Genomic DNA, 144,179 nt, shown 5'->3' with positions numbered 1-144,179 from the left:
TAAATTCCATAATTCAATTGAACTAGTTAGCCATGTACAGCTTTATGCAGTGAGTTACTCATGCTTTTCTATGACATTCAAAATGTAATTCTGTGTGTAGTTAATAATTTGAATGAATTGAGAATAGGTAAAGTTTGAGTGTTTAAGCCATTAATCTACCTCACTCGAACTCCGTACATAATAATGTGAATGAATGTTCTATAATTGCTAAATAAGCTGCTAATCAAACTTTTATATTTAATGGCCTGACAGTAAGCTTATAAACATATATAAATCATTCATGAAGGCTCACTAAAGAGCTGTTTACATCGAAAAATTAGAGAATAGACACTTTAGATCAACTCATAGTGTAAAACCATAGAGTTTCGCGATAAATGATTCTATTTTTTTAACCACTGTATTGAGGGCTAGAAGAACCTTTGTCTTTTATTGTAAGACAAACAGAAAATAAATATTTATCATTTCAAAGATTAGCAACATAGTTTTAAGTAGTTGAAAGAACTCAATTTTCTTCATTATCACAGACATCATCTATAGATGAATTTTAACACGTTTCAGGCAAAATTCCGTAGCTCATCAATCCCACTTAACTGTTTAACAATAATTACAACACAGTAAATTATTTATTCAGATAGTTTAACACGAGCCATTGAAATATAGTTGACAGAACTAGGTCAATACAAATGACTAAAACCCGTGACTAAAGTAGCCTTGTAAGAGCCTCTTAGTCTATAACTTAAACTTTAAAACCACCTTACAAATACCCATAACAGTAACAATAAATAACAATCAGAAAAGGAGTTTATCTGATAATATCACATCAATGCTGTCAGAAGTAATAATTAAATTATACATTTAACCAAGTGTTAGTTGAATCTTTGGCAAAACCATAATTTATGGACAAACCAATCAGATTTTTGATAACAGGTCTTGGATTTTACTGCGAAGTTCACTCACCTATTTTTCTAAATAGCGTTTTGGCCTTTTAACTGATGTCATTCCGTGATGAAAACCCTAAATCTAATTCTTAATCCTAACCATCAACCCTAAGTTATAATCCTTATTCTTCACACTGCTCTATAACCCTAATTTCCACATGGTTACTAAGTGGACATTCTCGAAGTCACTTTAGCGTCGCTCAAACGTCTTCCATAAAATATAGTCTCACTGAATCTTTACTTTTTTTCAAAACTATTAAAATCTATAAGTATATAAAATTGTTAATGGAAGTACAAAAACATTTCCTGTGCTAAAAATCATGTTGCACATTTGGAGACAGATATGGAAATATAATCATTATTTTGTTAAGATATTCATTAAAATCTACAAATTGATTTAGATGTCAATTAATCATTTCAGCAAATAAACCCCCCTAGTTATTTATTTGTTTGAACACAGAAATATTGGTACAAAGGGACACCAGATACATATACGCCACAAAAATCTCATTTGAATTGTGTGAGTGCTGTGATACTGACCAGGTGCCCGAACTAAAGCAGATGGTCTTCTTAGGAGACCACACCCCGAGCCTTTGACCTAAAGATCTGATCCACAAAGCAGTGGAGCAACGTCAGGATATGCAGCCCCATGGTAGACCGTGACCAACGATTGATTCATACGCCATTTGTTCCCTCAGGATACTGAAGCCCATGTTCACCATTGGTTTGGAATCAGGGTTTTCCAACTCCCCTAAGTGGACCCTCCGTGCCCACTAACACGGTTAAAGCACCGGACATTCGCTTCTCGTCCTCTCAATTTCGTAAACAACAGTAATGCCACGAGAAGGCAGTGCGTAGGACTTCCCTGGCAGAGGCTATATACGCGTGGCCATGTGAGAGCATTTGGAGAGGGAGGGCGAACTCTCCCCACTCTCGACCGTACCAGGGCATTTGGGGGCAACCCCCTAGTTATGAAAACATATGCATATACATTAGACCATGATGACTTATCAGTTTAGTTCAGTGTATAAATAATATTATTCGGATGATACTATCGATGTTCACAAAACAATAAGTAATAAAAATAGACGGCTCACTTGGATACTTTATTTATTATTCCAAAACAGTGTTTATGACCGATCAAAGTTTATGATTTATTGACAATCTGTGGCGAATTTTCCTCGGAAAAAACAGTCTATCTGTGTGTGCAGTCCGATACACTTTTTAACATGGTATTTTTATGAGGAGTTTATGAGAAACACTTTTCACACGGAAGCCTTTCTTCTCAATTTCTAACTAAAAGAAACTGATGATAATCCTTGGAGTTTAATTGGTTTGACAGTGTTTTGCATTCAGCAATATGTTCATGCTAATATACGTTACTCGGATAATAAGTGATACCGGCTTGGTATCCTTGAAACTACAGAAGGATTTCTCTCTCTCTCACTTTATTCAACAAAACTTTCAGTTCCTTCCGCTAGATGGCATAAATCTGTATTAATTGTTTAAACAGTTGATCGTAAATAAATAAGCTTGACTGTGTTGGGTGTAAGGAAGTTACCGATTAAAGACAATAGAAAATGATCACGCAATATTATGAGTTGACTGAAGTTAGACATTTACACCATCAGATTTTGGCTTAGTGGTCTAGATGTTGTGCTAGCGCAACGCCGAAGGTCCTTGATCCGAGTTTCATGTGCGGGATCGTGAATGCCCAATACTGAGGAGTCAAATACTGAAACAAAAAACCTATTCAGTGCTCTCAGTTTTTCAATGGTAGTCTTACATTGAACGGTTCATGATTTCAATGAAACTCAATTATCTCCACAACCCTATACTTACAATACATAAGTTTACACGTAATTAATAGTGTAATAAAGATTATTTTGATTTCCTACTGAGAAACTATCTTAATGATCTGGATTTATTTGTTCAAATTAATATTATTAATAGTTCTTAATTATAATTAATTCATGCTGTTTTTTTTTATATCTACGTAATTGCATTTACTTTTCTAATAGGAATATTGTAGATTGACCGGATTAATAAACCAAGGGATCAAAATGTGTAAAGATAAATACTTTGAATTTGTAACAAGATTCGGATAGACAGTAAACAAATCTATTCAATAAGGTAGAAATTAACACTTCAGAATTATACAAGTTATCATTTATTATCCCTCAGTAAAAATGCTTCAATAGGTTCCTGTACAATCCTTCATAGAATTTTTGTTTCGAATTTAGATAATAACTGTTTATTCTTTTATTGACACATTGAATAATTATAGTAAATGTACAACCATTTGAACTTCTGTGAATACTTAACCTATTTTACTCTCTTATAATTGGGTTGACAACCATCCAAAGTTAGTTTAAATATCGACAGAAGTATACTTGATCTACAACTATAATAGTTGTTACGTACATATTTATCTATAACAAGGAAGTAGTAAGGGTTTATAATTTTTTAGACAACTTTATGACACTTTCTTGTTTATCTATGTCACATTAAATGGTCAATTAAACTTTCTACTAACAACCATATCCAACTATATCCGCCTTAACTTATTCAAAAAAGAAAGAAAACTAATTTAATTTATTAAAGTTACTTTACAAAAAAAGACATAAGTCACTTGTAGTTTTTGACTAATTGTTTTTGGCACTTATGTGTCAAAATAAGAATTTTTGTTTCAGTTTACTGATAGGCAGTATAAAATAAGTAAACTGTTTGAAAGTAATAAATAGATTGTAAGCTATAAATAATCAAATTACTATTTTAGTAAAATTTACTTGGTATTGTTTACTTGAATCTTCTTATTGGTGTTTAGGACTGAAATTGATCGAGTCCTAAAGTGAACATCAACTCTGAGATGTAAGTACATTTAGCTGATGAGTCCTAAATAGAACAAAACGTGCATTCTGGATTCCACTGCTAACCATTATATACACAATGATATTCAACCCATACTGGACAAGTACATCAATTGTACAAAAAGAAGCATATACTTTTTAAGGAATAATTCCTAATCTAATTGATCATTGCCTTATATAAAATATGAATGAATTATATTACTAAAATAGTTATCATTACCATGGTTTGACTTGATAATTTCGAATAAATTAAGCATTGGATAGATTATTATCAATAAATAATATATTAGTAATATCCCAATGACTAGAAAAATTAGTTTTTCTGACGTTTCGTGACTCAGTGTAAGCCACTTCTTCAGCGAATATTACGAATGTACTATTTATTTACATACAGTAAATGCTTTATTTACAAAACGTCAATTAATTGTCTCAAACTCGATTGTTACATTGTTTCCACACCAATCACTCTCTATGCTCGTTCTCTTCTCTTCGATCTTCTTAACCTTCTACCTCCAGATATTTCACTTCGGTCTGGTGATATATACTACTTATATATGTTGACATCAGTAACACATACCCCAATAATTGTCAGCTGTTGTTTGAAGTAAACAAATAATCGGCAATATTGCTTCATCTACTAAATGTGTTATTTCTAAAATGTGGAATAAATAATGAATTCAGTTCAATGCACTAATTCAATGTGGTTTTGATCGATACACTTATCAATGATTATATACATGTCATCAAAAAAACAACTTTGATTAGTTCAAATTTTCATATCATATTGTAAAACTGTTCACAAACTGGAGTTAAAACAAGACATATGAGTGAACAATATTGTTTCCAATTTAAAATCATCATCAAACGTTTTGTGACTTAATGTAAGCCACTTCTTCAGATAATGAAGAACCAAATTAAAATTAATCCAAGTTTAAATAGTACAACCTATTATTCCGTTAAACTATTTAAACTTGGATTAATGTTAATTTGGTTATTCATTATCTGAAGAAGTGGCTTACATTGAGTGACGAAACGTCATAAAATCTAATCTTTCTACTCATTGGGATATTATAAGTGTATTATTTATTTATATATTACGAAAAGTTTATTCCATATTTTTGTAAAACATAAAAGTTTATATAATCTTTATCCAATCAAATCTGTCAATGAACTTAAACAAATCAAGAATAAAGTTTAATTAGTAAAATAAATTCGTTTTTATTTACACCATTTCTAATCAATTATAAATTGGTTATAACCAATATCGTGGCAATTCGTTTGGTATTGTTTACTTGAATCTTCTCATTGATGTTTAGGACTGAAATTGATCGAATCCTAGAGTGAACATCAACTCTGAGATGCAAGTAGATTTAGCTGACGAGTCTTAAATAGAACAAAACTTTCATCCTGGATTCCACTGCTAGCCACTATCTATCTTTACTTATAAAGCTTGTGACTTCAAGCAATATCGACGCAATTCGCACAAGATGCACATATGTTAAGAAGAGACTGATCAATTACAGCGTTATATAATAATAATGAGAAGATACAAGTAAACAACATCAAGTGAATCATAATTTTAGACTGTTTACAAAAATTTGTTATTGTTGCTGTGTTAAATGTTATCATAGTCTTTAAATTACAATATTTATTACATATACTACTTAGGTAAACTCTGAAAATTATATACTATTAGTTTACTTTTAATCATGTTTTTTTGGTTGAAAGGTTAAATTCATCTGTAAATAAGATTTAAGAATACACTTACATTGTATATATAATGAAGATATAAATAGTTAAGGTTGAAGAAATGGATAATAAAGGTTAGACAAGTGAAATTTGTCTATATTTAATATGTTACTTGGCTTTTGTTTTTGCAACCTTAAAACATGAATTATGAAAGTTGAATTCATGAGTTGATCTAAGCTAAACCATCACTGAATACCTGGAAGCATTGGATGACCGTTTCATCCTAGTATGAGACTTTTCAGCAGTGCGCATTTACGATCTGTCACGCGGGACTCGAACATATGACCTTCTGTCTCGCGCGTGGATGCTTAACTTCTAGATCACTGTGTTGGCTATCTAACGGTATTAATGTTTAACTTTAAACGATCCATGATATTGCGCAACCCTCAATCCATTTTCTCAGGTGGAGAAATATATTTGAATTAAGTTGTGTATATGAAGTTAAGAAGACAAAGAAGTGAATAGTCAATTAAGTGTGAGTTTAGAAGATCAAATAATGAATCATTAACTGATTCAATCAACTGAAAGATCATAAGTCGATAAATAAAAGATGCGAAATTGCAAAATTAAAAAGGAAACTGATCTATAAAGATTTGGGATAATAATTGTGTAATCAGTGTTCATTAGGATTATATGGTTTGAATTATGAAGAAAGCATTTTACATTATTCTCAAAAGATTTACTTAGTGTACAATGGAAAAGAGCGTATGATATTTCTAAAGTATGGTATAACTGTAGGTATATAATATAAATGAAATCATGATCCAACTAAGTCTTAGACGTAGTAATCTAATATAAATGGTATAAGCAATAACCGTTAAGATTAAAAATTTCGAGCCCAGAAGAATCATGTTCATCATCATTTTCTATTTTGACTAACCTCTGGTAAAAGAATAATTAGTTCGACGAATATACAAACAACCTTTTCATCAATATTGAAGTAAATTTATTGTTTTTAATTTAATAGCAACCAGTATAGAACTGAACAATTCATTTTACATTCATTCCACTTTATTATCTTTAATTCATACTGACATCTACATTACTCACAAATTCTGTTTACCAGTTACATTATTATGTTCCTTATCCTATTTTATTCATATTTATTCCGATTATTCATTTTTATAATTTCAATCTGTCTAAAAAGTCTACATTTCATACTGATCATTTAAGACTTGCAACTGTGAATTAATGAACTTACTGTACTAACAATCTTGATTTCATATTTCTTATTTTTCAAAGGTCCGCTTACTTTAAACTAAGCAAATATGGATGTCGGCTAGCAGTGGAATCCAGAAAGCTCGTTTCGTCCTATCTAGAACTTGTCAGCTAGAAGTGTCTGTATCCCACAGTTGATGTCCATTCTGGGACTCGAACTCAGTACTGTTTGCTTCGAACGACATCACTTAGCTTCTGAGCCCAGATAGCCACTAGTTTGAACTATGGGGTTAAGTTTTAAATTTATTTGGTACTGTTTGTTTGTATCTTCTCATTTTTGTTAAGACTTGCAATTGGTCAGTCTGTTGTTGTCATATATGCATCCATTGTGGACTGACTCGAAATTGCTTTATAGGGCTTGTGACTTCAGGCAGTCCTTAACAATAATGAGAAGTGACAAACAAATAATACCAAGTGATTTTAGACTATTGTACTTTTTTTACTGCTAAATTTAATCTTATATGTCCAGACTTTGATGTTGAGAACAAAGTTCTCTGTTCACAAATATTTTGTTGTAACAAATTGTAAATAAAATGTCTAAACTAACAAACTCGTGTAGCTTTTTTTTCCACGGTAAACTTAATTATTCTATTTGGCCAGACTTTTTACACAATTAGCATAAATGTTAATTATATGATAGAATTGCTAAAGGTTGTTTAGTTGTTCGTTTTTTTTCTTTTTTTAAGTATTGTTATTCTCATATTTCAGTATTCAAGTCATAAATTGGTACAAATTAATTAATTGGTAATTATACTTTGAAATAAATAATTATGTTTGAAAGAAGAGGGTTTTTTGGAGATTTTAGTAATTTTATATAGTTGAGATCATGAATCACTTGGAGTTAGACCACCATGTAAAACCTGGAAGCACTGGACAGCCGTTTCGTCGAGAGGTTAAGCGCTCTGGCGTGAGACTGATAGGTCCTGGGTTTGAATCTCGCGAGGTGAGATCGTGGATGTGCACTGTTGAGGAGTCCTACAATAAGACGAAACGGCCGTCCACTGCTTCCAGGTTTTCCATGGTGGTCTACCTTCAAATGACTCATAATCTCAACTATTAAAATCACTATAATATCCACAAAACCCCTTGTGAAAATAATAATTATTTGTAGGATTTTTATTTAATTGATACGTTTGTATTTGACATTATTGAATGGTTCCATGATACTTTTTTTCAGGGATACAGTTGAGCTCACAGCTATAACTTATAAATATTAGATGAAGGTTTATTTGATATCTCATTCTGTTTAACCTTATAAATGATAAAATGTTGACTATTATTTGTAGTTGACATCTTTCACAATTTATATTTTTTTCAATAACAGTTTCTTGTAGAAATATTTTCATACCTTGTGAATGTTAAAGATGCAATTTCTGAAGCATGTTGATGTAACCTCGCTTCAACTTTCATAACTGGATCCAACACCCCAGACATATTTTTCAGAGGGACAAGAAAGGATTGACCAATCGGGTAAATGTGTGAGATGCAAACAGGTGCATTCTATTGATCAAATTTCGACCTCAATTTCTAGCCACAAAATGTTATGTTCTATAGTCATTCGAGTCTGATATTGATATATACACATGAGTAGATAGCCATTATCGACTAACTTGAGCAAAAAATGTATGGGCAACTTATTTCACAATATAGATGTGTGTCTCGATGGTTGTCTGAGTCAGATTTTCGACCAATAGCATTTGTCTATTTCATCATCAAATTAGGCCTACTTTTCACCAAAACACGGGCTCGTCTATATCTGAATGACCCTGCCTATCACGTTTCCTTAATGAAAAACTCAGCGTTTTAAACTGCTCCTCTATTAAACTGGAGTACAGTGTGTTTTCATCTCGTTAATTAATTAAAACACAGTTCAGTTATCTTCCATAAAGACTCATACCCAGCATAAAACACATAGTTTGACATTCAGTTATATTCATTCATAGAACAATATCATGTGGTTGACGAACTCATTCCCAGTTCTTACCGAACACATATACTCATACAATAATATTTGATATTGGTTTAGCAGTCAGTCAGTAACAGAGTAGTTTTAATTCTTTTAACTAAATAATAACAAGACTGAAATGTGGTGATTAAATTTAAACTCATTTCTTCACTTTAATATCATGTTAAGAACAACAAAGGTCATAGTATCAACAGAAATCTATTGTCTATGACAGTTGATTCTATTTTAATAAAATTTAATCAACATATTACCAATAGTGATTGTTATCTTAAAAACTAGTTGAAACGAAACTTCGAATTTCAGGAATTTCCCATGATTAAATTCATCTTAGTATTGTTTGTTTGAATCTTCCCATTGATGTTTGGGACTGCAACTGGTCAGTCTCTAATTGGCATATGTGCATACTGTGCGTATTGCCTCGATATAGCCTTAATTCACGAGCATGGTAAGCAGAGATGGATAGTGGCTAGCAGTGGAATCCAGGACGCGCGTTTCGTCCTATTTGGGACAAGTCAGCAGGATGTACCTGCATCTCAGAATTGATGTTCACTCTGGGACTCGAACCCAGTACCTTTCGTTTCAAACGCCATCGCGTTATCCACTCGGCCACTGAGTCCCCATGACTTTCTCAATTCTTCTTATTATAAGCTGGAAGAATGAAACTATTACCAAATTGACCAATGCATTTACTATGAGAATGTCTCACGATGTGATTTAGGTTGTAAATGAAGTTTCTTTTTATTTCAACAGTTTATAGGGTTATTCCCATTCACAATTTTAAAAATAGAATATACAATTTTTTTCTCATTATTCCAAGTACTTTAGAGAATTCCTCTCGTTATTTTAAGAATTTCTTGACAATTAACTAAACTATAATTAAGGTAAATAAGAAAACTGTTGATTTTTATAAAAATATATATACATATAATTTCACATACACTCCATTGTCATTTAAGTAGGTTGTTATATCTATGTATGTAATTCAAAGGCTCTTTTTCTCTTTATAAATAACTAGATGGAATCTCATAGTATGATACTTTTCAAAAGAGATGTATCAACAAAAATTTATGGATTTATGATAAATAGTTAATAAAGAACAAGCATATTTTTTTTTATCTTATTCATAGTAATACTAACTCCGCCTGTAGTTCTTCTAGGGCTACTAGCGGTCCTAAGACCTGGTAAAGGAGGAGGTTTGAACGTGTGGTTGGCTACACGATCCTGTAGAAAATAAACTTTCCAAAAAACGCTAACCAGAATATATATATATATACATATTCACTCTATTCGCTCTGGAAGCAATTTGAAAGGATTGCCAATGACAGAGTTGGATGAAGAATTCTGGTAGGCGGTCTATGCTCCTCTATGAGTGGTAACAAGCGTAAGCAAGTAAGCAAAGTAATACTGTAGTGAACAAGAACACGAGTGGGGACAATCGAACGTATTAAAGCACAAATTACAGACTATCTCACTAAATTCTGATTACCAAACAGTTAATTTGCAAAATAACAATCGATTGTCTCAATCTTCACTGTTCCTTTTGTAAATATCAGTTCATCTTTTCTAATTTCATTGTTCATGCATTTTTTTTACCAAGTGCGCTTCATTTCAGTTCTTTCCTTAACGGTCTTCTGCCATAATACATTCTATATCTGACCATCACCATATACTACTTATGTGGACATAAGTAGCCTACATCACAATACTACTCAAATAATTCAAGACTAGTTTTGTTACTTATAAAAACATTAATATAAAAACAGGTGTAATTTATCATTTTATGTACAAAATATTTTATATTTTTTATACACTATATGACAACTGTTTCATTTAAGTTGTACTATATTACTAGTAAACTGATAGATATGTTTCATGCCAAGTTTAAGTATATTTCCAGTTGTTGCAACATATTTAATATTGGCTATGAAATCATTGTTAAATATGGAATACAAATTTTCTAATTATGGAAAGGTGAAAAATAAATTTATGATAAAAACTAATTGTATTTCATAGTTTGATAGCAGATTGACGAATAATTAAAATTTTACTTTACAAATAGTTGTTTTTATTGGTTAAGCTACTTCAACTGAACATCTATCTATGTTGATTGCTGTATGTTCTAAGTAAAATTGAAAAGTATGAGGTGTTTAGGGGTGTCTATTTTTCACTTCACAGACTCCTAAAAGTGCATAAGATAGATTCGGTAAACTATAACCTTTGATAAATTTCAAAAGTTTACCTATTTACAACCTTTTTTGGTACTTATCATTACTTAATTAGACATATTTTCTATAGTCTTCAAGACTGTCAAGCCACTGGCAACTATATGGCAAAAAATTAGATTTTATACGTCAATTAGCCTTCAAGTAATATTTCAGTTATGTGATTATCTTTATATTCTTACTATATTAAATAATCATGTAGTATTAGACATCTACAATCCATCTTTAAAGTGCACACAAATGCCTTGGTACGGCCGAGAGTGGAGAGAGTTCGCTCTCCCTCTCCAAATGCTCTCACATGGCCACGCGAATATATAGCCTCTTCTAATGAAGTCCTACTCACTGCCTTCTCGTGGCATTACTGTTGTTTACGAAATTGAGAGGACGAAAAGCGAATGCCCGGCGCTTAAACCGGCATGGTGGGCACGGAGGGTCCACTTAGGGGAGTTGGAAAACCCTGATTCCAAACCAATGGTGAACATGGGCTTCAGTATCCTGAGGGAACAAATGGCGTATGAATCAATTGTTGGTCACCGGTTACCATGGTACTGCATCTCCTCACGATGCTCCACTGCCTTGTGGATGAGACCTTTAGGTCAAAGGCTCCGGGTGTGGACCCCTAAGATAACCGCCTGTTTCAGTTTGGGCACCTGGGCAGTATCGCATACCTTACACAAATCAAATGGGATTTGTGTGGCGCATATGTATCTGGTGTCCCTTTGTACCAATGTTTATGTGTTCAAATAATAATAATAATAATCCATCTTTATTATGATCATCTTAAACCTTACACAATGTGAATTCATTTGAACACCTAGATAAGTATTTCAATAATGTTTATATATTATCTAATTAAAAGACAGACTCCGTTGAAAAAGATAACCTTATACGACTGTTAGGAATTTGATAAATTTTTTTATCTCAAAAACATATGTCTATAATCTTTTCTTTTTCATATCTCAATGTATGAGACTATTTATCACAGTATTCTCTAAATTCCTTTTAAACATATGAATAATGATATGATAGAATAAAGTAATATATATTTACACATAAACACATTATTGAATGTCATATTGTTTATTATTTGAAGACAAACTATAATGTACTACTGAATTCAGTTTCGGTGTCATCATTTTCTATTCATTCAGTGTTGTATATAGAGTACCATCTAAACTAACTACGCAAAATTACAATGATATTTTTAAGATCATACACATTTATTTGAGTATCATACATATAGGGTTGGAAGTTTGGTTATGTTCACACAATGATCACCCTAGTAACAATCAGTTTATTAATATATATATCAAGTATTATTATGATTCAACTTCATTTCTATAAAGTTTGATGATACTACTTAATTACTTTAACATGAAAATCAGTAGTTATTGGTGGCTTAAACCCTAAATTTTCTATCGAATCATTTAAACTTCTTTCTATTGTTGTTCATTAAAAAAATAGAATTCTAAAGTGAATTATGAAAAACCAACTTTTAAATTAACATCAGTCAGTTCCAGAGACAAAACTGTAAAAGTAGTATGTCAATGTAAAACCAATATGGTTTCTTAAGAACTGTAAGAGCAATGTCATTTCTAGATTATATTCATACATTAATCCGATGTTTAACAAAGCCTGTTTTATTATAAGCAGTCGTTAATTTCAATAATTTAAACGTTTTCATTGAACTTCTCTAATTCAATTTTAAACATGTTCTAATAATCCTCAGTACAGACTATTGAAGTCGTACACAAATAAGTTGAAATAGCTATCTATTCAATAATGATTTTCAAATAAGATCATTATCAACTTAGAAAAGAACAGTTTGCTGGTCATTTTATAATAAAATAATGTGAAGAACGTAAGAAAGAGTACACATTTAAAAGGATGCACTAAAATCCTAACAGCGTCTACGAACTATCTATTTACACTTAATTTTAATGTACTGAAGTTCTTTTCTTGATCAGAGATACTTCTAACTGATATAACTAATCTATTGGAGACAAGTTTAAACAGTTGAATTCAAGAAATATTTAGTTAAAACTATAAACGATGAGAAAAAAGTAGATGAATAGGGTTAAAGCCTATACCCAACATTGATCCGTCGCCATAAATTGCAATTACATTAAAACCGATATCAAAATTTTAGAAAAATCCCGCTAAATAATTTCTTAGAATAATTCAATTTTAAATAATACACAAAGAGTTTAAAACTGTTTGGCAGCTTGTTTCAGTATACTTAAATGACATTTTGATTCCATTTCAAGTTAAATAACTATTGGAAGTCGTATATGTAAATCTTTTCATAATAAGCCATTTATTCTCATATCGAAATAGATTTCATGTGTAAATGCCTTGTTTCGACTAAGAATTTCCTGATATGTTCAAGCGATATAGAATCGACGATGTGTGTAGAATACCGTGAGTTCATCGTGCTTCTCTACTTTCTTTTCATCTATGTACAAGCTGATCAATTACGTTAGAAATTAAGGTTATCATCCATATGTTTTGTCAACAGTATTATAATAACAATTTTATGAATACGAAAGTGATCTTGTTGAATATGATGTATTTTTTGAACATATGATAGGAGTTCACTTCAACCGCTTGAATCTTTATGTCTTTATGAATGATTGTATAAAAGACATCAGTGTACATCACTAAATAGTAAATGTTTGAGTTTAATTTCTTATATGATATTATGATTGTTTATTCGTGCGTACTCTCATCCAATGATATAACAACTATTTATTCCTACCTTATTATTCATTGTCAAAACTTGTCTTTATATTTGAAAAAAAATAAAAGTTGGGCTGTAGATCTACATCAACATTGAATGTAGAATACTACTTAAAATACTGGTGTTCAGTACTTTATCAGTGAATAATTCTAATTACATACATACATAATAACAATCCTTATTTATTATCAGAAGGGGTTTTGTGGAGATTTCAGTATTTTTATAGTTGAAATCATGAGTCGATTGAAGCTAGACCACCATGGAAAACCTGGAATCGTGGGTGTGCACTGCTGAGGAGTCCCATAATAGAACGAAACGGCCGTCCAGTACTTCCGGGTTTTCCATGGTGGTCTACCTTATTTAATAATCATTTCCGTCTAAAAAAAATACCTTGTAATAAATACATAGCTGTAAACTGAAATACTACAAATATTCTACAGATGGTTTGATCGAAGTTCTATTCACGTCGATATTTACCCTAGATAGTTGAAATTAAACTTAATGACCTCCATGAATATCATACGAATTTAATGGTTAACAAACATTGTTTCATAGTTTTTCTTAACGACTAATATGTCTTAGAGATTTTATGGTGTTTAGTTACAAAATGACTCTGAAAAATTTCATTTCAATTAAGTGAATTTCATTAATTTTTTGTTTTATTTTTTAAATTAAGTGACTAAGAGCAACATATTAACAACTAGGTGTTTGGTGGTTTCTACACATAGATACACTACTAAATAACTACTCAGGAATAATTAATACATATATTAATGAGAAGGGGTTTTGTGGAGATTTCAGTATCTTCATAGTTGAAATCATGAGTCGATTGAAGCTAGAACACTATGGAAAACCTGGAAGCATTGGACGGCCTTTTCGTCCCACTGTGAAACTCCTCAGCAGTGCGCATCCACGACCCTGCTTTGCTAGATTCGAACCCAGGACCTACCAGTCTCGCGCCAGAGCACTTAACCACTTGACCACTGAGCCGGCATCCAACGGTGTTAATGCTCAGGAATCCCACAATAAGACGAAAGGGCCATCCAGTTCTTCCAAGTTTTCCATGGTGGTCTAGCTTCAATTGACTCATGATTTCAACTATGAAAATACATATATTAACTAAATATTAGTTTAACATGATATATAACAATTTAACCAACTGATTAAATCACTCAAACATACGAACATTTTGGAATGGTTCCAAACATGTACAATCTCTTAATTTGTCACTTAAAAAAGTTAAAATTAATACCGAAATCCGGACAGTAAAGAGAAGGGGATTTTACAAAACAAATATATTCAAATGATTTTTTCTTCGGTAAATCGTGATTTATTTTGACGAGAAATTATTTTTGGCAAATGATATCAACCAAGTATCTATGCTATTAATATTAACACATATTGTAGTGTTTATATTTATGTGTTTATTCAGAATATATGAATAATACATTAATAAAACTATGATTGAATAAACAATATAGATTTAAATAACATTGAAATATATTAGGTAAATCTTGTAAGTTATCAGAAAGGGTTTCTGTGGAGATTAAGTATTTTCATAGTTGAAAGCGTGAATCAATTGAAGCTAGACCACCAGGGAAAACAGGTAAGCACTGGACGGCCGTTTCATCCTATTATGGGACTCCTCTGGCGCGAGATTGGTAGGTCCTGAGTTCGAATCTCTTGTCAGTTAGTCAAATTTATTAAGCTGTCAGTTTGATTACATTCAATGAGATGCTAACTATTGTATACAGTGAATCAATTAGATTTCCAAACTTTTCAAGTCTTCGTTGACTAAATAAAGGGAAATAAAGAAAAAATTGGATATTAGCTATTAACCTTAAGCACTAGGAAAATTAGTGAAAGGATAATTTATGGTCGAACTAATCAGGTATAAGATAACAGGTCTTGGATTTTGGCGCAAAATTCACTCATCTATTTGGCTAAACAGCTTTTTGACATTAAATCTGATGTAAGTTCGTGACGAAAAACCTAAATTTAATTCGCAACCCTAACCATCAACTGTAAATCATAATTCTAATTCCTTCATTTGGTCCTGGTTATTAGGTGGACACTCTCAAGATCATTCTGGCGTCTCTCATATGTCATTCATAAATTACAGTCTCATCACATTACGGCAAGTTTCAAGTAGGATGAAAAAAGCCTTTTGGATTCAACTGCTAGCCTCCATTACATAATACGATGTATGACTTGACAGTGTTATTTCATTTGTAGAAATATATATTGAAATAATTTAGCAACTTTTAAGTTAAAACATTTATTGTCTTTGAGAAGTTCTCATTCTAATTTTACCACACCATGACAATGATGATTGTCGAATTCATATTAGATAACATAAGTAGAAAGTAGAATACTCTCTTTTTATTAGACTTATGTAGCGAATTGTCTGATATACCTGGAAGCTAGAAAATCTAGGTTTCTGCTCTTGGTATACTGCCTGACTAGAAGAATAGGTTTGGATATTAAAATAGATTTTTATTTAATTTGCTAATATGTCAGATAATACCCTTGAAATGAATAATCCAGCACCGGTGGTTGGTCAAGAATATTGATTTATTTTGGTGGTTTGTTCCAGCAATCAATAATTTCGATTGCTATAAGGATATGAAGTGAGATTAAGTTGGTTGAATTCGTCATATTTCATGAAATCACCTATTGATGATAGTTGATATCTCACTTTAAAGCGTACTGTTCATTACACTACATCATCTTACTTCAGAAAACAATTTCTCATTACATTAATATAGAGTGACGGTCATATAGAAAAACATTTAGAGTGAACAAACATAAAAAAGATGTAAACTGTAATTTTATTCTAAGTATAACTCTAGTTATAAGTGGTTGAATGTAGTCAAGAGCGAACCCCAAACCTAGGTTTCATGCTGCTTATCCCTTGTCAACATATCTTGTCAGCAATCTTGCTCTACAGTCTGTGATATTGCTACTAAGGTATTCAGAACTTGATAGACCTTCTGCAGGGCTGATTTTTTATAAACTGATTGATTACTGAGTAGTGATGAATTCAATCGGTATAATCAATAGTGTTGATCGAGTTCTATCGACTACCTTCGACCACCAAGCATCAAAACATAGTCACTTAGTTAGTGTAAACATTTCAAAGTAACAAAAAGAATTTGATCAGAAGTAAGGTTTAGAAAAAATTGATAACGTCCATTTCTCTGTAACCAGTAAAATAGGGTTTTATGTTCCATGTATACTATAATTTATAACTATCCATACTGAAATCCTACGTGCTGTGATATCCTCCGATTGGAAATCAATCACCAAGATGAAATTTATTATTGAGTTAATCTTTTAAATAGTTCAATAATTCTGATATTACTCTTTCATCAATGTAATTTGTTCTAGTATAATGTACATTACAGTACAGATTACTATATATAATCCTACAAATAAAATCACCAAAATAAGCAATTTCTTCAGTGATTTTCACCATATTGCAATATATGAATTCCAACTAGATATTTTGCACCTTTTTTGTCTGTGGTTTGTGTCATACATTACATTAAATTTTAATAAGGGAACCATTTGTTCTACTCATTTCCGTTGTGATATTGTTATATCTAGAGCTTTGATTCTTACTATGCCGCGTACTACTAGACTACTTGAACGATCGAACCCGCAACGTCGCAAGAGAGAAGACAGAAGACCAGTAAGTAGGAATTTTACTCCCCAAACAGTGTCAAATATAATACAAAAATCTCATGTATTTATAGTTTTTTTGGCTGAAAGTAAATCATCATTTCGGACAGCCAATAGACACATAGGGGGTCATTCTTATTCATCCAATAGGGAAGCTACACGTTGACATTCTAAAATGTTCCCCTAGTGGTGATTGAATGGAATGTCTTCGGCTCTTTCTGGACTTCTTGAAGCTTCCTAGAGTTTGCCAACGAGCCATCCTTACAGATTTTATCATTTTCAACCCTAAGATCCTTATTAACCGATTCAACATCAAAACAATTGTCTACTGAAAAATCTTATGAAACAAATAATATGACTTTATTTGTCAAATGAATAATAAAAATGAATAAAGGAATAATAACCAACGATTCGACTATGTTCTGTTAACTATATTTTTTTCTCAAGTTTAGAAACCTTTGTTATTCAACTGTAAATCTTAAAGTTAAACTTTTCAACGATTGACCTATCTCATTTTCTCATGAATCACTCATATAATATACATGTAAAATTTGGCTCTTCATCTAGTGGTAAACATTATGTTTCAAATCATTGTTTATTTCATCCTATTTATTTTTCATAAATTCTATTTTAATAAATTAAAATGTTTTTTTTTTAAACTGTTTAACAAGATGATAAACACTTTACTACATAAACAATATTATTGTTAAGTAAATAATGATGAATATCTGAAATCTTGTCAGGAATTATTCTCTATATTCACTTAGTATTGTTTGTTTGAATCATTCCATGCATGTTTAGGACTACAACTGGTCAGTCTCTTATTGGTCATATGTGCATACTGTGCGTATTGCCTCAATATAGCCTTAATTCACGAGCATTTTAAGCAAAGATGAATAGTGGCTAGCAGGTACATCCAGCTGAAGAGTCCAAAATAGGACGAAACGCGCATCCTGGATCCAACTGCTAGCTACTATCCATCTTTGCTTATTATTCTCTATAAAAAAACAGTAATAAGATCAAGACGAGTCATTTGTTTTAGTTTCAATCATAAAATATTGAAAGCTTTGGCGGTTGATTCAAACCAAACCTATCCTGGTTACTGGAGATGAGGATTCTGTTTATGATTCTAGAAATGAGTAGTATTGAACACCGTCAATAAATATTTTAGTGTTAAATGACAGCTAATATAACAGTATTAGTTTGTTCAGCAAGCGAAGTCCACATTGTATATTTTCCTAAAAATTATAAAGTTTAATCTATTTGTATTTAGGAACATTTTTTTGACTATAACAGTCGAGGTACAGTTAATCATTGACGATGAAATGAAGTGTCCCCTATAGGAAGTGTGTTTTCTTTGTTGAAGTGATTTTTTCGAGTTCAAAATAACATTAATTAAATTGTAAAATCTATTTTGTTTGGATTCAGTCTATTGTGACCGACTTTATTTATCTACCATTTATTACTTAAAGAATATATCTAATACTATTCAATTCAATAATTGATGAGATATTCGCAGTTGACTCTGATACGTTTCTAACAGTATTCAGAACATTATGTCATAGTGGTGTTTGTGATTAGATGACAAATGGTTGGCACATGAAAACTCATTGTATTTGTATGAGCTAGTATATTACTTTCAAAGTTTTTATCAAGATTCACGTGTCAACCCATTCTTAACTACCAAAGTATGCTTTGAACAGGTTTGGAATTCATCTTTTGTTAAAATTGCGCAATGGTGTTCATTATTTATAACAATCAGTATATTTTAGCACGGTTTGAGAATTAAAATATAAACTTTTATGCTTCAGTAATCAGTTATATCTGCTCACTAAAATTTATAGGATATTTCGAAAGGATTAAATTCGCTTCAAAGCCTCATGTATATATTTCTAAACATTCTGAGTATAATAATAATGAGAAAAAACTAGATGAAATGTAGTTCGAGGTAGTAATTTTAAATGTAACTTGAATGTTTCGCCAAAAACTTAACAGAGAAGTCTAAAAATGTTGATTTTGAACTGAAATGGGTTGTGGATTATCTTACTTCACTTAACCCAGAACTCAGACCAGTTAAATCAAATAAATGTAATGATAATTCTTTTATATACCAACCTCAATTAAAGGACTGGTGAATACCAAGGAACATCGGTAGGTTGGTGGAGAAGAATTGTAGCTCATCAACACAAACTTCGGGTAGAAGTTTGTGTTGATGATGTCGTTCAGAAGGACGATGAAAACTCCACGGCCAAAGCATCCAGCTCAGAGAACAAAACTCCATCAAAAAAAGTATTGAGAGTTTATTTTGTTCCAGTCTAGAACTTCTCAGCAATATTTAGCTAAAACTTAGTACGAGGTCAAAATTAAAATATAACTGTCCAATAATCTACAAGTTACACTGAGGTCTATTGCACCGTAATAAGTTTTCTATGTTGATAAATCAAAATCTAGCAAGAAAACAACTACTTCATGTAACCTGATTTTCAATGATACTTCAGTTGGTAAAAGATAGTGATATTAACCAATACGTAAACTTTATATTCAATTATCTTTAAAATGATCCTCGGTTATAAAACAAATCCTTCAAAGGTTAAAAGACGCCTTATAAAAAGTGATTATGTTAAAAATATTCTATAAGTAGAAAAGTCTGACTGAAACATAATTTTTAAAGATTCATATTGAATGGAGACATGACAGATTATAAAGTATCTTCTTCAAGTTCATTTCAAATGAAAAGGATATCGAAAATGAAAATTTATGTTTTAGTGCAGAATGACCAACTGAGGTTGGTGGAAATGTAAATATCATATAGATTCCATATGATAGCATATAATTAAATCCAACAGTCATATCTCAGTTCACTGAATAGTAAATGACTTGCAAAACTTATTCACCCTAATCGTTTATCATATGTAATCACGTTATTCTCCTGTCAATATTTTATACATAAGTATATTATTTTGATTCATAGAAAAACCTATTTTTCTGATTAGAAGTCTTGATTTTTGGTATTACTTTATACAGTGCTTTCAGCTAATAACTCAATCTCATGTCCATCCATCAGTAGTCAACATCGTTTTATTGCGTTTCATTTGACGATTAACATTCCTTTCATTCATATTGGCAATCCAAAACTCGTTTGTCAATCTAAACCAATTACGATAACAAAACGAGAGAATTTCTAACATTATGGTCTTACAAAGTGTTCAGTAGATTTGGATTTAGTGATCTATATATTCCAGGCATGTATACCATCGGGATTTAAATATTTCTTTTTTGATTTGAATTGATAAGAATTTCTAACAAGAATTTTTAACCAATATAAATTATTGAAAACGTTAGACCTACATTTCAAAATAACCACAATTTTAGTAGTAAACATGTAAGAATAAGGGAAGTTGTTAGAAAGTCAGTGGAACATGTTTAAAAGCTCATATGTGAGAACTTTAACGCTATAATAATTAAGTGAGTTCCTTATGAGTTCAATAGTTTCTATTTATTTTCAGTGACCTTTTAAATAACGAAAAGTAGATAACAGTATTAAGTTTGATCAAATCAAAACAAATAAACATTAGTGCATACCCCGCAAATACAGAGATATCTTTTTCACAAAATACCACGCATGTATGAGTAATACAGTTTATAAATTAGTTAAACAAACATATTATTTTCTCATGGAGGCATGGATACACGCTTGCATATGTATATATAAGCCAATCACATAAGAAAAACGAACTTCGAAACATGCTTAAGGTGGAATAATAGTCATTTATTTACCAAATAACTGTACAACAGATCATTTCATTGTTAGTATTGGTTAAATGTTGATTTATAGTCTTCAATAAATGAACAACTTGTAGATATTTATTTTTGTATTGTTTGTTTAAATCTACAAAAATGAATAATAACTTCACCCCATTGCACAAGCTAGTTGGTATCTGGACTCAGTAGCTAAGTGGATAACGTATCAGCGTTTGAAGCTAATGGTGATGGATTCAAGTCCCGTAGTGAAATTCAACTATAGGATGCACGTACACCCAGCTGATGAGTCCTAAATAGGACGAAATGTCTGTCCTGGATTCCACTGCTAGCCACTACCCATCTTTGCTTATAAAACTTGTGGATAGTTCGGTTTAAAAAAATAAATCCCAATATTGTTTGTATGAAGCTGATTTGAAAATGTTTCAGAACGACATTATGATTGCCTTCAGTAATTATACAATATAATAAGATGTTTAAAGAGCCTTGATCAAAGCCCTACTAAGTTGAAATGGATGTAATCTCATAAGTCAGTTTTTATAAGATATAAGTAGTTTAATTTAGAAAATCTTTATATATATATTTCTGTAATAAACAAAGCGTTCCGTTAATTAGTAATTAGAAGTTCATATTAATAACTATGATGGTATATAAAACAGCTAATTATTGATTATTTCATCAATTCCTAATCTCTGTACGACTACATCCATGGCAATTAATTTTAGTATGAGTTTAACCTGTATAAGTCACATAAAAGAACATTATTATTTACTGAATGATGATTGTTATAGGTACTTGTTTCTATTACTATCCCAAGTTATTGGAATTTTGATGAATGTAACCTTAATGGTTTGCTTTTAGCCATGAAAATGGAATTTATCAGGGATTTGGAATAGACTCTGGATTATTTATAATGTATATATTGACCGTCGATTCAAACAGCATAGATTTCATAGACACTTTATTTTAATACTTCTCTTTATTTATATCGGTCTTTAGGATTCACGCATTCAAAGTATGTACAGGGTGTTTCATTACACGATTGATGTTTCTTATTTTCAGATTGCTGTCTTCGATGTAATCGGTAACTATAAATTTATTTGAGTTATTAAAGTTTGGTTTTATGCTAATCTTAGTTTACTGACTTGACCTACGCACTTTACTTCATAATCTTGTTGAAAATCCTGCCCGAAGTATATTGATGCGCATTTCTTACATATGTTTCTAATTCCAAAATGTTCTCGCAATAGTTATTGGATTTAGATGATCCTATTTTTTTCACAAGTCAGTTTCCATCATATTTATATAGTGTTCAGTACTCATAACAAATGAGACATGAACCTCATGGTTCAATTCCACTCTACGTCGTTACTTCAATTATATTCTTTTTTGATTAAATCCATGTACGGATCTTCAACTTGAATCTTTCAGAAACATTATCATTTCATCACAAAGTCGTAAACGTTATCTATTTTATAGTCATACTAATGTCACGATAGTTTCAGGGACTGACAATATGTTGGGAATAAAATCTATTCACTACCCAATCTGGAGCTTAATCTCATGTGTCCCAATGACAGCTTTTCATCAAAGACTAAATGGAAATAAAGTATCATTCATTTATTTACACTACTATTGTGGAAACGTGAAACCATGTAAAAAGAAATAATTCATTCGGAATACATTTTCTATCTAATTCCTCATATTTCGTACTTAAAAAACAAGCATGTGACAAAATAAAACTCAGTTATTTAGAACTAAATCAACTTATGTAATGTGATCAACATATGACTGACTGATTTCAACGGGTCTAGGCTATATGATCAGTCGCTATTGAATGAATGATGGATATATATATATAAAGCAAATTATAAGTGGTTAGAGAAATGAATACAAGATATTTACAACAATATAATCTGAAAATCAAATGTATTGAATATAATCAAGAATCTAAATGCACATCCTATCTAAAAGTAATTGTAATGTATAACTATACAATGATATATATTATATAGTCAAATCATATTAGACAAGAGTAAAGTTCAAATGTGGTTCTGAAAAGTATTTTATTTGGTTCTGTTAATATATCTGATGTTCTATCTAATAGTCAGTTTGAAGCATAACAATTTAAACAATCCACATTTCATGAAATCAAACCTAAATGTACTATAAAGTCAAAATATTAACATGAAAATAGATCCATTCCATCTAGTTTATTGTTTAATCTTACATTCGAAGGGGGTTTTGTGGAGATTATAGTAATTTTATATAGTTGAAATCATGAGTCAAATGAAGCTAGAAAACCATGGAAAACCTGGAAGCACTGGATGGCCGTTTCGTCCTATTGTGGGACTCCTCAGTAGTGCGCATCCACGATCCCGCCTCGCGAGATTCGAACCCAGGACTTATCAGTCTCGCACGCGAACGCGCAACCTCTAGACCACTGAGCCGGCATCCAACGGTGTTACATTCATAAATTTTATAATCTGGATCAATAAGTCAAGATATACATTTCATAAATATGTAGTCTTGATTCAATGATAGCTCACTAGTGAAAATCTGTAAGTGCTCGTATTATTATTTGCTGTATCAAGGGTACTTATTTAAATCTGGTACAGATCATCTACTTCTTAGGGAAAACGGATAAAAAAGATATCATAATTAACATTTTGTTTAATTAAAGTGTGGAAATTAAGTTTGACCGTAGAGGTAAAATATGATATACTATATGAGTCTATTAATGAGCTAACTTGTGAAACTGTTAACAATCTAAACGTTGCTTCCACATAGTTTCAAATCGAGATGAAGGTAATAAGGGTGTTGGATTTCTGGTAAATAAATAAAAAAAACTCCGCCTGTAGCTCTTCTAGAGTTACTGCCGATCCCAAGCCCGGGTAAAGGAGGAGGGTTGGGCATGGGGTTAGCGACCCCATCCCGTAGAAAAGCTAACTCACTAAAAAAACGCTAACCAGAAAAAATAATTCAAACCACTTAAACTCTGCCCTGGGAGTTGAAGGAATAATTATGACGTCTCATGATGAAAGCCGAAATTTTTCAGAAGTCACGAGACCGATTCACCTTCTGACAACCAGGTACATGGAACGTCCGGACAATGTGGGAGACAGGAAAGACCAGTCAAATAGCAATGGAAATGAGGAGATACAACTTAGCAGTACCCGAACCGGAGTCAGACAAGGCTGTCTACTCTCCCCATTCCTCTTCCCTCTAGTGATTGACTGGATTATGAAGAATTCGACATCTGAAGGAAAATACGGAATACAATGGACTTCTCAGAATCAATTAGATTATTTGGACTTCGCAGAAGACCTAGCCCTCCTCTCTCATACACACGAACAAATGCAGATGAAGACAGCAAATGTAGCAGCAGCCTCTGCATCGATAGGCCTCCACATTCACGAAGTATAAAGCAAGATTCTCAAATGCAACACAGAGAACACCAACCCAATCACACTTGATGGCGAAACTCTGGAAGAGGTGGAAACATTCAAGTACCTGGGAAGCATCGTTGATAAACAAGGAGGATCTGATGCAGATGTAAAGGCGAGGATTGGCAAAGCAAGGGCAGCATTTTTACAATTGAAGAACATACGGAACTCAAAACAACTCTCAACCAATTTCAAGGTCAGAATGTTTAATACGAACGTCAAGACAGTCCTACTGTATGGAGCTGAAACGTGGAGAACTACTACGACCATCATCAGAAAGGTACAAGTATTTATAAATAGTTGTCTACGCAAAATACTCAACATCCATTGGCCGGATACTATCAGCAACAGCGTTTTACGGGAGAGGACAAACCAGCTTCCGGCTGAAGAGGGAATCAGGAAAAGACGTTGGAAGTGGATCGGAGATTCATTAAGGAAATCACCAATATGCATCACGACTCAATCACTAACTTGGAATGCTGAAGGGAAGCGGAAAAGAGGAAGGCCAAAAAACACATTACGTCGGGAAATAGAGGCAGATATGAAAAGGATGAATGTTAACTGGAAAGAACTGGAAATGAAGGCTCAGGACAGAGTTGGGTAGAGAATGCTGGTGAGCGGCCTATGCTCCTCGACGAGGGGTAACAGGCGTAAGTAAGTAAGTAAGTATCGAAGCCTATATATATCTTAAGTGCTCTGATTATACATACTCATAATATACAATAAGATTGTGTTCATCTATGAAGTCGTTTCATTTAATCTGTAAATTAACTATTTTGAGCTGGATGGTATAATTTCCACTTAACTATTGTCAATACTTTCTTTATCTGTATATATCAACTATTCGATTTATTTTAGCTCAAATGGTATTTTTTTATAAAATGAAGATATTGATCCACTTGTTATTGTCTCTGACTGAAATACTGAACAACACGCATTCATGTCACAATACAAGTAAAAGTCTGTTTCATTCAGCTTCACATTCTTGGTAAAGTGAAATTATGTAAAGATTATATTTTCATAATAATGTCTTGGAAACTAATTTTAATCAATCAATCAATCGATCAATCAATCATAATAATAATATTAATAATCGATATTTTATATATATTTGGAGATATTCACATATTAGTCAATTGAATATCATTCTTTCTTTTAAATTGTAACTAACTAATCGAAATTAATCTCCAATTGAATTATTCTGGTCAATTGAATTCATTATTTGTTTTATATTGAATTAAAAATACTTACAATAACCGCACAAAATATTTCAATCACATGAGCAATAATACTAACAACACATAGTAAATGCATGCTATGCATGAATCATTTTATTTCTTAGGCTCAAATCATTTGAAATGATTAATAAGCTTTGTTTCATGCTTATAAATAAAAATTCGGTGTTCTTGTTGATCGTATTATATAAATTTTTAAAAAAATCCACATTCTTAGATCATGCGTAGGCTGATGACAAAATCATACACAACACTTAGTATCAGTATAGAGTTGTGAAGAATAATGAGTTTTTATTGAGATCGTCAATTGATCAATATTGGACCACCATCGAAAACCTAGAACCACTAGATGGCTATTTCGTTCTAGTGTGGAACTCTTCTGAAGTGCTCATCCGCGATCCCTAACTCAGGGCTCAAACCCACGAACTTCAGTTCAGTACAAACTCTAGATACCCACCGAAGACAATGTAAGATGGTCGCGCAATATCGTGGTTTGGTCAGAGTTATACATTAATACTGTTGGATATCAGATTAATGGTCTAGAGGTTGCATTCCAGCCAGACCAAAGGTCCTGAGTTCAAGTCCCGCGCGCGCCGTCGTGAACGCGCACTGCTGAGGAGTTCGAAACTAAGACGAGACGGCTGTCCAATGCTTCCAGGTCTTAGTGGTGACCTAACATTGAGCGATTTATGATCTTAATAAAAGCAATGATAATTACTACGCACAAGTAAAATTATAATATCTTGTAATCATAGAAAGTACTCTATCAGTTCATATGGTTGGAATTCTGCAAATTCAGCAAACAGGATATTTTAAGACGGATTGATGTACTTGTCGCAGTATTTTAGTAATTGAGTGTTGCAAAAATATTTTATTCTAAAAACAGCAGCGTGTGTACACCTGTATTTGCTTGGTTAATTGTGCATCACAAAATGTGCTGGGGTGTCAGTAAATGATTTCTCTAACAACAAGGAAGCTGGAATCGACTATTTTGACTAAAAAAAGAAATAACTCAGAGAAATGAGTATACGGGAATTTTATCCAGTCATATGGGGTTGGAATATCGCAATACTTTGATCTAAAATGTTTCTCATGTATGACTTACTGATCTGATAGTTTATTTGACTTTGGTTACATTATATACGTGTACTCACAAGTAATATGTTTTGCCAAAATTAGAACTAATATCAAGTTATCATTCAGTAAAATTATCATTGATTACTATGTAGTACTTGTGCTTTTGGACCTAAATTAACTATAAATCTTAGGAAAACTCGTGTAGGAATGATCCAGATTTGTAATTGTATAGACGGATTATTTGTTTAGCACGGCATATATTAGTAGCGATAACTACTAGGGCTGTACAAGTAAAACTTTATTTTGTCAAGTATACTAATTTATTGCCACCATAAAACAACTCAAGTTAGATGATTAATGAAAGTTTGGAAGTACTGGACAGCTGATGCCTACTAATTTTGGATCCCTAGGTAGTGCCGGGAATCGTCTTCAGAACCTTTGGCCTTGTGCGCCGTGACCAGTGTATGTTGGGTGAGGAAGGTAACCACCGGAAAAAATAGAAGATCAACATACTATGGGTTGGGTTGATTGAAGTTAGAATTGGGTGCTGTTTAGTCCCGGCTTCTTTGACTAGGGGTTAAGCATCCGCCCGCCAAATTGATCATCTTTGGTTGGACTCCACTGTTGCGCGGTTGTGTGTGCACACCACTGAGAAGTACTATGTTATGACAAAACAACTATCCATTGAGTCCAGCTTTTCAGTGGTTGTCTAGCTTTAACTGGTTCATGATTTTAATAAAAATGAACAACTTTCACAATCCTATACGTATATTAATTTCGTTTAATTAAATAATGCTCATCATAGTGAATGAGAATTAAATAAATAGGTATTTTATGTGACATACCACATAAAATCTTAGTAGAGGGTGTTATAGTTACTGTGTAATATACTGATATCATTTAGAAAACAAAATTGTATCCTAGAATTCTAAAACAGAATCACATGGACCTATAGTTTCATTGAAGAGATTGGCATATAGAAATAAGTGATGGAAGTACTTATTCGGTCACCTGTAAAGAAATAACTCAAGTTTACCTCCAAATACTTTTCCCACAAACTATGGTCATTTTATCAAAAAAATAATTTACACGAAATAATTGTTTCAATTCATTAACTACTACTTCTGTACAATTTTCTTCTCCTCCACTAGCCACTATAAGAGAAGCATGTCCCACCGGAGCGTTCAAATGTAAACATTTACATGCTCCTTATCTACGTGAATCGTACCTGGCACCTCATCACAGTTACCTATTTTAACTCAGATATCAATAATGATGAATTGCACAACCTATCCTGCAGAGTGAGGTCTATCGCATTGAGTAAATACTTTCCTTGAGTTCTTTAAATGACTTGAATTAAAATGTACACATGTGTGTCAAATTTTAAAATGCTCTTGTATGATAGAAATTAAAATCAACACTGTTTCTCAAATAGACGCATGGTTAATACAATGCTTCATCACTATAGTGTATCTATTTTACATGTAAAATGAAACTTAACCAGATTAGAAGTATATATAACTAAGTTATAGCTTAAATCAAAGACAAATATATCAATCTAATTCTAAACGAAATTTGGAATGTACTTCAATACAATCGATAGTAATAAATTAGGCTACATCCAATATATAGTTGCTATGATTAGAAGGAATATGTTTAAAACATTATACAATTCACACATCTTACAATAACAACTAAACTAAAATACCATTGTCACTATACTAGCCTATGAAATAAATTCTTTTTATGAATACATTTTTCATTGATAATATTAAAATTTACGGTATTCTACGAATACTGTACAGAATCTCTTTGATTTGTTTAGAATTGGGTGCCTTATCAGTGTTGCTAATCATAAAGTGGGTGCAACTAATCGACCAAGCATACAATTGTTGTATAATTTTAGTTTTTACAGAATTTCATCTACTTAAATCGTCCATTACACGAGTAAAAACTATCCCAATAGGTTATGTGTACAAAGTAATATATAATAAACTCGTAATTTAAGAAGATTCGACTCTATATGTCTTCTTTTTGATAGTGTTACGTCTTTTGATTCGAGTTTTGGAGGCATGAATCGTTCACTGCTCTTTTGGGCAACATAATCAACCCGAAATCTAGAAAGAAGTTACGTTCTGAAAAATAATTTATTGGCGTTAAATTATTTTTTTCAGACGACTTTATTTGCACCTGGTTGTCTATGGAAGCTGTGTCATTTTTGTATTTTGCAGTCTGATTGACTGTTTTGTCTGGTTAATTTGAAGCCGTGTGATTGATTGGTTTTTGTTTCATCAGAAAATAAAATAATTTAGTTGGGATAACGTGACACCGCTCAGAGCAGTTGCCTAGGACCTAAGACTTCTTAATTTTAAAATAAATTTTTTTATTAGCGGACGGAAACTAAAATTACTTTGTGAGGTCAGTTTGCCACACCATATGACGAAGCTGCTTTATATAGAAAGTTTTAACATGGATAAAAGCCTTATAAAACACTGCGAGAAATCTGAGAAAATGATATTCATCTTGCAATAATAACTCAAACGTTCATGCGAACAACGCTAGAGGGTGCGTAAGTCCAGATGACAATGGTACAGACGCCGAATTCCGTCACTAGCCAGCACTAATTTCTTTATTTACACAAAAAAATCATATGGTCAAAAATATTGATTTCCACCGGTAAAAAACTGGTATTTAAACTACGATATCATTGAAAAAATGAAAATGCTTGTTTGGACGATTAGTTCAATGAAACATATAATTTTATAAAATAATTCAGAACCAGTTTACATGGCATTCACAATTTCACAAATAAAAACGAGTGCATAGGTATATGCTTAGAACTATGACAACTCAGAAGTATGCCTTTTAAAGCAGAAGACAACGAATATGACTGCTAACCTTATTTAATGTAACCCATAGATATAAAAAGAACTCAATGTTACCAAATAAAATCTTAATAAATAAGACAAACTTTTATCTAAAAGACGTACGTACGGAAAATGAGTTTCGTTTCCTTAAGAAAGAACTCTTAAACATTGTCAGGTTCTAAAATAGCATCTTCGTTAGGCCTCATAGTGGTCAAGATAGAAAAATTTACTGCCTACATAAGGCTCTGTAGACAGGTTCACTTCAGAGCTGACTTTGTGTTCGTGATAAAATCACTTGAATTTTGCCAGCACTTTCTCTAATATAACGATACTCAATTTTCCTTAACCGCGAAAATGATTGTTTAGTTGAGACAAATTTGATTTTTCTCTTCATTTCGCTAGTGGGTCACATACTGGTTTTGAGAATGGAATTCAGTAATTCTTTTCGATGAGGCAACTATGTGTCAAGTGAGCTTGTGTAATGAGGGGATTTACCTTGGAATTCACCCGACATCACCATTTGACTAGTCAATAACCAGTAACACATCACATGTAACCATTATCAAAGTGTTTTGTGATTAAAACTTCTGACAATATGATAAAATGCAAACCAATACTGACTGGTTACTGGCTCATGAACAATTTCATTTCATATAGTTTTCAATGCTGACTATTATTAAGCAACTGAGCTACGTAGTATCCACATCTGACATTAGGTGACTCAGGACGAAAGTAGTCCAACACAAGCGTCTATGGCTGTAACTTTTGTTCAAATAACCGACGATGAACAAGTTTTATCAATATCCCAGAGGGATATTGCTGGTCTTCATAAGTTAGTACCAAACCTAAATCCAAAGCATCTTCTTGACTGCTTTTGAACTACCAAGAAGCATACAATGTCTTAAGCTCTTTATATCAAATGTATTAAGTTGGCAAGTTTATAGCTCATATGTATTTAGGTTTAGTTTTTCTTAAAAATATCATTCCCTAGTAACTTTATTTCGACTTCATCAGAATGTTTATTATTTGAGTGTTTTTGTCATCGTACTTGGATATCAATAGCATTTATTACGTGACATCATATCTCAGATGTTTGTCGACACTTTTAAAAGCTTACGAACATTTCTCCTAAATTTAAAGTAAGTGGAAATAAAATCACTCTCACAGTTGAGGATGTAAACTCTGGCTGGAACAAGTTTCATCAGTGGCTTTTTCATCATGTATCTTGTGCCTTGCAAATATTAGTTCTGTATGAAGTCACGGTGCAATTTTTCACGTGCTATATCGAGTTTCAACAATTTTGTTAGGAAACTTAGTTCATTTTTTAAAACTGAACTGTTTTAGTCACGCGTAAATTTCTATACTTTACACACAAACAACCAAAGTCTCGTCGCAAACGGTTCATTTTTCAGAAACACACGACTTAGACAAATTTCTGGCCTCGGTCATCATTAGAGTTCACCATCAAATATTAGACGATCAATCACGATATGGCCGACTACTAGATAGGGACTAATAAATTTCGCCTAAAGATTAAAATGCCACATCGGATTATAGAACACATATTTCAACTAATGAAATATATTTTTATCATTTCACAAAGTCATCTTGTTCAAAACCTTCAAACACTAAGCAAGGCTTTCCAAAAACAAGTACGTAACATGGCATCTTCGCCGAACCACTCAAAATGTTTGACAATTAGATACTGGTCACATCGACTAAATCAAATAAAACTACATATTGGCAAATTCAGTCAATAAACAAGCAAAACTGAAGCCCGGGTGAATTGTTAGAAGTCTGTGCACTATGCAATCAGTCAAATTATATACATGATATGATGTAGAAAACTACTGATTAAAATATATAACTTTCAGACTTTCCTGATTCTATTTCATCCACAAAATTATTTTGTTCACATTACAGCTGCTACCTTCAACGTTTAATCTAATATTCATTTCGAGAGAGCAACTGGAGGCATATGGAACATTAGTTGATACATAAGCTGATCACTATTTTAGGGTTATCTTTCATTGGACAAATAAATGAATGTAGTTAAATGAGTAGTCATAAAAATAGCGAAAATTCTAGAACCTTCGTGTATACAAATGTCCAGAAGACGTAAATCATTGACAAAATAAGCAAATAAGATCAAAGTGTTTTGGATCAACTTTCGTAAAATGAATTCCGGAAGAACTAATGAAACCATGTTAAATTGAATCCCTGTAAAGAATGTGAAGTAATCTGATTGTCTTATATTCGCCATACACTCATATGGACTTTCCAAAAATGATTCACTATCTCAAATCTCATTTTTGCCGTTTCGAAAAATAAAGTTTCAAATAGACTACTCATTCAAGATGTTCTGGTATAAATCATTTTGTTCAACAAATCGAGAAATATGTCGGTAATTTGTTCTCCCATGAATTAGATGTGTGCATCTTCCACTTTATAATAAAAACTAGAAGAAAAACGAATTCCCATGAAACTCTCTGAAAGGTAAAACTTCATCGTACGTTGTTTTATTGACAGTTCAAATCAAGACATTTTCGAGGTAAGAAAAAAACCAATATTTAATATAAAAAAATAGATAACTACTCGTTGCGACTATTCTGTTCACGTAATTGACGACACTAGACTTGAAAAAAGTTAATACCAGGGGGATATTCTGATGATTACTTTGATTTGATTTAATCAACCGTAATGGTAGAAGAAAAAATTTAGTAATAACATACCTTCTCGCCCTTGAACTTCTATATTCGCTATCGCTGATTGTAAAATTGTTATTAATAAAATGTGTTTCATTTGTATATTCCATGAATGTCACCATTTAAACTGAAATCGCTTAAGTAAATATGCATGCGCGATAACAGTGTATGAAAACGAAAACATACAAAACCTTGCAAAGATAGAATTTGGTCGTTCAAACAAGAGAGTTACAATGCATGCTGAATTTCGCCTAATGTTGTTGAGTGCAGCAATACAATACTTCTTCTCACTTGTAATCCTTTATTGTATATCGATAAGTAAATTAAACATCAAGCTTTTCCTCTGTGCAAGCAATGCATGTCTCTTTATGAGTCCGTCAATTTTAATAATCGTAACATCACATGTATTTTTTAGATACAGTGATATAATTCTTGTTTTCTGAAATATCTCGCATATTTGAAAGTTTTATATTCCCATCACTTTGGGATTCGTACTTAAGCTTTTAAATAATAGTACTTAAACTCATGCAACTTTGCAGCTCATTCCATTTTGGCCTGACAATATTGAAGCCTGGTTCTATTATGATACAACTCAAGAAACGAGACAACGGATTCCTTGTTCTTCAACTTCGAGAATGCTTCTAATAAAGTCCTACACAAAGAGCTATGCATCAAAGTCAAATCCTTTGAAGTCAGTAACCCACGAAACTCATAGTTTGTTCCACTCGTAACCGAACCCAAACAAAGTCTAATGTACAACAACTCTTATCGCCAAAGCCAATAAAAAATGGAGTTGTCCAGGAAAGTTCATTACTCCCTCTTATGTTTCTCATGTACACAAATGGTATGTGTAAAACCGTAAAATTTGGGGTACCTGACGCACACGCTGATATTCCCGAAATAGCTTTAGGTTCGAAGCCTTAAATGAAAGTACATCCCAGATTAGAAATAATCATAAAAACATAACTTGAATAAAGAAATATAGTTTCTATAAAACCATTGCCATTGTGGGATCATGGATTCCAGAGAAAATCACCATAAATTATTACTTTTCCCTGAACAAATCTGGAGTCCAGAAGCTCAACTGAGCGCTCGTCCTAGATAGTAATTAAATAGAAAGCTCACACTTTGTAGAATATGTCTTCTCTATCGCTCTAAACCCAGACGAAGGACCGTTTTCTTAATAAACAACTTTTTTACAGTTCAGGCTAAGCTCATCGCTTTCAAAGTATATACACGACCTCCCTTAAATACTGCTTATTCGCCCTCTCAAACATGGATACCACAGACACAATACATGTGGGAGATATCCAGAGGGGATTCACACGTCACTTGCTAGGATATGACTCCATACCTTTGGCTAAACAGCTAGACGTACACACCTTTCCTTAGAACCTGTATTACACTATCGACTGGTGAACAAACCAATTTTTTGTGTGGAACGTTACATGTTCTTTCTTGTTTATACTTGAAGTAGACTAACAACTCGCCGGACCTGTCAATACTATTTAAGTATAACCGGTCTCTAGAGACGCACACTGCTGTCCTAAAGATTTATTTAGTGAACCTCACAATCTCCTGCCTACACCGGTTATTCCATTTCTAGAGCCTGTAATATATCAACTGGGTATGATACCACAACAAGCCATTAACACCAAGCTGTAGTGAGTTTCTTTGTGTCTATTTTTCACTTTTTTACAACTTGCACATGTATTTTACTGAACTATCATTGATTTTACCTCATTACACATTGCCTCATTTGCGACTATTACATTCCTACACACTTCCACTTACTTTCATAAACACGTAACCTGTATTAGGACGAGAACCGGTGCTTTCAACGTGGTATGATCGCGTGATACTGAGGTTGCCCTTCTGCGCCAACTATTCAGACTCATGTTTCCAATTTTATGTTCAACTAAGATAACCTATAACATGCCAACTCAGACTCCAACACAATAATCTCTTTGTTGACGTCGGATGAGAAGGAAGGACGAATTAAAACAAACGGACAATAAAATATGTACTTTCTTCGTGTTGAAAAGATGTTGAAATCGCTCTGAAGGGCCTATTCCGAGCATTGACAGATCTCAGTCTGCAGAAATGTACACTAAGAAATATTGTCTGTTAAACTCTAAACTTGGTTTTACATCTCTGCACAAGTGTTCAACTGAATATATTGACCAAACCCATGATTTCGACCCTTGCTATTACGGTAGCCTGCTCCATTCTCGTACATGTATATTCATTTCTTTGAAAATCTGCGTGATATGTTTGACGCTCGTAGCTGTTTTTGTCGTGACTGGGTCACTTGAAAGTTTTGCACTTTGAGTACGGTGTATCTTTTGTGACAGGTTACGAGTTGTTTACACATAATCCATACATACATAATCTATACATAATACATGCTAAAGAAGGTGGGGAAGTGTTAAGGCCTTCTTTTTCCAAACATTGCTGAACAAAGAAAGCAAAATGTTGGATCCATCTTTGTTCCCAGGTTGTCTCACCTGTGATATCTGCATCGAACAAGACTTGGTGGCGATGTAAAGACTGAAATGGTGCCCCAACACTGAGTTCTTCCGCTTCAGAAAGTCTTCTGACACTTTTATCGTCTGAAAAAGACAAGCAGCTCACTGTTTGACTTCAAGTGATATTGTCCATTACTGACAATAAAAAGTAAAAATGCCTTATACCAATACCGAGAACGTCAATCACACCAATTTATCAGCATTCTGATCTCTTAAAAATACGTAGAAAAATAATTTTCGTCTAGAATAGTCACTTGTAGTGACTCGACCCTTGAAGCTAAACAACAACTGGTGAGCTCTACTTTATTAGTTGAGCACTTGGATCACGTAATTCAGAGGACATAACACGGCCATTCGGGCGTGGTTACTGTATATATCCTCTGACTGCCTATAACAATTATATTATGCTGTCCTCAGCTGAATCACATCCTTCAAGAGCTATTACGGATAACTTCTGATTGTCACACTAGGATGTGTTAGTATATGCGACAACATAATTCATCGTGAGATCTCGTGGAACACGCAGTGATATCTCGGAAAGTTCACTATATTGAATTTGGTCTGTTATACTGGCGGCATTAATAAGCACACCAGCATCGACCTTAACCTAAATCACACAAGCTCACCAACTTTTGTACTGATGTTCACCATCCATTGTGTAGTGAAATAAGAAGGTTTTGTTATTGGAGTCGTACCGTATACCAAACAACAGTGGGATGAAATGAAGCTTTGAGAGGATATTGAGTCATCGGATGAAGAACATCAGGAAGCACGATCCCCTCGTAAAATAGAGAAGTAAACGATTGATCTTTATATGTGATGTTTTGATTTCAAAAGGAGTTTACGCTCCAACTTTTGACCCCCTGATGTCAGCTGCCACTAGCTTACCTAGTCTAAGAGTAGGAAAACTAACCGTAGGGACCTGAGAGAGATAAAAGCACAAACCAACGGGTATCGGAACATGTTTGGTCTGTGCCTTGACCAGTAAATAAACGCAGCCAGGAAACGCTTAGGAAATGCGGTCATAAAGCCAGGTATAGTTGAAATGGGGAGGATGATAAGACATTGATGTTGGCCACTCAACTCACTGATAATTTTCCAGAATCTCAAATTCAGTATAACATGTGATCTCCACCTTAGGTTGAATGCACACTTCACAGTGCTACTCTAACGTGATAATCAGGTAAAGTGGTCTTTTTGATGACTAGCCAAAACAAACAAAACATCACCAGCCTAACACAGATTATGGAAGAGAACATTCTGTAGAAATGCGAAGTAACACCACTACTACCTTATGGGCCAGTCCATGGCTTGCTATCGTCAATCAGGGTTATCCTCAAACCGGGCAATGTTTGGTGAAGCGTTGAAGTCCCAGTGATCTGCCATCTAACGTAGAAATTGTTCATCTCAATGGTATGAACTGAGTGAGACTCTACAACAGGATTACGGAGAAAAGTTAACTGAGAATACTTTAGAATACTCAGAGACCTTATATTCATGCATAAAACATTGGATGGAGATCAGACTGCATAATAAGTGGAAGTGACATCAACAGTGGAAGTCGATTACAACAAAACACAGATATTCTTACACTTCTTAAGCAATATGAAATGTTCAGAGATATATTAGACTTTGATATAAATAAATTTAGTCATCTACTCTCTGGATATTGTGACCATCTAAGAACTAGGTTTCTGCTGTCTAATAACTAAACTCGGTAAAGGAAAAACTATAATATTCTGTGAAATACGTCCCAAACGATTAAAGGAGAAAAGAGACGTCATCAGAAATCCCCAACAAAAATATTTGTACCTGTTTATAACATAAGACAGTTTGTCAGGTGACTGGAAAACAACATAGTAAGTCCTGTTCTCTGAACAAATAGGGTGTAAATCTGAGAATTACCTTCCTACGAGTTTAATTATCGTAGTTACCGACATCCTAGATAGGATTATTTGCGAGTTGTTCACGTATCTAGGTGGAAACTTGGTTCCTTCTCAAATGCAGAATGTGTATGGAGCAGGATTCTCATGTCTCACAAACCTATTAGTAATATGAGAAAGTTAGTGCATTATGAACCGTCAGAAACTATCTGGAGATGAGGGCTTGATTGACCTTAGTACAGTTATTCATGAAGTTTCATACAACACGCAGTTATACAAGCTAAGCGACGTAAAGATCTGTAGGTGACATACTTATATGGATGAACGGCTGTCAACAACAAATTTGGGCCGACTTCAAGTCGTCTAACCGTAAGGTTGTGTTCAGTGAAGTACACAAGCCGTTACCGATAAATGCTTCCAAGTACATTGTCACGTATCCTGGTCAACAAGGTGCGATTGATTGCACTCAGTAATATTGGGCTACCCGTTGTTCAGACACAAATTGACTAGGGATTCATTGTCGGTTATGCCTTGAAACCTCTGCACACTGGTGCACAATGGCTTTCTGAAGTCATAAGACTCTCTGGTTAATGTATATGGCCGTTGAATAGTAGATGTTTAAGCCTTTCGAATTTCTTTTACCGTATTCGTTCAACCTGCAAACGAGCGTTACATATGAACATGCAGACCCTGTACAAAAAAGACAATGGAATTGTAGAAGAAGTTCAAAGAATCCCGCTAATTTGATTTCACTAATCCCAAAGCTGTCGAATGATGAGGGACTAGTTAAATTGAACCTATCCCGCGGCCATACAGAAAGGCTTGTAGCGGTAAATAGCTCCCAAAGCTCAAGAGCTCTGTAAGTTTTCGATATTTGATGATGACCACATTGGTTTTAATGGGTACGTTGTGCAAAACTTCTCCTACAACTGCCAGCCAGCTTAGACTAGTCACTTCTCGATTTATCGATACTCCATAAAACATATCTTCAAGAGTCTTCGTTTCTGACCTTCTGAGTTCAACGGATTAGCAGGTTTTGATCATAAAAGGTGTTCATGGTTAAGGTGTTGCCAAACTCTGAATACTTGTGGCATCTTTAAACAAGAAGTGACCTGATCGGTCTCTAAGTTGCTTAATGATATTTTCGCACATGACATGTCTTCATTTCCCATGCTTCTCAAGATATAAAATTTACCAGGCTACTTCAAAAAGTTCCAAAGCCCAAAAGCAAATCACTTGTTAGCAGACTAACCACTTTCTCATTGGATCGTCAAGCAGTTGAACTCTTTATCTTATCACGTAGTCAAAGCCTTATCTTTCGACATCCTTTAAGAAAGTTTAAATCAACCGAGATAACTCAATCTTAACGTCAAACCTTGAATATCCAACCTATTCTCCGTCATTAGCAGTAACTGCAATTGTACTCTATGTCATGGCGTGTATTACAAAAGATTCGCTGTGACCTCAAGGCCACTCTGTTCAATGAGCCGGTTGATATGGCCTTATTACACTTGTACTTTTTTTAGAAGACAGCCTCAATACGGCTTAAAGTCATGGTATCGATATTTTATTCCTGACTCATATGCTTCGGTTGGAATTTGGAACTCTCGTCTGTCCAATAATATTTTCCGGAGTATTTCAGTTCGTAAGTCCCACAGCAGAATTCCTAAAACCCATAGGTGATCACGGTTTAGAAATACTGCGAAAAATCAATTCTGGCAAAATCGTGTCACCACTGGACTATGACATAGTAAACCTTCATTGTCTATAAATTGTTTTAATAATAGTTCGCTAATAAACTAGATGAACTAGATGTGATGTCCTTAGATTTTGTCGAAGAAGTCATCATGAGGTTTGAAGCCGGTTTCCTAACTTACATTAAAGTTATATGAATACTCAGGCTGCGGTAGACGTAAGGGATTCGACATCTCATGCGTTTATTCGAGGATATTTGAATTTTCGAGAAGTTGACAGATTACTAAAGTTAATCGAAAGTAGAGTATGAAAAATTTAAACTGCTTAATGTTTAGTCAAAAACAGGAATCTTCGTAGATTTTGCTTCTGCAGTTCTGATGATGGACGTGTTTTTACGAAATGGTGAATGGAATTCTGCTGTTGCTGTTTCATGGGAACTCTGCCTTCAGGAATATTTCAGCTTAGAGAATGTCAGACCCCTTGTCTTTGCTGCTTCACTTTTTTCATGCATAAAGTCAATAGAACACGATTCGTTTTTGGTCAAAGAATCCCAACCGGAGGATGACAAGGAGGTAAGGTATCAGATTTGTTAATAAAGACTCCATTTGAGACAGTCTTATCAGGAATAGCTCCCTTTTCAATTAGTTAAGAAAAAGTTGATGAGTAAGAATAAGGTTCGTTAGATTCTTTAACTTAGAGACACGAATTATGGTGATCATATTTCTAGTGTTTCTTTGTGCTGAAATTAAGTGGAATAGTGCAAATATAAGTGTGTTGGTTGTACTAATTCTGTAATCTCCGACTGACATAGGCTTTCCTCGTATTTGTTGTTCATTAGGAATAGCAAGCCAGATGCTATATATGTAATTACTTGCTAAATGTAGCCCAAATATTGAATAAGTCGAGTTTCTCATAAATAATAAAGCCTTTTCAAAAAGACTAAATTCGTGAGTAGCGAGACTGTAATTAATCGCCTTAGTGCACGTAGCTACCCTCACTAGATCAATTTCCAAGGCCAATAAACTAAGGCAGTATTCTGGCCCTCACAGAAACCGAATGATGGAGTGCGGCGCATATATATATTTGGTGCCTTCTTGTACCAATGCTGATATGTTTGAATGAGTAAATAGCCATAAACTTTAAATGTGGGTAGGAGTTTCGACCTTTTTCTTTTCATAAATACTTCTGGTGACAGAGTTAGAAGGCACATCTACATCTATGCGTGCTTATCAGTGTTTTTTCTCAAAAATCATGTACGCATATCTAAAGTGAAACTGAATAGATAGTTACCGTAATATATCTGTTATAGTCGCTATAATCTGGCCAACTGCAAATAAAACAGTCTGGTAATACTACTAATCCCCAAGTAAAAATTTGGCTTAGAACCGAATACATAATACCATAATTTATAAGTGCGTTACATTATTGTTATTTAGTCAACAACCGCTTAGTTGAAACCTTTTGTTCATATTCGATACTCCCACTCTTACTAGTTCATACAAATTCACCTCAGGTTTCAGGAAGACAAAAGGTGAGAGTTAGCTGCATTCTGTCACGTCACCGGGGGCTTCCTAACAGCTGGTAACTCTCAGTCCAGTTAAATTTACCTTCTAGTAATATCGTCCTAAATTTTTTCGCTTCCGACCCTGATGACATTCCTGTGTTATTGTTCCTATTTTTCAGATTGAACAAAAATTGGTTCCTTATGTTAGGAACCCAAACTATGATAACTTTTTCGATATAAAGCGACCCAAGTTAAAAACTGGTTATACTCTCTTGCATTTGTCTCATGTGCTAAACAGTCGATGCTCACTTTTTCAAACTACCCCAGTGTGGAATAGCCTATCTAAACATGTGGATAGTTTTCGTCTAATGATGAGAATTTTCGGACTTGCTCTTTCTGAACAGTGTGACAAATTATTAGTTGAAATCAGAAAAGTTGATGAGTCAGCAATACAGTTGGGGGGATTGGACCCTACAGTGGTAAGTATCGTCATTTTCTAGGATTTGAGTATATCAACATAATTTGTAGGTGAAAAAGCTAATAAGAATTGTTGATACTTGTGAAACCCGATCCGATGACTCGTCTCTAAAACCAGGAGAACCGCAGGTTCCAAGTGTATCAGATGTAAAATCAGTGCAGAATGAACTTCTGGTAAGCAAGTTAACAGCCATACCTAGTTATATTTTAGCGTATTCAGGGCGGACCACAATGTACCACACAAAACTTTTTTAAAGTGGTCGAAGAGTTTGTCTTCAATGGAGTAATTAATAACTCAGACTGTATGAAGCAGGAGTTAGAGGCAGTTTCTGATTTGTATGGTAAATTTGATGAAGAACGGAGAAAAGAATACACTGAAGCTGTCAAAATGCAAAAATCTGAAAAGGTTGTTGAAAAAGCCAAAGAAAAATTAAGACAAATCCTAGATAGAGAGGAACAAATAACATACTTCCAGAATGGTACGAAAATAATAAAGGATGCATGGTTAGCGCCTCGAACACGTCAAGAAGCTCGTTGGTCAAGACTAAAGGAGTGGAAAAGTGAAATTTCTTCTCAAAAAGAAAAGCAGAATGATAGTTCGCCCGTTTAATGAATGTAAAACTGTACATATATACTTTTAATAATAATACGTTTATTTACAAAATTTACTGGTATACATCGTATCAGCTACCCAATATTGTCTCCAGGATGTAGATGTACGGATGCATCCGCTTTTTAACAGGAACTTTGGTTGATAGGTGTTTACAGTTAGAAGTAATTATCAGAATAAATTATAAATTTCTAATCGTAGATCATGGTGTGACATTGTAGTATTCGCTAAACAGAGCTGTAGCTTTAAGGAAAATGCAATCAGAAAGCTTTCTTTGCATAAATATCACCTATACTTTAAGACTGTGGACTAAGCTCAATTGTTTTTAACTAGTGGGAGGAATCACTTCACATTGATAATTACAATACGTGTACAAAAACCCCAATCAGTTATGCTCCAAGGTACATCGGCCTTATAAAGTGAGCTCTTTTGAAACATATTACTTTGTCAGTATATCAAAAGAAGTATCTAAGTCAATCGATAACTCAATTCAAGAACACCTTGTAAGTTCTGATAACATTGCTCAGCTAGAACGCGTTTATAAGTTATCCATGCAACCAAAAAAATATCCTCAAAGGGATTATAATGAATCATAGATGTGAGTGTTATCCTTCAATAAGAGCTGGTAGTAAAAAAGATTTAGTATTGCTACAGAATAGTACCACTAATATATTGAGTGACTCAACATAATAAATCGAGAATGGACAACAAAATGGCGATTCGTTAGCGTAATTTGGATGTAAATATTACTTATATTTGCCAACTTCTATAGCACGTTTAGATGTCTAAATGTGTGAATTCAAATTGTGTATTTTTCTGCATAAATTGTGTAGTATCGATCTGTTTTCATAATTGTCTACGTCCAGTTTATTCTGTACTGCTACTTCCTTTTTATTTGCTATTACTCTATTCCTACAACGAACTGTCCGATTTTCATTTCATTTGGACCCGGTTTATTTTTCAGAGCATTAACGAATTTCTGTGTTTGGATGAGTGACTTCACTGAATATTCATAATCATTTATAGTGACTCATAGATTTAAAACAGGGCGCGGTTTGTTCAATTTGTTGATAGTATGCACGAACGGACTCATATTTTCGTCTTTCATTCCACTGTTAACCGATAAAATAATGGTATTGGAGTTCATAGCATGAATTGTGTAGATCTGAACAAAAAAGTGCTGAGTCATTGAATGTTTCATCGACATACCAATGGTGACACTGCCCTAATTATTTCGAATAGAACTTGCTTTTTATTCAGTCCATCATATAAAAAAGAAATTCTCTGTCAATCGTCTCGTATTCGGATAACAGATTGAAGACGCCTAATAGTCATATATGCATTGAATTATTTGTTTCATTTGAAAAACTGCTGGAGATTGAGCTGACGTTGCATACGAACAACCAGAAAATACAGTAGCTGCGATTTAGCCTATCGCTTATGTTTATGAAGTAGCTCATTTTTTCATTCGGTTGATTGCTTTCTCACTCTCACCTTAGTTACATTTCGATGACGCATAAAAAAACGTAATCTAGATGTAGTTTGTTGCTTTTGTGTAAAATGATATAGTTTTGACTTCTAATAGAATAATATACTTAAAGTAAATGAATGCAGATTTACTTTATATATAATTGCGCTTACTGCGATTAATTGGTCGTGGTATGCCTTATTATCTGAATTTTCTGTCGCTTGCAAATTTATCTACTACTGAATTGGATGATTTTTAGACGAACTGCTAGTTATTTTTCATTCGGTCGTCCTTATTAACGTTCACTCTTGTTTTATTGTATTCAGGAAGTCAATATTTTAGTAGCATTATTTTACTGGATCAGTAAATCGCTCTTATTGGAGTAAATCAAGGCGAGTATAGTGCTTGTGGTTATTCACAGAAGTCTGTATCTTCCCGTTGCTGGTATTCACCATTACCATACCCATTAAAGAAGTTAATTGATATCTGAATTGAGCAGCTTAGAGTATAGCGCGTTGACGCTTAAAGTAATATACAGTGTTCGAGCCTTAGTATAAAAAGCCTTGGGATGGATGTGTTTATGTAATGAGTCCTAAATAGTACAAAAGTATTTCGCTACTAGCAACTATCTAAAATTATGACAAATAATACATTTTATTCGCTAAACATCGCAATAAGCCGTGATTATTGTTCGTATAAACTTATCTGAAATCGGGTAATGTAACAGTCGTAGTACGAGTATTAAATGTGTAGATCGTGTTCAACGGTTCTTAAGATTGGTCGACTGATTAGCTTCAAAGTGACTGAACTATTAATCTTGTTCAAATTATCTGAAACACCAGGTAATGGTCCATGTCCCTGAATAAAAGTATGAGTGTTTGAGATAAAACGCTACCTGGATATAAGATATTCAGTTTATGTAACGATATCAAAATAAATATCGATTCAACCGTAACTACATGAATAAAAGTGACTTATTGTTTCATGTTATAGATATTTACCACCTGCGGAATGTCCAACGTGTAAAGGAAGTGGTATATCAGTTATTTTACAATGTATGATTTAATCTGAAACTCATATTTTTAAACCGTGATTGGAATCTCTCCGTTATGCTTAAAATATTTTAATTATCCCAAAGACAATGAAATGTTATTGATATCTGCTTTCTATGAAGAAACCAATCTGAATAATATCATACGTTGTAGATTTGATAAAGAAGTCATGAATTGACTGCAGCTGAAAATACGAGTCATTAAATCTTGACTCAGTGGCATTATACTCATCATAAGATATGATTGTTCTACTATAAAACTACTGATCACCTCCCTGAGTAACATCACTTTGTAATTAAAAGTTACTTTGAAATCATCCAAAATGCTCTCAAGATTATACCAGCAAATTATTTATTCTTGTTAAATACTATACTGCTTTGGCTTTGCTTTACTGTTCTAGTTAATTCTATACTGCAAAATGTATCACTTAGTATAGCGTTTGTGTTGATCAATTGTAATTAAATCATGATGATCTGTTTTCTCGAAATTCACACCATAAGCTACAATATATGACACGAATTTACAAGCTTCCATCTGACTTCTTTATAGCTTCTTTGAGAGAAAATGAATGAGTTGGAACTAAATTTTTTATTACAACTTTTTTGATAGTTTATAAAATTTTACATTTCGAAAATCAGAAAACTTCTACAGGGATCTCTATGGTCGTAGATTCCGTTGTAAGATAAGCGGTTGTGAATTAATTGTTAGTAGTTCCTCTGAGAGTCAACTTTTTTCCAGCAAGGTTACTCGATGTAGATTTATAAATCTAGAGTTTATTAGCAATAACTCAAATCATAATTGAGATAATTACCATGTTGGTGCACAATATAGTTTGTAGAGGTTATTTCATCTATGTATCTGAATCCGATAAATAATTTCCTGTTAACTGAGTTTAAACATTTCATGCAGTTAGTTCCCTTTATGAATTTAAATAAAGATAGAACAAATATTGATGCAGAATAATATGAATTCATTATATTTCGTGGTTTCTCATCAGCTGCTTACAACCAAATATGCATTAGAGTTTTAGCATTAGGGTAATAAATAGAATGGAACAACTGACATAAGGGAATGTAAAGGATTGGAATAACAAAAGTCATCGATGATAAATGTATATGTATATATATATCTATGGTCAAGGAAAGGTCAGAGGTTATTAGGTATTAGGATAAAGGGTGGCGTAATAGTTGAGTGGAGTTAAGAGACAGATAAAATCAAAATGTGATTATGTTAGAGGTAGTTGAAAACAATTAGGGTGGGATTACGTAATGATTGAATAATTTATAGACGTAGTTGAAAACAATTAGGGTGGGTTACGTAATAATTGAATAAGATTTGGATAGTTCATATAATTAGGAGAGACAAATGAGCGGAAATGTGTGAGAGAAAGGGTGGTTTAAGAATTGGGTATAAAAAACAACTGAATATTAACCAAAATTGAACTAATAAAAAAAAAACTGAAACAAAACAAAAATGGGTTACCAAGGTAGTAATAAGTTTATCACTGTCTCTTTTTGAATACATAGGTCCGGTTTGAGTTTTTTTATCGCGATCGCCTCAGCAAACCGGAGAGCAGTTGTACTTCTTTGTTTACTAATGATTTTAAAGGCATTAGAAATGTCGATGCTGTGCCCGGTGTCGAGTAAATGCCGAGCTATCGCACTGTTGAGAGCCCTGGACCCTTGCAACCTCAGTTTCTTTGGAATATGCTCAGAAATGCGGATATGCACTCTTCTCTCGGTTCTTCCAATGTATGTGCTTCGGCACGTACATGTAAATTGGTAAATGCAGTTGGAGGTACTGAGAAAAGAGGACTTATCGATTTTGGTTTGTTTGAGTGAGCAATTTGTTTCCCACACCGTCGTCAATTTAGCTGCTGGGTAGGTCACTTTCAACGCGGAATTAAGTCTATGGTTAATTATTCCAGCGATTTCGTCACCTTTGAAGCGTAGGTATAGGAAGCATGTTTTCTTTTCAACTCGATCATACTTTATTCGACGAGTTTAAACATGCGAATATACAACCATCATTCCAATGTTACGAATGGATTTACTATAATAGCCAATGAATTGTTATTAATTGTAATATTAACCCCAATGTGAAATTTTTTGTGATATGATTGTAGAATATGAAGCGGACTTTGTGGAAAAAGATGCTTGTTCTAACTGCAGTCCACCAAAATTATAGAGTTATGTCCTCTATATCTGACTCCAATAAATAATATCCCGTTAACTGAGTATTTACGCACGTCAAATCTCCTATTAGTTTTATGAATTTACTCGAGATTATTCAAAAGATAGAACACCAGTTGTGGGGATATTATATTGTTAATAATTGGTAAAATTCGCAAGCACATAGAGAAGTGAGTGTGTCTGTGAGCGTTAGAAAATCCATATATATATTTATGAGTGCTAATCGAATGTTGATAGATTGTTAATTGTCTGTGCTTGCAACCGATGGGCGAATAGATAAAGATTAATATGCAGACGAGCATTCAATCAGACCCCCACGCAATTTTATATAATGGGTCAAATGTTTAAAATGCAGCAAGTAGACTAAGAATAAGTATTCGGTGGGCTTACTATGTTTCTCCCATCCAGAACATTGGTGTATTTTTCTTAAAACATCCATGTTCGACAAAAAGATAAAAAAAAGTTGTTCTTGAAATAAATGTGCAACTCGATACGATAAGTAAGTGTTAGGTTGAAATGACAGCTTATATATATATATATATATATAAATCAACCGACTGCATGAAGGTAGAAAGTGGGCATAATGAAAATTCCTGGGGCCGATAAAGAATACTTACACCTGTTGCCCCTCGTGGTGGAGCATAGACCTCCCACCAGCATTCTCCATCTAACTGTGTCCTGGGCAATCCTTTCCAGTTGCTATTCATACTTTTCATGTCTACTTTCAATTCTCGACGTAGTGTGTTCTTTGGACATCTTTTCCGTTTCCCTTCAGGATTCCTAGTTGCAGCCTGCCTCATGACGCAGTTTGGCGATTTTCGTAATGTATGTCCTATCCACTTTCGGCGTCTTTTCCTAACTTCCTCCTCAGATAGAACCTGGACTGTTGCCGATGGTTTCTGGCCAACGGACATTGAGTGTCTTGTGTAGACAACAGTTTGTGAATAACTATACCTTTTTGATGATAGTTGTGATAGTTCTCCGAGTTTCAGCTTCGTACAGTAGGACCGTCTTGGTGTTCGTATTGAAGTTTGTGACTTTGATATTGGTTGAAAGTTGTTTTGAGTTCGATATTTTCTCCAGTTGTAGAAATGATATATTTGCTCCGCCAGTCCTCACCGTTACGTCTGCATCAGATCCTCCACGTTCATCGACGATGCTTCCCATGTACGTTGAAGATTTTACATCTTCCAGAGTTCCGCCATCAAGTATGATGAAGTTGGTGTTCTCCATGTCGTATTTGAGAGTCATCCTTATCCTTTGTGTGTGTTGAGGCCTACTGCTTCCGGGAATGCTGCAACACCAATTGTCTTCATCTGCATTCGTTTGTCTGTATGAGATATAGAGATATGTCATCTGCCGAGTCCAAATCGTCTAGTTGCATGCAACCTGTCTATTTTGTCCCGTGCTTCCGTGAGATGTGGAACTCTTCATTATTCAGTCAACCACCAGAAGAAAAAGGAAAGGAGAGAGTAGGCAGCCTTGTCTGATACTATTCCTCACTTGGAATATATCTGTTGGCTGTCTACCATGCAGGTCTTTGCAGTGTAGTCTGTCGTGTGAATTCCGTATGATATTGAAGATCTCGGGTATACCATAGTCTCGAAGGAGTTTCCACAATGTTCTCCTGTCCATACTGTTGAATGCTTTCCCATAGGTGATGAAGTTGATTTATAGTGACGGATTCCATTCAATTGATTGTTCCACAATGATCCGTAGTGTGGCGATTTAATCTGTGCACGACCGATCCTTACGGAATCTGACCTGTTGATCTCGAAGTTGGGCGTCTACTGAGTGTTTCATCCGGTTCAGCAACACTCTATTGAAAACCTTTACTGGTATTGACAACAGTGTGATCCTTCTGTAATTCTCACATTTGCTCAGACCTTCTTTCTTCGGTATCTTGACGAGATATCCTTTTTTCCAGTCTGTCAGTAATTGTTCTTCCCCCCGAATCTTCCTGAATAGAACTTGGAGCATGTTTGCAATTACTCCTATGTGTGACTTTAGCATTTCGAATGGTATACTTTCAGGTTCTACTGCTTTCTCACTCTTGATTTTTCTGATGACTATCCTGATTTCTTCGGTCGTTGGTTAAATGAAATCTGTAGGGAGGTCTGTAGGTGCAACTTGTATCTCCGGTGGGTTCAGTGGAGCTGACCCATTCGAGAGTTCCTTGGATTATTCCAATTATCGGTTCCTCTGTCCTCGAATTTTAGTGATTGGTTTTCCTTCTTTGTCCTTTACCGGTCTCTCTGACTCACTACATTTCCCTGCCAGTTCCTTCATTGTATCATATGGTTGTTTTATATTTCCTTCTTTTGCAGCTTTCCCCCTGTCGTTTCTAGCTCTTCCCCATATCTATGCTTGTCGACTCTGATGATCTACTTCACTTGCTTGTTTGCTTCTGTGTACTCAGCTTATGCCTTGACTTTCTGTGCTTTTGTTTGGGTGTTGTTAATTGCTGTCTTCTCGTTCTCCCTTTCTTCAATCTTGTCCAGGGTTTCTTCAGATCCTTTCTTAATGATGATGCTTGTTGCGGCTCAGCGATTCCTGATACGTCGAAGTTAGTGCTTCTTTAATCCCTATCTGGTTGTCCTCCATCATAGTTTCTTTTTATTTCAGTAGATTCAGTAAGGCTTGGAACCTGTTTTTGAGAGATCTCTGTAGATCATTAGCGTTGATGATGCTTGTACTGCTGTTTGTCCAGTTTCCCTATGTTTCTTAAGCTTCAGAGCGTCTCTCTGTGTGTGGAGCATTAGCATTTTCTTGACCGGAGTACAGCAACATCTCTCCCAAACCTGACCGGTTCTATCCAGCTAGAGTCCAATGGGTTTCGCTCATTTCGAGTACTACAAAGTTGTATCTCTTCATTTCCGTTGCTATATGACTGGTCCTCCGAGTCTCTCACGTTGTCCAGACACTCAATGAACCCAAATTAATCGTTACTCTCTTTGTTAGAATGAGCATCGGTCTCATGACTTCCGAAGAATCTCGGCCTCCATCATGAGGCGTTACAATTCTCCCTTCAAATCGGAAGACAGAGTTCAAATGGTTCAAATTGTTTATTCTGTTGATGAATATAAAGATAATAGTACGGGAAAGGAGTTTTTGTATCGTAAGAATAATCTCGGATTTCGGTCTACATAAATATGGTGGTTGCTACATATCAGTCTGTCCAATATACTCTTCTTCCTGATCTTGTGGTTTCCGTTAGTGAGAAACTTCAGTGTGAAGTGATATTTGTTGCAGGCGGTTAGTTTGATGCTTTCTCTGCTAATGATTAAGATGATTTTATAATTGTCAATTTTTCGGTGGAATCCAGAAACGCTGATTTTACTCTGTCAGTGCTGACAATGTCATGTTTACCGGCTTTCTACTTCTACTTTTTGCTGTCTTTTCGGATGACTTTAAAAGGACCATCGTAAGTAGTCTGTAAATTTTGTTGTACTCCATCATTTCTGATGACGACGTGTGAGCGTTTGTCTGATTCAGTGGGTATGAGTGATCTCACTTTCTAGGTTCTTGGTTCGATGAATCTGATGAATTTTAGTTGCTGTTTTAATGGTTGCACGTAGTTGGTTATGTCTGCTGGAACGCTAGCAGTCCCTCTGTCTTAATGCGGTGCACGTATAATAACAGAAAATATTTATGAATTTACTAGTAATAATAAGTATTAAGTGGATTGATAATAAAATTTTGGTTCGTGGGTACTTAAGGGTCTTTTTGTACAAGGTTTTCACTAAGTAAATATTATATCTGTATAAGATATTTTTGGTTAATAAATATTATTGGGTTCCAATGAGAAAAACATCTGTGGGGAAAAAACCACATGAACAACGTTACAACATTCAAAGTCGTATTTCTTTATCATGATTCACAATCCATAATTTCTGCCTTGGATTAGCCTTGGCGTGACTATGAAAATGAAGATGATTTTAATGAAAAGAAGCCTGACGCAGCAATTGAACTTTTCGGGAATCAAATCCACTTGCTTTGCCATCAGTTTTGTGAAATTCAAAATAACTCATACACTAAACATATTCTCCCAAGGCCACTACATTTCCGCCGACACACTATGACTCCAGAAACACTTCAGGACCCCAGTCCTTTTAATGTTTTTAAGTTGCAGATTCTCCTCAAAAGCTGCATCCTTCATTTTGCTTAATATTTCTTGTTGAAAGGTATCTTACATGATTAATATCTGTATATAATTCTATGTAAGATTTACTAACACTTGTATTCGTGAGACAAATTCATTTCTGTCCAGATCGATAGCACGGGCTTATGTCTAAATCTTCCTAGTTTCTTCAGCATCAACTAGAGGACAGAAACATTGCCTTTCTCCAAATAAATTGTTATACTTGTATTATCCCAATGAGTAGGAAAACTAAAGTTTCTGACGTTGTGCTTTCGTACTATTTAAGTTTGTAATAATTTTGGTTCGGTGGCTTACACTGAGTAACGAAAGGTCAGAAAGGTCAACTTTTCTTCTTTTTGGGATACTACAAATAGTTTAATTTATTTGCAACAATCTACCCAACTCTCGATTTATTTGAAACCATCAAGTCGAACCTTGATAATTATACCTACAAATTTCTATTCTCTGTTTATTTCCAGAGAATATTTGGAAGACAGATATGTAGAACACCAACGTAGATGATGCCTGTCGAATAATTGTGGGAGGCTTACTTGAGTTAGGCAGATAAGGTGTGACCAAACAGTTGACTTCAAAGTCGTAGTTCACATATAATACCTAACGTGGACCAACAGGTACTATGACTACTTTGATGACCGTCTAGCACAAACGACGTTAATAAGAAATACATTAGCGCGAGTAGGTACAAGAAACAGAGTGCAACCACCGCCAAATAGGCCAATTCGTAGCGTGCGATCAGCTCCCGAAAGTTGGTTGTCCATGGACCTGAAGAGGATCAGTGAACTGTTCGATATTCTGTGACGTAACTGCCAGATTATTTGGCTAGGGCAAAACACATATGAAACCAAAGTTAAACGACTTAAATGAATCCACTAATATACAATATCTACGCCCTTGAGTGTTTAAAAACATATAAACACAGATCCACAACCATTTAATTCGTCATGAATGATCCTTACAATCCCGTGAAAAATTTCTGAAGTTCAGTTCAAAACTAGCAGAAACAATCTCTTTGTAACTCTTAGCGTGTTTAGAACATTTGTAAAGATCGATACAGAAGGTCTAGAGATGTTCTGTTCCATAAATAAAAATTACCAGAGATACAAGTCAGTTGATCCTAGATTGTGACCAACATATTGGTTATTGAATTGTATGTTTGACTGTATCACGAAATTTGTTTTCTACGGATTGTTTGCTTTTCTAAATTGAGCACATAAAAACGCGCACTCGTAGTTTCGAAATACTGAAAATCACTATTTTCAATAAATAAAGTCTCGATTGAAACATATTTGACAGTCTCCTTATTCATGATGAACACAAATAAAGCTTGTGCTTCTTGCTGCGAAGTCGTTTATCCTCTGGAATTGATAAGATGTTTTGATCAGGTTTGTGAAACATCTTTACATTGTACTAAAAATACTTTTAGTTTCGTTTACAGATTGTTTAAATTTCACGCTTATTTGTAGTCCTTTCTTTTAAACATCCATGTGGGTATAAATAAACCGATACAACTTAAGTAATATATGTGTGTGTAAATCGTAAAAAAGAATCTCTCCTGAATAAAATCTTTTTAATGTAGTGCTTTATTTTGAAGTAGTGATCAGCCTTATCAAATGTCACCTTTCGAAACCCCTGAGAATTTCTACTGTGTGATGCGATTGTGTGAAATGTACTGCATTCCATACTCTAGAAATTTAGCTATCTTTAATCGGAACTTCTCTTAATAATTTACATTCATGTTATGCAGAACCCGTAGGGAAAATAAAACAAAAAGATTAGGTAGATGATTTGGATGGTTATGATAAATAAGTTTCGGGTTTTCAGTAGAACTAAAATCGTCAGATTTACTTAAAACGTTCTCGTAGGGACATTTTGACTTTCACAGATTAAAATAGACCATCAATAGAATAAAAGCAGTTGTCTGTTTCGTTTCACAATCCTCAATATGTGTGCAACTAAAAAACGTTTATTTTTGTGGAATTCTAGCGATTACAATATTACCATGAAGAAACTGGTTTATGAATATTTGAGATTTCCAAAAACAGTTTCATAAGTTTAAATTATACAAGACTTAAAAAACAGGCTTAACAAATGTTATGTGGCCAGAAAAATCCTTATTTGTACTACATTAATGGCGAAAAATCCTTTTTACAAACCGAAATGAATGTGAACTCGAATTTCGCTAAAGTTCTAGCAGAAATGAGATACAGTACAAGACTTATCAGTAGGACAATTTTAAGTGACTGTTACAACTACTTTAGCTTATTTAACTGGATACAAAGTATACTCGCCTTTGTATCCTGACGATAATTAGTCCCTATATTTCGTTTGCTTAGTGTACATAGGCATAGGAATTTTAATTGACAATCTCAACGGTTAAGCCCTATATGTATGCAAGCATTGTCCTTCTAACTTCAGTCGTTCAAAGAGCTATCATACATGTAATTTGCCTAAAACATAAGCAGATATGTAGAAAAATATATTTATGTAATAGCTAGTCATCTGAAGTAAGTGGTTGTATAAGATTTGATAATAACTAACCTTAATCTGGTCAAGACTATATTTGCACCCATTTACTTCATGATGCGTTACGGTCAACTTTCTGAACAAAGTTAGACAGTAGAAATCAAGATATAGTAAGACGGCATTTTCAGGTCGTTTTAAAATGATCCATCCTTTTAGAGTATGCGATGTACAAGTTGTGGGTATTCTAAAAATAGATTTTTCATCATATGTAACAAAGTTGTAAATTTAAAGAAGCTATAAAGACATTTTATTCAATAAAATGACCAGCAAATATTTTAAACCTTGTTATATTCATTAGGATTTCTAAGGATATTTAGACTTATGTTTGTTGATACTTTGAGTAATCATTGCTCCTACATGTTCGACAGATACCATTTGGTTTTCACTGTCTCAGGCATACCACTTCCATTTTATTTATAATATATGGAACATGAGAAAGCTAAGCAGAATTGAATTCTTATGAGACGATTAGCGTTTAGTTTGTGCGAGTAAACTTGGTAAGACGATCACTGTCTAGGCAAACTAAAAGTTTCCATAACAAACTAAAGATATCAAAAGATTTCTTTATTGGTTACATGGTTTTACCTAACCAATAATTTGTCTGTTGATTCATCAAAACTCCACTATGCTCACGTAATGTACACTTTTATATGTCAGGGATTAACTGTTGTCCATTTCGGTTAAACGTTACACAACTAATATATACCATGATATAAGCTCTGTAAAAAGTTTCTTTAGATCAAATAATGTCAAGATTTCGGTCAACAAGCTACACGACTAGACAACATTGCGCACAGTTGTAGAAAGTTATTGGGCTCACTTACGCCTATTATTTAGTTGTCTTATAAATGAATGAAAAGTACTTTTAGAATTTAAAGTTTTTACATATTAAACAGTAAATTGTAAATATACATCCAAATATTAAGGTAGAAATAATTCATCGCTTCATTATAGTCAGTTCTTAAGTCAGAATAAGTCAGTCTGGACAAGTTTGTGTTATAAAAATCTCTCAGCGTCATTCATAATATAATTTTTATGACATTTATAATGAGAGCTTGAATTATTCCATGATTCGCCCTACTTTTCTTTTCTTGATTAGTGTGCAAGTAAAGTTCAGCGAATTTTTTTGATTGACATATTGTTAGACCAGCCACCTGGACCCTTCAGCTTTTAACTTTTTAACATTAATTTCAACATTTTGAGGGCTGCAGATTTAAAATTATTTTCTTTAAATATGAACAGTTGAAAACCGAGATTAACGATATTTTTCAGCATTTGGTATCTAGATTAATGCAAATGTTAGTTGTTTTTATTCGCTAATAGTTTATTGGCTATATTTCTTAAGAATAGTTTAAGCGATTGTACCATTTTGGAGGAAAGTTCATGGTGAATGTTAGTAACCCAAGTTAATTATCATTTGCTCCAACTCCTTGATATGAATAATTAAGTTTTAAACACTTTGGTCGTTTACTTAGTTTAAATCAGCACACAGTGCTCAAAAACTATTAGAAAGTTAAGTTTAACGTTCTTCGTTACAGTTAAGTACTAAATATTGCACTTGTGTAGTAGCAACAAATCAATGTATTTTGCTCATATGATACAAGAAATTTATTTGTTAAATCATGTAGAAAAGATAATTAAACACTTAGGCCGTGAAATGTTGTTTCTAGAAAATGATGATCACTGGTAACCGGCGTATTACGAAACATTGAATAGATGCATTGTATTTTATTCCCTTAAAGCTTGTTCTCTTATACTTTTCCCTGTTGTTTGACAAATAAAAGGGAAACGTAGTGCATATGCCTAATTATCTTAGTTTGTTCAGGCTGGAGGCCAAAAAAGTGCTTTAATTAATTAAGCTGAATAAATCTACTATGCTTCCGAATTTATGATTTAGTAAAGTGGTTCTTATTAACAATTTTTATCTTGAATGAGGAGAATAACACACAAATACTGAATCATTGATTTTCAAATAAGCTCTGTGCTAGCTAAGATATTAGTATTGCGAGATATGATGCAAAGGAACGATCACACAGTTTGTTAATTATCTCCTGCATGATGAACAAAATGAATTATATATATATTCTCAACAATTCATACCTACCTTTGAAAATGATTGTTAAAAAATCTATTTTTACTTCTATAACATAAATAAGACAGTTAGATTTGTGAAATTATATTCAAAATTCATAAAGTTGTGTATAATATCTGTCATATTTGTTTTTGTGGTTTTATGAATTTTCCTCCTTTTTCGTATGTGTTTATATCTGTTATAGGTATGGCATAGAAGATGTTTCCGTTGTCAGCACTGTGGGATGGCCTTGAGCATATGTAACTACCATGGTGGGTATGATAAGAAGCCATATTGTGCAGCGTAAGCTTATTTAAATCTTACGATTTTTGATAATTTTAACAGAATCATTTTATTTACTGCTGATTTCACACTGTAGCTTGTACACGTTTAGAATAAGTTTCCTACATTCAACCTGAGAATGGCATTTCATTGAACAGCATCAGCTGATGTGTGAATAAAAATTTTAACAAAAATGATCATTCGTTTCTTATCGACTGGAGGCTACACATTCATTATCTATCATTGAGTCAAAAACGGCATCCTCAAACTCCAGTAATGCACATAATTTCGTTAGAATTTTCTGATTCATACTACCAACCTAGATCAACAAGATATATAGCACGAAAGTCATCCAATGTAATCGGTAGTGATTAGAAACAAATGCGAATTATAAAAATGACTTTATCTTTATAACTTTAGTATTTACACGCCTAAAATGTTCAACAAGTATTTTGGTAAATTTGGTCCTAATGTACCACACAAATTATTGAGAATGGAGGATTGTGAGAGATCCTGGACAATTTTGCGCCCAGATAATATCCACCTTAAATACTGAAACTAAGTCGAACATATACATTGAGGTTACTTATAAGTGGTTAAAGTTTAAATGAGTCTACTAGGATAGTTTTCTTCACAAACTGTAATTACCTGAAATAATATCAAAAAACCGTGGAAAAATGAATAACCGACTTCTTACAGTCCAGTAAATTCTAACAAACTCACCAATAATCCTATACAAAGTCAAAACTCAGGATTTCCAGATCCTTTTTAGTCACACTACAGTTAGTTCGAATCCGATCCTTCATATTATGAAATGCTGATACAGGCTGGTGTCAGAATTGTGAATTTTTGGTCTAAACATCGATGACTTAAATGCTACATAGTTGTGTTTTCAGTCCAATCTAAGGTGAACCAGTAAGTGAGCACCACTCTTAACATCCACACTAGGTCAAAAGAAGCCATCTAGTGGATGAATAGTAGATCCTACTTTGTGACAATAACTATGTCCAAATGAAAATAGTATCCACAAATTATGCGTTCATTTAAGTTAAAAAGTTTTACTTATTTTCCTGGAAATTTACTTTTCTAATATGTTGCTTACAATTTACTCTTCATCTCTATGTAGACACACTCCAAAGCCGACCTCATTTACATTCATTCCGGATACACCAGAACTGTTGAGAGTAGCTAATAATACAAGAATGTTTAGCAGTGTAAGTGTTTTTCTGTATTTCCAGCTGTTTTCCGTAGATCACTTTAATGACCATTACCTAATCCATGACATTTTTATTGATGAAGTTAAACGTAATTTTAACCATGAACTAAGGGTTAAACTAGAAGTCATCTCGTTTTTATAAAAAGTGATCCAATATTTTGAACCAACATCTGAAATATACTAGTAAATAATAAGGTATTAAATAGGTATCTATTCTTGATTCATTTGAAATTTTATTCATAGTTTTTTACTATCCCCATACAAAGATACTAGAAATCTATCCTCATCTAAATGGATGGTTTGATCAAATAAATAATATTAGTGTTTTTGATAATGAGCATCTGAATATGATGAAAAAAGATAAATCAAAATGACAAGATATCACCATACTTCATGCACAAAAGTATTGAAAAATAGGTTTATGTACTTCAAACTTATACACAGAAAAGGTTGTCGACAGAAAAAGAAACATGTACACTCAATTACGATCAAAAAGTCTTTGGATGACAGATACTTAGCTGGTGACCTGAGTAAATTAACACATATTACAACCAACTAATTCAAGCCAGACTGACTAACATAAATTGCTTTAACTAAGTGAAAATAATTGTCGAGATAAACAAAAGTTTGTAATAAATGAAAGTATATATGTAAATGAAATTGATGTACACTTACTTAGTAAATGACGTTTTATTTTAAAGTTTTGTAATTTAAGGACCTAGTGGTGAAGTCTCCTGACCTATGAAATTTTATTCCCACTAACGTAAACATTTATGGATTATTTCTCATCCAAATAACGAATATGACAGACGCATAGATGATTTAAACTCTTTTCTACTAAACGTATTGTAGAATAAGATACAACAGAGGGAATAACACCAATCATTAGGTTGAACATTCATTCCTAAATAAATCAACTTTATTCCATTACAGAGAGTTTGCACAAAAAATAATTCAACTCATTTGTATTGGTTGTTCAAATCTTCCTATTGATATTTAAGACTGCAATTGATCCTGAACGGATCGCCTCGATATTGTTATGAATTCATAAGCATTAAATGGAGGACGGTTGGTGGAAAGCAGTGAAATCCAGGACGCGCTTTTAGTCCTATTCGGGACTTGTCAACAGGATGTAGCTTCATTTTGGAGTTGTTCACTCCGGGGCTAAAATTCAGTATCGTCTGAAGCATTTAAAAAGAACGATACTATGTTCGAGTCTCGGAGTGACCATCAACTCCGAAATAGAGGCACATCCCTCTGACGAGTTCCAAACAGAATGAAATGCGTCCTGGATTTCACTGTTAGCCACGTTCCACTTGTACTCATAATAATTTAACTCTTTTGATAGATATAAAGTAAATAATTTCAACTTAGGATTTTGCCCTATTATAGACGCCTAACGAATAAAGTTTCTGTGGAATGGTTTAACAAAATATCTTTAATATATACAATATATAACTACGTTTATAACTATATTTAATCAATAAAAATTAACTTCTATTACTTCACTAAAATTATAGAAATGTTACTTAATTGTTTGTTGATTTTATTATTGTTCTAACATTATGATCGGTTATTGTATAGAGTTTATAACAATGACTTATCAAACAGTTGCATTAATTAGAAATCCAGTCCCGACTGAATCGTAGTTGCTTACAATTTTCAAAGTAAACAATAATGGCAATAATGAAATATATGAAAGTGACAAAATGATTGTGAAGATTTAGAGCATTACTTCCAGTTATGTCAGTCAAGGTCTAAAAATAACCGGGTCTTCACGACCTCCTGAATCTCTGCCAAAGAGCTGACAGTCCTTTACGAAGGTACAATCTTTGCGTGAAATTTAACGATACCACGCCGAAATATATCAAACTGGTTTCAAATCTCAAACCTTCCAGTTGACAATCAAGAGTTGGTGAATAAAGATACTCTTTACATTTGATCTACACTGTGCACCAACCGATTCTCAGTAATAACATTTAAGACTATGGAGCTGGGTGAAGCAGCTCTGAATCTCATGAGAAGCACCGGTTTTCTGAAGATTATAGGCAACCCTTGCAGACAGATGCTTACTAACAAGAAAACTGAGTTCATAGTTTTCTGAAGGCTGTCTCTAGTCACCTAAGGTCGACCTTTTTTGGCGTCTCCTAGTAGATCTAAATCTGTGTATACTGACAGTTCAACAACAATCTGAACATGATAAATCTTTATACTAATCGGGGTTTTTCATGATGTCCCACCTTGTTACACAATAGGATCTTCCTTCATTTAACTAAGTCATATGCTATCTACCTCAGAATGTACACTTTTTATTGAACTGAAATTTATCAAACCCGAAATCCAAGAATTTTTATTGAGACTGAGCTCATTAAAATTTGAAAATGAACTAAATAATCTTCAGCAAATTATTTTGCAAGTTGATTACTTATTTTGTATTCTAACAGAAAATAATACAACCCATAGAAAGAAACACTTTCAATTTATAAAGAATTTATGCACACACATATCTTATATTTGTTATTGGTCATTGAAATTCTCTGACCGTCGTCTAAAATATCTTAACATAGGTATTATTTTATCTTGATTTAAACACTATTCACCTGGTTAATTGTTTGAAAGCACAAGACTGTCGGCATGGAAGTGTACTGGTTAACTGATTTATTTTGTTAGTACAGATTTTTTTATTTTTGAGTTATTTCTAGCTGGTCATTTAAATATATTTCCTACACCAATTATCCCTGAGTGAAATATTTATTTGAAAGTACGGAAAATGTACTAATGAATTCTAAGTTATAAAAGCTATTCAATTGAGTAGTATAGGGAAATACAGAAAAGTATTATCCTAATAAGATAAAGTATTCTGTCCCGTTTTTTGCTAATGTATAGTAGAATCTGAAATTAAATTTAAAACTGTCTTCAAATGATTGTTTTGGTCAGTCTCTTTTATAATTATAATTATTTTGTTTTAAAAAATACTCTTCACCAAAAATCATCGGCACAATGTAACCCATGTTTAAGCAAACTGAACAAAACTCGGACAAGAGTCTATTTTTATAAAAAAAAACAATGAAATTAGATACTGAAATTAAAGTAGTCTCTCAGTCAGTTACCCAATGCTGTACACAATTCGGTCATGTATGTTTTGGAGCGATAAGAAGAGAATCATAAATTATGCGTTGTATTTGTAGATATATACCAGAAAGATTTACTAGGGCCCCCTTTTACTTTTACAAGCTTAACGGATATAAGAAGCTTATAATCTTACTACAGCCCTAAATAATATATAGGATGGTCTATTGATAAATAAATTGTCCTGGATAGAGTAATAGAACAAGATTTTAATTTTCAAACAAAACTCGTCATTCTGTCGGTTTGCCTTTATCTGTTATTTGAGGTTTTAGTCTATTGTAAGCAAGAGGGATAAGTAAACTAGATGTAATTACTGACTGAGTCACCTAATAAACAGTTACACCTAAATAGTATGGCATATTTATGACAATAAACTAAATATGTTCGAAACTACGAGAGAGTGTTGGTTTAATTTCAGACTGCTAAAGATATTCTGTGCTAATTAATCCTAGGAACTGCAACACCTAGATTGAACGATTCATTTTTAATGGCTACAAATGTACACAGTGAGTAATTGGACTACGTGTTAGTTTTGTCATCATCCCTTTTTCAATAGAATGCAATGATCCCTGTAGACTACGGAATCATATTAACCATTCTTAGAATCAATTCATTTGTTAAAGTAAATGAACACATATTCGTAGACTCTTCATGTCTACATGTTTAATAAAATTTACAACATTTTCTGACCTAAAAACATATATATATGTATTCATTCTAGATAAGATACAGTGCAGATGCTCAACGTATTAGAAGCAAAATTACATCATTTCCAGATGACTTGTGGACTCAACATACACTGAGACTATCGAAACAATACAGTGAGGTTAGCTGATACATGACAAAACAAAAGCATTTTCATTTTGACTGTTCTTTTACAAAACCCTATACATTTGCTGACAATATTTGTATAGCTTTTATTGTTATAGTATGTAGTCAAACTAAGACATTAGTCTAATGAAACAGCTGAAATTACATCTAAAACGTAGATATTACACAATTCGTGCTTGCATTTGTATATGAGTATAGAAAATTTCTCATGATTGTTTTTGTGTGTGCGCTTATGTTAATTAAAGGAAATATCCACTACTTCTAAGCATAACAGATCATACTGACCTATTAACTTCTTTGTTGATAATCCAATATATTCATCGTCTTATTTGTTGTGTTAAGAATTTCAGTTTTCTTTTCGGTGAAGTACTGGTTATAGGTGATTATTAGATTCTTAGTTTTTATTATAAATAGAGTCTAATGTGTAAATTTGATTCTTCCCTATACATATAAATTCAACAGTTATTAATTAAAACTATTCTAAATGTAATAATTATTGATGAACAATTTACTACTTCTGGTTAATATCTTCTAGTTAATGACTGAATCAACCATCTGATTTATGGAATACTTCATAAAAACACAAATGTTTCTCTGTATTTAAGAAAGTTTAGTTTAATGTTATTATTATTGCTATGTATTCACGTATAGGCAAAATGTGGTTCCGAACTAATTTGCAATAATTATAAAGAAATGACAAAATATCACATTTACAACTCTTTAATCTAGTTAGATTAGTTAGTATTATCATTATTACTACTGATAATTTGCACTTGTAAATATATTACTAATAAACTGATAGGATATATATATATATTTAACAAGAGAGTTCGAAGCGTGAATGTTCATGATAATGCAATGACAAAGATTGTAATATCGATCCATTTTGTAAATGATGACAAAATGAGGTTGTGCAATTAATGCAGGTCGTGCATCAATGAAAGATGTGTTTAAAATTAATATACTAGCGACGAGTTATAAGGTCAGTTAGGTAAACTAACCGAAGTAAATGTTTAGGTCTCATTCACTAAACATGATGTCTTTGAAATTTTATGTACCTATACACTGAGTGATGGCTGATTCGTTGAGAAAATATTTCGCTGAATTCCATCAGATTTATCAAATAAATACAAATTGTTTCGATTTTCATATCTGAATATGTAAGCGAAATTTTATGTCACAATGCATATTATTAGTGAGGCACATTTATGCAGTCATATTGAATATCTATGTGTGCAAGAGGTTTGATGTATAATATTACATCAGAATTTTCTCAGTATGTTTCTCTACTACTTTTACTATGCGGTAGATCGATTGTGATATTCGTCATTTCTTGAAAGTAATTTTGGCAATAACTGGCAGTGGTTAGAAAACTAAAGAAAACGGTTGTGATTAGTAGTCCTTGTGGTTCGAAATTTCTCAGCAGATAACACAACCACAGATAGAACTATTTGGTGTATCAGCTATTATGTTACCAAAATATCTACAATGATGAAGGATTACTTTTTATTAAACCCACTAATTAGTACTTTGTGATTTTATCGTTAACGTCAATTCATGATTAACATCACTTCTGAAATACATTAGAAAGGTATATAAGCTATCCCAAAAAATAATTGATGGTTATATGCTATAGTCAATTCATCAAACAAGTGTAGCTTTATTCGACTCAATATGATTCTGAACTTAATAATATGACACGGTGAACTCACAGTTCACAATACTGATTAATATCTTGACAGAACATACATTAATTGCTAACAGATGTTATAATTATTCAACTTAATTAAACTAATTCATCCAGGGTTATAACCTTAAGTTATTATTATAAAACTTATCAAGTTAAAATAAGTTAGTTTGCAACCTATTAGTGGTTAGTAGTATGGTTGTATTCGTAGACTTTCTGAAAAAACTTTAATTTATATACTATACAGTTTTATGATTAACAGACACTTGACACAAATGTCAGTAGAGCAAACATGAAACATCGATTGAATGTTTCCTTTCATATTGTGTATGACTTATTTATACTGATAAATAAAGCTAGACAGGTCAAATGGCATCTCAGATCAAAACGACAAATGTGATGCAAGTAAAAGGAAAGTTGTCACCATAATCCCAATTATTTACTCAACCAAGGTCATCACTGACATGCTCATCTAACCACCAGTATATACATATGAGTTTTCAGAATAGTGACTTAGTTTAAATACTTCCTGGATAATCGTCATGTTTAGCTGAATTTTTGAATTGGTCAACGTCAGGAAGTCATATTACTCATAAAATATAATTGCAAAAAAATCATTTAAAACGTAATAGTTGAATAAGCCTCTGCCTTAAATATGATTGATATTTCTTATGATTCCAGAGAAATGTTACATCTAAATCATCAAAATAGACATTCCAAATAATATTTAATTGAATTCTTTCCAAGATAGGATGAATAATTGTCGTAATTTGAAGCATATAAAGTAAATATGAAAAACATATTTATATTCATGGGAGAGTAGTGCTAAATTGGTTTTATACTATTATCTATTGATTTTCTTAGTTTTGTTAAATGATATCCATTAAATGTTAAATACTCTCCATTTTAAGGTTTAAAGTTTTAAATGTTTTTTCACTCATTTATTTTGAATTGCTCATTTTTTGTTTCTGGTATTTACTATTTTCAGTGGGTAAGTGCGTTTCACTATCTCTATGCATGATTTTATTTCATTCTGTTCCTATAATTTATATGATCATCCCTGTTTCTAGTTTCAATTTTAATTTGTCAATCTTTTGTTTTTATTTTTTTTTAAAAAGTGATTTTCTATTATTTTTTGAATGATATTTATCTAATTTGAGTACCTGATGAGTTTATTAATGTAGTAGATGATCTATTGATAAACAAAATTCTTTGAAGGGGTTTTATGGAGATTTAGTATTTTTATAGTTGAATTCATGAGTGAATTGAAGCTAGACCATCATGGAAAACTTGGAAGCGCTGGATGGCCGTTTCGTCCTATTATGGGACTCCTCAGCAGTACCCATCTACAATCCCGCTTGCGGGATTCGAACCCATGACCTGCGGGTCTCGCGCGCGAGGGCTTTACCTTTAGACCACTGACCCGGTATCCACCTGTGTTATTGTCTAACTTAAACCCATCCACGAATCTGGTTATTGTTTGATTTTTTTCACTATAAATGATTCTAGTCAGTTGTTTTAACCAAAAGTATCCTTTACATCGAATTAGGTTATTTACTAACAAGTATTTATAATTACAGATGAGATGTTATGAATTTTACTATTTTTTCTATCAAAACTATATGGTAAGGTAGATTTCGTTGCGAAATAATATATTTCAGATTTACAAAAAAGAAAATGAATGATGTCTTGAAAATTTTAAACATTGTTTCCTTTTGAACATTGAGAACATAGTCTGAGGTGTATGTTATGACTGCAAACAACTGTGATATGAATGTAAACTCATATTTAGCTACACAATTTGATATATTAATATATGAATGTAAATAATGAGTAAATGTAATTCAAAGTATCCTTCAGCCAAACTTGCACTGTATACTCGATTACTTTTGACAAAGTGTTCAACATGTGAACAAAAGAAAAAGTAAGAAAACTTAATTTCAAGCCTTTATTCATTGAACTTTGTAATTTGTCCTTGAGAATTAGGCATTCAGAATGCTAGTTTCAAAGGTTCTGTTTCAACTGTAAACACCGTTTAAAAGTTTGTGACGTGAATCATCAAAAAGACTGCTTTAGAGGTAATTTGAGTCCGACTTTTGGAAAATAAAGCAATACTCAACAATATGAGACGGTAGTTACATTTGATTTTTTTGTGCTTCATTTAATTTTGCTAACCATACTCTTACCATACTGAATGGTTTTAATAAATTATAACGACAACTATTATTCCTAATGTGCTGAATAACAGCAAACTATTTGTTCACAGATTTTTATGGTATATAATAGTCTAGATGACAGTGTATATCTAAGATCGAATACTGTTTACAATTATAAACAAGATTGTCAATGAGCAGTGAATGTTGAGTAAACTATTTATTACCAACTTTGAGGCTCTAGATCTTGGTAATGAGGATGTCTAGCTCAGGAAGATAATCTCAGATATGTTTTGTTATTTGATATTAAATCTTAAATAGTGAAGCTTTTTAAAATTTGAGATTACATTTTTGTTTAAAATCAATCATACATATATAAATAAGTTATGGTTCTCATAATTATTCCATCTATGGCTCTAATTAGAAATTTATTTCAAGCGTAATATCTACAAATGAATAATTCAATCAAATGGTTTATTTCTATTTAGCATTCAATTACTTTACATATCTTTATTTAATCAACTATCTTCGACAACGAACAGTAGAATAGCATCTATATATGTATCTTTCCAAGTTTCAGGACTTTCATATACCCATTTATATTATGGATTCATGCTATTAATTTAAACTAAATATGTATATTTTTTAATTTTATTGAATTCCTAGTTTTATTTCAAATGAATTAAATGAGAATATCATTTCTTTTGTCCCCACTTTCTGTCGAATTTCAACCTCAAAGAAGCAATTCTAAAGTATATTTTTCAATATTACTATCTATTCAGTGTATAACATGTTATTTATTTATTTATCATGTGAAGTTCACATTCTTTTCTTTTATATAATTTTGTATAGTTATTGTTCAATTTAACTGATAGCTAAATTTTGAGCATTTTAAAAAAAAAATTGTTTCATCCAACTTAACGAAAATACTTCAAATGATGGTTTTAATAAGTGTCATGGACATGTGACTCTAAATAATAATTCTATTTATTCACGTGTCCGATATGATGAGATAGATAAATCTAACTGTCATAGTCATGTTAGAATATATGTATATATAATATAAACACTTAAAATTAATTTCGTTGAAGAGTTTAAGCAAACACGGAATCCTTATTCATCAAATATAAATTATTTTCAAATTAACTGACAATCAGCTGATATTGTAGTAAACGAGAATACAAGTGGGGACAACTAAATATATGTGACACAAAAATAGAGAATCTTTTAATAAGATCTGAGAACCACACATTAAATACTTCATTTGAAAAATATCAGTCAGTCGTCTTAGACTTCATTGTCTCTTCGTTTCCACACCAATCATTCTCTGTTCTCGTTCTCTTTTCTTCGATCTTTTTAACCTTCTGTTGCCAGGCATTTCACTTTAAATTGATGATGATTCATTCTACTTACATCTATCGACATCAGTAGCACACATCACAATATCAATTAACCTAACATATTTGTCTTAGTTTAGAAAATCGAGTAAAATAATGTTAATTATAAGATCTTACATTTAAATTTACTTGATATCAGCAAGTGCTTTAAGTTTTAACCTTTGATATTTTAATTACTGTAAATATATATTCTGAACATCATTAGTGGTTAATCATTATGATAAAAGCATGCTGAAGTGTAATAAATGGTTCACTGTTTTTTTTCTTTTTAAATGACCCTTCTTTCATTTTAATTGAAATACTGTAAATCTACATTGATCAAGCTCAACATTTATTACTTATCATGAAAAACATGTTTCAATCACTCAGTAATTGTTATTGTTTAAACAAATTTTAATGATTATCAAAATCTAATAATTAATGTAAATCACGAAATCATATTTGTGAGAAATGTTATTTTTGGACATTTGTATACTTGATCCGATAATAGTTGTAGTTCTTGCTTTATACAAACTCAATATATTTGATGTAAATGTTCAGCTATAAGAGAAAATTGGGTTAACACGATGATTTATTTATATAGTAGGGATTCGAGTTCGATTGTGAACATTACCACTTGGGTGTATATATACCCATTTGATGACTCTCAAAAAGAAAGAGACAAACATCTTAGATTTTTTTTACTACTCACTTACTCGCTATATGTTTCAAAACATTTAAACGTCAAAGATCGTTTTGGTGTTTTAATGTACTGAGTAGTCAATCACTGGTTTTCAGTTTTAAATGAATAATCTTTTTTCTGTTCACTTTTAACAAAGTTCTTTGTAATGATTTTCATACTTGTATTGTACTGGTTCAATAATATTTTATCTACCTATGTTGATTGCTAAATTGCAAGAAGGCAAGTTTAACAACTGTAGCTATTTACTCTTCTCTTCAATGGATAACTATGTTTACACACTGATAATTCTTTATAATTTATAATGTTGTAAACTGAAAGGTATATTATTTTGTTTTCAATAAAATTCCTCATATGTCACTGATATGTATTTGTTATAACTAGTTGAATGGCGGTATAATGAATAGTTTTTGAATAGCAAACTTTCCAATTTTGTAATATTGATATCACTTTCTTTTCGTCTCATGAGCTGCTTTTTAGATACAGGTAAACGGTAGGTTTCTTGTCGAGTAAAGTCTTACTTTCGTAACTGGCACTACAATCCACTTGCGCAACGTCAGAAGCTAAAAAGAGCAGTTGAATACCGAACCTCCACTTGATGACATGAAAGATGGTTATTTTATTATTCCTCAACGAATAATCCACTATGATAAACAATCCAATAGAATAATGATAGATACTGTAAAATATATATCATGTAATATATTATGTAAATGATCATAAGATATAAATTTGTATATAGCTAGCGGTAGTATAAAATGTTACTCTGTGTGGTCATCTGTCAGCAAAAATTCTTTGTTGAATTCACTGTGTTTGTTTGAGTGTATATCTATGTTCACGTGATTCTATCTTATATCATGGATATTTTGCTTGCTGTTATATATATACAAATTTTGATACTAACACCTTTCCTAACAGAGTATTTTGTCATTTAAAAGGCTTATGTACTACTACCATTACTAGTAATAATAATCGTACGAATATTAGTCTTAAAGACTATCAATAATGCTGTGAGCTGTCTTTCTTGGTATTCATGAAATTTTCCAACAAATTTCATTATGACCAGAAGAAAGAAAAAAAGACACACTTTTTTCAGATACGAATTCCAATATGACCATGTGGTTGAAATTTTTATTCAGTGTGTAATTCAAATAATGATACTAAACTGTGAATAGATTCCTCTATACAATCGAAAAACTCTTTTATGTGATAATTCACACAGATATACAATAAAACTATTTTCACTGAATGATAAAGTGTAAAAAGAAAGTTTTTATTTTTATTTTTTTTTGAAAAAAAACACAAAGCGTAGAATCATCAAAGCTTCTACACTGCACACTAATAAAAAAGTTTCAAACTATAACAAAATAGTTACTTATGTATCGTCGGTATTTCACTTTTGTAGTTATTTAAACAATTTCGCGAAAGCTACAAATTGCACATTCACTTAAATCAATTAAGATTATAACAGTTATATTGCTACTTTCAATCAATTTTGAGTTGCTGTTTTAATTTGTTTATATTCATTTGTAAAATATTAAACAACTTTAGAAGATAGTAAATTGACGATTAAATAACCATTGTATCAAACAAGAGATAAAGTACTTTCAAAGATTATCATGGTTAAATATTAGTATAAACCTAGATATTTTCTGATGGCTAATTTAACTGTTGTTATTTTCAGTAAAGTTGATCTTCATCAGGTAATGTAATAAAATGTCTCGTCACATAGTATGAATAATTAACACTTAGACTGATCTATCACTGAGTAGTGACTAAAATCTTATTTGTCTAGTCGTTTAGTACTGCTCAAATTTCAGCGATCAAGTTTTGACGTAGTCACTTATTTGAGTGACTCAACATTTATGCTGTGTTGTGAATTTAGGTAGAATGAAGCGATTGAAAAAAAACGCGGTCTGGTGCTTCCAGTGAGATTTGAACTCATACCATTCAGCTTTACTGTTTGCGACGTTAAACAAAACTATTCGGATAGCGTCTGATAGTCCTACAGGAGATCTGTCTCTCAAACATACCTCGTTAAAGTATGCAAGCTATCACGAAACTTGGATCCAGTGTTTCCTGCTGACTACCTGCAACCACCTAACACTAATCAGCTTTTTACATATGAGATTAAATTAAAGGAATCTAGGTTTACGTCAATTAACCGTAAGAATGTGATTCTATTCCCATGCTAACATTTATAACAATCTCACTATCGACATGGTTCCAGGTTACAATTTTAGAAAATTCATCTAGAAAGAAATCATCAATCAATAAATGATTATTACATATTATGTTCTTTTGAGAGATCTATGTGTTGCGAAGAGGATATTTATCATGAAATAACATCGCCTCGTAAATTACTGAATCTTTTATTTTTTTTATTTAGGCTATTACTTGTCATTGTTCGTTTTAGCTGGAAACCAACTATTTGATGAATACAACTTACTCTATCACATATCTGCTTTCTTTTTAATGCTTTGCACAAAATAGTCTTAAACAACACAATATTAAATGTAGAAGTCTATATTTATCATTTTCAGATCACCATTTTTGTTGATTTATATTCGTGCTAAAATTATAACTGAAATAAAATTGTATCCCTTATGTTTAACCACTGACTCTATGAATTCATTTATTTTGAATATATACATGTTTTTTTATTTTGCTATTTGAAATTTCATTTAAATAAGGCAAACAGTGTTCGTTCGGGACGAAGCTCTGGATTTGATGAACGCTCTTCACCACAATCATATAGACGTGGTGGTATGTTGTTTTTATTTATAGACATTTACACTCCTGTAAATAAGTAATGATTCAAACGGCCGACACAAATAACTGTTATTAAATGATTAATTAAACTATAGGAAATAATACAACTCATTGAACTAAGAATTACTCTAGTTACTACGATATTTAGCGTAATCATTGTGCTATTTAGAAGGAGGTTAACTTATATCTGGAAGTCATTCAGTGATCTATGGAAACAATCGGTGGTAATAAATATCATGCCACACAGTCTTAAAACATGGCTAATTTTTTCATTTAATTATGCAAGTTTAACCAATAATTACACGCTTATACCAAATATGCATCAGTTTGATTTATAATTTTTTTTTGGATATTCACTAGAAATCCTTTATTTTTATGTTGTCTTGAAGATATCCAAAGTGATCTCGACTAAACGTCTCTATTATTACGAAAGCCTTTGAGACCCACACAATAAACGTACAGCCACACCCGTAAACTGAGACCATAAACATGTTTATTTCTCTATTTTTATTCCATCGTCCATTATCAGATTCATTTCTTGAAATAATTAATCATGGGTTAATTAATTTGAAGAGTTTTGAAACATTCTCACTGATTTAAAGTATAAGCATGGTTACATGCTCACAAATAAATTTTTTCTATCACCCCAGCCAAATAAAATATTTAAAAATCCTAATCCTTACATAAACACATCTTACATTCCAAGCAAAGCCCATAGGGCTAATTATCAATGTAAGTATGGTAAATTTGAGAAACAATAGATTCTCAAATATCAACTTAATATCATCCTTCTAATCTGACTCCATCTTGATAAAAATTCGTCAAATTCACACAAGATCTAATCTACAGTAGGTTTTCACTATTGTTAATTCCACTAGAAATAATATTCTATTTATTAGGACAGAAAAAACTACTTCTTTCGGAGCCATCCAAGTGATATTTTGATCTTATACTTTTGTTAGATGAATTCAGATTAGTAACACTCATGACACTATAATCAACGTTAGTTTATGCACGAAAGTTAATAATAAGAATTTGCATGACTGTTTCAAGCCTATAATGCTAATCAAAGTACCAGATTGATGAAACTTACAAACTGTAAGTTTATCATATTTCGACTGATCTACTGCAAAGAATATTTGCTTTAATATTGATGTGTTTTCCCAATAAGTAAATGTACTTTCTCTCAACCTGTTCATGTTTTACCATGAACATGTAATCCGATTCTTACTTCAATTTTATTGTACGTAGTCTTTTTAATAGTATTTAAACTGTGAATGGATGTTTTATTGCTAGTTATTCATCAGATAATAAAATTTATTATTTGTCAAAAGTTGTGATACAACTATCAAACTTGAATTCAGTGGTACTTAACAGTGTGACTTTTAATTTTTTGAGGGTTATTTTAATAACGATAGTAACTGCTGCAGAATCTGTAATAGATTAAGTAAATATACATAGCTATTTTATAAATTACACCCACGAAAACCACTTATTCAATATGAATTATGTTATTTCTTTAATTCCGTTAATTGTAGCTTCATACTACAATAGTTATACACCACCACCTACTCGATTTGGATTAAGCAATCACTGCACTTCACCGCATACTTTTTCAAATTCGTCAGGTACAATTTGATGAATACAAGTTGGCATTACTTTTGCATGTGATCTTTATCGTTATAAAGATTATTTTCATTATTGTTTATTATAATTTGAATGCTTTTATATATAATGACGGTTTATGGTAGCATGGACTTATGTTGTATTAAACATTAAATATTGAAAATAATATGCATGTTCAAGAGAGAGGTCCAAGAACAGAAACTCGTTTATTGTAATCATCATCTCATACAATGTTATTGAAGTTATTTCACATTATTACGATATACTAGTCAATGTTACAGTGACTATTACATGTGTAAACTGGTCAAAATATATTCTATCCAACTGCTTTTCAAGTTTATTAACTCCGTCTTAAGAAAACACGCTCTAATAGAATGTATCTTTTACAAATGATGAGACAGATAACAAACTTTTACTAATTCTCTGTTTATGTCTTGACATCAAAACTGTAATCAGAAAGATTAAATGTATACAACGGTGAACATCATTCTGACTTGACAGTCAGTAGGAATCGAAAAGCACAGGATTAGTTGGTGAATTAAAGAGTAATATCGTTTTTGTAGACAAAGCCGCACTGTTTTTACTCTTAATAATTTATTACTTAAATCAAAAAGCTTAATTTTGGTTTCTATTATTTTTACACTCTATTATTGTAGTATATATATACATGTATGTATAAAATGACATCTTTTCTAGGCATAAATTCTAGATCATTATCAAATAGTGGTGGATGTCACCTTAAAATCGATCCAATCAATCATCATCATCATTATGATCAAGGGCATACACCACCAACAAACCACAATGGACTAAGTCGCTCTGGTTCTTGTCATTCAGTTATTATTACTCCTACAGGTAAAGCATAGAAAATGGTGTATTAACATTGTTTACATATATATAGCGTGATGAATAATTACGTATTCTAATCTGTTTCACGCAAAATATTTATTTGTTTATTTATTTTACTTCGATGTAATAATTTTCAGCTGAGTGATTTTAAGAAATTCGGTGAATGAATGCCTTTTATGCGAGAAGACTTAACATGCGTTTGTGGTTGATGGTTTACTGTTGGTTTCAGAATAGTAGTCATTTAGTGAGATTTCATTTCAAATGTTGATGCAGCGTCACTAAAATGGAATGTTTGACTTGTAAAACCATTAATTTGTCGACGAATATCTACTAAAGTTGTGTTAAAATAATGTGTATAATTCTAGATCATTCAGCTGATTAACTTAGAACAACTATAGCTCCTCCGTAATTCAGCTTTCAAAGATCCCGTAGGTACTTTATTTGAATTGGACTGTTTGAGAAAAATGCATGTTTCGAGTGATATGTTTCCTAAGACTACTAAAATGTAAAATGTTAAAATTAAAAAAAAACGTTTGCAGTATTATTGTTTACTCTATCAAATAAATGTTCTGTTAAAAGCCAACAATAACCACGAATCACAGAAAAGTTGTTTTCGAATCAGCTACTTAATAAGAGTATACACACACAACTTCAAATAGAACAGAACATAAAACTTTTAAGTCTCTCTTGAAGAGTAAGATATTTTCAGACTGTTGATCAACACCTTTGAAGTCATTCATTTCACAATATGGGGTTGATCATCATTCACTCTTAAAAGTAATAGTGTCTCATTCCATAAATTGACTCTTTGTTGTCAGTTACATAGTATTTATCATGATATAATAATAACGAATTTATTTGAATAAAATAACTTCATCTCAATCAAATCAAATTTTAAACATCAAATTACCTTTATTTTAACTAAATCGTAATCCCAAATTATTCGAAACCGTGATCAGAAATATTTAATGTTAACAACTGTGAATCTTATAACTCACTGTTAACATAACGTAGTCTTCTCCCTAACAAAACAGCGGTTAATTCGTAGATCATCCAAAAACTGAAAAAAATATTACACTATTAGATTATGTAGACAGTAATATCTATCAACAGAATCTAACCAGTAGTCAGGACTAGATCAATACAATCATGTCTTCTCAGTTATTAATCTATATGAATGTCTAGGTATAATAAACGGTAAAACGTTATCCACATGAGTGATAGCGTCTCTTAATATGACACTAGGTGACATGGATTTGGATTATATTATCAACATTAGTTACGTGATTGTGACTACATCTAACTATTGATGGTGGTCGGAGCTATTTTATCAGGGTTTAATCTCAGACTGATCATTCATTATAACTTGATGGTTTTGACTACTTTTTACATGAAACGATAAGCTAAGGTCGTAAGGATGGAATATGATATGACCCATTTGCTCCGTTATTTAAGGAGTTGGATTGGGGCACCAGTCTGAACCGGGTCACGGATCGAATCCCGGGCGGAACATATATATATATATATATGTTTAAAAAACTCGTTTGCAATATGGAATTGTTTTTATTATGGAATGAATGTTGTCGAATATTCTAGTTTTATATAATCGACTATTCTTTGTTAAATAACCACTGAAAACCAAAAAGTGATTTACAGCCGTTTAGTCGTAGTATAGGGAGCATTAGCAGAGAACTTTGATGACTACATTAGCAACCTATCTAACAAAATAATTCGAAACTTATAGGTGTCAAGCAATAAGCTGTCAAATATGTAAAAACAATATGACTAGTAGGTCTGTTTAAGCTACCGCTACCAACTTGTACCAGATACCGGAGAAACTATCAATCCAATTAATCTCTTTTTTAGTGAAATAATAATTAAGTTGTAACCGTTAACATTCAATCGATGGGTTGCACATTTGAATTCCAATCCATTCATTTTGATTTAAGCAGCCAAGAATTATCAATGCTATCACTTACAAGAAGTGAAATATACAATCTGCATTAAATTCGTTCATTTTAGCCGAAGACAAGATCAAGTTTTTTATACTTTCTAATTATATAAGTAGCTTATAAACGTCTTCAGTACTCTTTATAGTTTTTGAAAAATGTTTATTAACCCCCTAATACTATTGATTGTTTTTCTGTAAACTATTTTTTGATGAAATTCAACGTAATCACTGTCACCATGGGGGGGGTAGTGCAAAAATAGTTTCTTTTAAAGAAACAATTTAGCAATTTTTCTCATATTACGCATTTTATGCACAAAAAAATAACAATCTATTCATGTTACAGAAATCTCACATTTCCAAAATACTTATGAGATGTATTTTGAGCCAACTATAAAGGTATTTAAACATGTTATAAATATGACAAGAAAAACATAATATATGGATTGACAAGTGTATTGTGTGATTGAAATATGATATTAATGGTATTAGTATCCTGTGTGTTTACTGGCTTGATTACGGAAGTGTCAATATTATACTAGACAAAGAAATCATCATGAAACTAATCTAAGGAATATTGATTTTGAAAATTTTACACCACTATGTAATCATACTGATAAAGATGGTATGTAGATAGACTATGATTCAAATCATGAAAACAGTTTTCATAAGCTAATCAAACAAGGTTGTTTAGTTTTACACTGATAACTAAACATTCAAACAAATGTTGGTCTCCAAGAAGCAACACTGACCACAGTTCTTGATAATTATTGACAGATGAATGTAAAACAGTCAGTAGTTCTGTTCTCAAAAATCTAATTAACTAACAGTCTACACTCACAAATACTATTTTCAAGGTTAGATCAATTTAACTCAAGAGGAACCTAGATCAAAAGCCCTGTTCACAGCAGAAACTTTGGCAATATATAATTCGAAACTTAATCTGAGCATTCAAAAACGACTCGTCTTTTCCTTCATTTTACACTAGTCCAAAAAATCACCTTTCTACTTTTACAATCCATTACCTTGTATCCATCATTTTTCAATTTTCAAAATGCTCTTCGATTAAATTATTTTCTTCCATACTTCTTACATATAATCGGTTTTCGCCTTACCGTTTCTCAATATCTCTTAGCATATTATGTGATTATTGTTTGGTACCTGGTGAATATAATGAGATCACTTTTCTAATGATGCGATACGTAAACATGTTAATTATAGACTGAGATATTTTAAATTACAGTAAATATAAATGGACATCTCACTTATATTCATCAATATTCATATTGAAACTATGAATATCATTTGTATCTTGTTTCTTGGTAATTGCGGTTGGACATTTTGGATAAGAAAATTAAGCTTTATTTTTGAAACCATAGATTATATATCCCGGTGTAGCTCATTAAACACAACTTTTATTTAATTAACTTTACATTGTACGATATTTGTGACAACATTATATTGATTGTCTGCCGACATTGAAATAGATGGAGTAGGGTTTGTGCTTGAGATTGAGCGCTGAGCGTTTCAATTATTAAATGACCCTCTTCACTTGCATTTATATAATAAATATACCCCGATAGAAGGTCATTTATCGTTATTCCTGCTAACCATTAAATCAAAGTTCAATCTTAGTTTATTTCTGGTATAATTTTATAAATTACGAATGATGATAAGATCTTTCTTTCTTCACAACTAATGCTTTCTTCAGGTTTTCCGCCTGGAACTAACAATAACACTGTTGGTGGCAATGTAGGTTCTACAGAAACTATTAATATACCTAGAGGTTCGACAGTTAACCTAAAGTAAGTCAATTGTTTCTTATATGACTCTTGCCCTGTTAATTGTCACATGACTTAATCGCCAATTAGAACACAAACTTTTATAGCCTTGCCACTGCACCAAACTAATGACGTGTTGACCAGTTCGAGCAGCTGAGAGTAAACTCTGAGTCCTTTTTGGTTTTTCTAGCCTAACTGAGCTCGCTTAGCCCAGAACATCAATATCAGCTTCCACTGTATGGATCGTGTATTAGGGAAATACGTAGTCTATATACAAACAAATCAGACTGCGTCATACCATAAAATAGAAAATAACAACTACACAAGATTAAGCCGAAAGTGGCTACGGGTGTGAGAGACTGTAACTATTAAATCAGCAGTAAGTTAAGAATAGCAAATCATATAATAGTCAGTAGGTCAAATGAAAGTCTATAATAAAATAAAAATGAATGTACATATAATATAGTCACTTGATAGTTATTCAATAAAAGTATGTGTAATAATAGTCCATGAATAATTCCTAGCAGTTAGCACTCATTTATTCTTTGTCAGAATACAACAGTTTCTTTGTTTTTTACATATTTAGTCGACTTATGTCTTATAAGCTGAATGGTTTGGTAATGAAGCTTTGGTTGTCTTTGTGGACGTTTAGTTCATATAGAAGTGAGCTGTATAGTTGGTCCGAATATGTTAGAGCAGTATGTTGCGATGACATTATTAGTGATTTCATCGAGGTTTTGTCAGCTCCACTTGTCTTTACATTCCTGTTGAGCAGTTTATTTTTTTGAACTCTGAACATATGATTGGTTAACCTTCGTCATATAGGTAGTTTTAGCAAACAGCTTTTTAAAACTTCAGTGATAATTAGTAAAATAGCATACTCCTGATTAGTATACTCTGCTTAATATATCAAGCTTGTCCTAAATATTTAACCTATCTCGATAACTCCTTATTATTCGCCCTAAAGCAATTAAAAAATTTCCATTGTAAAAAGACCGTACAATAAGATCAATTCATTCTACCAAAGGGTTTTATTGTAATGATTCGAACACATACGCGATGTTGGTATTTACTTGTCTGTACAGGAGACCATTTGAAACCTGATTAGCTGAATGATTTCGTGTCTGAAAGTTACACTGTATGACATGTTTGAATACCTTCATTTGAATCAGTTACTTAGTGGTCACATTTATTCCTTAATAACCAGTGCCGATTGCCATGAACCAAGATCTAAGGTTTTCTCTCAATCGCCTTTAACCATCATTGACTTCATACCATCATGATAACTTACACAACAATTGTTACCTAGGATATTTAAGTTTATTTATCTATGTAGAAAATTTTTATTGCATCATATTCTGTTTCAAAATGATCAAGAATAGTTAGGTATTGTTAAAAATGTAATTATTTTTTTTTATTTTTTCATGATAGCTTTCATGGTCATACACACCAAAATTCAGGGTTTGGTGGGGTATGTTCAAATTTTTTTTAGTTATTCATGTTCTAATTATGACTTTCATGATTATTTTGATTTTAGTTAAATAATTCCATAATAAATGTGATACTATCAGCTTACAACTCAAATACATACTCATTAAAAAGCTAACAGTATCCTGCTGTTTTCAAAAATTCATTATTGATCAAAATAAACTGTAGGAGATCTTTTTTTGAGTAATCTGTACTTATGGTTAAAATCATTGTGTATAGACATCTAAATCACATATCAAATTGCATATTTTTTTATAAATAAGTGAGGACGTATATGGTTGGCAATGTTTAGACAAGTACACATCAATTGTACAGTTGAAATAAATGTCACTCTATAATAGTTAAGGAGATTCTTTTCAACAAGTTAACTGATGATAATAATCATTCACTTTTGAATTATATATTTATTTTAATAGTTAAGAACATGATTTATATCGTTACTTTGAGTGAATACCACAATTGAACATTTCGAATAATTCTTCGCATATTATTCTTCGTGTATGAGATCTTTTGTGTTCTCTTTATCCAGCTCAAAGAACAGAACATTTCTCAAATACCCATGTTAAGCTATAAATATTTCGTATGATATTAAAAGTTCAGACTTTGTTCTTGAGTACTAACTTACTAAACATCTCATTGTACTAATATCATTTTCATAACGGTTTGTATCCTAACATTAGTTAGCTGATGTTAAAATTGAAATTCAGTTATGCCCATATTTACGTTACCATAACCAAGCTTGAAAGTCATGGTTTTTGCGGTCACAATAAGTTTTTATTATCAATATCCTAGAACGAGACTGGAAATCTTCACATGGCTGAGGATAACCATTCTGTTTTAGTGTTCAATAAAAGTATGATATCTAGTATGTTCAAGCATTTTGACGTTCATTTAGTGTGTTAGTAATGCAATTAAGAGTGTAATTTCCGTTGAAGACTTCGTTTCAGTCATTAGAAGCTACCTAAGAATATCTCTTGTGAAGATGCTGCTGTAGCACATCCCAAGTTGCCGGATGAAAAAATAAATAAAGTAAAAATTAGAGCTCAAAGTGAAATTCTCAATGAAAATAATTCTTCTTTATACAGTATTCACTAACTAAACGAAGGAAAAGTGCTAGATAATGCACACATCTTGAACATTTTGAAGATGATGAGCTACAAATTAACGAATATGTATCCTATCTTGCACTTTCTAAAATTACAAATTCATGTTCAGGTTTATATCTATTTATGATGCATATATTTTCAAATCATTGTCATGAATTTTATTATAGAATCAAACAATGAAAGAATGAGCAATATAATTAAAGTATATTATTGTTATTTTATAGACTTTTGTTGCACAGTATGGTTACGAAGCTAAAGAAGACGATGAAGTGACTTTTAAATCTGGTGATATTATTGTGAATGGTGAACCTATCACCGAAGGTTGGATGTATGGTACTGTTCAAAGAACTGGAAAATTTGGAATGCTTCCATCGAATTATGTTAAACCATACCGTTAAACAATTTCAATGATTACAGTTACTATTTATGACTATGAATAAGTTTTTTCTCTTTTATTTTATTTGTATCTTTAATTCAGGTAGCTTTTCTTCTTTTTTTATTATAATCTTATAAACCTATATAACTATTATAATAACATATCAATAGAGTTGATTTTGAACAGACAATGACTTCTGACAAAATTCATTAGGAAATAACGTTTTCTTTTTATTCAGAGACTTTTCAATAATATTTCATAAAGTCTTTTCAAATGATTCGAATAAATTATAAAACCCTATAGTTTTCATTGTATTGCTATGACAACATTATCAAAAGGTTTATAACATAGAAATATTATAGTTTTCTGAATTCCTATCATATAATCATCTTTTATTCAGTCTATGTAAGGAAACAATTACAATATAGATAAGTAATTGAATGACATTCATCAATCATTCGTTTACATATCCTTATTAAACATTAAAATTATATTCGATTTTATATTTCGTCACTTTCATATTATTTAGCTTTTTATTAGCTACTTATATATACACTTCTTTTTTTCGATATATCCTCATGTCTGTATGTGTACCTGGGTACCTAAGACAACTATAATAATGAACATAATAGTTATAATGTCAAACATAGTTTTAATTCAATTAATACCTGTTTACACTTTTTTTTTATCACTCTTTTAATGACACATTCCCAGATTGTTTCTAAGCCTTTCTTTGCTTTTTGAGAAAATAAAAAATGTTTGAATATATTGATTTTATGTTGTATATCATTTGTGTTTCTTTTTTTTTCTTTTTTGTTTTTGTTTCTGTTTGTTTGTTTGTTATAATTCATAATAATAATTTTTACTAAATTGACATATATTCATTTATATGCTTATGATTTATCTTTTTTTTTTTATTCATTAACTGTCATTTTAATATAAAAGCTCCTGTTCTGAAATTCCAAATCATCATCATTTGAATAATGAATCATTCAAGAGTCAATATGCATTAAATGCGGTCATGTTATAACATAATAGCACTAATATATATATATGAATACCTTAATGTTATAATAGTAACTGTCAGATTATATCATTAATGACATATACAATTATAGGTCTCTCTCTATCTATCTCTATATATACAGAAAGAGTATACAATCTATATTACAAATGTGAATAGATTTCAGAGATGCACTAACGGATTTTAGAAAAAAAGAAAATTTAGTTGTTTTTTTTATTTTCTCATTTATTTCAATTGAACTTGTATGTTTGTATAAGTCGTTAGTGATAGAGGAGGGTAGCAGAGAGAGAGAGGGAGAGAATGAATTTATTACTAACAATAAAAAAGAAAACATTATTTACTTTTATATTTACTCATGGAATAAAAATCAATAATTAAGTGAATGATTGAATCTCTTTTAAACTATTATCAAATAGTTGTAATTTTATATATCAAGTTAACTGATCTATTCAGTCTCTATATTTATCTACTAATTGTATAGACTCCTGAAGAGTTCGGTATTTAAAGTATAACGGTTTTGGATACATAAGTTTCGATTGATATTATTACGTTAACTTTATGTAATTTATGTAAATATCATATAGATAAGATCATAGAAACAAAGTGTATATTATGAGATATTGTTAAGGTGTAAATTTTAAATGTTATCCATGTTTAAATAATAATAGTTAGGAATGATAAGGTAGACTACCATTTATTTCATAGTTGAAAGCATGAGTCAGTTGAAGCTAGAACACCAAGGAAAACTTGGAAGAACTGGACGGTCGTTTCGTCCTATCGTGGGACTCTTCAGCAGTGAGTATCCACGATCTCACCTCGCGAGATTCGAACTCAGGACCTACCAGTCTCGCGCCAGTGCACTTAGACATTTATTTTGCAAATTGTTTCACGGAATTTAATCAATAATAAACTTATAGTAATACAGAAATCAGTAAAATGGGTTTTTTTCTATTTTTACAAGAAGAAATTAATGATCAGATAACAAATATCCTTCAACAAAATCTAACAAATAACAATCAAGATTATTCTAGTTACACAGAGAACAGCAAGGGCGTAAGCCAATATAATGTCATCATGAACGATAACTGATATACTTTTCAATAAAACTATCGAGTTTAGGAAACAAGATGTTTTGAAAAGTAGTTACAATGTAAACATTTTGACAAGAATAACATGTTGGTTACATTTCTATAATAATAAAATATGTAATAGTAAAGTGAATTAGAAATTCTCTATAAATTGATACAAACACATAGAAACAAAATATTTTTTGTATATTGTTCATTAGATTCTACTACTAACCAGCTTTTTCTATTATTATTATTCTGATAAATCTCAAACAAAACATCACTGATGGTTCTATATAATATCATATTTTGTGACCTCCTTCTGTCTACTACTCATATAAACAAAATATCAAACTTTCGACTGAAAAACTATGAAAAGATTAGGTTGAATGATATCAATTTCTTTTTGTTCAGGGGATGAAATATTGACAAGTATGTAAGATGATACATATAATACGATTAAGAGACATCTATGTGAATAATAATAATAGTCATTTATCAGTGATGTTTTCTCTAAACTTCTGAACTATATATCATATATGCTCTACATAATATATACAGAGTAAAGACTAATGAATATGACTGAATACTTACATCTCAACCTTTGATTTTATAAAAAAGTTTCATAGGCACCAACTAAGTGACTACAATATACTTGCTAATGAGCGTAATTTAGTATTTGACATCAGTGACTGTTGAATACTTCGCTGACTCTGCTGAAATACAGTTTCCACATATAATTTAATATACAATACTTCGGTTAACCTTGTTCGGACAACTGCGTAATGAAAAAGTCAAAGATGAAATTAGGTTGAAATAATATTTTTCAAACACTGACATAAGAGCGAATAATCATAGAACCTTTTGTTCAAAATTTCGTACAATTGTTTCTCATTATGAATTTCAAAGTAGTCAAAACAACATTTGAAAGGGAATAAAATGAATTTACTGTATTTCATGATCTTGCTTCAGCTGCTTACAACTGTATTCATATTAGAGTATAACATTTGAGTAAAATAGTAAGTAATAGATATTGGTGACGGAAATAATAGGAATTACAATAACTATCAGTAATAACTATATGCATGTACGAATGAGCATATGAGTAGTTATTTGGAGGTAAAATTCAAAAACATCGAGGAGATGACCTAATAATTCTATGGAGTCTGGGAGACCAATAAGATCAACTACGCAATAATTCAGGAGGGTCTGAGGAATCTACATAAGTTTTGAAAATTGAGCTAGTGAAAACACAAATAAATGAAAACATAATTTTGACGTAGATAAAATAACAATTAGATTGGTGAAGATCGCGTAAAAAAATAAACGCAATAAAATAACAGGTACTTTAATCATTAACAATAAGGTTGTATGGAGCTGAAGCGAAACGATGAAATATAATGAATTCAGATTGCTCTGTTTCTGTTTTTGCTGTTTTTGAAACGAAGAACCAAAAGGAAATGGCTTTAGCTAAATCGCTAATTTTAGCGTATAAAAATAAAAAACAGATAACAAATAACATATACGAGCGCACACAGATGGAAGGAAAAAATGTTCCAAAAGAAACTTGAGAAGATACGAAAATGAGCACAATACAGTTTAGGAATTAATGAGGACAAATCCATGAAGGTGTGCAAAATAACTGAGAACATTCGAATGATTCTTTCGTTACGTGATTTGTTTGATTCTACATTTTTCAAATAAATAAAAGAACAACCTGAGTCACTACATCTCCCGGATGTCCTTGGAATATGCTATCAAATGTCATAGAATTAACATCATTTGTAGAAGTTACTTACTTGCTTATCTATTTACTCGTTTACTTAATTAGTTACTTACGCCTGTTACCCCTCGAGAGAGAATAGGTCGCTCAACAGGATTCTCCAATCAACTCTGTCCTAGGCTCCCCTTCCTAGTTTTTTTCCAATTCTTATTCATCCTTTTGAAGTCTGTCTCCAGTTGCAGACTTAATCTGTTCATTGGCCTTCCTATTTCCTTTTTCTCTCCAGAATTTCAAGTAAGGGTTTATTTCGTCGTTATTCTTGACTGGTTGCTCTTGTTCGTTATGTTTTCCTGCCGGTTTTTTCATTGTTTCATATGTTTGTTTCACATGCCCTTCTCTTGCACCTATTTCCGCTGTCGTTTCTAGGCCTTCCACGTATTTCCGCATTTCCACGTTAATGCTCCTTCTCATTTTCTTGATTGACACTATGTATTTGGTCATTGCCTTGGCTTTCTCTGCTCTTGTTCGACGGTTTTTAATTGCTGTCTTCTTGTTCTACTTTTCTTAAATCCCGCCCATATTTTTGATACGGATCCATTCTACACGTCTTCGATTGATCTTCTGAAATTTTTGTGGTGCGATTATGATAGACCTGGTTTTCTGTGGTGTGATCCAATGATACGCATGTAGCTTTTTGCATGCGTTTGTAGTGTTATATAGTGCCACCTATAGCCATCTTGTCGAATGCGCATAAATTTGAAAATCTCTCACCATTCTTGTTCCTTTCTCCTGGTCAGTCTCTCTCGTTCCATGATATCTTTATATTCTGTGTTGTCCATTTCGACTTAGGCAGGTCCTTTCGTGAGCATTTCTTCAAGATCGGTTGCAGCGTCCCATAAAACTGATATTTATCGTCTTCACTGCTATCATTGGTGGTTGCATAGCACTGGATAAAATTCATTGTGATCCCCTCATTCTCTGTTGTGAAGTATGCTTCGATGATTCTGAATTCATGAGATTCACATCCCATATGTATTCATCGTGCTCCTCTGAATAGCATCAGAGCAGCTCCTTGTATATGAGAGGCTTTTTTCATGACCAGGGTACAACAGAATCTCCCCTGAATCTAATGCTTCTGTCCGGTTTCAACCCATTGGGCTTCGCTTAGTCCGAGTACAACCAGGATGAATCTCCTCATTTCCTCAGCTATTTGATTGGTCTTCCTAGTGGCGCACATTCTTTGGACATTTCATGTCCCTATAATAATTGTTACTCTGGTTGTTAGAAGGGTCATCGAACTCGTGACTTTTGTTTTAACGACCTAAGAAGGGTTTATTTGTAGCACTTTTAGAGATGTTTTGTGGATCTAGTGTATAGATTTCACCATCCCAACTTAACCTCAGCGTCGTTACAGCAAAGTTAGGAGGCTTGGGAGTAAACCCAGAGATGTCGGAAACATGTGCTTTCACTTCGATCTAGTGTTCACATTTCGTACGTAAACATGGCTCCCAAACGGCATTATAAGCAACTAAGTGAGCACTCACAGCATGACACTTGCGTTGTGATAAAGTTCACAAAACAGTATGAGAAGTGACGGTATACACTAAAACTGATTTCAAAACTAAGCTGACATAATCATGCAGGGTTGCTGCAACCCGAACGTAACCAGGTACTTCACTGAAATAGTATATTGGGCACTCCTACAGGTACCAAACTTCAGAAGGATAAGATAATACACATGCTGCTATTATGACTAACGCTTCTGCAGGTTGACTAGACGGAGGCTTGAACGATGAGTTCCTTGATCTCAGCAGGTGAAATGAATTCTCCAGTTGGTTGCTTCACAAACGATTTGCTACAGCTATTTGAAGTTCAGGGTTAACTGAATATGTGTGTGACGATGCAAAATGCTATACGACGAAAACCTTTAAAGTTGGGTCGTTTACTAACAGATGGTCGACCTTTAGTCAAAAATATCTGGGTTCAAGCGGTAAAAAAGAGTAATCACCACGCCACAGTTATATTTTGGCAGGTCACAAACGAAGCACTTCATAGAGGTGAGAACACTCCTCACTTTCACTACACTACGTCAGAATACATGACCAAGACGAAGTATCTTCGACAAACCCAATGGCCATAATACTGGTGGGAGCAAACAGCTGATGGTCACGTGAAGATAACGGAGGATGTTATTTGGAAAATCATTTTAGTATGTCTCCCGAACAAAATGCACACTCGGGTAGATAAAATCGTGGATCACGCAAGGCACAGAAGGCTTGCGACAAGTAGAAAGGAGAGCCTGGCACAAACAAAACGCTTTCCTATATATCTGCCATTATTTAAATCATTCACAAACAGTTGATTGATACAAAAGGGTTATGAAGAATGCAATGACACACACATTTCAATAATGTTTACATGATATTTTTCATATTTAAGTAGGTTCTTTTCAATTTTGGAGAGTATTGACTTGATACTAAAGAAAAAAATATAAGGAAAGTGAAACGCATGAATAGTTTAGTGAGTACGTTTGAGAAACAGAATAAGAATAAACGGTAGTATGTGTAATGCCAAATGGATAAAAATAAATAAGCAGGAGAATGAATCATTAGTGAAGTAAGATTTGACGGTAGAATAAGAGATTGTGCAGCACTAATCTACAATGGGGCGATGGAAGTCTTTATCAATCGCAAAAAATAACTGTGAAATATCGATTTGCGTGGGTCACATATACGTGGTTAAGATAAAAATGAGTCTGAGGAGTCAGTTTCAGTGTAATAGAATGTAGTGTGTTTGATTGTAAGCTCCAGGTGTTTAGGAGCAAAATTTGTGTATAAGGAAAAGAGAGAGAAAAAATGAAAGAACGAAAAGAATAGTATGTCACTTGGTTAGTCATAACTATGATAAATATGGACATAAACAGATTTTGAACAGTCACATGGAAAATGAATAAATAAACGAAAGAAATTCCATAGGTTTGGACCTTGTTTAAATAAATCACTGGTTATTACACTGATAATCCTTGTTCAAATGGTTCAAATGGTTGAGGATGGAATAGAAGAAGCTTTCGCTTAACGGGCTACCGTGTCTAGTAGCAGTGGATCACCAATACCTCCAGGCAAAAACCTAGGTATATGAACGATAATAGAGGAAAAAAAGAATTTGGTAAATCATAATAATACGTTATCCTTAGTCCTTAAGAATAAGCCAAGTTTCCTCTTAAAAGACTCCTGGGAGGTCTCTTGGACTAGCTCAGTCGGCAGCGAATTCCAGCATTTGACAACTCTAAAGAAGTAGAAGTTGTGTCTGCAGTCTGTTCTGCTATATAGGGTCTCCAATTTCTGGGTGTTACCTCTTAGGTTATTATTGTGACTAAGCTTAAGAAGATGTTTAAGGGGATGACCAGAAGTATTAAGGATCCTGTAAGTCATAAGAAGGTCACCTCCAAGACGCCTGTACTCTAACGGGTAAAGGTTAAGTGATTTGAGGCGCTCTTCATAAGGTTTGAATTTGAGTCCCCGAACTGATTTCGTGGCTCGACGTTGTATACGTTCCAGAGTGTCCTTATCCTTTTGGAGGGAGGGAGGAAATACTATGTTTCCGTACTCTAAATGGGGACGAATAAAACTGTTGAAGATTATGTGGAAGGTTCTACCGTCAAACTGGCCAAAAATGCGCTTCAATGTTACCAGTGCAAGGTTTGCTTGAGAGGCGTTTCTGTCACAGTTCGCATACGATTTCAGGTCATAGGGTACCATCACTCCTAAATCTTTTTCGACTTGGGAAACTTCTAGAGGGGAGTTACCTAAGTTACAACTATAGTCTGCAACATGTCTCAGATGGACTACTTTACACTTTGAAGTGTTGAAGGTAAGTCCGTTGTCGTCTGCCCGACTTTAAAGTCGGGTCAGATCCTCCTGAAGAACTAGTATATCATTATGATTACGTATCTCTCTCCAAAGTTCCACATCATCAGCAAAAAGCAATAAGTCAGATGAAACTTGTTGAGGAAGATCGTTAATATAAATCAAGAAAAGAAGAGGTCCTAGTATTGAGCCCTGGGGGACCTCACTAGGACATTCCATAGCCTGAGAGAGAATGAAGTTAACCCTGGCCTTAAAGTGTCGGTTTTCTAAATATGAAGAGAGCCAATCAATTAAAGGGGGTTTTATACCCAATCGTCCAAGCTTCTTGATAAGACATACGTGGTTGACCCTATCAAAAGCTTTTGAGAAATCCAGGTAGATGACGTCAACCTTTCCCTTGCGATCAAGGATGGTTGTCCATCTATCCACCGCAGTCAGCAGGTTGGTCATACAAGAATGACCTTTTCTGAAAACATGCTGTTGAGGTGAGAAGAACTTTGAGGATGATAAGTATTCTAGTATACCGTCGTGTATTAGGGATTCCATAATTTTGGAAGGTATGGAGAGAAGGGCCACTGGTCGGTAGCTTGAGGGTTCACTGCATCGACCTCCTTCGAAAATTGGTGTGATGTGGGCCAGCTTCCAAATTTCCGGTAGTTTGCCTCTGCTTAGCGAGTGTGCAAACATCACGCTAAGTGGTGTCGCCAGGATTGAAGCTGCTTCCCTCAAAACAGCGGAATGAACCATATCCGGACCAGGAGAAGTGTCTTTTCTTAGGTGCTGCAGTTGACGGAGCACAAGGTCAGTACTCAGATCCACTTTGGAAAGTCCTGTACAGGTACAGGTGAAGCTTTCGTCAGTATAGTTGATGTGGGTCAGCTGGAATATCTGGGAGTATTGTTCAGCCAAGAGGTTAGCGGCATCACTGTCGTTATTGGTCGGGCCATTAGGGCTTAGTAGTTGAGAAACTCCAGTTTTGCCCTGTCGAAGAGAAGCTGCGTAACTGAATAGGCTTTTCGGATTGGAGACGAATTTATCGATAAGCTTGGTCTGGAACTGAAGCCTGTCTTCTCTTATTGCCTTTGTGCATATGTTCCTTATGCGTTTATATTGCCTGTATACGTCGTTATTGTCATTTCGTTTATATTCGGCCCAACAGTGACTTTTGCGGCTTAGCAAACGACGAGTGCGGTTCTTGATGATTGGAGGTTGTTTGTAGCTTTTGCGACCATTTGAGGAACTGAATGTTCAGTAGCACATAAGATCGTGTGCAGTAAAAAACCCCAATGAGCATCCACTTCAAGTTGAGGGTGAACATCCCAATCCACTTGTTGTAGATAGTCCTGTAAAGCTAACACATTCAACCGTTTGAAGTTACAGCTTTTGTTGCTAGTAGGATATCTTAGCTCCGTTTTGCTGACAAAGCTGAATGATAAGACGGCGTGATCGCTTTTCCCCAGGGGAGCGAGGATTGAGAGGTCGTCAACTAGGAATTCTTCATTTGTGAATACCCAGTCTAAGCGCGACGGCGTCTGACTGTTTCTCCAACGAGTTGCCGACTTCACATTTTCGAATAATCCCAGGTCACCGACGAGGTTGAAGAACAGAGCTTCAGTAGAGTTGTCACCTCCAATGTATGTATGTTCCAGGAAGTTGATTCTAGGAAGATTGAAGTCCCCTAGAATCAGGATATGAGAGAATCCGAGACGCATAGAGCGAGTTAATCCTTCCAGCAGACGTTTGTCATACTCCATGTCAGCAGTGGGCTTCTTGTAGATGACCCCAACTAGACACCTCGAGGTGGCAGACAATCTTACTGAGCACCATACTGACTCATCAAGATTGAGAAACTCTTGGTTGTGAAGTTGGTGCGCATTCAGGCATGACCGTATGTATAGTGCTACCCCACCCCCCATTCCTGTTTTTCTGTCGTAGCGAAATAAAGACATTCCAGTTATTGTTAGCTTCTGGCCCGTAAACTGAGACGTTATCCAAGTTTCGGATATTCCTATCAGATGGGCATCATTAGCGTTGCTAAGTTCACGTAGCTCATCCATTTTGTCTGGCAAGCTCGCGGCGTTCGTGTATAGGCAGTTTATGCTTTCAATTTGGAACGCGTGAGCTTCTTCCTGTTTGTCTATATGAGCCGTGCGTGAGTGGACAGGTAGCCTACCTATACGATGTTTACCGAGTTGGTAGTTCCTGTCCTTTACACGTTTTTTTATGATCAAGACAGTCCACGAGTGGAATTGTCGGCCCCAGCTTTCGTTTGTGCTTGATCCTGCTGTCGTGGGCCTATCCGGATGCATATGGATGCCAGTTGGCAATCGACGTCTATTGGCACGAAATGCTTCCAAAGTTGCAGCCGCCATGTGGGGGGAGGGGAAGGTTATCTTCAATAGCCGGGGTCTGGAGTAACCGTCTCTCTTGGCTAGTCGCATTACCTGTTGGGTCAATATGTTCTTAAGTTTTAAGGAATGCTTAATGAATTTCCATTCCCGAATATCAGAGTTTGCTTGAGTTGGGTCCATATTTTCCGGTACACCTTGCACAATGATATTTCGTCCACGGAAAAACGCCTCGCGAGATTCCTTAGGGATGTTCCGGATGAGATTTCGTTCAGAATACGGTATGTCGGGCAGTATTCTCACGTTCCCATCGGATTTCAGCAAGTGACTCGCTAGCAGGACGTCCTCAACGTCGGAGGCATTCTTAAGTGTAACACGAAGCAGCCTCGTGTGGTTTAGGTGGTTAGAGTCCTTCCCTCGAGTGAGCCGTGTGACGGTCAAAGGCCCTATTCTAGGGAGTTCAAGCCTCTTGTTTAATTCTCCTCAGAGCATCCTATCATTTTTGTCCTGCAAACTGAGAGGAAGGTCGGGGTTGTCAATAAGGTTCATGATTATGACAGAGTCGTCACAAACCGTAATTGATTTCCCAGGTTTTACAGGGCGTCTACGTTCGGTATCTTGTTGTTTGGATGTCGAGGCGCGTTTTCGATTCCTGGGCTCAGTGATGACCGGGCGGACAGTCTTGGGGGTAGACTGTACGGCCAAAGCATCAATTGATTTCCGCACGGTACTTGGGATGTTCAGTTTCGGCGGGGACGCTTGGGCACTGGCCGAATACATTAAAACAGATTGGGTGAACCTTCATCAAACACCTTCATTTTTCATTAAGTCATTATGCCTAAACTTACTGTGAACTAGAATACCATATTCAAGGACCAGTATGATACATTTTTAATATTATAATAATGTCAATTTTAATGTTACTGAAATTTATCACTAAAATAATATATATTTTTTCAGATAATGATATGTTACATGGGGCATGCCAGTTTACAGGCAAGATCAAGTTGTTACAAGTGCTACATACTCTGCTTCGATAAGTTACTCAATTATGTTGATAAGTTATAGAACAAATGGGCAATCCAAACAGGGGATAAATTTTCATACATTAGAATAATAATTTTGGTATGTCTCCAATGTCTAATATGAGGGTTTGCGCATATTGTGAGGTTACGTTGTGAATAGTTATTGGTGGTCAAGAATGACTGGAATTGAAGTCCAGAACAGTCAGTCGAAGACGTTACTTTGAACGTAGTAGTTTGTGCTTCTTGATAGTGGTCCCAGATACATTCCGGAATTATAAGTGAGATCGCAGGACAAAGCCACATGTCTTTCAGATGTTGTACGTGGTACACTGGGAGTGTACTGTAAAAGGGTGGAAAAGAAAAGGGTGACTACTTAGACTCATTCTCCTTTACTAGTTCGATTTTCAAGCAAATATATTTCATCAGGTCAAAGAAAATAAACCACATTATGGCGGTGAATGGACAAATAACGATTTGTATGAAGATGATTGAAAAAGAAGCTGAAGGTTTAGAATTATATGTAGCTCTAAAATTTAGTGGAAAAAATGCAGATTTCGGATACGAACTGGAGTTTTTCGTAATAATTATTATAACTAGTTTTTATTGTTATAACTTTCGCGGTGTCACATTTAGCGTGATTATACTGTCTTGCTTGCAATAGGATTTCTCGGTAATATATGAAACCAATTCAGGATCACAGACATGAGTCAAATCCAACGAGCTTCCTTGGTTTGGATACTCGAGATGCAATGTACTCGGTAAAGTTCAAACTATTGCTGTACCTCAAACATGAGTCATGAACAGTGTTGAGAGGTTTCATTATATGTTTGTGTATAGTCAGATTCAAGTAAGGGCTACAGACATTGTAGACAAACCCACTTTTGCTAACAATTAGTGACAGATTCCATGAATCAGTCCATTGTTCTCTTGGATTACTGCTAAAATACAGTTTTCCTCGATAGGAAACTAGGATGAATAAACTACTGTTAGGTCATCGGCAAAATAAGACGTTGACCGTCTTAAAAGGATAAGCAAAGAAAAATGTACTGATGCCGGAAAAGACCATGGGTCTACAAGCACACGTCATTATTGAAAAGGAGAAATAGTAATGGACCGATCACAGTTCCTTGTGTAACCCCACTGCTTACACTCACAGGCCTAAAGTAGGAAGATACGAATCGAATAATTTCGCTAAGTTCTGCTACAAAAGATTTGAGCTGAGATAAGGAAGATTCCGTATACTAAATGAAGAACATTTTAGATGAAGAAGCTTGTGTGAGACACTGTCAAAGGCCTTGCTAAAGTCGAAGAACAGAATTATCACTGATTGACCGACATCTCTTTTTTGGGTAACTTGATCAAGAAATTCCAGGTGTGATGTCCAGCTTCAATGTTTAATCATAAACCCGGGTTGAAATGGGCCAATCAGGCTAGACGAAAGAAAAAATGATAATCACTATTCGTGGATGATCTTGTCCATGGTTCTTGAAAGCACAGAAGTCAAGTTAATGAGCCTTTAGTTGATAATAACACTACATGATACTGTTCTGAATCTAGGGGTGATAAGAGATGTTTTCCATACATGAACAGGCTCCATAGTCTATAGATAGATCGAACAGTTTTGTGAAAAGTAATGGAAGTTCTCTATTACCATGTTTCACAGATGATGAAGAAATCCCACCAGGTCCACCGTCATAGTACGTTTTCAGAAAAGCTGTGGCCCGCCTGATGTTGGCGGGTCGATGTTTATATGACAACATTGGAGACATATTGATAGAAGTTTTGGTTTCGATGTTGAGGCATTTCGAGAAATGCTATCTGAATTGTTCACAAAAGTATCAGGGTCGTCAACAGTTCTCCCTTTAACTATGAAGAATTTGGTTATGCTAAGAGAATTCGATATCACACGGGATTTGGAAAGCCGAAGTATTGATAACTCTGGGCTTTTAGTACCAAGGGTTTTATTCTCCATAGTCGTGAGAGACTTACATTTAGATGAATCATTACTGTAGATCGAGTTGAAAATACTCTGAAGCACATACACGTCATGACTCTTGTGATAGCGACGTTTCGATTTTCTCAGCCTTCTCTTAAGGGCTTGAAGGGAATTTTGGCCTTCATTAGCATTATAAGCTACATGGCCAATAATTGGAGCAATGCAGTCGAGACAATGTGTCAGGTTGCGGTATGAGTCGGAAAGCGCAGTGTCAATATTATTTATGGTGGAATAAGATTTCCATGGTAAGCATCGAATGAGAGTTTCGGTTCATCTTCAGGTTTGTTGATCAAACTGCCTGCTTTGGAACACTCTTTTAGCTTTACAGTTCAGTTGCATGGTGTTTGGAAGATGGATAATACTCAATAGGACTCTATGATCACTCATAAAAAATTCATGAGTGACGTGCACTGAGATAGAGTCGATGTTGATTATATGTATTAAATCTAGTACATTATCCCTTGTCATCGACTTCGTACTTGTTTGGTCCATCCATAAAGTTCTAATATTTCAAATAACTTGCTATGTCAGCCCGATACCGAAGTCAGATTCCATGTAATGTTTATCGGAATAAAATCAACTCAGATGATTTTGAATGTAAGCGGTTGGTGCAAATCAGTGAAAATGTTCGTTGACAGTTCTTCAAAGTTAGCATCCGCATGGGATGGTAATTCTGTGATAATTCTGTGGTCCATAGTTTAATGTAATTCAAGTAGAGTCATCATTAATATCAAGACATATTCTCAAATTTACATGCTTAAATGTTCGAACGGTCATAGATAATGATATGTTCCCTATTCCATGGCGTATATCGGATATGAATAAAATGTAGCTTAAAAAGTGATCAGGTTTGAATGATTCGCTCTACTTCTCGGCAGTAAGTACAATATTTGAACTTTCAAGGAGTCAAAGAGCTTCCAGATGATTTATTATGATAATTGGAAGTAATTGAATTATTGCATTGACTAGTGATTCCCGAAACAGCGCAATTTAGGCTCAATAGAACTAGATGAGCGCAAACAAACGTATTGTATTTAGAATTAAAAATCAACCAGGAATCAGGTACAAAATAATTACTGGTTCACACAGACGGCACACTATTTTCATCGAGGATAGCGAGCACTGAATTAAAGAACAAGAAACTGAGAAGTATAATGAAGAAGGAGGTCAGAGTCTTATGAAGGGAGCCCCCAGTCATTGAACCTTTACCCTTTAGAGTAAATGAGTCTCAGAGGTGACCTTCTAATGACTACGGAAGTCCGTTAACCGAAAGCTTTTATTCAATTTAGGACCATTTGAACCATTTGTAAGTACACTTTTGGTCAAATAAAAACTCATTGTGGAGAGTTTTTCCCGTTGAGATATCTGATAGCCTGCGTTCCACTAAAATCCTTCAATGTACTATGACTAAAGCGCTTCATACCGTGGAATACGTTTTAGAAACCTGTGACTGATCTTCCTAGCGAAAATGCGGGAACAAGGACGTTCATCATCTACTCCAGCTCGTTATGAAATGATTCTAGGTCAACAGCATATTCCGATATAATTATGCTCTTACAGTCGGACATATGAAGAAACACCGTAAAAACGAATGACTGATCATCTGAAATAAGTGTATTTGATATCATATAACAGGATGAGGTGAAAGGGTAATCTCTGCAGTTCTGCGATAAGTCCTTATATTGGTGATCCCATCAGTGTTCCTTTCATTTGTCCGTAGATTTTGTTGTTGAATTGAAAATATGTCGTTCAGCATTAACTGATGAGTTCTAGTTAATGTTGACTTTGACGTTTCGCGTACTTTGCGAGATTTGTGCCGTTGGTGAGAAGCAAGGACAAAGTTTCCTTTGCCAAGCTTGGTCCAGTTGAAGTAAATAAGGCTGTCGCATCCCAGGATATCATCATTTCGTCGTTTTTGGCTTGAATGTCATTTATCTGATCGAGGAATTCTATGGGGAACTTGATAGAGGGATTGGATGAATCAACCAAATGTTTCAATATGCGTAAACTTTCTTTCGACGAGTGGTATGTTGGAGTTTCGAGGAGTGCTACGATTGGACGTAGTAGGATGTTTCGTTCGTGTATTTTTGGCCTAATGTGGAGTTGAGGGAGTACTGGCCCATTGTATTTCGTTCTCCATAGATCTTGTTCTGGTGTTTGCCATTCTTTGACGAGCTTGTTTAACGTCTTTGAGATTCGGTTGTCCGACCTTATGACTGGATTTGTGTCCATCAGTTTGTATACGCTTTCATCTTCAAGTACTTCCTTGGCTTTCTTGATACATTCTCACTTGCCCATAATCACTGTAGTGAGTCCTTTGTCCTCTAGAACTGTGACAATATCTTCCATAGCTCTGAGTTCCTTTAGAGTATTTTGTTCTTGTAAAGCCAGTTGAGTGTTGTCTTTCATTCGTCGAGTTAGCGCTACTATGGTTTGTCTTATTTCCTGTCGAGTTTCTTCACTTATTCCTGCAATTTCCAGTGATGACTCTAGTGCTGCGAAGAATTCTAGTTTTGAGGTGTCACTTGCGTTGTAGTTAAATCCTTTTTGGGGTAGATGTTCCTCTGTGTTTGTTAGAGGTTGCTTCAACAAGTTTATCACGCAGTTGTTTGTGTTTTTTCCATGTATGGGTTTGAGATCTTGATTGGTTTCTTCTTCAGGGTGTTTCTTCCTTGTTTTCTGTGTCGTTTGCATGGTATCTCGGTGGCTGTTGTCAAGATTTCTAAATGTCCTGGTATGAGTATCCTTTGTAGTTTTCGCTATGACGAGTTGGTATTCGTGGGTCCTGTAGTATGCATCAGCTGTCATTAGGTGCACCATTTCTCTTCCACTTTGCCCAGCTATTCTCCACCATATTGGGCATTTGGTTGGACGTCTTTATCATACACTTGTTGGTAGAACATACTGACGAAGACACTCAGAAACCACGAGATTGTTGAAACCTTACGGAATAAGTGTAACACAAAAACCAACAAAATCCTTGCAATCAATCCCATGCAAACCAAAGGACAAAATGGCAAAAAAAGGAAAATGGAACATCATCTATGAAATAAGTTGTGCCAACTGCGAAAAATAATACATCGGAAAAAGCGGATGCCCTCTTCATCTTCGCCTGCATGGACATCGGTTGGCGTCCAAACGCCATGACATATCTTCACTTATATCAATGCATGTAGACAACTGAGGACATACATTCTATTGAAGAAATGTACTGATCTCAGATAGAGGCGATTCTACAAACAGAGAATTTTTAGAAGCATGGCGTTCAAGTAATTAAGCAATCAACAAGCACATTGAAATCGATCCAGTTTATCAACCAATCAGAAAAATTATGAACAAACATTAGACCAGAAATCAAAGCATTGGGAGATACAACTAAAAAAAAGAAGCAAACAATGATAAGTTTAAGATCAACAAGAATCAACCGACATCGAGGTCTGCAGGACAAGCTAAGAGCCAAATGTGGAGAAATCCGAACACTTCACTTCTACCTGAAGTTTGTGCTGATGATGTCGTTCAGAAAGACGATGGAAGCTCCAAGATCAAACCATTCAGCTCGGAGAACAGAACTCCATCAAAATCATCCACCTGAGCTACAAATCTTCAACATCTCACAACTTGGATCTGTTTGTATATCAAGATATTTTGAAGTTCATTCATATTAATATGAAGTTTTCTAAGGAATACATCAACGAAAGCAGTTGGATTTAACTAGCTCATACGGAGACGATATAGTTTGAAAAAGCTTTTATGAACTAAGTTTTAATTAAAAATATCAGGCAGTGGTAATAAACATTCAGACTTGTTGAGCACTGAGAAAGCTAGTGAATTCCATATGGTCTTAGTCGCGAGCTATCACACTTGTCATTCACAACAGAAGTGGTCTGAATGCTCAGTCTGTTGATGCTGTGGAGAATTATAGTGGGAATTTCTGTAAACAAGCGGTTTTTTCACACGGACAACCGGAAAAAACTAAGGTATGCATTTAGAAAGTTGTCTCTTTCATTGAAAGATGTCGGTAAAAATCTCCTTATTTTCTCAAGGATGGCGCACAAACAGCACTCTTAGGCATGAATGACCATACTGCCCTAGTTCCAGCTTTCCATGTGGACATCAACAACAACGTGTCGCCTATAAGCAGAGCAAACGTTTGGAAAGTAAATATGTGGAAAGCTGGGTTTCAGAACTTCGAAATAACCATGTTTCATAGCTGTCACTAAGATACATAATAATAATCCGTTGTCAAGGTCGTGTAGACAGGCTTGACCTTGAACCAGCGCGGTCAAGTTTTGAAGACGACTACTTTTCTTCCCTGCTTTTTCACCAATCCCAAGGATGGTGAGCATAGTTTAAATTTTCAAAAGTCCTTAATAAAATAAGGTCTCACCTGGGCAGTGTAGTAATAATTAGTTCGAACAGTTTCTAGTCTATAGGTATTAATACCAAGGCTGGAGTTTATATACATATTTGAAACCATAGTTCCAAATGAATTGAGCGTTGGATAGAGATTTTATAATGAATATGTTTTTGTTATGTCCCAGCGAGCAGAAAAGTATTTCTGACGTTCCTTGACCTAATATAAGCCAGTTCATATTAAATAAATAACCGAAATTAAATTAATTTAATTTAAATTAAATTAATTTAAATTAAATAATTTAAAGTTTTCTGACTTAATGTAAAGTAATTACTTTACATTAAGTCAGAAAACTTTGGAAATACGATTTTTCTACTCGTTGGGATATAAAAAAAGTATATATTTGCTGTTAGCTTGTGGTCTGTCTCGTGAGTATTTCCTTAAATGTCGATGACCTAACCTTAGATCAAAAGTAATGAACCACTCAAAACCCACTAAAGCATCTGTATCGTTTTATTCTTCGTGGCGGAAAACAACTCCGTGTAGGTTTTGTATTCAAGTCCCGATATCTGAAATAGCCTTTTGGTTCTTCGGACACTTCAGAAGTATAACATGTGAATTTCTTAGGGATAAACTAAACAACTTCGAGGAAATTCAAAAGTTGGGACACGTAGTTAAGAACGCAAATATTTAACTTAAATGTAGTAAAGTTCGAAGATGTATGTTAGTTTTAAACAGCTCGTGGGTTTTTAAGGTTTTTAAAGTATTAACTTCCCTAAAGCCAACTCTCTCCTACAGATTCATACGACCGATGTTCAATTTATACGTAAGTCCTCTAGCGAATTATACACACCTACAAATTATCCTACTTTCGCACAAATGTTCCGAGAGAATAATATACTGGCGTCCTTTGACAATGGTCGAATAGTGTAAATGAATTTCTTTGTTTTCAAGCACTCATGCGGTACAAAGTATTTTTTTATTCAATCCAATAACAATCATATGATGCAACTAAGTTTGTTTCAGGCTGGAGGAGAAGTTCATAAAATTCCATAACATTGTTTCTTATAGAGTCTTTATTGTAATGAATAAGCTTTTCTTGTTATCTGCTTTGATGTTGTCAGTTTTTCGTCACGAAACTAGAAATGGGTTTTTATTCTCGTTTCAAAGTGACGATTTTAGCTCCAAATAGGAGTATCCACTGCAATCTCACAATGCTACCCAGCCCTGCTATATAAATTGTACATATTGAGTTTATGGTCATTATTTTAATCCTGACAGCCTCGATGGTTTAGTTTAACGACCATCGGTAAGTGGAAGGTTTGATTGTACTCTTTCAAATAAGTTTATTGGCGAAATCATTAGTTTCCTGTTGATATGATATCAATATCTTCGTGGGAAAAGAATTGCATACCACATTCTTGTGCTCCGAGTTTGCCACCTCTCGGTTTAAGCATTCGGAATACTTATCGAACTTATTGGATATGCCTACAGGAAGTGTTGTTGGAAGTAGGGTGGACATTTTTTTTCTTTCATGCTGCTAGATATGATCACTTTAAAGCTGTGATTTTTGTAAATGGCTTCTTGTTGTGGTTTGTTTTCATGAACGGAAGATAGCCTGCCACGCAATGCTGAAGCAATAGATTAGTGGTCAGTGGGTTTCGGTTTCCAACTACTGGACTTTAGTTTTGAGTACCATTCAACCCACTTCGCCTTGGGCAGCGGGATAATACCACTACCTCTCGTACATAAAGTGTGGCTCAAAGCTGACTACAGGGATCAGGATTTCATAAATGAGTAACACTGACTGTATGACAGGAGGCTAACAATCATTAATATTTATGATATCAACATATAGCATGTAGCAGCTAAGTTATGCTTCAAATTAAACACATATTTGAAGTGTTATTTGTACAGTTTCGGTGGTTTTCGATTTGCCGCCGCCTTCAGTGAATTAATACACTCTGTAAGGTTGAACTTTGTCTTTGTAGCCCTGAGGTAGGTACAAAGCCTGTGCTATGGAGCTCCCAACGCGCTATCATCTTGATCATTTTATTTGTATGGATATCTTATTATGGTAGTTATTCATCAATAGAATTTGTGGCTGTACTGTTTCCGATCTACCTAAATTGTCCTGTCAGTTTTTTGCAAATCTTCCAAACTGTCGGCAGTTGTAAAATCAGTCATTATCATTAAAGTCTGACATAAAGATGAGTTACCATAAACTGCCACGTAAGCACAACATTAAAAGTTAGTTTTAGAACTTATATTCTTACTTTGATGCGTCTCTGATCGTGCGATTTCCGTGTAGCCGCTGGTAGAATCTCTATTCTGTGTTATTTTCCTCTAGCATCACAGGAATAGAAGATTCATCGACACTTTGGAACGTTCATGTATCCTATCAACTTTGCTTATCTCTTAGCGACATTTAAGAACGGTGGTGCTTTTAGATTGGACTTTTAACTGTGAACTTCATTGCTTCCAGAAATGCACTAAGTCCTATTTTCTTTATTTCATCTCTTTGATAGGGAGAAACTGAGAGGACTAGTTTTTAGACCAATTATATTCTACTCCACGGTCTTCATGGTGAAGACTAAACTTTTCTGTATCTGGCAGGAACCATGATATTCTCTTCCATAGAACCCTGATTCATCAAATGATATGTCATTGTAATGTATACCAGCAATGTAGACTTTCGAAATCTTGTTTCAACAGTCATTAATGAGGGTATTGTCTGAAGATATTATCATTTCTCCAATATAACGAGTTGCTTTGCAAATCTGGGTCTCGAAAACTTCCCCAACTTAACTTTAGTTGACTCTAGAAATTCACTAGTTCGTCAATTGCTTAACCTCATCTGAATAATCCACTTTGTTTGAAGTCTCAGACCCCTTAGTATCAGTTGTCTTGGTATTAGTTTTATTTTGCGGTTTTTCGGGAAGAACTGTTTGACTCGGTTCGGCTCCCACATGACTTTTAACATTTGTTTTTTCTAGATTATCTTAATGGACTATCACTCATGGTAGTTTTTCTGTTTCTTACCTTGAAGACTTCACTTCTTACTGCAGTTCCTGACAGGATACCTGTCAACCACAAATAATCTGGTTACCTGCAATGGATAATGGAGTATTTTGTAGGTTACTACTGTCTTTTTTATATATCACATAAACTCAAGATGATCCAAAACAAAATATAGAACGTATTTTCGAAGTCGAAAAGCTTTTTGGGTTTCCGTCTAATGTATGTTTGGTTTAAATATATAGACTCATTTGTAGAAACTAGTAACTTCAAATCGCGTGTTAGTTGGGGAAGGTGTTTTGACAAAGATATGTAGAAGAAAGCCGAAACTGAGGCACTTTTTCCTATTTAGTGATGTGTTAATCTATGGAAGGATTGTAGTAAATAGGAAAGTTGTAAGTTTCATTTAATTCTGAATTCCATAGCTTCGTAACCCTCAGTTCATAGACCTCGCTGACTCCTGTGTTAAGAATGTTGTGGACAATGGAAGTAAGTGAAATCTATAGTCTAACTAATTTAGTCTACCGGAATGGATTTTCAATTCTCAGTCCAAGAAAGTCATTCACGGTTTATGCAAGCACTTCTGAAGAGAAAACGCAATGGGTAGTTCATCTGAAGAAATGTATCTCAAGCTCTGCTTCTTCTGGTAAGTCATATAACAACTAGAATATTTACTTTTTTACAACACATTGTTTAGGTATTTAAGACAATTACATCCAGTTTATGACTTGATATTAAGCCAGTATATGTTAAGAAAGTTTCAAACAAATGTTTATTTATGCAAATAGGATGTGTCGAAAGTGACAGATTAAATAAGATCTATTTATGAGATTCTTGTAATTAACCACATCAAACTAGGTTTTTTCAATGACCGAACGATAGATCAGGTTGATCCCTATAATATACCTATTGTCATTCAATGTTTCTCTAACTAGATCTACCTAAAGGAATTTATTCGTTAGCTCTAGCTAAAAACGATATATTTTTAGTAACCTATTGGATAAGCACGATATTATTAGCTTCTGTTAACGTCACTTTGCAAACCATCATTTATAAAGAGTTTGTGTTGCTTGACCTCACTTTGAGCCTTTACAATATTTTTCGTTTCACTCATGAGAAGCTCAATCTCACTAGTTCATTTCATAGTAGCATTCGTGATGTAGCCTCAACAACCACGTTCAATAGTATTTCCGGATAACTCTCGCCTTAAGTCTTGTGTCATTAGTTGTAAACCCCAATTCCTAAAGTTAAGGAACTTAAAATTCTTCACTTTATCCATATATTTTCCAAAATCTTCCACAGGTGAATTACATTCGTTGCACTTTTGACTAGTGATAACATTTTAAGGACCCTTCTGCTTATCAACATTAGTTCCTTTGTGTTATGAAAATCCCCAACGCTTACTTGAATATTCTTCAATGAGTGCTAAACATTAGTTCCCGTTAATCTTACATGTAAATGATCATTTGGTTAATATTGCCAAATAAAGTATAAGCAGCGGTTTAGTTGGGGTGAAGGAAAGTTGCTGTCGTTTAAAATTGGAAGTGAGCGTAACTTATTTGGGGCAACTTTGATGTTCTGTATCATCAAAAACCTGTTAGTGGGATGGTAACTGGGAACTAATAAAGAAGTTCAGATATCTAGAACCCCAACTGCAATAATTGTTTGAATTATAATGCTTTGAGCCTTTTTAGTCATATCCTACTATACCAGGTTCTCAATCAAAAGCACATTTTAGCATCCTTACCAGTGGCTGGTATTTAACTCAAGTCAGAATTTCTGGTTTAAATTGCCCCTGTTAGAGGTTTCACATAATTTTTTCACGTTTGTGAATGGTCATTACTCAAATACACCTAGATTCTCACAGTACGACGTTGGCAGCTGAAACTGCGTCGTGTACATGGTGCAGTGCAATTGGCATTTTAAGAAATGATTTTGAGCCCATATATCTATCCAACTTGAAAGCATGATGATTGATAAGCCTAAGCAAAATAGTGTTTTCTACCATGAAAGTTTTGGGTTTGATGCCTTTGAATGCCACTGAGATTTAGTTAGTATCCCAAAAATTAATTAAGTCCCTTATTTGATTTTTCCTGACGAATATCCTTATTGGGATTTTCTCCAGCTTCTTTATCTTTTATTTTTTTGTACTATTGCTGACATTCAACATCATACATTTCATTTTGGCTTTTACCAACTCAGTTATGGCGTAGTCGAAACGTCAGATGTTGTCTGATGTAGGGGTAAGTTGTAAAAAAATTAAGGGTGGTTAAACAAAGACGTGTTATCTGTCCATAAAGACACTGAATGTTGGGCCGAGCCATTTAGGTAGGTGCAGACTACCTAAATGGGGTTCGTGTGATTACCGTAACCTATGGTTGGAGACTTCAGGTAATATGGCTTAAAATCGTTCGCAGTGGTATAGGTCTATTCACTATTTTTAAATTACCTTGCAAATTTGTTTTGTTGGACAAATCCATATTTCCTTCCCGAATGTTATTTTCGGTGCCTAATTTTTTCGATCACCGCTAATACTAATACTACTTATGCTAATGCTATTAGATTTATACCGACAATCTTATCTCGCTGTACTAATGAGGTATGGCAACTTGAATTGATATACACATATACCAGATTCTCCGCTGTCTAACTGACTAGCTGAGTGCATATTCGATTGTTTACATTCTCCGAAGTTTTATCTCGAAGTTAATAAGTCATTAAGTAACATATAATACTTGTTAAAGAAGGGTCTATTACAAATTAGTGGTTAGATCTCTGTTAAAGAAAGGAAATCAGCCAGAGAATTTAAGTATGACCAATTCACAAGATACAGTGAAATATGCTTCTTTTACTCCATTTTCAATCATATCTTATTAAACAATAAATAAATGGACAAGTTCATTACGAGATCGTATTTAGTTGCTACATCTGTGATAAGTTATTACACAATGACAGTACATTTGAGTCTGACTAATTAATTCTTTTTATCTGTTTTATTTGATGAATCCATTCATAAATTTCTAACCTTAATGAAGGTATGCAATACGATTCAGTTAAAAAATCTCCAATATGGATTCCAGACTCAGAAGCATCTCACTGTATGGTATGTGGTACTACTGAATTCAATCTTGTTCATCGAAGAGTAAGTTGTTTAAAGTATTTTAAATTTGTTCTAATTATTCCTGGCTATTTATATACATTGCTTTAGCGTTTGATACACGACGTGATGAACATGCATCGAATTTGCTGAAAGTATAGACTTCTTCCTGCATAGCTCATAGATTTGACACGACGTGATTGTCAACCTGAGTACAAAATTAAAGAAAACTTGAGGTAATTAAGAAAGAAGCGTAGAAAGTCCACATACTGTTTCGTGCTCTCAAATAATCAACTCGTCAAATTTTAAAGTACTGTCAAACTTTAAATTACGTAGACAATTATTTAACCAACAACACTTTGTCTGACATTTTCCCGTTTTTCATGGTCACCCCATTCTGTTATCAATACTAAAGTTCTAGAAATAAGTTTATGTGTTTACGTGTAAAACCCCAACCTTACTACCCAGAAGTTTTCTTCACATCAGCGTCGCTATCACAACTAAGTTTAAGCATCGAATACTTAATTAATCTTCTACTGATAAGAATTCTACACCTAACAATATATTTCCTTCATGAATAAGCTATATTTGACTTGTAAAACAGTCGATTAGTGGTTGAAATACTCATTTTTTGACTGACAGGCTGGAGATTCAAACCCCATCCCATCTTCTTCGATCCGGAAACTGGATAGTACATCACAAATCACAATACGAAAAATGTAACTTAAAACACAGTACATAAACCTGTAATTCATATTATTCCACGCCTAGTAAACATTTGTTTCGATGGTTATACCTTATAGCTAAATGTTAAAGTACTTCAATTATGGTTAACATTGGAAAGAGATGGAGGGAAAAATAATATAGTTGAGTAAAGCTGAGGTTTGTATGTTTGTGGTTTGTTTAGTTTATTTATAAATGGATGGTCAATTCAACTTGTAGTAGTTTTGTATTACTCAGTTGTGTTATGACGTGCGATGTCCGAAACTGATACTGATACACAAAAGTTCCTATGTGCAAGCCCCCAACCTTGTATTGATGAAAAAGAACTTTGGTGGGCTAAACGGAATCAGATGCAAGAGCACTCATATATATATATATATATATAATGTTCACTTTAGAAAAAAAACATTTCTTGGTCAATAACATGTACTTGTCATCCGGAGATTTTAAATTGAAACATGGTCTTCTCGTTTAACTACTTTTGATTGGCCCACTGTACCACGTTGATATTTTTGATTGAAATATATCAAAAAAGGGGACAATCCCGAAAGAACTATTACAAATCAAACTGAAATTTATATCCATTTTTGACGAATGAATGGATAACGTGTTTGGCGTTCGAAACAGAAGGCACTGTAATCGAATCCCGGAATGAACAACTCTCATATGTGCGTACATCCAGCTGACTAGTTCCAAGTAGGACGAAATACAGGTCCTTAATTCCACTGCTAGCCACCTTTCATTTATTTTGTGAAAAGTGAATGGTTAATAGAAATGTCTGTATTATTGAAGGTGAACAGTTATTGTAAGGAGAGAATTTCTTAAACGTTGATTTACTAGCTAACTGTCATGCATTTTGTAATTATTTTCAAGATAGAATTTTTTAAGATTGAGCTTTTAACTGATTTCTGTAATCCTTTAAAAATGCAGGCAAAGTAATGTTGGATATTCATTTTGATAGAGCTCGGTTTATGCGGCCAATGTAATCTGTTCCACATGAGCAAGTAAACTGTTAAGCTTTCTCTTTAGGCTAAATCAACGTGCGTCTATCAGTTTACTTGCTCATACGGAGCAGGCTATATTGATTTCACAAAGCAAGCCTGGATTTCGAAAGGGTTATAGGAGTCAATCGAAAGCTCAATCATGGAACATTTATTTAATTCTGGTCACTCCTCTTTACCAGAAACCTCCTTCAAAACCATACTTACAGTTAGAAGAGTCAGCTCAAGAGGAATAGAAAAATAATTTAATATTGATAAATAATAAACGAATCCATTTTAAATTTTATTAGGCATAAGAATTAACAAACGATCGACTAAAACCAGATTTCTATACTTTCATATTCAATTTTTTTTTTAAAAAAAAGAAATTTTGTTTAGAAAACTTCATTTGATGAAATTTTATTATTTAATTTAGTGCTGTTATGGAATGTTTACATCGGAAGTTTATACTGTGGTCACATGCAATTACGATACCATAATAATTGAAATCATACCTTTTCTAAGTACTAACATAGTTCAACGTAAACTATTAGTCTAAAATAACACCGTGTTTATTTAGTTGTATCGTTTTCTTGAATTGATCATCATATGAGAAAGCCTATTAAATATAATGATTTTTTTATTATGGATGAAATTTTAATGTTTATTTTGTGTAAATTGTTACTGTGTCAGTATTGTTTTCGGGTCAGTGAACGTGTTCAGAGGTAACTTATATATATAGTCATAATATATTCTGTAAATGCCTGCAAATACCCTGGTACGGTCGAGAGTGGGGAGAGTCCGCTCTCCCTCTCTCTCTCTCTCTCTCTCTCTCTCTCGAAATGCTCTCACATGGCCACGCGTATATAGCCTCTGCCAGGGAAGTCCTACTCACTGCCGCCTCGTGGCCGCGGTGTTGTTTACGAAATTGAGAGGATGAAAAGCGAATGTCCAGCGCTTTAACCGGGTTGATGGACATGGAGGGTCCACCTAGGGGAGTTGGAAAACTCTGATTCCAAACCAACGGTGCACATGAGCTCCAGTATCCTTAAGGAGGAATGGCGTATGAATCAATCGTTGGTCACCAGCTACCATGGATCAGACCTTTAGGTCAAAGGCTCCGGGTGTAATCCCTTATGAAAACCACCTGCTTCCGTTTGGGAACCTGGGCAGTATCACAGCCCTCACACAAATCAAATGAGATTTGTGTGGCGCATATATATCTGGTGCCCATTTGTACCAATATTTATGTGTTTAAATAACTAATAAATAAAACTGGGGGAAAAAACTCGTCGTATATGCCTTGGTAAAGCAAGAACAAGAATTTTAACAGAGTTATTACGTAATCTTATTTATTTCGTGAATTTACTTCAATTGCTCATAACCTGAAAATTATTGCTACATTAATTATAAAAACAAAGAAAAACGGCGTAATAAAGTTAAGTCTTCCCGATTACATAAATGAGGCACTCTCTTTCTTAGGTCGACCAATGGAACGATTCCATCAGATATGAGATCTTCACACCCTGTACTAGATGCCCAATCAAGCATCCTATCACTCACACGTTAAGCCAGTTTAGATCAAGAACACTTTACGAGACTATCACGTATATTCTACGGTAGCAAAATAAAATAGTAGAATCAGATATCTGTCTATCTATTGTCTGTCTGGAAATATCGATCAATCACCATGTACTTTCGTCTACATAACATGAGTGTAGAATATTTTATATCACAAAATTATTGATTAAATTGTTCAAGTTGAAATGAATGTAGGTTTTTAAAACTATTTACGTTGAAGAGTCAAAAGAATCACTCACACAGTTATACGAATATTCTAGAAGAGATAACTGAAGAAATCACAGAAATAATTTTATAAATGGAAGATTAGTGTCAGAAGACTAGCTCTATTTTTGTGAATATTGAATAACATTAATCATCTATGTGAGGAGCTGCTCACTTATAATATGTATTTTTCTACTTGTATACAATGAAAAGTACGATCTAAATCCCTAGCAACGTGTTTGTTTCTGCATGATGTGTAACGAATCGAATTGGTTTTTATTGGTTAGAAAGGTAGTGCCATATAGTATGGGATCAAGCTCACCATAATCAAGAACTCAACTTTCGGGTTTTGGTGCGAAATTCAAATACCACGTATAACAAAGATTATAAGTACCTTTGTATAGCACTCAAGACCTTTAAATCGATAAAAAATTACTTTCCGCTACCACACAGTAAAATGATGGTGTTAAATGTCTCATATACTCAATATCTTTCTCCATAGGTTGTATATAACAGGCGATTAGACACTGCTTTTAAATTCTAACCCTAAAACTTTAATCCTGAAACAAACCTTAACCTATTGACACTAGATCAAAAAACGCCTCTTGTATTTTTGTACGAAATTCATCCATCTGCTTGGCTACAGAAAGTGTTCTCGTTATTGGCTGATAATCATTTTGTGATGAAAGTTGCAACTCTAAACCCTATATCCGTACCATAAATATCTAACCCTCACTGGGAACAAAGTGGAATCTCTTAAAAATCTGTGTGGGTCTTTAGAACTATCCAAAAGACAGATAATCTACGTCTATAATGACGTATTTATTTGTCATTGTTCCTTCAATTTACGGAGAGTTACCTGTAGCAGACTTGAATAGACCCACTAAATATGCAAAATCTGCATACACTTTGTAATATTATTGGTATCTTTCACATAAACCATGCACTTACAAAGTGTTTTTTTAATTGATCAAGAACTAGCTGGAAACTCATTGCAGTTGTTCTAAGCTCGTCCCTGTACTGTGCGGTCTCCAGAAAGGCTTTACTTTATTAGCTAATTGTCATATTAGTAACAATGAACCACGGGTTTAATGATTAAAGCGCCGACATTTCAATCTTTTAATCTCAAGCTTGTTTCCTACTACACTCACTTTGGTTTGAGACACTGGGTAGTAGTAACTTACTCGAAACTTAGGTTCAAAGTTTCCTGTCGACCACTTCCAACTACCACCTTACATCTCAACACAATGTGTGTGATGCCAAGTCCCTTAGACTAGTAGCAGAAATGCAACTTGGTCGATTCAATTGTATCAACATTAAAAATACTTTACAAATATGACTCTGTTCATTACTCAGTTATCGATTATTCGTATCACTAGTTCTAACACAAGCTATGTGGCTGAAAACTAAGTAAACAAACCTGTTCTTGGCAAATAAGTTACATTACGCAAATAGTATTAGTAGCTCTCGCTTTAAAAATTCAAGGCTCAAATGTGGAGCTGAAAAAACTGTACATTTGGATTACTTAGTTGCACTTATTTTTATTATTATTATCGGTTTTTCTTTCATATCCATTTTTCCTGTTATTTTAGCATCATTGTCGACATTGTGGCAAAGTTGTTTGTGATAAATGTTCTACTTATCGTTGGATACTTCCCTATCAAGGTTCATCACGTGTACGTGTTTGTTCAGTATGTCATACTGATTTATCGACTGAGAAAAACAACTCACTCATTCGTAATAATCAACAACAATATCAGTGTGAAAAAGAGAACAGTCTATCTAGTGTTACTACTTGTGTGACTAATAATAAAGTCGGTGTCACCAATGAAACGACTGACAATTGTATAATTACACCAAGTAAGTTGTCTCAATGATAATGACGGCTAAATTCTTCTATTTATATACTTATGTATGTATTTACTGTGTTCATTTGTGCACTAATCAATGAAACTTTAAGTGTCTGCTTGCGTGTTAGTCCATGTCCCTAATAAAACTTACCAAGATGTTGAACACTGTCCAAGTTACTTTTATTTAATCAATACTTTTCAGAATCAACCCCCAGTGTAATATGGTGACCAAGCTGTAAATTGATTTTAGAGGGATCTATAAATCTGATTTTCTTCAATCTCCTACAACACTTATTCATAATGATTTTCTCGTTGATATTTTGTATACAAGCGTGTTATTTAATTTGATACACTGGGTCAATCAAACATAGGTCAGATAAGAATTAAGAGATGCTAGCGGGTGCATGCTATTGGTCGAACATATGGCTTCACTCTCTGAGGGATTTGCGTCGATATTTATGTATTAGCTGTACACATATTCTTGATTCGGTTAGCTAATAATAGCTTCTCATTTACATTCTACTGCACAGCTGTCTTGTCTTCTGACGCCATATGAATTAAGGGTCAACTTCACTAGGCCCCTTCGTATCACTGCATATCATTTAGTCGATTAGCACTCTTTTACTTTATTTTAATAATCGAAAATTTATCCATCAAATCATAAAAATCCTACCCCATAATGTGGTAAAATTCAAAATCCGATATATTTATGTTCCTTCCTAGTCTTATTAGTTAAGCACTTAAATTACTACTAATATTAATACCTTCCTAAAATCTTATAGAACTGCAAATTTACTGGTAAGTGTTTTATAAATTTTGTAACTAAACTAATCTTGGAAGTAAACTTTTGTGGTTGTATTTCTGAAGTATGTTACTCGTAGCTGATTACAGACTGGAAAGAAATTCCACATTTATTCGCTTCCAATAGGACGGTCTTGTTATACGATAACAATGCTTCAACAGTAATTGTTCCACGAAGAAAGAAAGCAACTCTTGGCAAGATAGCTTTTGCTATTCCCTGGGAGAAGTTAAAAATCCAATACAACTAGTCTGTTCACATTACTAACCGTGATAGACTTGGGAATAAAAAAGAAAATTACTAGTCAGACGACGTAATTCATTTTCGTATTGGTGTATTAAACGTTTCCATTGATGTTTAGGACTGCAATTGATCAATATTTTATTGGCATATGTGCATCCTGTGCAGATTGCCTCGATATTACCTTAAATCACAAGCATTATAAGCTAGTAATAGAACCCTGGAGTAAAAATCAACTTTAGGATGTAGGTGCATCCAGCTGACGAGTCCCAACTAGAACAAAACGCGCATCCTGGATTCCAATGCTATCCACCATCCATCTCTGCTTAATCAGAAGACGATTATTCTTAACGTAATAAACATAAGTTTTTAATTGGCTTTAACTTAAACCTCTAACCTGTGTATTTAAAAATAGTCAGTGATTAACTTCCACCTGCCTTGGTAACAAAAGAGAACCAATCATTTCTGACTTGTTTTCTCTTCAATTAATTGTAATTACAACCTGATATTATTTATTTATTTATTTAAACACATAAATATTGGTACAAGGAAGCACCAGATAAATATGCGCCTCACAAATCTCATTCGATTTGTGTGAGGGCTGTGATACTGCCCAGGTGCCCAGACTGAATCAGGTGGTTTTCTTAGGGGGCCACACCCGGAGCCTTTGACCTAAAGGTCTAGTCCACAAGGCAGTGGAGCATCGTAAGGAGATGCAGTCCCATGGTAGCCGGTGACCAACAGTTGGTTCATACGCCATTCGTTCCTTCAGGATCCTGGAGCCCATGTGCACCGTTGGTTTGGAATCAGGGTTTTCCAACTCCCCTAGGTGGATCCTCCACATCCATCAACCCGGTTAAAGCGCCGGACATTCGCTTTTCGTCCTCTCACTTTTGTGAACAACATCCCCGCCACGAGGCGGCAGTGAGTGGGACTTCCCTGGCAGAGGCTATATATTCGCGTGGCCATATGAGAGCATTTCGAGAGGGAGAGCAGACTCTCCCCACTCTCGGCCGTACCACGGCATTTGGGGGCTTACAACCTGATAAGTCTAATTTACACGTCTTTTTCTTTTTAAATCCTCTATATTCTTATTATATTACTTAATAAGAAAAGTTACTTTAGACAATTCTAGAACTAGCACTCTAAGTAATTTAGTGGGAAGTTACTAAACGGTAGATCTAAAATATAAAGCCGAATCAGTGAAGAACTAGAAAACCTCTTCAGCATCACAGCACATATATCAATCAATCGTAATGTTTATCTAACCTTAGGGAAGAATGATATTTACCATCGATTAAATAATGACTTAAAATACTTTAGATTGTTATGGAAAACAATCATGTATGATTGTGAAGACGAGATGATGATGTACTTGTAGAAACGCCTGGTATTTCGTTGCGATGGATATTGTATAAAAAGCTAGTAAGAAATGGATCTTTCTCCATCTATTATAAGCTGACAATAAAGCAAATTATGTTGTGTTAGTGATGTATTGTGCCTCAGGAACCCAATGTCGGTTGCACGAGCTATGATAGATTTTTCAGAAGTACCTGGTATACAGTAGCACAAATACATCGAGAATGTTGTTTTTTTAAATCAATAATGCGAATGGAGGTGACTTTCAGCGAAGTTGGTAGATTACTAGAAATCTATGGAACAGTATTACTCAAGCATATATGCAGTAGATGGAGGGAAATAAAAGTGAACTGGTTAAGTAGTAGACCTATCTAAATGTAGTAGGCTTTAAGCATATTGGATAGAGTTAAAAGGATATTTGAGAAAATGCCGAATAAATTAGCATAAATGCTCGTCCCATCTATTTAGAAATATATCCAATATAACACCACTATCTACACTGATGACCGGAGAAAGCACAAGTATCTTAGATTGTTAGGTCGGCTTACAATAAACTCTAGAGAGGCTCATAAAGAGACCAACCAATCAGCGATTAGTTAGAAGCTATGCTACTAAAATGCTACTAAAATAACAAGGTCCTGATTGGCTGTTAACATACTGTTACTATGGGATCTCAAGGTCTTTTAATTACTATAAAACCCCTGTTTTTCTGTACATAATTGAACCTTGTAGTAAAGTGCTTCTCTGATACTCGTGTCTTCTCTCTGGTCTTTCAAGTCGCTGAGTAGTGCTAGCCTGGGGTTATCCGAATAGCTAGGATCCGAAAAAAGCGTTCAACCGTACAAGACATATCATAGATGGTTTGGATATTCTCAGAAACCACTATAGCACACAAGCCTATGTTGACCCGACAACTGGGGTCCACACAAATAACTCTGAAACGGTACAGAGCCGACTAAGGAACCATTAACACCTTTATAAAGGGTCACAAGGAAAACATTTAGCGAGCTACATGGATAAATCTCCTTACAGAATGGTTTGTAGATGGAAGCCATAATAGCCCATAAAAAAACCTGAAAAAGTCCATTAGTAATATGGAAACATATTTTTTTGAGAAATCTTTCATTTCCTTCTATACATAATTTATTAAAATTTGCCGTTAACATCTCAACATTTTTCAGTTGTATATTTTGTGCTTACCGATTAGACTTACTAGCTTATATGTAGCTGGAGAGAAAGCAACAAACCAACACTGAATTCATTTTATTCTACAAACAATACCATTCTTGTTTCGTTTATGTTTCATAAAAGGGAACCAATCTCATGAAGTTTTTCTCCTTAATTTAATACTTGATCGATTGATTTCTTTATCTTGTCTACTGCAATTTCAGCCTATCTTGGTGATGTAAATATGATTAATGATGAATTAAATACTGAAAGTGATACAGATTCAGATACCACTGAGGTAAGCTCCAATTATTCATATCACCAAAATGTAAACATTATCTATCTGTAAACAAAAAAATTAATGTGACACGGTAGTCAAGAAACCGGATCATATGCTCAACTGTAAACCATACTATTTGGTATGACTATGACTTCAAAAAACCGAACCTTATGAATTGATGTTGGCTGTTGTAAAAGTAGGTTTAAAGAGAGAACTAGTGACGTCCAGAACCAAAACTTAAATTCAGTCTATGTTTATCTAAGTTATGTTAATTGGTACAGACCAGCTGATTGAGGTCCACGCAATTATCGTGACCAGTGGTTGGAAATATTCGGTGATATGGCTTCAGAATTACTCACAGTGACACAGATACATCCTGGATTTCTATGATCTATTTTCAATGCACTTTCACAAAATTAACTTATCCTATAATTTTGGAAAAGTGTTTTTTTTTCTTAAAGTTGTTTGTATCATTCAACATGAATGTCCAGGTAACAGTAGTTCAATTTCAAACCATTCATTCGACATTGATCTATATACTCTGTAGTCAATTAGTCAGTCATAAGCTACATGGTACCTGTCACATGTGTACATCTGGCCAACTTGCGATATCACACCAAGATAGTCAGTCAAGATAAATACCAATGTAGTAGGAGAAGTTGTAGTATCAGTTTTAGCTCAAAGTGATTGATCATGTAGTATTGTGGTTCAATAAGAGAGAATAAACTCATCCAGTAAAATTTATAAAATAATTTGACTTCATAATGTAAGGGTGAGCAAAAGTGAATGGATCTGTCCTACCATGACTGATTTTGGTGCAACATCTAAATTTACTGCTCAAGATAATCGCCAGGATTCCAACGAAAAGTATTCTTTATCTACAACATGGACTGATGTCACGTTTTTGTATGGCCTGTATCTAGTGTATGTAAAATTTTCCCTTAGAGTTATCAAAACATGATTTGCGTGTCACTGCCTTAAGAACTCCAACGTTTATCTTCAACACTTCATGTTTGGTGTTAGCGTTGCTGGTACGGTATTATTGTCAGATTAGCTGAGTTGGTCTTACGATTGTTTCCTCAACAATCTAAGTGTTTTGAAATGTAGGCAACCGATTAGGTTAATTTACTGAGTGCCCTTTTGATTGTTTACTTCTGTATATTGATCTAAACTAGCACCAATTCCAGCCTTGTATTGTGCTTGTACACTGAATCAAACTGATTGGTAACTTCATATAGTACCCATCTATATTTTGTCTTCATGAGCGTAAGCGTTTGCCAATGGTATTTCGACCTTCCAGATTTTTATCACCTATCAGTTGAAATCATGATACAAAGTCTTAACCAAGTAACAAAACTTTTCTTTGTTATTTATTCATAAATTACCTTCATGGTTATGATAACTAATCACAGTTAATCCAATTAATCATTTCTTATTATGAAATAACACTCATGGACTAGATACGTTACGTAATGATTATATAATGACATATCGATTATAAACTAACATTAATTATTTGGAAGAAAGAGGATTAATACTAATCAAAGTAATTATTCGAAAATCAAGCTGTTGCTACGTTGCATAATATATAAAAAAGGGAAGAAAGAACTAACAACATATTTTGATGAATGGTCAGTATATAGTAGTTATGTAAGAATCAAGAGACGAATGTAGAGAATAAGTAAAATACAAAAATGGAAGGAATAAGATAATTGTTTACCGAAATTATGCTACAAACTTCGCTATACCGATGGCCAAGTTAGCGAGAGTGGTTGTACAAACTTCTTTTGGATACAAAGGTTCGGTTTGTGAATATGAATTGCGATGGCTTCAGCTATGTGCAATAGACGAGCTCGTAAACCATGTGGCAAATTTGATGGAATATGGTAGATAACCTTAAAAGCTTTATTCAGTTCAACTTGATAACCTGTGTCCACCAAGTGAGCGAGAATGGAACTCTTAATCACTATTACCTGTCATTTGCTCAACCACGATGGATGATGTTCTGTTATTCGTTGATGAACTTGCCCAATTGTACGTCCTATATAACTGGTTCCATAGGAGCAGTTGAATGGTAAATACACATAAATGTGGCGAATTCAGGCAATCTGTCTTTATTAACCGTTCTTATTGTGTGGCGGTTGTAGAAGACGGTACTCAGTCGAGCTGCATTAAATGTTTTCTATACTGCCTTTCTTAATCTCTGTGTCACGATTTCTTCCGTAGCATCATTTAAGAATTGTAACTTTAGGAACAATAGCTTCTTCAGAACTACTACTACTATATTACTGACCATTCATCAAAATATTTTGTCAGTTCTTTCTTCTCTTTTATATATTATGCAACGTAGCAACAGGATTAGTATTAATCCTCTTTCTTCCAAATAATTTCTGATTATGTTAACAATTCCATTTTATAGTTGAAAGTGTGAGTCAATTGAAGCTAGACCACCATGGAAAACCTGGAAGCACTGGTCGACCAGTGGAGTTTAAACCACATCTGTCGTGAGATATCAACTGACTGAAGACGATCGGTGAACGGTTGCTCAACTTCGTGGATCAGTTGAAGTTAGACATTAACACCGTTGGATGCCGGCTCAGTGGTCTATCGGTTAAGGGCTCTGGCTCGAGACTGGTAGGTCCTGGGTTCGAATCTTGCGAGTGCGGGATCGTGGATGCGCACTGCTGAGGAGTCCCAAAGTAGGACGAAACAGCCGTCCAGTACTTCCAGGTTTTCCATAGTGGCCTACCTTCAATTGACTCATGCTTTCAACTATGAAAATACTAAATCTCCACAAAACCCCTTCTGATAATTCCATTTTAATTTATGACTTGAATGATAAATTAGAACATTTTTTTATTTGTTTTTAGGATGAAAAAGTTGACAAATTCATTCATAGTTGATTTTATATATCTAGGCAATACTGTATATTTAAATATATCAAAATAATCTGAAACAAAAACGAATATATATTTACCTGATTCAAAAGTATGGAACCTCAATATTCTTCCCTTTACTTCCAATTCTATAGAATGTCAAACTACTAAGTATTTAATCAAGTTTTATCATGCGTTATTATCTCGTTGGTTTTTTTCTTGTTGTCTTCTTCTCAGATTACTCCTCACTTATCGATCTCTTTTTTATTCAATATTTTAATAATATACACTCTCCTCATTATAATTTGTATGCTTATTTCTTTTTATTGTTTTGTATATTGACAAATTTTTATCATGCAAAGTTTTCTTGTTTTTATTGGTGATTGATCTAGAGGAAAAAAAAAATGATTTTTCAGTATAAAATTATACAAGTCTGATACAGCTTTTATTGATTTTTGTTTGTTTGTTTTTTGTATTTGGCTCGAAATGTGATTTATCAAATGAAGAGATAGTTATAAATGTTTTTTTTTCATGAAGTTGATATTTTTGTACTGTTTTAATGTTGGTAGATTATGTTAGTATAAAGAAGAATTCAATGTAATACAACTATGTTGCTTACACAATTGTACACTTAGGAATACCAATAATTTTCAATAAAAACAAACGAATAGTTAAGTATCATCTATGTTACATATGAAAAGTATTGATGTAATTTACTAGTTAAGACTGAATATATAAAATCAAAAGAAAGAATCATAAAAAATAAGTAATAGTAGTATTTTTCGTAACATTTCGCAATGTGACCCTGCAATAGTGATTTTGGAGCTGACTAGAAGAGGATCTTAGGTGAAAACGATGAACTTATAGATTTTTACTACTATGAATGAAGAATGTAAATAAACTATGAAAAGCGAGAATATAAGGGTTGATGCAGCTTTTTCATAACTTCTTCGAAGTTAATGACACGTTGTTTAGCCAACCTCGTATCGAAATTTATCTGCCTCTTACTTAGCTTGATCATATCTATGATTTCTACGGCATTCTCATAATCGTTTTCAAATCTTTGCCAATCTTATTCCAAACCCTCAACTGAACCATTGTGATCTCAATTAGATTGGTTCACTCTAACGAGGCTACTGTTAGGAAGAACCAAGGATCAGCTTTAATCACAATTCCTGTGCAACTATCAATTAACTAAAAATCTTAGAAGTATATTGAGCGTCTGGCTTGGAGAGTGATCATGCTGTGGGGATAGGTTTATGATCTCGACTAGGTATATCCTTCGGTCATGCTAGTTTTCCGGGATACGATGCATTTATTGATACCTAGTTACGTAGTTTCTTCATTGTTCAGCTAGCACTTCTCAGTTTACGGAAACATCAAGAATCTTGATATAGTTTCGTATCCGAAATAGCTGTTTATTTTTTGTTGACGTTCAAGATAACACTTCCTTAAGGCTTTTCGGTCCAGTATCTGACTACGATTGATATGAATAAATAAATATGTCCTGAACGTAAATCTCCCGTATATCACACCTAGGTTAACCCCGTTAGTGCCAACGGCTGTAATATATAGCCAAATACGAGTCGAGTTAGATGAGTTTATTTCAGGCATTCGTTTACTCAGACAAACATTAAAATAGACGAAGGCAAACATGCCTACTCGCTACGCTACATGTTAAAAGCGTTGATATATCTCAAAATAGATAATGTGTAGTGTAGCAAAGAAACAGGCTTGGATAAGTTAATGAGTGATAGGCAAGTACACATAAGGAGCATAAGCGTAGAATTACAAGGACATAAGGATAAGGAGTATGTGTGTGCTGAACGTTACAAAAGAACAGAATTTTTATGAAGGTGAAAATAATTCAATGTCATATGCTGTCCGAGTTATTAAAGTCTGTTCAAAAGTTAGGACAAATCGTGTAAGTTTATGGTCGTACCAAACACTACGAAGGTCAATTTTCAATGAAATCTTTTTCATGCTAATTTTAGCACTGATAGTATGATGATGAAGTAATATCTATGTGGAGATGCATCAGTATAGATCGATATGATTTTTCTTGCAGATTTATGAACAGTCTCTAGTGGTATCGTAGTACTAACACCAAACCCTCATTAACTGATTTGACCTTATTCCTCAGTGTGGTTACGTTGACTACTTGGAAAAAAAGTGTGGACAAGTATATCCAAAGCACTGTGAAGTCAATTCAAAGACTAACCAACGAGAAACTTCTGTCTTCCACGTTGTTCATGAAGCTTCTTAATCTTACTTTAAGTACAGGGAGTTTGGTTAGATTATTAAAAGTTTGAAAGCTTTTGGACAATGATATTTCAGAGAACATAATTATTTTGTTAAAAAGTGAAAACATTGTTAACTATGCTGCAAAAGTTAGATATGAAAAAAGCATAACGGAGAGATCCTATTAATCGAATGTGAAACTTTGTTGAGTTCGTTAACCGCAACTAATATATTGAATTAGGACTAGAATATCAATATTTCTAGGTGCATATATACGAAATCAAATATAGTGATCAGTCTTATGAATTTAAAAAAAAAGAGGTCGTATGCCAATTTGTTATGATCTTATGCCCGGCTTTCATTACATGATCTGTCCACCAGTCGAAATACGATTTCTCCAATCTTAACACTGTGCCAAAACAATGACGTTCAACTGGTATGAGCAGTCTAGCGTCCTTATTGGTCCCTTGTCCGCCCAGCTTGTGCTATGCGAATCATTTATTTCAAGCATACTCGGTTTATATACAAGACAGGCAGACCGCATCACACCATAAAACAGAAAATAATATTTGTACAAGATCAAGCCAAATGTAGCTGTGAATGTGGGAGACAATAATCAATAAACTGAATATAAATTAGGAACAGTAAATCGTATAATAATGATTTATAGGTCAAAATGAAGCTGATAATAAGATCAATATAGATATACACAGTCTAATTACTCAATAGTTAAATAATAAGAATACATATAGAATCATAGTCGATTAATAGGTACCCGAAGTTACCCGTGCTTATGTCTTCACTAGGATAGAGCAATCAGTGCAGTAATAACAGACGCAATCAAATTTTAATGAAAATCAATGAGTACATCTGGACTTAAGTAATAACATTGTTGGATGATTACCAAAATTAGATCCCGCTGTAATTGTATTGGCCTTTCATCGATACTAGTACTTCAATCGTCAGCTATTGTATTACAGTGAAATTAGTCCAGTATTACAGTAGACTCGTCCAACCAACATCGTTCTTAAAGGAAACCAAAGTATTCATAAATCAACTTGTCTTAAGTACTTGTATTTCAACACGATGATGCAATAGGAGTAACAGAAAAGCTGACAAATAAACAAAGGCACATTGAAAAGCTTCACATATAAGAGATTAAGATTATGCACACAGGTGAGTGCAAGTTAACCACTAGAATTTAACTAGTGCATTTCACAGTCACATGTTCGGAAAGATCTTGTATTCCACAATCAGTATACAGTTGTGTGGATTTAACGTTAGCCCGTCTTAATTATCATGCATTTTTGTTCCTATACATTTGTGTTACAAATTGATGATGCTCAACCACACTGAATTCGGAACCCCAATCCTACTCACAAGATAGCATCTAACGAAAAAAATTAAATGTTCGTAAATCTAAAGCTCATTTTGAAATCGCACAACACAGTTTATCTACTTATGTGGCTCTATAGAAACACAAAATTGAGCTAGAACTGTTCGTTCTACAAGTATAGAGAATTTGTTCATTTAATGATAATAGTATATATATCCGCCAGAGCAGGTATGATCTATAATTTACAACATGGATTCGCATATAAGATGCTCTCCACTGGCTTCTATTCTGATGCATATCTGACAACGTCTCTAGCCACTGTGTTGCACCATCTCTACAACCCCAATCAGGGAGTCATGAAGGACCAACAGAAGCCAGTCATATGCAGCTCTCTTTCATTAGAATACTGCCAGTCTTGTAGGAGTACTTCGGACTTCGAAGGTGCAAAGCACATACCGAACATGCGGACACTGATCGCCAACTGATTAAGTGAAGATAGCATGGCTTGGGCATTATCGCACAGTAAGACAATATCATCCGCATATCCAAGGTCGAGAAGTCTTTCTCCAGGCAAAAGATTCACATCGCCGTTATTTACATCCGTCAGATCTGTTTTCAGAATGTCATCGATGGCAAAGTTGAAGAGAAATGGTGAGATCGGGCAACCCTACCTAACCCCACTGGTTGAATGGAACAATGGAGACATGTGGTTGTATGCCCGCATTCTGCCTGAGGTATTTGTATACAGGGCCTTTAAGATGTTAATAAACTTCTCAGACACACCCTTCTTCAATAGACAATCCCAGAGAACAGTCCTGTCCAACGAATCGAAGGCAGCCCTGATATCAAGAAACACTACGATTGTTGGCCTGTGATAAGTATGACGATGTCCTAACATTTGGTGGAGGGTGAAGATATGATCAATACATCGTCGACCAGAACGAAAACCAGCCTGCTCCTCTAAAGTCAATCTTTCTCGGGTTTTGAACAATCTACGGAGTATGACAGAAGCTAATAGTTTGGAGGCAATGAAACCATAGGAAACGTGCAGCAAAACCAAACTCGGCATTGCTGTGTTAGAATTCTGGTCACACTAAGCATTTATACAATACAACAGTTTAAAGAGATTATAGTAGTTAAAAAATAGATGTAAAGATCGCTTGGTATGAATTGTAACCTAAGAAGCGCACGTTATGTTTGTTTCTAGCGTGAGCTCCATAGCTGTGCACTGAGAGCCTAATACTTAAAAAGATATACAAAGGAGCAGCAAGACATTTGGACATAAACCCTAAACAATGCTTAACAGTTTGTGGTGAAACAGACAAAGGTATGATAACTTATAGGTTATTAGTAGATAAGACTCATACTAGCTACTGTTGCTTTAGTGAAATGTGGTTAGAGCCTTCAGATAAGGGAATATAGTAATAAAGAACAATGAGTTATGGTATATAACAAGATAGAGCGGGTTCAACTGATTGAGATTTTTACTACTAACTATCTCTACAACTGGTGTTCGGGCTTTTGAATAATGTCGAGTAAATCCAACTTTAACGTATTATTTTGTGCTTCCTGACAGTGATCCCAGATAAATCTCAAAGGTATTAGTGATGGCTCAGAGCTTAGTCATATATTTTCGGTGGTTTATTATTGATTGATTTATTTGAGCACATAAACATTGGTACAGGGGGACACCGAATACATATGCGCCAAACAACATCAATGAGGTTGTAAGAAGATAGACAATGTAAATTTCGTACAATAAAAGGACAACTGAAGTGAACACGAACACGAGTGCGGACAATCGAACGTATTTCAGCACAAATTTACGCAATATCTCACTAAAATCTGACAACCATACAGTAAACAATTAATTTGCAAACTATCAATCAATTGTCTCAGTCTTGGCTGTTCCTTCTGCAAATATCAGTCCATCGTCTCTGATTTCATTGTTCATGCCTTTTCATACCAATCGCATTTCGCTCCCGTTCTTTCGTTATCGATCTTCTCTTGAAATAAATCCTACACCTGACCATCATTATATACTACTTATGTGGATATAAGCAACGCACACCACACAACAAAGAACAAGAATTAGTGTATGAGTGTGAAATAATAATAATAACTGGAGGAGCAGAGCAGCTAGCGAAAATATAACCAGAAAGAATTCTTTCGATTGAAAAAGTTACGTTCATTTTTATGAAGAAAGTAAAAGTAATTTACAGTAGGATCGTGACTAGCTTCCATCATAAACGATGTCTGATAACGTTTCAAACCACTGTTTTGCATCATCTCAAGGACCTAGACCAGGAAGCCGGTAGTATGTCACTATAATCTTGACGAAGGGAGGGTAAAAGGAAAGGGTGAGAAGCGGGAAGGATAGAGTTCATGGCTGGTGAAGTTTAGTAAGTTGCGATGGAATAATTAAGGTATATGATATGATATGATGAAAAGTCAAAATTAGATTGATTTACTCATTATGACTTTTGTTCAACAATAACTCCGTTTTAATTCAATGTGGTGATTACTCCCTGTGGTATTTGTTTTGTTTTCCTGTACGACATTTTATTCTGTATAACATACGTTATTCTTGTATTAAGTTAACATGTACTATACTCAGTATATGATTTCTTATAACTGCAAGTATTTTTTATATATGTGATTTTATTCTAATTAATAATCAAAATAGGTGTATGAATCAATATATAAACGAGTGTATTTTCGAAAAGAGTCGTCGTCATGTTTTGGAATTAATAAATCTTCACTTTTACCAGTCTTTGTGTTCTTCTTTTCGCGTTGTGGGGATTGCAGGAATTACTAGTTTTACAAGTATAAGTGTTAAATGATCCCGACATAACAATCAGCGACGATCATAAATAACAATTAGCGTTCAATCCACAAGATATATCAGCATTACTTCAAAGACTCATTCTCTTTTATTAGGTCCATTTCTAAGCAAGTACGTTTCAACAGGTTGAAGTAAACAAGCTAAATTATGTCGTTTAATGAACGAAGGATTATAAGAAATGGAAGTGATTTAAAAGAGCTGAAATTTTAGTTATGCGTATTTTCGAAATTCAGTAAGGAAAACAGTGTCCGGACATCAAATAGCTTCTTTTTCGCCAAAAGTTTTATAACTCGTTTTTGTTGCTATAACTTTTGTAGAGCTGCGAAAGAACTATTTAGCGTAATTGTCCAGTTTTTCGTGCAATAGAATTTCTCAGTATGGAGTAAAACAAATTCAAGGTTACAGACATGAGTCAAAGATGTATATAGCATAAGAAATTAGCATCAATGCCGATGGATCGTGATAACCCATTAGACTGTAAGGAGCCGTAATTAAACAAAATGTTCTACCCTACAGATATGAGTTGATTGAGGTCGTCTCCTCATCATGTTCGCTAATCAATGACGCCACATCCTTCTTTTTCGACGTTAGGATCTTTACCGTTTGTGGTATGTATGAATATTGCCTTAATCTAAGCTCTATGTTTCACACCTTGTTGGAATACACTATCACTACTAGTTCCATGTTACAAGTAAATGAGACAGTATGATAATCAGAAGTATTTGAATCGTAGTATAAACTAGTAATCCCAGGAATAACTCAATGTAATCAAGAAGTATTAGATGAGCCCGAACGAATGTATTGTATTTGGAATTCAAAATTACAACAGTCATCAATACGAAGAAGTCATTGATTTATTTAAACATCACATCCGCCACAGCTCGAATTGGAGTGTAAGTGTCTGTAATCGATTGCTCGTCTTCTTCTTAAGTTCATCTTACATCTGTCCGACGGTGTATTGGATGTAGACTCTGTATTATCTAGAATGCACTCATTAGTATTAGAATTAACAACCGAAATTGGAACAGACTCACCTGGGTTCTGGAATTGTATACAATCAGCATGTCGGTTGTGTAGTGAAACCATTGATATTTAGAATTTGCATCATGGACTTTCCAACAATATCCCCCCCCACGAAATAATGTTGGGTCCTTACTTCGCAATGTTTTAGCCAATATGACGTTCCCAATTTGCATTATCTTCTCAAATCTTACGCATCGACTACTGCATGTGAGTATTTGGGAATAAACACTGATATATGATTTGAGGTATTCCATCATGTGACTTTGACTTGAATAAAAATCATGATACACATACTTTTTGTTATTCATATTAGAATATACAGATGGATATGCATTGATATATGTAATTAACACATGTGATTCAATTAGGCTTGATTTACCTGCGAAACAATCGAATAGAAAACATTCATCTGCCTCATATTCATTAGGATAATCTTGGACTTGATTTGGATTCTCTGTCTGTGCAAACTTCACTTCTGGGCAAACTGGTTCTCTGGTTGCTTCAGGAAATTTTGCTTTCCCATCTGATTCATCGTACCACTGACTAGGGATTCTACTCGAAACACATTGTTCGTGAGAATATGCAACATCTGATACAAGAACATCAGAAATGTGACTAGAGTTCGACTCATTAGGAACATATTTGTCACATTCATTAGGAATATCATTAGAGATAAATTGATTGCGAGGACCACTGACACTTGGCATGATATCAGAATTCGATTTCTCTGAAATATTTTCCTCTGATTGAATAAGTTTCATTAGAGAATAGTGGATCATCAGGGAATCCAGCATCTACCACGACTGAATCTGGTTTTTGATCATGATTTGACTCATTCAACATTTTGTTCTCAGAGTTGTAAGAAATTCCATCAGAAGTATGTGAATTATCACGACAAACCATATTTGGTACAATAACATGAGAAATCTGATAAGTTGGTTGGTTGGGAATTTTCGTCTCCCAATGACTCTGGGTTTCGTTCAACTCTGGACTGTTATATAACGTTATACCTCTTCTAGATAAAGATAACTGATCATTAGAAGCATCCATCTTAGCATTACTTTCAGCGAAATGAACCATGGTATTACAAACTGACTGAATGTGTCCAGTTATACCACACTTAAAGCATTTAGAATTACGAAATATACGTGAATTACATGGGTGAAACTTGCCGCAGAACAAGCATTTACTAAACTCGTGCTCATCATCATGGACTGTTTCACAGCTCAATGAAGTATTATCTGAATAACTTTGATTACGCATCGAACTGCGACGACTTATTAAAGTGGAATTCCTGAAGTTCTGGCGAGTCATTTTATCGGATTTTTCTCTCTTACCGCATTCGGAATTTGTATACTTTACATGATCCAACAGTAGTTGCTTGAAAGTTGCATAGGGAAGTGAAATCGGTTTGTCTGGAAGTGCCAAAATCTTTATAAGGCTGTATGCTTCTTTTCCGATGAATGTAAGGAAATGGGCCACAATATTAAAATCTTCATCATCTTCCTTGGTCAAAGCCCAGATTTCGAACCTCTCCATGTACTCCTCAAAAGCATTAAAATCTGAATTTGTATCCAACCGTTCCATTACAGGCTCAATCGCGACGCCAATATGATAATTAGAAGTATTTGAATTATAGTACAAACTAGTAATCCCAGGAATAACTCAATGTAATCAAGAAGTATTAGATGAGCCCGAACGAATGTTTTGTATTTGGAATTCAAAATTACAACAGTCATCAATACGAAGAAGTCATTGATTTATTTAAACATCACAGACAGCTAGAAGTTTTGTATTGTGAGTTAGACATCCAGTTAGTAAATCATACTGCTATGAAGTTAACTAATGGCATGAGTTATAAGATACATGTCAGACAATATGTGATTACGAGATATTAGGGACAGATAGCTCACTAAAGAATATGAAAGCAGAGTTTAGGGTTTTAAAATTTATGAGTAAGACTATAAGCAAACGAAAAAACATTTTGAATGCTAGTAACAATAAAAAGAAATATTTTTAAACTAGTAGAACATGAAGAAGAAGAAACTCATAATAGTTTAGGATATTCTGAGCTTCTTACGATCGACAATATTTGAGTTACATTCATAAGGTTAGTGAGTTAACTGTCTACGAACTGAACTGGAAATTCCATAAAATATGTTAAGTATCGCATCGAAATGCAATTTAGACAATAGCATGTAAACTTTCAGACATAATTATTTGATATGTGTGATTATATATGTTTCGAAGGTTCATGATTAAGGTCCTGTCATTATTTCATCGAGTTTTATTGAGTCGTGCTCCAAAGTATTTCTAACGCCAAATGTGTGCAGCGCCATCCATAGTTAAACAGCATATTGCGGAGATAAAAAGAAAACACAGGAGAAATATTTACTTAGTAGTTATGAAAAAGGAATGCAAAGTATAAAATAAAAGAAAATAAATGAAGCTCTGTGTTGAGACTGCAACAGATGCAGTGTGAAATTACAGAGGCTATTCGAGGGTTAAATATTTGACGTTTGTGACGTGGCCTCCAAGTGCCAACGGATTATTGATTCACAAGGTTATATGTTGCGTGGCTCATCGTTAAATGTAGTTTAGCTTAGGTGAGCTCCACCGAGCATGTAGGGAATTCCGGATTCGTCCATAAATCAGTTTACGGAAGATTTAAATCCGGTAAGCGTTTGACTCAGCCGGGTGTTTACTGATCACTTCTTACATAGACTTGTGTAGCGTGGGATAGAGAAAGTTGACTTTAATTTGCTAGATGTTCTCTAGATATTTAGTACAAAATCGTCATCCCTAAGGTTATAATCACTATCTTTAACAAATTTTAACGTACTATAATTTACTTTAGTTTTCTTACATAGAATTTTCAAAAAGGTAAAGTTAGGTCTAATTAGTCTTAATCATAAGGGATCCAGCTTTCATGTTTCACACCTATCTTTATATGATAGATTTGGAGTGAGCAGCTTTGAGGACTGGTATTGAATTTTCTCAACTTTCTGGCGGTTTGGAGAACTCATGCAACTGAATATAACCGGGTAGTATTCCAGTAAGGAGCGAATACATACCATATACGGATTCATTTTTGATGCCTTTAGAAGGAAATTATGATTGATAAACCCAATAAGTCTACGGGCTTTAGAGACTTGGGATGTAGCCTGGTTGTGAATAAAAGGCTTGTGGAATATTTCACTCTTAGATGAACAATGCTACTTAGTCCTCTAAATTCCAACTTCTTTAGCTGCAAGCTTATCTATGGCTTAAACGTGCCAAAACACATGTTTTGAGGTTGGTTTAACGCTCTCGGTCCTTATTGGCTACCTATCAACCCTTTTTCGTATTGTTTTACACTACTTATTAGTATTCAGTGAATAGCTATATTTCTGGCAATTTCTACGCTTATGTTGTAACGCAAGTCTGTCGTGTAATATTCTGAAATATTTACATATACTTATAACGCTTGTTGTATTTATCATTATAATTACTTCATATCAATATTCGTAGCAGCTATTCACAAATTTGTGCAATCCTTTAATCCTTGATTAAACTTAGCAATTTCTATAATGCTTGCTGTCAGTTTAATTTTCGCTTGCTGATAAACCGTTATCAATTTTAGACATAACGACTGTCATTTCACACTACCAGAGACTTTTATTTCAGACAAAAAAATGCAAGAGACACCTCACAAGTTGAGGTCTGTAACTAATTTTTGTATATTATTTAATGAAGAACCGCTATGCTAAACAAATCGTAGCTTTGTTAACTTCGATTTTGTGCGCATCTCTATTGGGTGATTTTGGACACTTCGATAGATTTATTACTTCTCAACTTTTTTCAAACTGGTTTGAATTCACTCAATAACGAACTTTGGTTTAAATTTGGTTCCGTTAATTTGACCTGACAATGACAGAGATCAGGAAAGTGAAGTACAGGTATTTGGAGTTTCACAATAATGTAGCAAGTAACACCCCTCTAATCGAAACGTGCCAACCTACTTTCAATCAAAAGTCAGGAGCGAAGATATATTTGATAGGTTAACAATATATCTTGAAGTGACTGATTCTAACTGGCTAGTGGTTGTAGGAAAAGTTGGGAATGTAATTTCCACCCGTGGTCTGATGCAGATGCGTGACCGAGTGCCTTCAGCTAGGTGAGTCCATTGAAACCAATGTGGTCATCATCAAATGTCGAAGACTTACAGAGCTATTGATTTTAGGCGTTATTTACCGTTCAAGATCACTGATCTCTCTAATGGGGTAGTGATGACCCTAAGACGTGGTCAACCAGAAGTTTAAATACAGCTAGTTTGTCGTTGGTGAACACTCTTCTGATACCTCTCTATGTTCAGAAGCGACTTTTACAGAATGACTTTCTTAGCTTTTTTGAAAAAAAATATACAAACATATGATCAAGCATATTAACAAACGAAAATGGGTTTTTTAATGACTATATATTCAAGTAATTTAACAAGTACATTTAACATAATACGAAGAAAAATCGAGACGAAACAAAATGTTATTTAGTGTCTTACGTGCAGTGGACGCTTAGGCGTTCTGGAATCCATACTTTTCTTCGAGAACGTGTTGTTTTAAGACGGTCGTTAGATACCAACGCAGTGTCATCGTGATTGCTGATGATACAATTGTGAGACTCGTGTCCTTCGATTGTGCCGAGGGAAAATTGAAACGAATTGCGTTTCCTTCTAAACACGAGGCTTTGAAGCAATCGATGCTGCTGCTATCGTTAGTTCCGTTCTCATCGATGATATAGTACTTGGGTTCACGCTGAAGGACTTAAAAGGGTTATTCGAATGCCGTTTCGACAGGTCATCGGAGTCGCAACGTACAAAGACGTGTGCACTATATCGTAGGACTGGCTGAACGAAATGATCAGTTGACTGTCGTCGATTGACAACAGATTAGACTGAACGCAGTGTGTTTTCAAGCCTGCTTGATAAAGAGTTCAGATCCATATTCCTTGAGGAAGATGAAGGATACGCGAATTCTCCTGGAAGTTGGAGTGTCGTTCCATAGACGATTTGAGCTGTTGTGTATTCAACGTCGGCTTACACTGCATTGCAAATGCCGGTTTAAGCGGGTAAAAGAGTGTCGGTTTACTGTGAAACTTTAGCAGCTGATGTGGGAGCTCTCAGCTGTCGTTGGAAGCGCTCAACCAGCCCACTTGCTAGTGGGTGGTAGGCGGTCGTTCGGATGCAAGTGATTCTCAGTAGTGTAGTGACGGAAATGTCCGGATTCGAACTAGCGTCCACGGTCTGGAGTGAGGGCAGCCGAAGTTTGCTACACATCATTCGACGAGGGCGCGGGCCACTGTCTCAGCAGTAATGTCCTTAATAGGTACGGCTTCTGTACATCGAGTGAAGCGGTCTACGCAGGTTAAAAGATAAGAGTATCCATTTGAATCTGGTAAGGGTCCTACCAAATGCAGACGAACGTGGTCGAAGCGAGCATCGGGGATTTGAATGAGCCTAAGGGACATTTGTTGTGTCGAATAACCTTAGATTTCTGGCAGCTTACACAGGAGCGCGTCCACTATCTCACATCTTCATTCATACCAGGCCAGCAAAATCGTTCTGCTGTGAGCTTGGTGGTTGCACGCACACCTGGATGAGAAAGTTTGTGCAGTATATTGAAGACGTTGCGTTCATAATGTATCGGCACAATTGTGCGGTCCCTACCTGTAGATGTGTCGCATAACAAGGTTTCCCTACCTGTTCCCATCTGTTTAGTCCGCAGCTTCAGGGTTGTTGAGGATAACTCTTGCTAAAGATCAGTGTCGTTTTTTTAAGGCTGGGCGAGTTTAAGAAGTTCGACTATTAGGAAACTTTTCAAGGAAGTTATACGAGACAAGGGGTCTGGTACGACACTGTTTGCTCCAGAAATGTGTTGTATATCTTAAGTAAATTGCGAGATGTAGTCCAGTTATTGAGACTCTGGAGGGGAGTACTTGTATGAAGATGAGCTTAAAGAGAAGATAAGAAGTTTGTGATCGGTGGAAAGAGTGAATTCTCGACCGTCAGAGTGTTGAAAGTGCCGCGCAGCACAATATATGTCTAGGAGTTCCCTGCAGAAAGTACTATGCCTCGATTCAGTGTCTAGCAACCGTCTCGAAAGGACTTTATCATGATACTGTAGCAGGTCTATAACAATGGTTGGCATAGATACATCTGCAACAACGAAAATCCAGTGAATGGGTTTGAGTAAACATATGTTCACATAGAAGTACCGCTTACTAAACTTTACCATTGGTTACCAGTTTACACGGGTAAGTTTAAAACCACTTCGTGCCGTTTGTCGTCAGAAATCGCTGGAAGAACGCTGATTTCTGCTCCAGTATAGACGAGGTATCGAACTTTCGTATTCACGTCAGTGACGTATAAAAGACGGCTATGTTCGTTGGCCAAGCTTGCTGTTAACGTGTGCCGGTTGTGAAATTTCCAGAAACATTCTTCGTGTCGGTCAGTTTGTAGCTCGGAAAATTGTAGATTTTTATGCAATATCAAGATTTTCCCAACTGATTATGATAACAGAATCAGTCAGATTTATCAGTATATCGTGATTCAGAGACCAATAGCTTTCGTAAAGAACTCCTTCCAGCATGGACGAAATCTTTCGAAAACAAATATATTTTGCGTATCCTTTCTTTTTGATTACCATCATAGGCTTAAACAAGTTTAAATAAAATACACAGTGATTTCAATTTAGACGTACGACAAACAGGTTATTCAACTTTTAATTTATAGTCATATGACTAATATTTACAAGCATGATTAACATACAATGCAGCGTAAATCATATTTCATTGTCAGTATTTATCATCGTGATACCAATTGGCTCAGTTGACAATCACATCATAACTAAAGAATATCAGTTGTCGCTAAACAAAGTAGTGTTTATATATGTATGCTTAATCAACTGTTACTTGTTTGGTTCAGATGCGCGTTTCCCATGGTTGCATGTTGGACACAATACCATTTTTGAGACATCATAAAATCTGCATTCATAGTGCAATACTAAAACACAAACCTATTTATCAACTCTCTGAGATATCTGCACAAATGAACTGTCTTTTATCTTTATTGATTTCATGCATATACCAATCCTACTTGAAAAACATCTTATATGTGAAACAATTTTGTAAATTATAGATCATGCCTTTAAAAATGGCGTGTGCCTACTTTTTCAGAATCAGGTTATTTTGTTATATTGTATCTGTCTCGCATTTCCTTCACTCACAGCAATTTCTGTTGTCGCTGCTGGGTCTTCCGCTTGTCGGCTATAATCCTTCTCTTCACTATCTTGTTTGCCTTTATGAGTTTGTTTATACCTTGGCATTCTCTGCTCTCGTTCAACTGTAATTGATTGCTGTCCTTTTGTTCTTCCCTTCCTAAATCTTGTTCAGGTTTCCCATAGAGATCCATTCCTTATGACGGTATTTCTTGAGTTCCAGAGTCTCCTGACCTGTTGAAATTAGTGCTTTCTTGATCTCTTTCCAATTACACTCCATAGTAGTTTCTTCTTCTTTCAGTAGATATTGTGAGGCTCAGAATCTGTTGTTGAGCGCTATCTTGAATTGCTTGAGTTTGTTAGTATCTCGAAGGAAGTCTGTACTAAACCTTTATAATGCTGTTTCGCCAGTTTTCCAGTGTTTCTTTAGCTTCAGTTTCATTTCAGTCACAACCAGGTGGTGATCTGAAGTTATGTCAGCTTCTCTTCTGGTTCTCACGTCTTCCATTGGTGTCTAGGTATCCTATCAGAATGGCCAGGTCCCTTCACGGGAACTCCTCTACGACTGACAACAGCCTCTCGTAAGACTGACTTTTATCGTCTGCGCTGTTATAATTGGTGGGTGAATAACACTGGAAAAAGTTCATTATGGTTCCCATATTCTTTGTTCGGAAGGATGCTTTGATGATCCTAGATCCATGAGATTCCCATCCTATAAGCGTATTTCGTGCTTCTTTGGACAGCATTACAGCAACGCCCTGATTGTGTAAAGCACTTATCTCTTCGTGACCGGAGTACAGCAGTATCCTTCCCGAACCTAGCCCTAGCTGCCCAGCTTGTGTTCAATGGGCTTCGCTGACTCCGAGCACCGTCAAGTTGTATCTCCTCATTTCCGTAGCTACATGGGACCAGCAGTAACTCTAGAAGAGCTACAGGCTGAATAAAGCATATTTAACAACTTAGTAGCCAGTTATGTATTTCTACACTTCCTTTGGTGGTTTTGAAATATAACTTGGTTGCGTAAACCAAATGATCTGAAATTAGATTCGAATTTACAAAACTCAATAGTTTATAATTTTTATATCCAAATCACTGATCTTTTTCATATTAATATTAGAAGGGATTTAAATTATCCCGTAATGGTTCAGTGGATAATGAGTTGTGTTCGAAGCGAAGGTTACTGGATTCGAGTCTCAGTGTGAACATCAACACTGGGATGCAGGTAAATTTAACTGACAGGTTCGAAATAGGACAAAAGTCGTGTAATGGTTTCCATTACTTGGTTGCACTAGACAGCATTAGTAGACGAAAGACAACAAATTTCTTCAAATACAGTCAAAAGTTTACTTATCTTGTTTGTCATCATTGATTCATCGAAGGTGTTTGAATGCTTCATAATAAAGTACTTCAAGGTTCAGGCTCGGCCTTTTGCATATGCGGGAATTCCGCCTGAAATAAATTTTCTAGTCTGTTTATTAATGAGTCGGGAAGATGAGCACACTGGCCAAGTAAGTTTCACCCATGTTTTAAGCTTTATTTAGTCCGCATCGACAAGCCTGTGTTTTGTCGACGAACTGGTTAGATTCAAGATGCCTTAATTTTTGCTCTGAGTCATATAAATGACTGGATTTAAAAATGTTATACATGTCTTCAGAGACTTATGTTAACTGAGATTTCAATCAACTTGTAGAAAAATATTTACGACATGAAAATATCAATAAATTACGCTTTAAGTGTTATTGTCGTAAACGAAATTCAGTAAAATATGTACCGACAAATCAGTGATTTATCAAGGAATTTATTGAGGAAGTGGAAATTCATGCGAACCTATACCGCGTTAGTCTAACTTAAGTTATATAGTTGTCTGCATGCCACACTAAAGTGAAAAGTTGATACGTGCTCAGTAAACGATGTTTGGAAATTAATAATACAATGTAAGTCAGTTTCAGTTTGAAAAGGACAGGAATCTAAATGCTTTGTGTTGGTTCTGGAGATGGAGTCTCAGGTGGCCTAACTTTTGGAGGGATACTTAACTACTTGTTGAGGTAAGGGGTCCCACTCGTTGATTCGAAGGGAAGGTCGATAGTCATATGGGCTAGTAAATGTTTTGTAATTTTCCAGTGAAGTCGTCATCCTTAAAGACAAGAAAAGTGAAGGTGTTGATCACAAAAATATTATAAAATGATTTATAGACTGATCAAGCCTTTTCTAGTCCTTTTGTATTACGAGGGGAATAGGTTTAGTTTATCTAGTCTCGCATGATACTGCACCATTGGTTTGGTATCAGAGTTTTCCAACTGCCCTAGATGGGTTCTTTGTACCGACCATCCCAGTTAAAGCTCCTAACATTCGCTTTTCGTCTTCTCAATGCCATAAACAACAACCCCATCACGAGAAAGCAGTGAGTAAGACTTCCCTGACAGTGGCTGTATACTTATGACTCTGTGAGAGCATTTCAAGAAGGAAAGCGAACTTTCCCCACCCGATGCACACATGTGCCTGGTCCTACGTTGTAGTTGACTGACTTCCCACCCTCGGCCTTACCAGGGCTTTTGGAGATTCTATGAAAAATAACCGACCTTTCACCATAATCATTCTTCTTTTCCCTAATTATAGTCAAGGAATCCGGCTTTCGCTTCGTGATATCAGGTTATTTTTCACTCTTTTTTATGTCCATCCGTTAAACTTCACTGGAGTAAAAATCACAGTTGTGTTACGCTCAAGTCATGTTTGTTGTCATTTTCCCTGCTAAAGGAGACCTAGGCTCATGATCGAGTTTGCTATTTAGAGAGCGGGAGACATAAGGAACTCGCTTTGTTATCCGCTTACTTGGGTTCTTATTTCTGACAGACCTCTTTGCCATCTGTTCTTCTTCTGGTCTTTTAAGAGCTGCAGGTGTTAAATTAGTGCAGACTTCGTGGTACCACTCATCACACTGCATATCACTATCCACCGGGTATTTATAATCTTAGTTTTGACAGTTACTCCTTTTACACTGTCCAGTCATCACTCAAAGATTTTCATGTAACTTTGAAAAAACATACAGGTTAAAACGAATAACCAAAATATTTGGGCAAAAAGTCAAAAGAAAACGATCCAAGAACTGTCAAGTTCAAAAAGTGCAAAAAAACAAAAACTGTGGCACTTGATAGGATTCCAAAGGTAAAAAGACCTTTTTGATAAAAAGATGACACTCTTGGTAATACTTTGACTGGAACTGATTCATTTAAAGTGAAACAGTAGTCTCGATACTTAATAAACGATCAAAGCATAACATAAACTGAAGAACATTAGCAGTTGAATCGGACATGACGGAAGTTAAGTTTTGTAAAACCGTATGCAATTTGCGATTATGTAACAAGAGTATCTCATTTTCATCTAAAAGGTATTTTTCCTTCCGGAACTCTTTTTAACCACAACCGTGGGTTACTAAAAAGTCTACTTAACGAATTAATGCATCTAGATATTTTGACGTTACCCTGCTAAAGGTTTATAAACTAGGTAGCCAGACAGACTTAAACAAGTGAAGCAAACAGCTAGGCGTAAATTTGGGCGAAAAGTAAACAATTTAGTGCGGATTCTGAAACATCTCCAAAGAAACATCTAGCAGAAAATTCTCACTGTTTCCCCCTGATACGCGAGAAGCCGAATATTTGGCGCGTTTCCCCTTTATTCATACCATGGTATCGTTTTTATTTCCCCCTATTGATCTCTATTATCGTTTTTTCTGTTTGCTTGGCTATTCACTCATCAACCATTAGATCTTATGAAAATTAGAGATAATGTATGGTTATTCAGTTTGCACATCTGTTTGCAATATTTTCAATTAAAGGTCATGCCATTTAGTTGTAGTTAGTAAGGATAAGGCCGGAAAGTGTTTAAAGGAGACGTGACGAATCCCTTGTGTCGACGCAATTTTTCTCAATGCATCTGCTTCCCAAAATAGAGATTTTCCTTCATTAGCGTTTGAAGTCAAACTTCAGTAACAAGTTGTTAGGCAGTTGATCCTAAACTTGTTAGTGCTTTTGCATTTTCGGTTCTTCCAGGGAAACAAAAAGTGGTAAATAAAGATGAACCCTAGAAAAATAGAGGAGGAAGCAGTGTGAACAAAGGAGCAAAATATATTTTCCCTTTTAATTATTTTATACTTGGACTATTCTTGACTTCAGCGGGAAGTGGTTTTCTCCAGGGTTTTCCACTTCTCCCATTCTTATTCAACCTTCTCATAGACTTAAAGAAGTAAGCCATGTACGCAGGTTCAGACTAATAGATAAATTTTAGGTGATTATCGTAACCAATGATTAAGGACTTTGAGTGAAATGGTTTAGAATCGTTCGTTATGGCGTAGGTGCATTCACTCTTTGTCTTCCCTTAGATCCTAACTTTTTAAATTACCTTACAAAATTATTTAATTGGATAAATCCATATTTTCTTCTTGAATCTTGTCTTCAATGCCTAATCTTCTCAATTACCACTAATACTGTTACTACCTATGATGCTGCTTCACTATATATACTAGCAATTTTATCTCGCTGTACTAATGAGGTATGGCAACTTGAACTGATGTACACATTCACCAGGTTCTACGTTATACTTACGTAGAATCGATAACCAATCTGTTTCAGGTTGATATCAATCTACCGATCAGTGCACCTTTATGCCAAATCTTACACAATCTCATCCGGTTATTTTTTACTTTCAAAATTTCAGCATTCGAAATTATAAATACTCTATGTTTTCCAAAAAATTAAAAATCATAAATTTTATTTAGCACACAACTCATCCAATATACTTTTTTTCGTAGTCGGAAAAAGAAAAAGATCGATGGTGGACCAAATCTTTTATTTCAAAGGTGGATAACCGAAGCTATGGAAAATGCATTTGCAAAAGATGCCAAATCATACTATGCTTACAAAAAGGTAGGAAATTAAGTTTGTTTTATGGACTTTATTACTTTCTTTTCTAGGCTCTTTCTTCGCTTAAAAAATACCCACTATTGTTGCAAAGTGGAAAAGAATGTAAAATTTTAGAAGGTTTTGGAGCAAAACTATGTGATTTCTTAGATGAGAAACTAAATAATTACGCTGACGATTTACAGTTATCAGCATTAGAAGCGCTACATTATGGTAATAAAAATATAAAATCATCAATAATGTCACCGATTATAACGGCAACTAAAACAAAGTGTTGTAAGACAAACCAGTTACCAGTAAGTTTCACACTAGATCAAATTCAAATGCATGATTTTGGTTCTCATTAGAAGCTGTATATTTGCCTTTTGTTTGTTTAATATTGAAGTCAGTAAAAGGTGTTTGTTGAATACTTGTATCAGAGAATTTAAACTGTTTCTTTTGTTTTTTGATACATCTATGCATTATAAGAATCAGACTTACAATTACAATAGTTGGTAAACTAAACATAATCCCTAATATCCAATGACGTGGATAACAAATTATGTGTACATTTGCGTAGTCAAGATTTGGCGCCGTCATTGTCTCTACCGTATAGTCGATTATGTAACTTTTCGGAGATGACGTTATTTTGCATAGAGTTGTTGTTGTACCATCACAAATGACTGGATCACAAGGGTTAGGTGCCCAACGTGTACGAAATAAATCAATATATCCGCTTCCTACTGTCGATGGTTCGTTTAAATGATATGAATAATTGACTATCGATGCAGATGTTCTCATTATTAAAGTGTATACGTCATTCTGTTCAATTGTTATTTGTTGTCTATTCTCTAAATCTGTCTGTAGAATATACCATGAACAGCATTTCTCATAACCCCTCTTATATGAACCGGTTTTGATCCATCGTTGCATAGATTCTTCACCTTTAAGAATGATTATTTGTGTTGGATGAGAAAAATTATGCGCATAAATGGCATCACCACTATTAAGTCGAAGGTGAGTAAACGTTGGCAAACTCCAGTTACGTATAACTAAACTGTAATTCTGTAATGGTCCATAGTGTGGTGATATAGGTGTTGTCCAAACACGAATTTTTAATTTGTTCGATCGGATTTCTAGATGATTACATGTCAGTGAACGTAATTCATGTATGTTCATTAGAAATCCATTTGTTGGCTCACCAATAAGTACTTGGTCACCTTTAGTTAAAGTTATATCAATCGGTCCTAATGCATAATGCGTAAATGCTAATGCACCGACACAAGATCCAAGTGATAGACAAATGCAAAGTAATAATATACGACATATTCTTGATAATCGTTTTTTCATCATTACTGCTATGTTGATAATAATCAAAGGAATCATTGTTATTAAACCAGCAATCATAAATACGAAAAGGTAGTTTTTATATAATGGTTCTTTGACACCTTGTTCATTAATGTTTGATGTTATTGTATCGCCAGAATTATCCATTGTTTCTTTTACGCTAATCTCTTTATTGGGAAATATTTGTCTTGAGAAGAAAAGAAGCAATATACTTTTAAGTGTTTTATTTTTCAAATATGGTCGAAATGGTTAATTTCATAGAAAATGACTCATATAGATGAAAATTATTCTTTGTGGAATGATTATAAAGGGAAATTAACAAAACCATACTTTCATCCTCCGTATAATAGTCGATTTTCCAAAACATCAATGGCCAACAGTATTAAGTCATACGGGCCATAAATCAGTTAAGTAAATAACTGAGCCCTTGCTTTTTGGTTGAAATTCTTGCTTATTTACCAGTGAACAGGTGCACGTATCTGTCTCCTAGCCGGTAATACTACCTCACTAAACGGGGGTTGAGCCTGCGGCTTAGTCAAATACCGTAGCCGTTGAACCACTGCTCTCTCTCTCAACCATTGAGTTCGACTCTTGCTCCATCTACTGGGTTTAGATACCTGGGCGGTATCACCAACCTTAGTATTTAAAGTGTGGTTAAAGGTAGGTTGTGTAAAGAGTATGTTAGAATTGATCAGGTCTTACAATATGTATAACTGAATCTTAATCATACCGAATAGTACTTCATTTTGTAAGTTAGAGAGTATCTCAGAACTCTCGATTAATTACCGTTATCTGAGATGCTTAATAACTGCTAAGTTATTCCATAATATTAAAAATTTACAACTAATATTAACAATCACGGACTGTCATGAAATTCAACAATCTCTATAAACCCCTTTAGTAATTAACACTAATGATGTTAGTTAACTCACGTCGAAGAAAGCGAAATATTCCTAAATCGTGAATCTGTCTTAAAACGTCTATTTTCGTGACTGAACTAAACGTAACTTGGTGTAACTTATCGGTAAGATATCTAAAATTCCTCTTTTTGAATCATATTACTAACTATACATTTAAGTATCCTAATTTGCATATCATTGTATTCATCTACTTCTAATAGTCTTGTAGCTAATAAGATATTCTTTTTAAACAGTGTCTCTGTATATAAGTAAAGCTTTATTCCGGTTATATATTTATGATTTAACTTACCTATAAGATGTACATTTGAAGCCTTTTAGTTTTATATATTTTGAATTTTACATAATATTTGTATTTTTTAAAGTTGTCAATTATTGAGTTGGAGATGTATGACGTTGCTCTGAATTTATCTTAATAGTCAAGATACGTCTAATTCCTGTCTTTTTCTAGATTTTGAGTTCTAAATTTGTCTGACACTTAGTTCCACGCATTCTCTCTTTCTCTCTTACTACTACTGATACTATTACTACTTCCGCTATTCTGGTATTTGATTTCATAAACTGACTTCGCTGTGCTAATATGGTGTATCAGTTTGATCAGATACGCATATATGGCTAATGCTTAGGGCGTTCTACTTTCACCTACTTATTCACAGATATGAACCCCCACCCACCTACTTCTGTCTGGACAATCGGGTAGCATCATTAGCTTTTACATTCAGTGTTACTCATACCCAGGTACTTGGTGAATGCGTTAATTAAAAACTTATTACTATGTACCGATTTCTACCTTGTTTATGATTGAATCATTAAGTTACTCTTTTACCTACAATGGTATGCATAATGATAATAATAATAATTTAAAGTACAATTTTGATCCCAAATTAACATATAACTTAGTATTAACATTAAAGTGAAACTTCTCACTGATAGTATTGGATGATGATCATGATATATCATCATTTGGCTTGAAGTCAAGAGCTTGAACCAATAGATCTTAACTAAATGGTCCTAAGATATTGTGGTTTTATCACTAGACTTAATGCTTTGGTGGAGTTAGTCCCAATCTAGGACAAAACGCCAGTGCAATCCTCCTGGATTTTCACTAACCCTATATAACTGTCATCATTCTGTGATAAAACCTTGGGTCAAATTTCTATGAATCTCCTCTATTAAAGTAATACCAATAATGCATTTCAGTAACAATGTAAAGTTTCACTCCATTGTTTAGGCACTACATCTTTATGGTGTGAAACTACACAACTAAGCTGTGACCAATGTAGCTGAATTCAGGAGCATAAAACAACAATAATTGGAAGTCACAATCTAACATATATAGCCCTTAAAAATAAGTTTATGAATAGTTTATTGACTTACATTTTATTTCACCTCATTTAGACGAGTTATTTCCGATAAACTTTTCTACAGCATATATATGGTGTTTATCTTTGTATTTATACACATGTCGCATCGAATCTTTTCGCTCATTGGGTATCATTTCTTGTTAACCTTTCTTTATTTTGCATCATATATTACAAAATTATTATTGCATAGTAATGAGCGTCTATACGAATATAAAATGCAGATGTGAAAGGATGTGATGTTATAATCGATATCAATTAACATTTTGGTCATTCACTTTATAGTCTTTAAATATACATTTTAACGTTGCTATTCATTTAATTGTAAAGCACATAAAAATTGATTGGAACTAATTTTAGTTCGCGAAACGGCTGTATTTAACAACAGTGGAGAAAAAAAGAACAGTGTTTCATACAGAATAGGTAGATTTTGGCCAATAATAGAATCCATTACACGACTTTTGTCCTATTTCGAACCTGTCAGTTAAATTTACCTGCATCCCAGTGTTGATGTTCACACTGAGACTCGAATCCAGTAACCTTCGCTTCGAACACAACTCATTATCCACTGAACCATTACGGGATAATTTAAATCCCTTCTAATATTAATATGAAAAAGATCAGTGATTTGGATGTAAAAATTATAAACTATTGAGTTTTGTAAATTCGAATCTAATTTCAGATCATTTGGTTTACGCAACCAAGTTATATTTCAAAACCACCAAAGGAAGTGTAGAAATACATAACTGGCTACTAAGTTGTTAAATATGCTTTATTCAGCCTGTAGCTCTTCTAGAGTTACTGCTGGTCCCATGTAGCTACGGAAATGAGGAGATACAACTTGACGGTGCTCGGAGTCAGCGAAGCCCATTGAACACAAGCTGGGCAGCTAGGGCTAGGTTCGGGAAGGATACTGCTGTACTCCGGTCACGAAGAGATAAGTGCTTTACACAATCAGGGCGTTGCTGTAATGCTGTCCAAAGAAGCACGAAATACGCTTATAGGATGGGAATCTCATGGATCTAGGATCATCAAAGCATCCTTCCGAACAAAGAATATGGGAACCATAATGAACTTTTTCCAGTGTTATTCACCCACCAATTATAACAGCGCAGACGATAAAAGTCAGTCTTACGAGAGGCTGTTGTCAGTCGTAGAGGAGTTCCCGTGAAGGGACCTGGCCATTCTGATAGGATACCTAGACACCAATGGAAGACGTGAGAACCAGAAGAGAAGCTGACATAACTTCAGATCACCACCTGGTTGTGACTGAAATGAAACTGAAGCTAAAGAAACACTGGAAAACTGGCGAAACAGCATTATAAAGGTTTAGTACAGACTTCCTTCGAGATACTAACAAACTCAAGCAATTCAAGATAGCGCTCAACAACAGATTCTGAGCCTCACAATATCTACTGAAAGAAGAAGAAACTACTATGGAGTGTAATTGGAAAGAGATCAAGAAAGCACTAATTTCAACAGGTCAGGAGACTCTGGAACTCAAGAAATACCGTCATAAGGAATGGATCTCTATGGGAAACCTGAACAAGATTTAGGAAGGGAAGAACAAAAGGACAGCAATCAATTACAGTTGAACGAGAGCAGAGAATGCCAAGGTATAAACAAACTCATAAAGGCAAACAAGATAGTGAAGAGAAGGATTATAGCCGACAAGCGGAAGACCCAGCAGCGACAACAGAAATTGCTGTGAGTGAAGGAAATGCGAGACAGATACAATATAACAAAATAACCTGATTCTGAAAAAGTAGGCACACGCCATTTTTAAAGGCATGATCTATAATTTACAAAATTGTTTCACATATAAGATGTTTTTCAAGTAGGATTGGTATATGCATGAAATCAATAAAGATAAAAGACAGTTCATTTGTGCAGATATCTCAGAGAGTTGATAAATAGGTTTGTGTTTTAGTATTGCACTATGAATGCAGATTTTATGATGTCTCAAAAATGGTATTGTGTCCAACATGCAACCATGGGAAACGCGCATCTGAACCAAACAAGTAACAGTTGATTAAGCATACATATATAAACACTACTTTGTTTAGCGACAACTGATATTCTTTAGTTATGATGTGATTGTCAACTGAGCCAATTGGTATCACGATGATAAATACTGACAGTTTTTGTCCATAAGGAATTGTCGCTCGCAGATTGTGTAAAAAGATGGGAAGGCAAAAAAGAGCTGAAACTTACGTTAGATGCTGGCGAAAAGAACCTAAAAATGGTAACTTTTCGGGTTGTGAGACTTCAACAGAAAATGGCTCCGAAACCATTACAGGTGCATCACGAAACCATTTAAATAGGCTTCGGATCTGTTACACGAATCCTCGAAGCTTGTTTAATAAGTGATCAGAACTAGGTGTACAGATTAACTATACCAAGCCAGATATAATCTCAGTCACAGAAACTTGACTGACGAAGCCTGTAGATAGTATGGAACTTGATTTTGAAGGTTTCACGTTAGTAAAAGCCGACGGGATCCAGAAACGTAAAAGAGGAGTAGCTCTATTCATTAAGAATATCCCATTTACCATCATCGACAAGATTGAAGAAAGGAAGACAGCAATCAACAACAGCCGAACAAAAACAGAAAAAGTCAAGGCACAAAATGAATACACAGAAGCAAACAAGCTAGTGAAGATGAGCATTAGAGCTGATAAGCAGAAATATGTGGAAGAGCTAGCAATGACAGCAGACAAAGCTACAAGAGAAGAAAGTATGAGACAGTTAGATGATACAACGAAGAAACTGACAGGGAAATATAGTAAATCAAAGAGACCAGTCAAGGACAAAGAAGGCAAGTTAATCACAGAAATTCAAGGACAGAGGTGCAGATTGTTGAAACACTTCGAAGTACTCTTGAATGGACCAGCCCCATTCAACCCACCGGATATCGTAGCAGCACACACAAATCTCCCTATAGATGTCATTCCACCAACGACCGAAGAAATCAGGATGATCATCGAACAAATCAATAGTGGGAAAGCATCAGGACCTGACAAAATACCAGCCGAAGCACTAAAGTCACACATAGAAGTAACTGCAAACATACTCCACGTTCTATTCTGGAAGATTTGAGGGGAAGAACAATTACTGACAGACTGGAAAGAAGGATATCTCATCAAGATGCCAAAGAAAGGAGATCTGAGCAAATGTGAGAATTACAGATGCATCACACTGTTGTCAATAACAGTTTTGCTGAACCGGATGAAACACTCAGTGGACGCCCAACTTCGAGATCAACAGGTCGGATTCCGTAAGGACCGGTCGTGCACAGACCGAATTGCCACACTACAGATCATTGTGAAACAATCAATTGAATGAAACTCGTCAATATACATCAAGTTCATTGCTTGTGACAAAGCATTTGAGAGTGTGGATAGGAGAACATTATGGAAACTTCTTCGAGACTATTGTGTACCTGAGAAGATCGTCAATATCATACGGAATTCAAACATCAGACTACACTTCAAAGACGTTCATGGAGAACAGCTGATAGATGTATTCCAAGTGAGGACCAGAGTCAGACAATGCTGCTTTCTCTTTCTTCTGGTGATTGACTGAAATATGAAATATGAATTGTCCGAAACATTTTGGGTCCTTTATGTTCAAAGAAATTTTTTATCAGGAAACATCATCGTAGGTTGACATTTTTTATTCTGGTTTTTATTTCCCTTCACAGTACTGCGTCTCTTGTAATATTTCGTAAAGTTTTTGTTATTAGATTCATTTAAATATCAATTTGCTTCTGTATTTGCATTTTGAACCCCAACGAATATCTTTGCTTGATCTGAATACTACCATATATCTTTCTACAGTTTTAGTTAACCAAAAACATAAATGTATGTAACCTGATATGAATGTTTAATTCTTAAATCATGATTTAGAAGCGTCTACTTATTAGCATTGGTTTTAATCCACTTTATCCCAAGTCTCTGACTTTAATTCGATTAACCTAGGAACTATGAATTATACGTTTACAGTTCTCTTTGCACTGAATAAACTATAAACAATTGCCTTCATGAATCAATACCAGGTTTTTACATAGTAGCCTTTATTGAAAACCTACTGTTGTTTTGGCCAAATTAGACACTCACAAAATACTCTCCGATAAACTTACTTGGTATAATTTTATCAGCCAGTTTGCTTTGATGGACTGAATTTATTAGCTCACCCACAGCATCATAACACTTCTTCAACTACAATTTATTAGTATTTCTAAGATCTCGATGATAAAATCAATATGAAGAGCTACCATGTTGTGTATCTCTTATGTGTTTATTTAACACCCATGTGTCAAAACTGTATGGTAAGTTGTTCTGTTGTCTACTCGTTCCGTAATTTACGTATAACTATATTTTTCATGTCATTTTGTCAGTATCATTCAGAGATATTTAACCTAGATTTTGGCATCCGTCCCGAAATATGATCGGTGGCCAGTTCATACTGATTGATATAAACACTCAGATAACTAAAAAGTATTGATTCCCATTCCCTTCATAAACTTTAGATAGTCATTTTTTGATAGAAACAAGAAACACTTACTGGACATATTTGTCTTTTCTTTTTGAACCTATTTCGCTACGTGATAATCTTGAGAATTATTTGACTTCATGTTAGTTCAAACAGAAGAAATCATTATACGAATTTTCCTACATCTTCATTTCAAAAATCATTTTCATTTAATCGTTTTTCTTGTTTTTTTCTCTCACTAAAAACAGACTGAAAAAGATTCCCTTCTAAAAGAACACAATATTAATTCAGGTGACAGTGATGTAACTGTCCCAAATCTCATTATACAAACAAATGCAACTCATGATAAAGTCACCTCTGAGATAATAAACAATGAAAATTTGATTTTTCAATATTCAGTCTATGCAAAAAAGGTTCTGGAAGTAATTAAAAGTTCGAAACATCCTTCAGGCTGTAGTATGTGTGAATTAGCAGCATATTTTCGAAATCATGAACAAGTACGTTTTCTATTTGTTATATATATATCCGTCACAACGTAGAACCTGCACATCGGTTCAAGTTATCATACCTTATTAGTACAGAGAGATTAAGCTTTCAGGCCAAATCCCAGAATAGTAGAGATAGTAACAGGAAAGATTGAGCATCGAAGATACGACTCGAAAAGAAATTATAAATTAGCGAAATAAAAACAAAAAATGTTATAATAAATTTAGGATTTAAAAATTTAGGAAAAGTCAGGTAATGGCTGCACCTGCGCCATTGCAAACGATTTTGAGCCATGTCATTCTGAGTCTCTAACTATTAGTTACGATAATCACATGGACCTCGACCATATAGTCTGTACCTATTAACATGGCTAAGTCCAGTTGTCAGTGAATTCATGAACTGATGACATGTTTTGGTCTGGCCGCTCTTAGCAATTTTACAGCCTACTTTTGCACCAGAAAACATCTCCCGTCGAGGTAGGGGGTGGCTAGGCATGTGTAACACATGTCCCGACCACTTTAGTTGATGGTTTACTACCTCATCAATCTATTTACCATCCTTAATTATTGCCCTATTCCTATCCCAGGTATTGCTTACTCCGTGGTACCGAAATACACGAGCGATACTCCGAAAACACCAACGAATATCCTCTATTCTCAATGGCCATGTTTCACACCTATAAAGTAGAACGGCGAGAACTGCTGTTCAGTAAACTCTCCATTTGGTTGGTAGACGGATATCTTGCCTACTACACGAGTGACGCAAGTTGGCGAAAGTCAGTCGATCCTTCTGAATCGGCGCCGAGATTTCGTTAGACATCAGACCTTCAGTACTGATGAGATTCTCACGATAAGTGGAGCGGTCGATACGTTCTTCTTGAGGGACCTGAAAAAAAGTTGAATTAGTGGTGGTCTCACGGATTTATCGAGAGCATGAATCGATCAATCTTGGGCCACCATTAAAAACATAGGAGTACGGAACTCCTCAAGAAGGAACATCTATGACTTTGCACTCCCGAATGGAATCCAGGATCTTCAGTTTCTAAGGCGAACACTTAATCTCTAGACCTCTGAGCCGGGATCTAATGATGTTAATGTCTAACTTCAAGGGGTTCAGTATATTTCTTTTGTACACTACTCCAATTCTGTAATCCGAATGGCTACCACTCCTGCCGTTTGAAAGACTTTGAGTCGGACCGACTTTGGCAGAAAATTATTAGCCCGATAATTCATTGAGATTGACTTGTACTGGCGCCGTAGTGTATGCTACTTATGCCGACAGATATAAGTAGTATGTAGCCGCGACCGGAAATGGATTGCCAGGTAGCAGAAGATTGGATCGAAGAGAACAGAAAGGGGATCGGAGAGAGCAATCATAATAACAACAGCATTAGCGGAATGATGTAGTAGGTAAAGGATAACGCAAAGAAGACGTGCAAAAGATGTATCTAATGTTTGATTCTCATATTATACTAAGCCAGTGTAATTTTGCACCAAACAGTAAATTGGTTTACCCCACCTGAAGTCTCGTTCACTACGGCATTAAATGGTTTAGTGACAAGCTGTACACTGTCTTCACTAAGCCTTTACTTAGCCACGCTGGGTGGTGTTCATGAACACGAAAATGCAAATTTCTGGAAATTCGACCAATATAGCGTTTCACAAAAGCAGTCAAATTGCTAAATACAGAACGATATGGCCATTTTACGTAATTAATGTTTTAGTCTATGTCACTATTGGGTACGTAGAAAACACTAGTCGTAGTTTTCCGGCGTTGAATGTTATTTGTGTTGTTCTGCATAATCTATGAATCGTTATTATTATTTCTTATTGAATTCATTTGACTTTATGTATAATTTAGCCTTCCACTAAACATTTGGTCGAATTTGTAACTGTATTATCATTTCTCTCATCCTATCTGACCCATATTTATTTTGATCATTATTAACCTAACAGTTTCATTCAGCTTATAAACTTATTCAAGTTAACTCTTCCCAACATTAACAATTTGTGTTATTTTACGAACAATCTTAAATTCACATGCTACAACTTCAAACGATTCACTTCGCCTTAAACCTGGAGACTTTTTGGATTGTTAATTTGGATATATTATTGTAGAACCTAAAAAGAATATGTTGAAAAGAATATTCTCCGTTCATATTAAGCTGATTTATCGATAGTGGCCATTTCGATTTAGCTCGTTTGTTCACTGTACACACTATGTACCAATGGTTGGTGTTATGTCGGTCCAATTAGTGTGTAAAATGATTGAAATGAATTTTGTAACCAAACTGATAATTTGTTTACAAAATTCATCACTGAATCTCATGATTTTCTTTTATAAGGCAAGATCATTGACCAGCTATCAGACTGACCATATAAATATATAAAATTAAAACTATTATTTATCAACAAATACCATTTACAAACATTAATAATAATGGTAAACA

General features: G+C 34.2%; 7 protein-coding genes and 1 non-coding gene across 9 annotated transcripts in view; 5 read left to right on the top strand and 3 right to left on the bottom strand.

Moving 5' to 3' along the window:
* Positions 1-32,625, bottom strand: part of Smp_055100 (hypothetical protein) — a 38,844-nt gene extending 6,219 nt beyond the window's left edge. The window contains exon 1 of the mRNA XM_018797286.1: positions 32,504-32,625. Within this exon, the coding sequence (XP_018652343.1) occupies positions 32,504-32,573 (70 nt within the window). The 5' untranslated portion in view covers positions 32,574-32,625. The remainder of the gene's footprint in view (positions 1-32,503) is intronic.
* On the bottom strand, positions 9,288-9,354 carry Smp_tRNA_02298_Pseudo_TGA.1.1. The gene has a single exon. It is a non-coding gene (tRNA).
* Positions 32,626-38,369: 5,744 nt separating the features above from the next.
* Smp_151480 (hypothetical protein) lies at positions 38,370-41,227 on the top strand (the record flags this gene model as incomplete). The annotated part of the gene is made up of 8 exons (XM_018797285.1): positions 38,370-38,532; positions 38,567-38,637; positions 38,675-38,739; positions 38,772-38,886; positions 38,918-39,154; positions 40,266-40,565; positions 40,615-40,737; positions 40,775-41,227. 8 exons carry the CDS (start codon positions 38,370-38,372, stop codon positions 41,171-41,173), a joined length of 1,473 nt encoding a protein of 490 aa, XP_018652342.1. The 3' UTR covers positions 41,174-41,227.
* Positions 41,228-54,885: 13,658 nt separating this feature from the next.
* Positions 54,886-78,215, top strand: Smp_151490 (putative nebulin; the record flags this gene model as incomplete). The annotated part of the gene is made up of 8 exons (XM_018797284.1): positions 54,886-54,944; positions 56,050-56,137; positions 68,709-68,781; positions 70,326-70,415; positions 71,110-71,268; positions 74,922-75,015; positions 76,423-76,462; positions 77,810-78,215. 8 exons carry the CDS (start codon positions 54,886-54,888, stop codon positions 77,981-77,983), a joined length of 777 nt encoding a protein of 258 aa, XP_018652341.1. The 3' UTR covers positions 77,984-78,215.
* A 17,077-nt stretch (positions 78,216-95,292) lies between these two features.
* Positions 95,293-113,856, top strand: Smp_055130.1 (putative zinc finger protein; the record flags this gene model as incomplete). Of its 2 annotated transcripts, XM_018797282.1 has the most annotated exons (10): positions 95,293-95,348; positions 98,414-98,497; positions 98,540-98,604; positions 98,640-98,777; positions 98,808-98,871; positions 98,903-99,028; positions 101,418-101,524; positions 106,560-106,827; positions 110,607-110,680; positions 113,533-113,856. In XM_018797282.1, the coding sequence occupies 9 exons, from the start codon at positions 98,479-98,481 to the stop codon at positions 113,563-113,565; spliced, it is 894 nt and encodes a 297-aa protein (XP_018652339.1). In that variant the 3' UTR covers positions 113,566-113,856. The 2 variants fall into 2 exon arrangements, with proteins under 2 accessions (XP_018652339.1, XP_018652340.1); XM_018797283.1 differs by lacking the exons at positions 95,293-95,348; positions 110,607-110,680; positions 113,533-113,856 and having other exon boundaries at positions 98,479-98,497; positions 106,560-107,061.
* A 15,868-nt stretch (positions 113,857-129,724) lies between these two features.
* On the top strand, positions 129,725-133,493 carry Smp_055140 (hypothetical protein; the record flags this gene model as incomplete). Its single annotated transcript, XM_018797281.1, has 3 exons — positions 129,725-129,741; positions 133,038-133,152; positions 133,200-133,493. 3 exons carry the CDS (start codon positions 129,725-129,727, stop codon positions 133,491-133,493), a joined length of 426 nt encoding a protein of 141 aa, XP_018652338.1.
* Positions 133,494-133,570: 77 nt separating this feature from the next.
* Positions 133,571-134,619, bottom strand: Smp_151500 (hypothetical protein; the record flags this gene model as incomplete). The annotated part of the gene is made up of 2 exons (XM_018797280.1): positions 133,571-133,600; positions 133,735-134,619. 2 exons carry the CDS (start codon positions 134,617-134,619, stop codon positions 133,571-133,573), a joined length of 915 nt encoding a protein of 304 aa, XP_018652337.1.
* A 6,443-nt stretch (positions 134,620-141,062) lies between these two features.
* Smp_151510 (hypothetical protein) overlaps positions 141,063-144,179 on the top strand; it is a gene marked incomplete at both ends in the record, with an annotated part of 30,559 nt that continues 27,442 nt past the window's right edge. Inside the window, 2 exons of the mRNA XM_018797279.1 lie at positions 141,063-141,080; positions 141,493-141,741. Of these exons, the coding sequence (XP_018652336.1) occupies positions 141,063-141,080; positions 141,493-141,741 (267 nt within the window). The remainder of the gene's footprint in view (positions 141,081-141,492; positions 141,742-144,179) is intronic.

The sequence above is a fragment of the Schistosoma mansoni genome, chromosome 4 (assembly GCF_000237925.1).
Source record: "Schistosoma mansoni strain Puerto Rico chromosome 4, complete genome".
Lineage (NCBI taxonomy): Eukaryota > Metazoa > Platyhelminthes > Trematoda > Strigeidida > Schistosomatidae > Schistosoma > Schistosoma mansoni.
This window is presented reverse-complemented; position numbering and strand designations above follow the sequence as displayed.